Below are 144,179 nucleotides of genomic sequence, written 5' to 3'. Positions count from 1 at the left end.
CGGCTCGGCTCAGCTCAGGTGAGCCATCGGCTAGGCTCGGTTTTATCCAACTCAGCCGAGGGCTTGTTCGGTGAGCTGTTGGCTCGGCTCACTTATCGGCTCAGCTCAGTGGTGACTGAGCCGTGAGCCGAGTCACTCGAGCCATTGATAACTCTAGCGTTAAGGTAAAACATTTTCTCTCGTCAAACAGCAAAAAGCACCACGTCTGTTGAGAAAATTACTTAGTTGGCAACTCTGGTTAATTATATGAATGACAGGGGTAGGAATCTAGAGATTATTGACCTATTGGGTTCGTGTAAGTTGATCGAATACTTGAACATACAAAGAAAGAATGAAACCTCTCATAGGAGTAATTTCAGTAAGGTAACTACTATCAATGTCACAATATTCAGATATTCAGATAACGTATTTTTATGCACAGGTTTTCGTAGAGAGTTTGGTTTCAACTGTTTCAGAATTATTATTTTATTCGTTATATATATATATATATATATATATATATATATATATATATATATATATATATATATATATATAGATAGATAGATAGATAGATAGATAGATAGATAGATAGATAGATATTAAATGGAATTTGCTTTTGATTTCATATTGACAGATAAGAATTTGATAACTCTTGCACGTCTTAAATGTAAAAAGATAGCCTAGAATACAAGTAGAAGAACATTATCGTTAGCAAACATGCAACAAAATAATAAATTAGTGACAAATGATACAAATCTACTTCCGCCTTAAGGAAGGCACGTGTTCGTAGCTTTGATTCCGATCTAAACGTATACAAAATAGAGCTACCATATATGCACAACGAGGAATTTTCAAATTCAAAGTGATTTTCTTCTCAAGCCCTATAGAATGAACTATAATAAAATGTGATTATATTCTACACATTTCAATGAAACATTTTGTTAGAAATGGATTCTTATAAAATTTCTGTTCAGGATTCTGACGTAATTAATACAGTAGACTATTGTCTATCTTGTTAACAGGTACTGAGGCGAGCGGGTAGAGGGATAACAAAAAAGAAAGGAAAAAGAAGGCCACTGCTGACGTCCTACCCCACCCATAGCATTAAAAATACACTATCTATACCAAAATATGTTCTTATATATGTTATCTGGCCTCTTACGCAAGTACTTTATAAATATTTATGTTGCTACTTACTGTATGTTTTAAAAAAGTTATTACAGAAAACATAAATTCAAAAAATAAATAAATAAAAATATTATACGCACATTTTAATATAAATTTTGTCTAATTTAATTGCAGGAAACAAAATAATGTACACTCTACATACACAGAATTATAATATAAAGAAACTGTTAACGTAAAATGTAGACCTCATTCCAAAAAGAAAAAAAAACTTAATTTGCTATTCATTGATAAATGATTATACAAATGTGAAAGTGTAGACCTAGCCGAAACTTGGTGTTTGAAACGGTTCTTAATAGATGACTGATTCTCCTTAGCAAAGTCGCGTTTTTATAAACACGTTAAAAGTCGAGTAGACGATTAGGATAGTAATTCTTACAATTTATTATGGATTTTTTTTTTTTTTAACTAGACCGGATAGTCGCGAACTGGATGGTCGAGAGTCAAAACTAACAACGAAAAAAAAAAACATGTTAGATTATTAATATTCTATTTCTTGTCTTACTCAATGAGTTCTCTTCAATAAATGTAGCCATCGGTGCCGTCCACAGAGGTCCTTCGAAGAAACCTATCAGAGAGTCAAGAACTAGAGAGCAATCCGTCTTCTTCTCACTCATTTCGGCAGTTGAATTTCCAAGAAACTCTTTAGCACTCGCGTTTAGCGTATAGTGAGCAAGGCCACTGCACTTTCCGTTGCTATAGAAACTCTTTCGTTTGTTTACTAACTGCACATAAATACGATTTCCCATTTGTTTCCTACTTTCTTCAATCATGTCATACTTCATACATTCAGCATGAGTTATCGATGTTCTTTTTTTTTCGGTTACCGCACACGGAAAATCGTTTGCCAATAAAATATGTTGTAGTCTTTATCAAAATCAATAGTTTTGCTTCGTATAATTCAGTGAAGTCATAATTTATAATACACAATTGCGCAATTTTTTAGATCATTTCTAATAAGAAAAATATATTTTTCACTATGAAAACAGTGCATTTATCCATGTGGTTCTGGGTTCGATCCCAGTGGGGGACCACAAATAATTGAATTTCGTAATTATTCAGTTCACCGTCTCCCTTAGCCTAAAGGACATGACTACGAGACATTAAAAAAATTATGAGAGAAATATTTCCTTATATATATGTTATTTAACTACAATATTGTAGAAAGGAATGTACATACAGGGTGGCTCAAAAGTAGGTATACACCCATGCGTTGATTAAGTTGAACATTCTAGTTTATCGGTCTATTTGCTTAAGCTCTTCCGAGCTTAGGATGTAAGTAAAAGCACATTAAGAACAAATAATAAAGAAGCTAAGTCTACCTGAATGATAACAATAAGAAATGATATGAAATGCAATGAGCTGTTCAGTATGGTATACCTACTTTTGGGGCACCCTGTATATCAATCAATAGATCACGTCAAACGAAACAAAAAGATATGTATGATGTTTTATTGTCGTACTTATGCTCAGGAAAATCAAGAAAAAACTATGTTCTTGAAGATAAAAACTGTCATTCCTTGCAATCCATTGATAACATTTATTGTGGTCGCACATGTTGTTCATACTTAATTAAGTAGCAGATTGTATCTACAGTGGTTTGTTTTCCCCTCATGATGACAGCAGCTCAGCGTAGGGTAGTAGTTAATGTTCTGCCTTTGGTTCGAGCATTCCAAGGTTCGATTCCCGGTGAAGACACTCGGTCGGAAACTTGTAGAAGTCCTTCATGACAGCCATCCTGAGTGAAGTTTTGCTGGGTTTTCCTCGTTCACACCAGGTAAATGCTGGATGGTACCTAGCATTAATGCCCAGACCGCTTCTTTCCTTCTCCACTTCCTGGGTAGTGTGATTGCCTGCCATACGTGACGAGCTAAAATGTCCATACATACTGAAAGCACAGAAATTATTAATCCCTAACTGTAATTCATATACTTCTAACAATGACGCCCATCTGACAATTACTTACATACTTCTGACAGTGACGCACATATCAGTTGTAAAACATACCCAATTGCTTGTTGTTGCAACTTAACCCTACTCCTTAGAATCGAGATTATGTGTGACATGAATCTACATACAGCTAACGTGGAATGCGAATGACAGAAACCCCAATCGGCTATCGAATCCTAAAGGTCTACACCAAAAAGGAAACGTTAGACATGTAGAAACCGAGATTTGAGAGCTCTATATACATGTATGTATTTTATATGATCGCTCAGTTTGACTTATAAAACTGTGTTGTTAATACATCTGTCCGTCCGTTACTCTGCACGATAACTCTTGAACAGAAGCGAATTTTTAAATTCTATTTCTGTTTTCTTTGAAATAGATAGCTAAAACAATTACCTCGATCAAGTTCCTTAATGGAATCAATCCACTAACATGTTAACAGGTACCAGCAACTTAAACAGTAGCTATCTACAGGGTGTAACATAAACATGGGTCCGATTCCTTTCCGATATACAGGGTGTTCAAATGTCGACTCCCTCCAATGGCTCACTACGGGAAAATGAATGGAAATATTCAATATTACAGGAATAATACAATCAAGTGGAATTATGCCTATGAAAATACATTTACACTAACATAGAGAATGAAATTAATCAACATTTGAGGTTATTGGGTTGTCAATGTTGCCAACCTGGTATAAAGTGTTATGTTTTCAAATAGCACCAGAAGTTCATACGTTACCGAAGCGGAATCTGCCCCAATTTAGAAACGTTTTGATGTCAGCAAGGGGAGCGTGGTGGCTCAGTGGTAGAGCGTTTACCTTTGGTGCATGAGGTCCAGGGTTCAAACCCTGCTCCCGCCAAGTGAACTTTGTGGTGGACAAACACCGTGTGCGTGGTATTCCTCGGGGTTCTCCCTTTTCCTCCCACTTTCTTCATTCCACCATTTCATTCATTTCTCATCATCACCATCTCCTTTATCCTAGCCGGCATAACTGTGCGACGTAGAACTCAAAAATTTCATTTCCTTTCATTGATGTCAGCAATCATATGCTAACGTGTGGACGTCTAATGCTATTTGAAAACATAACACGCTCTGTACGAGGTTGGCAACATTGACAACCCAATAACCTCAAATGTTGATTCGTTTCATTCTCTATGTTAGTGTAAATGTATTTGCACAGGTATAATTCCACTTGATTGTATTATTCCTGTAATATTGAATATTTCCATTCACTTTCCCATAGTAAGCCATTGGAGGGAGTCTACATTTGAACACCTTGTATCTCGGAAACGAAGCGGCATCGGACCCATGTTTATAGGAACATTTTCATTTATTTGGATGTCTGCAATCGCCTCATCACTTTTGGCCACGCATTTATGTTACACCCTATATAGCTCATATGCCATTCATGTAAGCGAATTTCTCAATTCTTATTTTGGCAATAGTAATTATTTCGGCTGATTTTTTAATTGATTAAACCCGTTAAAGTCTTAAAGGGTAACGGCGACTTTGACAGTGGCTATCTATATCACATATCCAGTATATGTAAGGGAATTTTTGAATTCTGTGCTTTGGAGTATATGCACAGTACAACCCCTCAAATACGAACTAATTGGGGCTGAAGCCTGTTCGGATTTCGGGGGATTCGGATCACCCGGGAAATAATATTACGTACTTATTTCGTCACTGAATTGGCGGTAAAACAACGACTGAGGTTAGAGAGGGTGGCCCAGTGGTCGAAAGGGCAGTGACCTTGACTGGCGAGTGTACACTCATGTCCAAAATGATTGTCGCATATCTATAACTGTCTTCTTGTAAGAATATAATTAGATAATATAATTAGATGATTTAGAATAAGCATTAAGTATAAAAATGTTAAAACCTTAAAAAAACTAAATTTGTGTGATTAAAACTATTTCTTTTTCCTTTTCCAGCTGTAGTTATTTTTTTCTCCTGAGAACGTGTTCGGATTTGCCGGGTTTTCGGATTTCCGGGGTTCGGATTTGAGGGGTTGTACTGTAGCTACAATGGTTATCTCGTCCAAATTCGTTACTGGAGTCAGTCCGTTAACCTCTTAATGGATAACGGTGGGTTTATATCACATACATATAGCTTAAGTGATTTTTTGTATTCTGTTTTTCGCAATAGATGGCTAGAACAATTGTTTTCAGCCGAGTTCTTTAGTGTAGTCAATCCATTAACATCTGAACGGATAGTTGTGACTTTAACGGTGGTTAACTGTATCTCTTATTTCACACATGTAATACAGTACTTATACAATATATACAGTAGCTTGAGACATTCTCGCCGAGTCCGCTAATGGACTCAGTCCACTAAAGTCCTAATGGATAACGGTGACTATTTATATTCAATACATTTTAATTTTGCGTAATCCTCTTTACTGTCCTTACCATAATTTATTTGTTTTGATTAATTTGTTCTTATTAATTAATAAAGATATCGAGGCCAATTCTACACGAAGTTTGCAAACTAATTCAGCTAGGGGTGGACGGTTCCTGAAAACGTAAACCGCGGTTTCGGTTTGCCACTTAAACCGGTTTGGAACGGTTAACCGAAACCGAATCGAACCTTTTCCAAACCGGACCGAACCGAACCGAACGGAACTGATCCCAAATCGAACCGTTCACAAACCGAACCGAACCGTTCTCAAACCGAACCGAACCGTTCTCAAACCGAACCGAATCGTACCGTTCAGAACTGTCTGTAGAACTTTGAGAAACTAAACTGTCCAAAGGGTTTGAAACGTGGTCTCGTTTACTATTGGCTAACCAAAACTTAAGCGAACTCCGTCAAAGCAAATTCAGCTGTGTCCACATGGAGCTGAATTTAATCTTTAACTCACTTGTAACATACGAACAGTTAGCAGATTTGTGTATAATAAAAGAATAAAATAGCAAAGAGCCTGAAAGTACTCATTGCAGTATATAGGGTGCTTAATAAGTAATGGTCATAAATTAAACCGTAGATAGTACATGCCAAAACTAACAAAAAAGTCTTAGTAATCATGTGTCCGCAAACGCTTCGTAACGGAGATAGGGGCTGTCGAAAATGTGGGAAAATGAAGTTTAGAGACGAATATCTCAAAAAGTATGAATCGGACAGAGGGCGGTCCAATGAATGACTATCGAAGTCAGACATGCGCTATGCAGAAATGCATGGTTGATAACTCTGCAATGCGCGCGCAAGGGATTCCCCAAAGAAACGGAGGGATTCCTGGAAAATTGTCCAAGGAAAGGGGCTCGAGATGAACATCGAGGGCGAGTCTATCCACCAGTAATTCATACGTCGTGGTACCAGGTCGAAAGCTCGAAAAGATACAAAATGGCGGACAATGTTTACCTGCCGTGTGTGGTTGCATAACCAACAGGAAATGAGAGAGTCAATCGAAGAAAGGTGGTGGTGCATGTTCTGAACTACTTCAGAGCACATTCCTAAGACGAATTCACATGTACAGAGTAGTCCTTTACTGTACCAATACCAAGGTAAAACAAACGATGCGCGAAAATGAATGGAATGGCCGAAAGGAACACTGGTAGTACATGCAAGCCAACTGGAAATACTGAATCGGGGTTGCAACCGACGTTGAGCTCACCTTGGGTGCATGATGTTACGGGTTCAAATCCGCTGAAGTGCCCACTGAATGCAGTGGTTCTGATCTCAGATTTTCCAAATCGTAGATCCCGTCCTTCGAAGCTCCTAAGCTCGTTTAAAACAACAATAACTCAATCAATCGAGCGCCTGTAGGTTGCTCATTATATGGTTTCCCTTGTACGTATACGTAAAGAAAAAAAACCGTGCACGCAGTTCTGTCAATCAGCTGGTAAACCAGGAAATATGGAATTGAAGAACACTACATTGTTTCGATTACAGACGTGAATTGGAAACACGCTTGCCTTTCCACGTTTGTTTGTTATGTTACCTGAAGAGTTCTGCTACAGGTCTACCTGCTTTCGTCGTACCGGAGTAGTCGCTTGGGAGAATGATTCAGAGTGTAGAGGTTCGTTGTCTTCACTTGACTTTCTCGCCTACAGTGAATGTAGTAGTTCAGTGTGTTGAAGAGGTGTCAAACGCGCGTGCCTTTACAGTGTTGTGGATGTACTTACTTCATCGTATTGCGGGGAATAGTGCAATAGTTTCAGTAGTGTTGCAAAGCCACGGGGATACTATTATGCAGTGTTAATTAGTGCTATTAGTGTGTTGCTCAATTATTGTTTGCCTTGCCATTGATACAATGTACAGTAATATTGAGTATGCTTACATGCACTTTATGTACGGCAAAGCAAACGGGAATGCGGTAGAGGCCGTTAGGTTATATCGCAAGACTTTCCCTACGAGACAGCAATCAGACCGAAGAACATTCCTCAGAATACATCAGCGGCTACGAGAACATGGGAGCTTTACACATTGTTCCAGGCCGGGAATGCCAAGGACAGTACGTACCCCTGAATTAGAAGAACGTGTACTACAGGCAGTGGACGAAAACCCAGGAACGAGCACAAGACGTGTGGGACTTGCCGAACGCGTATCCAATGCTCTCGTATGGCACATGAAGCAGTTGTACCCATTACATCTGCAACGTGACCAACCTCTGCCCTCCCACAGACTTTCCGACGAGAATGCAGTTTTGTCAGTGGCTTCGCAGATAAATTACTGGCAATACTCATTTCACTGATGACGTCCTATTTACTGATGAAGCACAATTCACCAGGAATGGCATTGTTAATTTTCACAATTTTCATGTATGGGCCCCTAAGAATCCACATGCAATAGTGGAGTTAGGACATCAGCGTAGGTTTTCCTAAGCTCGTAAAACCATTCTTTCTTCCTAATGCATTAACTGCAGTCTCATATTTGAATTTTTCTCCAACACGGTTTGCCGCTTCTACTCGAAGATATACCTCTCGATAGGCGTCAGCAACTGTGGTTTATGCATGATGGAGCGCCAGCACATCTCTTTAATCGTGTCAAAGACCATTTACATGCCCAATTTGGACGAGAGTGGATAGGACGTGGGGCTCCTATTGCTAGGCCACCACGCTCCCCGGACTTAAATCCTTTAGATTTCTTTCTCTGGGGCCATGTAAAATCGCAAGTTTATTTTACCCCTGTTGCAACATTAGAAGACCTTCGAGAAAGGGCGGAACAATGGTGCGGACATATTCAACAGGATGCCGACATGTTATCACGAGTACGTCGATCTTTGCGAAAACGGGTACGAGCATGCATTCGCATGAATGGACGACACTTCCAACATTTACTTTAATGATGAAGGTACGTTAATTTCTCATGCATCTCTTCTGTGGTTACACATCTGGGTATTTACTGTTTACCTTATGATTAATGCTGTACACATTACCAACATGACGATTTCTGTTTGTTGATATGGAGAAACACGACATGTCCATCATTTTTTGCTTGTTGTAATACACTTACGCGTTCAATATGCGGAATGTTTCAGATTCGCCTCCCACATACTCGAATGTTGTCATGCTTTTCCCATTGCAATCCAGTTTGCGGATATTCGTTACGTTAACTGCTTAGCACATAATGCTTAATCAGTGCCTTGCATACCGCTTGATTTACCTAAGTGCTGCCACACTTGTACGTATGCATTAGTTGTCGGAATTCTTCCTGGAGCAATTTTGAACGTTCATCACCACACTTTGATTACCTCTCTCATTTCCTGCTGGGTATGCAACCACACGGCACGTAAAGATTGTCCGCCATTTTGTATCTTTTCGAACTTTCGACCTGGTACCACGACTTATGAATTACTGGTGGATAGACTCGCCCTCGATGTTCATCTCGAGCCCCCTTTCCTTAGACAATATTCCGGGAACCCTTCCGTTTCTTTGGGGAATCCCTTGCGCGCCCATTGCAGTTATCAACCATGCATTTCTGCATAGCGCATGTCTGACTTTGATAGTCATTCATTGGACCGCCCTCTGTCCGATTCATACTTTTTGAGATATTCGTCTCTAAACTTCATTTTCCCACACTTTCGACAGCCCCTGTCTCCGTTACGAAGCGTTTGCGGACACATGTTTACTAAGACTTTTTTGTTAGTTTTGGCATGTACTATCTACGGTTTAATTTATGACCATTACTTATTAAACACCCTGTATATATATATATAATGTTTGAATATCTTTTGTATGTATGTATTAGTCCACCAGCGAACGAGTGCGGGCGGCCGATTTTGGAACTAAAATACAAACAACAGTGTTTCTAACCGGATCACTTGTAATTAATCTATCACATTTGTTTTTGCCCTGTTCATAATAAACCACTTCACGCATATGTTCAAGTTAAGACAAACACAATTTCAAAAGTTATGGAAGTTATTTTCAGAATTTTAAGGGACTGAAAAAAAAAATCACCCTTCATATTAATATGACAATAACTTGCGAATAAACTAACCTCAGTGTTGTACAAAGGAACACTGAGAACTTCGTAGCATTAGAGTGTAAGGAATTCCTAATTCATCTGTTAACGAAACCTCGAAGTTCATCTTTGTGAATCAAAGTTATACTTTGGCAACTGCGCTTTCATTGTTTAAAGCAAGTTCTATTGTGTAGTTTTGAGATAAGGCGTCTTCAAAATTGCTACCAATTTGGACCATGTGATCGATCGATTGACAGTATCTTCAGTAACAAATTTACATTGAGATCATTTTGGGATGTGCTGCAAAAGACTGGTGAGAGAGAAACTGATAATGTAACCGCCTCCGAAGGAGATTTGGATCCGCCCCTAATTAAGAAGGTAGATAAAGATAACTTTCTCTGATATCTAACCTGTCATTATTTAGCATGGTTTGGTAATTTAAAAATCCAGTATTTCTACCATATTTTGAAAAAAAAATATTTAAAAGAAATAAACCCAATGTTACATTGAGGCGGTAGGGGAGCGAGTAAAATTTAAAGTGGGGAGCCTGACAATTGATTTCTTATAGCTCGTGAAATTCATAAAAAATAAATTTCATAATAAAAAAGAAATACAAAATACATTTTCAGGGTAACTCTTACATTCATTATGTTATTATAAAGTTAATGGTACTTTTGAAATTGATTAGAGTGAATAGATATGTATTTAAGTAACAAAACCACTTGCGTAAGTTTTTCAAAATATCAAGTTAGAAGAACGAAGTTTGTCTTCCACTGCTATTTCATTGCTCAAAGATACTGGCGATGAAACAATTGGCCGGAAATCTACGTAGCACATTTTAGTACTTACACTTGAAATAAAAATACAGCTGTTTAAAGACGATTGATTACCTTTGTCTTTGAATTTCATATGTGCACACAGGATTTGTTAAACAAGACCATACATCTGATATGTTTGAACTATATGCAACTTATGCTCACGGGCTAAACTCAGTCTTCTGAAGTCAATCGACAAATGACTACGTATTACAGACACAAAGACAACACTAGCCTCCCAAGTTTCAAAATTATATTGTGTATGAAAACAGATAATAGAATTAATTCTTTGTCACAAGAGACCTAGGGTCTGAAAGAAATTCAGAGGGAGTTCAAAGGGAATTTCTATACTCATAAATAAAAGTTGTGAATTTATTGTGCATTGAACCAATGATATTTATGCTTACATTACCCATACGCTGATGTTTTATCGATACTTTTATTTCACATTTACCAAAAGACTGGATTACGATTATAATCCTAAAAGAAAGATACATTGTAATCAGGTTTTACAAGGCAATCCCGAAAGACAAGCTATCCAATCCCGTAGCCCTTTAAAAAATTAAGGAAAATTTATTCTTCACTTCCTTTTCCCCCAAAGGGTTCACATTAATCGAAACAATGAAATGAAATTTCTTTAGTTTAACGTCCCGTGATTATGCTCTTTATGCTAGAGGAGACAGATGATTAATGAAAGTGAAACATTGTAAAATTAATTGTTGGGCTTTCACAGAACCACGTACAACAAACAGAGTTGGCGTGGGTCAATGAAAACTTGACCCACGACCCACTGACCCACCACCCACCGTGACCCACGATCCACTGACCCACCACTCACCGTGACCCACTGTAACCCACTATGACCCACCACCCACGGTGACCCACTCTGACCCACCACCCACCATGGACCACTCTCATCCACTTTGACCTACTCTGACTCACCAAAATCCATCGTCATCAACTCTGAACACGATCCACGGCCTCTTCTGAACTGACTAAAGAGTTTACCCTTGTAATAAAACAAGACTAAAATTGTCACTAATCGGAGTTTAAATTTCTAGTCAATCGCTTAAGCACCACTCTGTTACAATAACAGTGGATCTGACTTTTACGATATAAACTGGTAAAGTGTTTGTCAGTGAGGAAATTGAAACAGTTCGAGGTGGGGGGAAATTAGTGTGTGTCTAAAATATACTTGTACTAAGAGAGTATTCTTTCAAGTGTTAATTTCTGAACGCATTCCACAAGAAACTTCTATTCGCAGGAAAATACCCCTGTACAATATGGAAAAGGTTATGGTTTCTCAGTTCACAGTATTTTTCTCACAAAAGACTTGAAAAATCAATTGTTCATAGGGTATAAAGGTGCTCGGGTACCCTCTGTGGGAGCGTCTCCATAAAGTATGCTTATAATTGTAATTTGTATAATCACTAAAACACCACGTTAAATTCAAGTTACAAATATGCATAATTGCAATTATTATGAATATTTATTCAAAGTAGTTTACCTAAAGCAAAGAAGAGTCTTACTAAAAATTAGGTATAAAGTTGAATAACACAAATAAGCCATTAGTAATACAAGTAAACATTTTCCGTAACTGGTAATTTTCCACCTTAAAACAAATCTGAAATCGGATTTATTTCCTGTTGGTAACTTTTTGGAGGTAAATCATCTGCAGTGGAATGATGTCCATCCTTCAGCCAAGAAATAATTAGCTCGTCTACTTTAAGCTTGTCTAGCGGTAAGCCATTAACAGTGATGAGCAACAAGTTAGACAATGTTTGAGCACTTAGTGTATTTCTAATATCAGTCATCTGTAAATTCATAAGGGGAAATCCCCATTCGCACTCTGTCGTGGAAATTGATAATATTTCTACCCGATTTCTGCAACTTCTCATCGACAATCTGCTTGTTAGACTTAAGTCTGATAACGATTTTTCTTGGTCAGGTTTGAAATACTCAGCAAGAAATATCATCTCTCTATCACCATACAACATCTTTTCCATATCGACCATGTCAGTTGGCAATGTCGACCCATGTAGAACAGAAGCTTCATCTACCACGCCTTTGATAGGGAATCTTGTGAATAAATTATCAATTAAAGCCTGATAAACTGATAATTTCTTATTTGTTCATAAATTTAATTTTTGTAATTACACATGAAGGTTTGATACCATTACCAAGTTCCCTCTCCCGTCTAGAAAGCGAAAGGGAACGAGGTTCCTGGAAAGTGTTCAGAGGTGAATGGGAATTTCCCTCCTTCTTCAACTTCAATTATCACACTGCTGTTTGCCATGTGCCAAATTACGATGAATTTCAATTAAATTATCATAGTATAATTATTTCCTTGTTGAATTATTAATACTTTTCAGTGGAAAAAAGGATGAAATTTCAAAGTTCCAAATCAAAGTAAGTAGACCAACGTAAAGGGAGAAAAAGTGTAAAATTTTCCATACAATTATGCGTACAATCCAAACTTCAAATTTCCGTGTAATTAAGCTTACAGTACAAATTTTATGCCTATTTTTCTCACAACTTTATGGGTTAATTGCCCTGTGCTGTAAGCGCTCCATATAATAAACATAAGCTTCAGCAATTATTATAGCAGAAAGCAATGGATATATGAAGCCAAGCACTGTATTTTTTGTTTCTAATTTTTTTCTCAAATAACATCGATCGTTTTCGTTCTCAAATAACATCTTACAAACCAACTCACTACCAATTTTCTATATATAGAAAGTGCCCCCCCCCTTCCCCCACATAAAGGAGAATTTTAAAAATGCTAGGACACACTCTGTTTATTTTCAATAAAGAGTTAATACACTGAATTTCAGCTCCGTATGTTTAACGGTTTGTGAGATACTCATTTTTTTTCGCAAAAATTCGGATAAAAGCAATATAACATCCCAATTTGGATTAAGGCCTAACTATATACCAAAAGTAATTTCATTTCACTTTGTAATTTGACCGTGATGATCAGGCACACATAGTTACATTCAATTTTTTTTAATATAATAATTTATATATTACAGTGATTCAAAAATGTATTTTCTCCAGTAGTTAGCTCTAAAAACTTACAGGTCTGGAAAGCCAAGTAGTAGTATAAGTACTATTGCTATTATTACTATTAAAAATACCAATATCCAAAAGTGCCTGAAGTTCTTTTTTCACTTGGTTAGATTTACTCACCTCAGGTAAGTAGACAGAAACAAGTGGAAAAGGAAGGGAAATGAAGGTCTTGAAGGTAAAACGGAGACAAATTTACCACTCCTCAGAAGATACTCTCTACAATGCAGTGAGCAGAGAGGGTCGGTAGATCATACTGAATCGGTGGGTCGCAGTGGGTCACGGTGGGTGGTGGGTCACAGGGGTCATGGTGGGTGGTGGGTCGCAGTGGGTCACGGTGGGTGGTGGGTCAGAGTGGGTCACATGCTGTTGACCCACGACCCACTGACCCACCCAGAAAACGTGACCCACTTGACCCACTGACCCACTCCATCTCTGACAACAAAGACACATGCGCTAGCCAATAGACCAACGGAGAGAACTTCCACAGTTCTCGAGTGGAAACGTATCGGAATTCTTTCTTGGCTACAACTCAAGAAAATAATTTAGTTGTCAATCGATAGACCTACATTAAAACAAATACAAGCATCGCGAGCCTTAACTTGATTTAAACTTACAGTTACAAGATATTGCGCAAGTATCTAAGCTACCAACCCATAATTAATATTTTAGTCATTACATCTTATTACTGAGTTTTACAGGTTTCTACTGTTTTATAATGAAATCAAATAAAACGTAATCAATTTTTTTTATATATAATCTGCTTAATACACGGTAGAAACTACTCACTTGTATGCTATCTTGTTCTTAAATTGTTAATTTCCATGCATATGCAATTGTCCACAATACATCTGCATTACTGCAGGAATAACTATTACTGCGTTCAATAACAACTATATAATTTATGGAGTTCTTTATTAAGCGAAACAGATTAGGCTACTTATAACATGTAAACTGCAACTTTTGAAAATCGTTGGATACACTGCAGAGTGACGCTCTCCGTTCCCCTGTCCCACCGCGCTTACCTAGAAACTGATGTAAACACTACACTAGCGCCCTCCACGAAAAACCGCACTAATATCCTGGTCAGGTAATAGATAGATAAAAAAATATCACGCAACTAGATACCACGTATTCACAAAAAAAATCCTGGCAATACAAGTATTTGATGGAGAAATGATCCCAATAAATTCCCTCAAATTAGAAGCGTTTCATATGTCAACGGAAGAAAAAAAAATCACTGGTATTGATCGGTCTTTGAAAAAGATGAAATTCGTTGGGTTAAGTTCTGACCTGTTAAGCCCCCATTCTACAACTGCTTCAAATTCGAAAATGTTATTATTATTGTTGTTTACCTTCACTTTTAATATTCCTGCTCAAATAGCAGCTTGCATGTGTGTCTTCATTTCTCTCGTTTTTCATACTTTTATTCTCACCGTCGTGATTAATATTATAAGAAAAGCATGATTAACTAACCAGACTCATCATCATCAAAACGCCGAATACATATTTTAGACTTTGACCGTTTCTATTTTGAAAACGCTCCTACGTACAATGTAAGTCAGTACTCGGTACCTTGTATATCACATCGTTAACAAATTATTTTATAATTACTTTCTGTAAATAATAAGTAAAAACTCTTGTGAGTTTTACTGAAACGTTTGGATTGCGAGCGTAGCGAGCAAGAAAATTTTTAACAAATCTATTTCTTTGCAAACCGACAATATTGATTTAATAGGGCGCCAATACTTTTACAGGGTACCACATAGTTTACTAATTTTCAACACTTCTTTTTTCTTATTGCTTGTTCGGCGCCCTCTTGCTACCAGCTCCTCCCCCCTCCCCCTTCGTAGCTACATGTAGGTTTTGTACATTTGCTAATCGTACACATAAATATCATTCTCTGACAGAAGAGTTGCACTAAGTTGCAATCTCGCTTTCTTCGATTCTGGACAGTGAACTCAATGGCGAGGAAACATCTACCATTTCCCACTTTAATTTATCTTTATTTCATCACCATACGGCCAACGAGTGTGATTACAGAGATAATAAAGGAGTACACACGTGAGAAATTGTAAAAGGTCTAGACTTAATAATAGACAAGGGCTTAGCTGGAATAAACACATTTCTGAACAGCTAAGCGCAGCTTGCGACAGCTTTATAAATTAAACAAGACTATATCTGGTTAACACTCTCATTTTGCCTCTGTTCGATTACTGCGATTCAATATATGGTAGCTCTCTCTCCACTCAAAATACTAGAGCAATTCAGAAAATACAGAACTACTCTTTACGCTTCTCTCTTAATTACAGAAAGTCTTAGCATATTCTGCCGGTACTTAATGAAAACAATATCCTAACCATGTCCCGAAGACGATATCTCCGATACTGTTGTTTACTATACAAAATAAATTCACATAAAACACTACCTTACTTGCATCATAAATTAACATGTAGATCAGAAATTCACCGTTACAATACCCGAGGAAGTAATAAACTGAATATGCCCCGGCATTCTTGAAAAATAACAGAGAAGGTATTTTTAATTTCGGCAGTAAGAATCTGAAACTCCCTACCACAGTCAATCACTGAGAAACCATACAATTCATTAAAATCATCACTCCAAACATTATTATTTAGAGATCAGAGACAAAGCATTGGCACACATGAAAGGTTTACTACAGTATGAAATTGGACTGAAATTGTTATGAAATTGGACTAACAGTATTAGTTTTTTTTTTTTTTTTTAACGTTTACATTTACTGAGTGTTTTGTTTATCCTTAGTATTATTGAATGTTCCATGTTATGTTGTTATTTGTATCTTGTATCTTATTTGTGTCTTTGTTTTTTCTTTCTTTTCTTTGTAATGATGACAAGGGTTAGGTGGCAGAGCAGTCTCCGGCTGAACCTCGCCCGCTGAAATAAAGAGAAATTCTATTCAATTCAATTCAATTCAATTCAAATTGGCAGACATTGATCTGGCATACGGGAAAGCGGACGGTAATGGCCGTATGGCACAACGGTGTACAGACAACAGTTTCCGAATCTTAGAATTTCACACCACGCAACGTTTTCAGGTGTAGATCGAAGATTACAAGAAACAGGATTGTTGGAAGCACACCGGCCCAATGCTGAACGAAATAGAACCGTATGGACTGTTGCTTTTGAGGAGGAAATTCTTGCTTGAGATAAGAGAAAACCGTCCACCAGCACACGGGTAGTAACTGCTGAAATTAACATCCATCATCGGCAGGTTTGGAACATGCTTCACGAAAATCAGATGTACTCTTTCCATGTCCAAAGGGTGCATGCATTACACGCCACCCACATAGGCGGGAGTTTGTCCAGTGGTTACGCGAACCTTGCTAATATATCCCGCTTCATGTCTCGTATTCTCTTCAAAGATAAAGCTATGTTTTCCCATGATGAAGTGATGAACACTCACACTCAACATTTGTGATCTGAGGCAAACCCATATGGAATGTCAACTCGTGCCCATCAGGAACGGTGTTCTGTGAATGTGTGGGCATGAATCGTTGATAATTCTCATCAGACCGTATCTACTACTACAATGCCTAACCGGGTGGGATTATTGGATATTTTTGAAAGACATTCTGCCTGAACTACTAGAGACTGTGCCACTGGCTGTTCATCGAAAAATGTGGTTTATGCACAACGGTGCTCCAGCACATTTGCTGTGGAGGTGCGAAATTGTCGCAACGCATCCTTTCCGAACAAATGGACGGCAGAGAAGGACCGGTATCTTGGCCACCTCGCTCATCCGACCTTAACCACTTAGATTTCTTTTTCTGGGGCCGGATGAAACAACTAATCTGCGCTACACCTGTGCAATCAGAGGAGGATTTGGTTGCTCGAATTGTTGTTGCAGCGTGGAGCATTCAGGAAACGCTAGGAGTGTTTCAACGCGTTCGCAGCGTCTTTCCCTTCGACGCCGCTGTAACCTTTGCATTGAAGTGGTGGGTTGAAACTTTGAACACCTTTTGCAGTGTCCATTCTGACAACCATCCTCTTTCCATGTAAACAAAAACTCTCCTCTGTACCTTGCTCCCTACAACTACCTTCTGTATGCAGTCCCCTTATACGATTTGGATCCAGAAATATGGGCCCCTGTTACAGTACGTACAAATATCTTGAATGCAAGGAATATTTTGTTTCACACCCGTCAGTTTAGAACATTGATTGAAAAAAACGTACTGTAGTCGCATTTGTGTGATGTACTGACAATAATGAATGTGCTAAAACAGTTATGTGTATTATTATTATTATTATTATTATTATTATTATTATTATTATTATTACGCGTTCTTTATTTGTCTGTAGTTCTTGTTCAAATTTTGTAGTTGTAATTTTTGTAGTTGTAAAGGTAGATGCGTTCTCAAAAGCGTTGCGATATCATTAATATGAGCAGATCAGCAATCGGAATTTCTTTATTTTCTGTTACCTATCGGCTTGTACCGTACGTATTTTTACATTCTAGAAACGTAAAGTTTCCAGTGAGTTCTTGTACAACGACTTTTCTAGTACCTTTTGAGGAGGTATGCAACCACATACAGTAATTTTTACTTCATCCGCCATCTTTTATCTTCGTGTATGAGTACTGACCTGCCACGTAGTATTATTTCCAGACAGTGAAACGTCCTTTACATGTTGTTGTCCACTCAATTTACGTCATAAAATATCAGGGAATCCCCTGTGCCGCCATTGCACAAATCTGAAAACTGCAAATTTGGATAGAGCAGGTTAGGATATTTTGTCGATATCATGCCGCATCACGTCTACAATCAGTAGTTTGTGCAATATTTAACTCTAAAGTTTGCTTTCCCACGCTTTCGGCAGCCTATAACACGTAAACGACACGCTTTTCGTCCTATGTGTACTGGAACTTTTTTTGTTTGTTTTGCTCTCAGGAATCACCCCTCTGTTTTTGTATATACAACGAATTTAGCGCCATATTGTGTAGCGTCATCAGAATCAATTTGACTACACTAACGCGAGAAAAGTAACTGTTCTCAAAAACAGCATAAATTTTCTTGGTTACCTGATAATATTACACCACGATATATTCCACATGCAGGTGTAAACCACGCCCTCCCCCCTAATCATTTCAAGACGAATTTAATGTTTCATTCTAAACGTAACTTCTCCTGGAATAGGATCCACCCTTCAAGTAACTGCCACCTCTACCACGGTATCTCCTAAATCCGCCCATGCCGTAAAGTCGTCTTCCAACTGATATTAAGAGTTTTATTCCAAAATCCAAAGCATCAGTAAAAGTACCCACACAAGTACGACCCCTAAATTGTTTCAGTAATGTCGAAATAATTTTAATCTGAATAAAGCTATACCGAAAAACATAACATTCACCCTTATTATAATGTCTGGGTGGACGGTTGCTAATAATGCAAACTGCATTTCTGTCGATTTCAAATATTGAACTGAAAACGAACAAAACAGTCCTCAAAAAGGGCCCAACAGTTCTTAAACCGAACCGAACCATTCTACAAACCGAACCGTATCAAAACCGAACCGAACCATTCCCAAACCGAACCGAAACCGGTTAACCGGTTCTTGGAACACCCCTAAATTCAGCCTCAGTACATACTGCGCAGGCCCCATGAAGATATTTGTGTTGTTTATCAGCAAGATACGATATCAAAATCAACAGCTAAAAGCTGGTTCTGTCGCTTTCGTTCTGGAAATTTGATACCTAAAATCTTCCTCTCAGTGGGTGACCAATCACAGCAAAAATGGATGATGTTCTAGTAGAAGTTGAGCAAGACTGGTATGTAAACAGTCATGATGTTGCCGATGATTTAAACATCTATCATCAAAAAGTATTATACTATTTTTAGAAGCTCCATGTTTGTATGCCACATGATCTGACTCAGAAAGATTTACTCGACAGAATTTATATCCGCGAATCTACAGGAATGTAACCAACCCGAACCATTTCTGAAGTAGTTGATCACGCGATTCAGTGCACCTAGCAATTCAAAACAAACGGCTGGAACCAGTCAACAGAAAGAGGTGTAGTATATCACGCTGAAAATGTCGGACTGCGCATATAACGACCCGTCAGAAGAGAGAACTTGGATAGGAGGTTTTAATGCATTAACCTTATATCCTTGACCTGGGACCGTCAGACTATCTTTTGTTTCTGTCTCTGAGGAATTAACTGGTTGATGTTAAATTAGCTTGATATGATTCCAGTAAAAAAAGACGCACCATTTTTTTTAAACCAGAAACAACAGAAGTTCCATAGTGACGGTATTATAGTGTTGCCAAGAAATTACGCAAATCGAGCACAATGCAATGGAAGAGGAAAGATTTCCCAATTCCATGGAGTGGAATAGCATTAAGTTGTTCCACTCACATTGGGGTCATTTTGATCCACTTTCAGTGGCGCACAAAACGTGAAATGGCACGAAACGAGCACAATACAATGCAAGAGAAATTATCATGTAATTTGATGGGCGAAACAGCCATGCTTTTTAGAACTTTAGGGGTCATTCCGACTCACTTCCGGTGAGGCACAATATGATGGAAAAGGAATGAGCCCCACATTCGATGGTGGCGGAACAGCCATTCTTTTTCGGTACTATTGATCTTCTTCCGGTGGCACATAAAACATGGAAATAAGCACACAAAACGTGGAAATAGATGCACAAAACGGTACAAAATGAACACAATTTAAAGCAAAAGGATTATCTCAAAATTCAATGGACGCTGAAAAGCATTCATTTGTTGCGCCTACTTTGGGGGGTCTTTTTTTTTTTTTTTTTTTACCCACTTCCAGTGGCGAAATAAACGTGGAAATAGGCACACAAAAGGGCAAGAAATGATGCAAAAGCAATGATGTCGAAATTCAGATTGGGCGGTACAAGTTCAGGATACTGAGCCAAAACATAGGTCATAACTCGGGAACCATGGACATCACATTAACTGTTTTACCTGTGTGCTAAGCAAATCAAAGTCTACCACTCCAATAAACTTTGTGAAGATCGCATGAGATCATACGAGGACGCGCAATGTGTATTGCCCTTGTAATTCCCTTTTAGTATGATGATGATGATGATGATTATTATTATTATTATTATTATTATTATTATTATTATTATTATTATTATTAATAATAATAATAATAATAATAATAATAATAATAATAAACACTAGACAACAAATTTTAACTTTTTTCATGCTTCGGAAAAGGAAAGGACATTTTCTTACCCAAATAAGGATGCTGAATGCGAAAATGAAAACAACAATGCTGAATTGGTTCAAGTTCAAGTGTAATCCACAGAAATGTGTGTTATGTAGTGTTGACACTTAGATTCTTGAATTTTCTATTTGGCCTTTCACTGAAGTAGCTATTGCTTCAATTTTGTTCATCCAAGTATCGTGGTTCATATGCCATTTGCTTCAGAATAAAACAAGCTTGCAAATGGTACTATGCGCTTGTGCATATGATGTATAAGAGGAGGGAATTTTAAGGTAAAATTGGGAATTTCCCAACCAAAAATCCTTTTTTTTTTTTCAAATGTAGCACTCCCTGGTAGGCCCTGGCTAAAGTTACCCAAATATAATATACTTTTAAAACTACTGTAGTTTATAAGTAATACATATGCCAAGTTTCATCGTAATATCTACAATAATTGTGAGGGAAAAATATTTCTCAGTTCTGCTGGACAATACCAAATTTCATATAAGGAAAAAAGTGGGATAACTATAAAATAAAAAGAATCCAAACAGTACTATTTATTTGAGCATCATGACTTATGCGTCATTCTCTTCAGAATAAAACAGGTGTGTGTGTGTGTGTGTGTGTGTGTGTGTGTGTGTGTGTGTGTGTGTGTGTTGTAGGAAAAAGGGAAAATTGGGTTAAAATTGGGAATTTTCCGGCCAACAACAATCGGCAAGAGAATAGTTGCTCCAGTGGCCATGATATCGTTTCTCCATTGTAGAAATAACTTGGTAGAAATGTTCATCAATGTTCATCAATGACTGCTCTGCAATTTTCTGGGAAGAAATATATGTGGGAGTGCAACATATGCATTTTTAGTGACATATTACACCCCATTGCTTGGTAGAAGGTATTAGGTGCTCCACTACTTCCTTATAGTTCTGAGACCGCTCGTTTCCCAAAACATTCGTCACCATTTTTCGGAAAAATCGCATGCAATCCTCTCCTTATCTTTTAACACTGCACCAAATTCAGGATCATTGAGGAGTTAGCGAATTTGAGGGCCAAGAAGGATTCCCTACGTGATTTTAGTTTCAGCAATTTGTGGTAGTTTATGCAGAATATATTTGAAGAAGTTTTGATGCGACTATGAATTGCCGCCATTCATCGGGATTATCTTCTATGTTAAGTTTACTCATAAGACCAGTGACAACCCCAGGTAGTTTAATTCAGGTTGAATATCATATGGCGAATAAATAATGACATGTTGGTTTTGCGAAGTCAGCATCGGGGAAAGACGATGAATCTGCAGCAGAATTTGACAACCTGGGTCGATTTTGCCCGGCCTTTGCTCTTCATCGAATGAAACATTGGAGTAAGGTACGGGAGGCTGTGGAACCTTTAATTCTTCAGAGTGTGGCACAGTGACGAACATCTCAAGGAATATTTGGATAACTAGTTGTCCACGCGACATGTTTCTGCTCAGTACAGTCATAGATCGATTATTATTATTATTATTATTATTATTATTATTATTATTATTATTATTATTATTATTATTATTATTATTATTAATAATAATAATAATAATAACAGCACACACACAATATCTCACCACGACCACATCCGGAATGGCAAATTACACAGGGGTAAAAGTGGATCTGAAAAGGTAGGGGGACGGTAGGTAGCAGCATGACGTCAGGCCGTTAGCCGTGCTTACCTTTGCCCATTGTAATATTTTAGGAACTGGGGGGACGCCGTACATATTTTTTCGAGGCGGGGGAACTGTGTCCCCCGCGTTCCCATTCACTTTTAGCCCTGATTGTAATTACAAAAGAACATTACACAACACGTTTTCTCTGGCAAACTCTTGAATACAAACTAAACCGTGAAGTAGTTGATATTTCTTTGTTGGCGATGAGGTGCAAGCAATAAGGATAACCAGAGACACACGCTGGAATTTATTTCGGGAGGGATCCTAAGCTTTTCGGGGGATCCAAACACAATTTGAGGCTAAATTATAATAAAATTTGTAAAATTGCACCTGAAATTAGACTAAATTTACAAAAAAAGTAGGAATGTCAAGACCCGCAGGGCCCATCCCTTGCATATGTTCCTGAGGATAGCAATGAAACTAACGTCAAACAATGGAAGTTTATTGAAATAAGCAGACAGCTCCTGTTGCCACGAACACTTAATTTTCCCACCGGAGCACATCCGGTGATAACGTATTTCTTTAAAAATCGAACCAATCTTCAAAAACTAATTTCAAATTCGTTATCAACACCCTAAAATTAGGAAGAATTGGTTCTTTTATCTCCGATGCATTTTCACTGTTGGCCAGTGTAATCAAATGAAGAACGAAAAAGCAGTTAAAGCATTGGAACAATTTACCTACCAAAATTCTGTATACGCTAGTACCGCTGTATGTTGTAGAACTGTGCTAGCCTCCCTCTTCCCTCTCATTAATTTTTACTCCAAACCAGTGGCGTACTTTCGATTTTGTTCCGTGGGGGCTTTTTTAACTTTATTCCTGGAAATGTGAAAATTCCTCAAGATATTTCATTTATTTTTAAAATAATAAATAATATTTCGGAGCATTAATCCCGGAGGCTCCCTTAAATACGCCACTGCTCCAAACTATAGAATAAGTTTCTAATCTCGAACTCTCTTATTAAGAACTCGATTCAAATTTAAGCAGTAGAGACGATGAAGAATTCTCAGATGTGTAACACTTCACCAATATCGATTAATTTCTTTTACAAAATTTATAGTGGAATGTTTTCTTTAAATTATATGGAGGGGGTGAAGTCAAGTCTTCTTTTGACTTACTTTAATTCAAAGCAATTTAATGTTTACGAACGATATTGTGCAACATGTTTTCTGAACTAGTGAAGAGATTATTTTACTCTCTCATTCTCGGTAGATTTTAAAGCCAAATAGTGGGAATGAATGAAAAGGCGTGTAAATAATGCGTTATATATAGTCTCGTATATTGCTTCAAAATCTATTTCGTTTTCTTTAACTGAAAGTTATCGTGAAAGATGTTTTAAATTGGGGAAGAGACAATCCATCCCACTAGTGTTTCTTTCAGAAAAAATATTCTAGGGGACACACTTAGTATTCGGAGGGGCACAGGGTACTATTTTCACAGGGTACTATTCTATTTATTATTATATTATAGACGTATTATTTTGGTCTCCTCTGGCGTGGCACTCTCAGAGCTCCGGGGCGGGGGCAATGTCCCACCAAAAACATATAAGTAAGAAACACTGCACCCTACATTAGAGGTTGAATTTCACCGCACATTCTTGTCTCATTTTAATACTAAGCACTGGGGATTGTGGAAAAACCTCAAAGTAAATTGTTTTTTTTTTTTTTTTTTTTGTTTTACGAAAGTTATCCTGGGACATTTTAAAAAGAAGGAAAGAAAGGAAGAAAATACAGAGGGGAGTTTAAAGAATTCCTTTGTTCCATACTGATTTTCACTCCATCTAGAGGAAACGATTATAAAACTTAATAAAAATAAACGTCACAATTCATATAATCGAACTATATACGAAAACTGTCATGGAACATATTTTTAAGTTGGCAGCGGGAGGATAATCCACCTTTCATTCCTAGCAACTTTAATTTCAAGATGTAGGATGATTAAAATAGATCTAAAAATACGTAAAGCATTAGTAGTATTCCCTTATTTATATTGAGAAAATCCCGAGCCGAGGAAAACAATAGACATAATGTTGACCATTACAAACTGGTCTAGGATCAAACCAAGGACCCCGTATCTCATAAATCAGAGCTCTACCACTAAGTCACCATGTCTCCATGTATACAAGTTTTAATCAATTCCGTACCTGAGGAATTTGTGATCAGAACCATGACGTAAATATACAACCTGTTATTAGTTTCTTAAACGGGGTGGGGGAGTAGTTGGAGATCATGGAATATGAACACTATTGGGTAAATAGTAATTACATTTTCAGAAAGGAAATGGCAACCCTGTAAAGTCTACTGCCCCATAATTTGACTGGCTTCCGACATTGCTAGGTCAATGTTGTGGTTAGACCGGCATCGTTTCCATAGCAACGTAAAAATGTATGTGCTTATGCAGTCCTTGGTTTGTTCGTGGCGTACACTTATCACGACATTTCAGTGGTGAAGGAATTGCTGTCAGAATGAGTGGTGACGAAAATTCATGGGTGTTCGATTCTCTGGTTGGATTCCTTAGAGGACCCGTGTGGAATGTGCCCATTTTGACATTCATCGAGCAGAAATCGCTAAGTAAGTAAAATGACCACTAAATGTAAATGTATGAATATAATATTCTTTCGCTTTTCTCCTCTTATTGTGTGTAATTTGGAAACTTAAACTTTGTATTGATTTTTTTACGTCAAGGTAATTTCCATTAGTTCAATAAATTTAATGAATACGAATGTTAGAGAAGAATAAACTTGGATCTTTAATTGGCGTGATTTCATTTGAATATAACGTTTCTTCATTCGTTTCGTTATTAACAGTATTAGTACATTTTGTTAAAAAAAGAAAAAAAAAGAACATCCACTGTTCTTATGTCAGTATTATAGAACGAATCGGCTCATCATCATCATCATTTATTATTATTATTATTATTATTATTATTATTATTATTATTATTATTATTATTATTATTATTATTATTATTATTATTACTTGTTGTTCCTAAGCCTTCGGCTCGCTGTATGCTATAGGTTAAGATCGTGATTAATTAAAAGTTCTAATTGTCTATATTTGTACTTTTTTGTTTGGCAATTAACTTGCTGTTAAAAAATATTAAGCTGAAATCTAAATTTAGTGATGGCTTGTTAATGGTAATATGCTTCATGTGGGTTGGCCGTAAAGCTTGTTAAATACTTCATTGTGTTAATGGTAAACGATTACAACTTCTGTAGTTTATATACTGTATTCATCTTGGTTGGTTACTAAATTATATTGTGCCTGAGAAGGAATAAAGTACTTGTCGGTTTTATGTAAGTAACTAGCCCTTAGCTAGTTGGGGATTTGCCCCCTAAACAGCCATATTTGCTCTTTCAACGGTCTAGCTCCTCATATTCCAGCCTTTGCTTCCGTTCTTCGCACGACAAGAATATGTTTAAGAATACGAAACATTTAAACCCATTTCCCCATTACAATATTCATTTGAATCAAAGTGAAATGATAAAAACCCATTTGGTCCAAGTGCTGACTGTGTTAAAAAAAAAAAAAAAAAAAAAAAAACATTTCAAATGGTTCATTCATTTTCTTCTGATGATGTGACTGATAACCTGGAAGTCATTTTTATTTATTGAAAAAAAACTTAGAAATTGCCCCTTTTCTCATTAAAAGCGGAATTTCTAATAACATTGTAGCATATGCCCACATGTTTTAAATAAGGAGTTAATATGCCAAGTTTCATATACATAACCTGTCTTTACTCTTAAGGGATTTAGAGATATGGCCATGCAGTCCTATCCTTTTTTTCTTCCTACCTTTTTACCTTTATGGAAACTTTAAGAAAAGGCGTTGAAACAAGTCTTTAATTCTTATAAATTAAGAGAATAAATACCAATTACCATGTCTCTAGCCTTGACAAATTTCAACGTATGTTCATCTTATTACAACAATTAAACTCTCATCATTTTTTCTTCCACTTTTTTCCGCGCCTTCTTGAGAAAATATAAAAAAGGCTGAAATATAGGGGAAATATTTACAATACATATAAACACATGCCTAGTTATTTTAAAGTGGGAAGTCAATATACCAAATGTCATGTCTCTACACTTTAAAGATTCAAAGATATGGACCTTTTACTATAATAATTGTTACCCCTATTTCCCTCCTTACTTAACGAATTTCCAAAAATTCTTGCTTTGTGGTGCGTTATGTCACAAATCCTACCCGCTATCAAAACTTAAAATTTCTAGCTTAAGCAGTTTGACCTGAGTGTCAATCAGTCAGTCAGTAACTCACTCATTTATCCAGGACCTCTTCTTTTGTATATAGGGATTATAACTTTATTTATATTTAATATGGCCCTTGTCTTAATAACAAGCAGCAAAGCATGCCCATATTCACCATTATTGTTATCCATTTTCAAATAAAAGTAAACAGGCAGTGAACCTAGCGGAGCAGCGATTATTAACCAGAGTATTAGGGTTTAATGTTACTCACAAACTGGGATCATTTTGTATTATAAATATATTTACTTCAGAATAGGGAGAACTCAATACTCTATTATTCTTTCAAAAGCTTTAATAACATTCATCTATTCATTCAAATGTTATGGATATGAAACATGTAGGTTTGGTAGGCACTATACAATTCTCTCTCAGTGCTCATAGGAGGCGCAATGGCTGAGTGATAATCATTCCTCCTACATTTTCATTACACAAATTCTTCCATAACCATTCACTTTATTCACACGTATTTCTCAACCTAAAGGACATAAACATGGATGCTAAATTATAAATTTCATTCCTCTAATTAAGAATGCATATACCAGTTCTAGATCATAATATAAGGTTTAGCTTTTAACGTAGAATATGCATCTACATTTCAATGTATCAATACATTTCAACACTTGAGTTGTGGATATAATACCAACCCTATACTTGGTAATAAGGTCTAATGTGTTCATATAGTATATTTTGGACTCCTAAAAGAATACTATCGTAACTCAAAATAGATTTAAAATTGTTATACAATATGTTCAACAGTATATTCAAGGTGACAAAGGAAATGGATTGAAACCATCTTGACCCCTTTCAATTTAGTCATAACTTGTTTTTCGGGGTTTGGAAATTTCTTGTGACTCTGTATATACAATATGCTCATCCGTCTATTCAGTGTTACAAAGAGAATAGAGTGATAACAAAGGTGACAATTTTTGGAAAGTCACTTCCGGTTAGAAGAGTCGCAATTTACTATACGTGTCCATGACATTTCTATTGACAATGTAGATACCTGTACAAATAAACTTCAATCGGTTAAGGACAACGAAAGGAGTCCATTGACATCCATCTTGATCATTTCCCTGCAGTCACTTCCGGTTTAAAGTCATAATTTACTTTCCGTAGCCTGATATTTCTAGTAACCAAATATATACAATGCATTCAACAGTATATTCTGGGTAACGAAAGAAATAGATGACACCATCATTTTCTATTTTTGCAGTCACTTCCGGTTTAGAGTCATTATTTGCTTTCCGGGGCCTGGGCATTTCTAGTGACCATGCATATACAATAAGGTCATTTATCGATTCAGGCTGACGAAACGAAAAGGTTTGGGTAATCTTGATCATTTCCGGAAGGTCACTTCCAGTTTAAGGTCACAATATTTACTTTCCGAAGACTGTGAATTTCTATTGATCACGTATCAACCAGGTACAATATAAACATCAATCGATTCAGGGTGACGAAAGAAATCGATTGACATCAATGTTGGTTACTTCAGGAAAGTCATTTCTCGTTTGTGGCAGCTGTAAAAGAAATCCTTGATGAAAATCTGCAATAGATTTAAACAAGATAAAGGCATTTACAGACAATGCGAATGGAATGGTATTAATAATAGTGACTATCAAATATTAAAAGGATGCATCCAAAATCTGATTTTAGTAAAATGTGTTTATCACTGTATTCAATTTTGGCATCTCCTGCAACATCTCCGGTACCTCCAGCCAGTAGCGTACGCAGGAATTTATTTCGGGGGATACAAACTCAATATCAGGGTATTTTATATTAAAATTCCTAAAATTGCCCCTAAAATAAGGCTAAATTTACAAAACTCGGAATTACGGAGAGTCTAGAGCCCCAGGACCCACCCCCTGCGTACGTCCCTGCCTCCAGCATAATAGACTATTTGGCTTTTGTAGTTTGCATCACTCCAACAGAGATTTCGAGATATTTACACTGTAATTGAAATCTCAGCAAATCAATGTCTATGAATTTACTATTATTTGTTTTTTATTTCTATGTGTTATAGAATTTTTAGTAACTTTTAAATAATTTTAGTGGGATTCTCCTGGTGTTCAGTCCTTGTTCTGGTGGGAAAATGTGTTAACTGTTTGCAACACTGCCCAGCATTTGCAAGTTGTTTGTGCAACAATAACATTATATGCTGCTAAAGAGAAAACTAGAAAAGAGAGGAGCTTATAAGTGTTTCAACAATGAGTTGCGTTATTATTATTATTATTATTATTATTATTATTATTATTATTATTATTATTATTATTATTATTATTATTATCTTTGTATAGTGTTTCATTTTTTCTTGAGACACTAGTAGTATAGGATCGTTGAAACCAATCTCCGAATATAGTGTTGCGTTTCCTTTACTCATGGCTTTATCAAGGTTAAGGTTTCTGACTAATGAGACCAAATCCTGACGTTGGCAATCAGTGTTTGAAGGATTACACCTTATGAATTTTGAGCAGAAAATTTCTAATGAGATTGAAACGAAAACAGTATGTGAAGAAATCAGTTATACGAAACGAGGAAAAACGTTATTACGAAATTGCTCGAAGGATGAAAAAATACATGTAACAAAAAAGTTTGAGCCAAGGAAATCCGTTGGGTTTTTGATATTAATGCAAAGAATGCAAAAGGAAATTAAATCCTATTCAAAATACAATATTTGAACGAGGTCATATTACATTTATTCAGTTTTTGAATCTTACATTTTGTTTCGTAGTGAAATCGAGAAGTTCATTAATTTGAAAGTACACTAGACTTTCATCTCGGACTATTTGTGATTGGCTGAATTTTTGCCATGATGTTGCAACTGCTTGCATTTTTAATAGTAAAGAACTTTTTTCGTTCAATAGGTGGTTGTGGCAAAATTGTGGAAATCGATAAAACTATTAGTTACACACGAAAGAGAAACAGGGGAGGAAACCGAGGAAGGCTTTCCAAAGCACAGAAAAGAAAATTCTACTTTTTCGGTGGATTGTAGCGAAGTAACAATCCTAAGCAAAAAGGGAGAGCGTTTATTATTAGAATGAAAACCAGAAAAATGGAAACATTGCATCGTATTATCGAAAAATATATTGCTCCTTATACAACGATATACACGAATAATGCAAGAATCTACTCCAAAATTACTCAACGCTTACATGATAATGTGTGCAAATACGATAATGTCAATCATTCAAACGGAAAGTGAAAAATAAATAAAGCATCTACAAATAAATATAAAAGTATATGCCGTAATTTGAAGAAAAATATTTCCCCAATAAGCCTTTGAAACATCTGGATGATCACAGCTACAGTACGTTGCAGATTATGTGTACAGACGCCGAACTTTTGTAAGCATCAAATTTGATGACGGCCATCTCATTGAAGCGTTTTTCTTTAGGATACTGTACGAGTTCAAGCAGGTTTTGGGAAAGGTATGTTAAGCCTTGACCGGCTATTTTAGAAACGTATTCCAAGAAGGCGGAGACGAATTCCAAGAGATCAGTATATAGCAAGTGATACAGACGAAAGTGAGCAAGATGAAGAAACTCTAACAAGAAAACCACTTCCTGTCCTCAGTGTCACAAACAAACCGATTAGGAAAATAAACTATTAATTTATCTGTCCACGAGCGACGATTATTTGATTTACAATACAAGATGTTTACAATTACATATCATGATGGCGTCATTCATTCATTTTTATCGAGAAAACACAAATGACAGAGTATATTCGCTGAAAGTGGACCAGTGATCGATATGATAATTGACCCTCATGTACCAAGAAATTAAGAAAGAGTGTGGGAAAATTTCACACTGCATCGTCATCCTCTTTCACGTCGTTTCGTGTTTTCTCCATGAATGAGAACAGAAATCGCTGCACTTCAGTGGTTAAAGACAATAGGAAGAGAATGATACATATCATATTACGGTTCTTATGCTGTCCTTGTTAGAAATTATTCATCTGTAATGAGAAACTATCTTCAGTTTATTGCTGAAAAGTTGAACAAATCAATTAACATGTTCGAAAATTCAATAAATTCTCATGTTCGAGGCATCTCTAGACAGACAAATGGATATGATTGTGGCATTTTTATTATGTTGTATGCTGAGTGCCTCATTGAATACTATCAATTTTCTTTTGAGCAGGAAAATGTACCTCTATACAGAAAAAAGGTCCAAGCAAAACTAATCGCTTTGGGTCATAACTAATATTGCTACCAACGGCGCCGTTTTCTCTGTATATTTGGGGGGCCCATTCAGATGCAGAAAGCATATATAAGGATTTTAAGACAAATTGTATTCAAATTATGCCAAATATTGTAAATTTACAAGTACAATGAGGGGGCCCACATGAGCTTTTGGGGGCTCGGGCCCCCTCGGCCCCCCAGGATCGGCGCCCTTGATGGCTACCGCTGGTTACATGAACTAACTGGCTACTTACCTTGATTTTTTTTTACAATAATCTTAATACAAGAATATATAAGTTTCAAATGATAGTTATATTCCAATTTATTAATAATGGCAGTATTATGAATATTATCCTACACTTTTATTAGTTCTTGAAGCGTGAATATATATTTAATTTTAATTAAGAACAGTGGCGTAGGGAAGGGGGGGGCCCAGAGGGGCCGGCCCCCCCCCCCAAAGGGGTCCAACGATGTACTTTGGTACTGTGATGTTTGTAATTTTTTATATATTTTTATGTTTATATATTTTTTTGTTTGTAATTTTTCTATATGTACCTATAACAGCACTTGGGCCCCCCCCAAACACACATCCTGGCTACGCTACTGATTAAGAAGTATTTTGTACTTTTGACTGAATCACTCTACATTGATATTTGTTATATGATTTAAGCAATTTATTATTATTATTATTATTATTATTATTATTAATAATAATAATAATAATAATAATAATAATAATAATAATAATAATAATAATTTTACGAAAAATCGTTATAGTATTTTGTGTATATTTACTTGAACATGCATCAGGTAGTTTTCAGTATTTATATTTATGTTTATGTAAGCCCTAACAGCAATTTGCAGAGTGACATATTTGTAAGAATATATTTTGAATGAATCAATTATATGTGATTTACTTCAATTTAGAATAGTTCAGTATTTAATATCAATCTCTTGCAGTAGCTTAGAATTTGTATTATTAATTAATTGTAGAACTTGCGTAATTGTAAAACACATGTAATCATGTAGAATAGCATTTATCAAATGCCAAGTAGAAACCACTTTTGTTACTTAAAATATTCCACGAATCGACCTAGTTCTGTCCCCTTTGCAATAAAAACCCATCTCTTTCTTCAGCTTTTTACCATATGCCAATTAAACATAGTACTAATTAAAGTTCCTTAATTTTATACTGTTATTAATAGAAGAAAAATCTTAGTTTCATTTTTTAATAATTGAAGACTATCATGAATATTTTATTGTAATACATCTACATAAGCTTTAATAGTATTTTCCTTATTAAATTATGTAACCGATTATACGTTTAATCTACACTTGTTTGAGATTCTTAATTATGGTGTGTGATATGCACTTTATTTGAATTTTATTTCTTCTGTCTTTTTTGGACTAATGTTTAATCTAAGAGGAGCACAAGAGTAGACCTCAAGGACTACTTATGACCCACGGACCACAATTTGAGAAACAGTGGTATAAATAAGCTAGTTTAAATTTCGGTTTGAAAAATTCTGTCGGAAATAACTATTCAACATTTTAATTATTTTTGACGTCAATTTCTTTCTTTCATTGTCCTGGATCGATTGATGTGCATAATTTCTATGAAGACTGCTGGAAATGTCCAGGATCCGGAAAGTAAATAATGACTGTAGATCAAAAATGATTATTAGTAAAAGGTGTAAAATTAGTATCAATCTATTTCTTTCGTCACCCTGAATCAACTGATTTACCTATTATATATAATTAGTCACTAGAAATATCTAGCTACGGGAAAGTAAATTGTGACTAAACCGAAAGAAACTTGACGGGAGTGTCTAAGAAGGTGTCAATCGTCCTCTTTCGCCACTCTGAAATGACTATGTGTATTCTATATGCAGGGTCACCAGACAATTCAAGTAACCAGGTAGTAAAATTGACTTTCCGGAAATGGTCAAGTTTGTTGTCACTCGGTTAGCTTTATTACCCTGAATAGATTGTTGAGCATATTGTAGGCAGAGTCACTAGAAATGTCTAAGCACCAGCATGTAAATTCTGATTCTAAACCGGAAGTGTCGTTACAGGAATGGTCAAGATGGTTTCAATCGTCATGTTTCGTCACTCTCATATGACTGATGTGCATATTGTATATACTGGATCACTGGAAGTGACTACTCCACGGAAGGTAAATTGTGACTCAAACCGGAAGTGACCTTCCGAAATTGTTGCCAATCAACTTCTTTAATCACTCTGAATCAATTGATGTGCGTATGCGTAAAAACAGTCTATAGAAAATCCGGAGTCCTGAAAAGTAAATTGTAACTTTAAATCGTGAGTGACTCCGGAAGTGGACAAAATAGGAGTCAATTGTTTTCTTCCTTTGTCCTGAATCGAGTGTCCTTTATACAGGACTAATGCTCGGACCCTGGAGAGTAAATTGCGACTCTAAACTGGAAGTGAGTTTCCGAAAGTGATCGAGATTGGTGTCAATCGATTTCTTTAGTCATTCTGAATCAATTGATATGGATATTGCATATGCATGATCTATAGAAAATCCATAGCCCTTAAAAATAAGTTGTGACTCTAAATCGTGAGTGTCTTTTCGGAAGTGGCCAAAATAGATGTCAATCGATTTCTTCCTCTGTCCTGAATCGATTGATATGAATATCCTTTATATAGGACTATTATACAGGGTGTCAAATATAGAATGCAACCCGGAGTTTGGGATAGTAGAACTTTTGAACCGGAAGCGTACACAAATAATGGTTATACCAAAATGAAACCTTGTTCATGCATATATTTTTAAACTAGGAAGCAACGGTTGAAGTACACTAGGAATCACACAGTGTTCATAGATGTAACCGAATATGTAAATCTTTTTTTTTTTTTTTTTTTTTACAATACACGTAAATTGACTCATAACTCATACGTATAGATGTTCTGTCGTCAATTTTCAGTTTGTATAGTTGGAGTATCTTGGAAACTATGGAATGGAAAAAAGATTTCCACCGATAACTAATCGGATGAGGCCTCTGTAAAGGGTTACTAGGGAAAACGTGTTTTTCATAAATTAACATTCTGAATTGCAACTCTGCTGATGTTTCAGTGCATCAAAAGGTGTGTTAAGGATCTGTCTACGTTATGCAATTCCTGAAAACAATGAAAAACAAACTTTGAAATTATCATGATAAAACTGTACCCGATAATATTGCTATTCATCACGAACTGAATTGTCAGTTCTACGGCAGATTCTGGAAGTGCCCCGTTTTGATTCAATGAATAGCTGCATGCACAATCGGAGTCTTTTTTGGCAGTCCTACTGCACGCGTCGCAGGGCCTATAGGTCAACAAAGGCACATATCTTCTCAGTACGCCGGCAGAGATGGGCTACGTTGTTGATTTTTACCTCACACACAAATGATTTCAAATAACCCCACAGATAAAAGTCAAGAGACCGTGGTGGCCACTCCATAGTACCCCTCCTACCTATCCAGTGGCCTGGAAACTATTCATCTATAAACTGTCTGACCTAAGTAGCATAGTGGGGTCGTGCACTGTCCTGTTGGAAGAAAGTTGAGAAACTACCCTGCGGATTCAATAACGTTGGAAACACATAATCACGAAGCATGTTAAGATACCTCTCCCAGTTCAAGGTTCCATCAATAACCACTGGACCCACAATTTTTGTATCCCAAATCCCACACCAAATCGTCACTTTTCCACCACCAGCAAGTTTACAGGGATCCACCTACGAGGGTGTTACATCTGACCAGTAACGGTGATTCTGTTTGTTTACCTCACCTTGCACATATAAGTTAGCTTCGTCACTGAACAACACTTATCGTATGAAGTTTGGATTACTGTCGCAGTGATTCAGAGCCCATTCTGCAAACTGTAACATCAGGGTCATCCTCCGAGAGATGATGTTGCAACTGTAAATTGTACGGTTGCCATTCGTGTGTGTGCAACACACCCAGGATTGAACGTTAACTAACACCGGATATTGCTACCTGAGCGTACTGTGATGTGGACTTTTCACAACAGATGACACAATTGCTGTTGCAGATTCCTCGTCGGTGGCTGTTTTTGGACGTCCACTGCGTGACTTGTCCGCGACAGAACCTGTTGCACGAAATTTGTCCAATAACTTGGAAATTATCATATGTAAAATGCAGTGACGGTTTCTCTTAATGTTTGCATGTTTGTACAAACCTCCTTCCAATATTTTCATTTTTAATTTGTGCTAAATCACTTTTCATTCTATTGTCAACATCATTTTTTTTAAACAAGTGCGTTTGAAACGGGGCTGGCTAGATGCTTTCTGCTTGAGAATTTGCCAAACTCCCCAGCTTTAACAGCTTCTGGGCCATTGCGGGGGTTGCGCAGTAAGAGGGGAGTTATCATACCATGCACTACCTCATAAGGATCCATATGCTTGCACATCTTTTGCAAACAAATCTACCAAACAAAAACAGCCTTTCCAACACATAACGCTTTGGACCTGGAACTTCACCACCGTCCCTCCCCCTGCAGTATTGGTTGACACGGTTCTCGCCTGAATGGGAATAGTCTGTTCCTTTATGACAATGTTGCGTACCGTAACCAAGTCGGTACAGAGGGAAAAAAACCGTGCGACTTGCCTAAATGCGAGATTGCCAAGTGATCATAACTATTGATTCTGTCAACCAAGTAAGGTCAAGGCAGCCATGAAGACAGTAAAGGTGACACCGTGAAGAGTGAAGACAAATAGAGGGTATCGATATTTAATACACTCGTATCTGAATAAGTAGAAATTTGGTAGCATAGATACAATGTTTTCCTTTTCATGTGTGCATGAGTGAATGAGAAAATTGGAGAACAGTTTTTAGAGAAAGGGCGTTAATTGGGGAAGCGGTGAGATTTTAAAGCGGGTAGCGGACTTTGTAGTGTTGTATGTTTGTGTGTGTGTGTGTGTGTGTGTGTGTGTGTGTGTGTGCCGGTCTTTGTTCTTCATTGGAATATTTTTGCTGTAATTGCATAATTACGTGTCTGTCCCTGATATACGTGAATTAGCAATGTAGTAGCAATGAATTCTGTAACGTCTCTGTTGAATTACCCGTTTTCGAAAAGAACTTCAGAAGCAAATCTATTTGTGAAAGACATCGGAAGACCAATTCTGACTCTCAATATAACGCAAGTAATTAGAAGTCAGAAACGAACATTTACAAGGAAGTTTAATCTCAACTTGTGCGAACAGCATAAGTGTTTATGTGAATGTGAAATTGAAAATGCTTTGTTTTGTTTTCCCTGTTTGTTGTTTGGGGCGGAGGAAGATGCATGGAGTAAAAAAAAGGTGCGGATGTCCAGCATCTGCACGATAAAAAAAAAATCGTCAGGTAATAAGACACGTTCTGATCTCACTGTATTGGGAAATGTGAATATGCTGCTCAACTAAAGTGAAAATGATATGAAATGAAATCTTTTAAGTTTTACGTCCCACGCTTATGCCGGCTAGGCTAAAGAAGACGGTGATGATGAGAGATGAGTGAAATGGTGGAATGAAGAAAGTGGGAGGAAACGGGAAAACCCCGAGAAAACTCACGAGTACGGTGTTTGTCTACCACAAAATCCACACGGCGTGAGCTGAGATCGAACCAGGGACCCCAAGCACCGGAGGTGAACGCTCTACCACTGAGCCACAGCGCCCTCATTCAAAAAGTGACGCAAAACAGGTACGTCCTCAATATAATCATCAATTGCATTTGGTTTCGTGGCACCTTCGAATTAGCTTTAAGAGGACATGATGAAAAACAGACTCTTCTTCAAATCGAGGCGTTTTTCGTAGATTAATTAATTTCAGTGCAGAACTTTACAGCGCTCTCAATAGTCATTTAAAAAGCTCAATAATTTTCAAGAGTACGTCAAAAATCATACAAAATGAGCTTCTCCATTGCTTGCTTGAATCATGCCATGAAGAAATCGCTATTATTATTTATACTATCAGTGGCGTATTTAAGGGGGCTTCTGCGTTTAAGCCCCCCGAAATCTTACTTACTATAGTAAAGTATATGAAATATCTTGCAGAATTTTCACATTTTCAGGCAAAGCTCCCCTTCGAGAGTTAGCAAAGCCCCCGAAACAAAATCGTAAATAGCCACTGTTATTATTATTATTATTATTATTATTATTATTAAACTTATTATTTATAATAATAATAATAATAATAATAATAATAATAATAATAATAATAATAATAATAATAATAATAATAATAATAATGAAAAAGGAGAGGTCATCTATTGAGCACCACCTAAAATTCAAAGCACGAGCCGCCACTGGTAAAAAGTCATTTCTTTCAGGATGCATGGCATTGAAGTCAGCAGCAATCACTCTGGTACTTCGTCTACCACTCATTAACACAATTACAATGCGTTCCTCTTGTGTAAGTGGCATTGTAGATCACCTGCAACGATAAAAAGAATTTTCACCTACTTGCAGTTTAAAATTTTAACAGGTCATAACTCCCACACAAATAAAGATATCACAGAGCGGATTGTACAGGTGTATTCCTCAGAGAAGGGCAGTATAAAATGATATGCGACATGACCCACTTCCCATTTGAAAAATATAACCTAAATCCAAGATGCGGATTTCAAGATAACCGATGCTGTCGCCATAGCTTCTATAAGTTGCGGATCCACCCATAGATACACCGTACCAAACGACATTATGATTCCTCACCCGTTCGACTTTTATAGAGATGTATCCAGACTTATGCCTCACCCTGTATATTAATTTCTTCAATTCTTTCCTGTTTGAAGCTGAAGAGGAAGGATGTGTTTCGATATCTTGATTAGCTGTTCATCTGTAGATACTATTTCAATTTCCTGAGGATCACCTACACTTCTCTCACGTTTCTCAGATCCAGACTCATTTTTAAATTCATAATAATTCAGTGGATGCTTTGTTTTTAGTTGGTTGATCATACAAGAAGTGTGTCCAGATTTTGAAGACATGACAGCTTTACAGTTACCAAAATGCACTTAACTTTGTCTTTGTCATTCCACGTATTGTAATAATGCCACACGAATGATCTTTGCGCTGACATTTTCACTCTACAGTAACTTAAACACACTTTCCAGCACCGTTTCAGCTTGAATTAGTAATATAACCTTGTTTCCCACAGAGAAATCTGAATACAACTGAAGTCCGTGTAATCGCAATACGTTTGAAAGACATTGAATGGCTTTTTTGTCTTAGAAAAGAAAGAAACGGTGATAAGTATTGTACTTAGAACACGACAGGAGGGATAATATTTCTTTCAACAACTTCAAAGCAAATAACTGCAATACCGTCTTATTTTGAAAGTCTGTTTGCAACGTAATACTAAGCAGCTGAGAGAACTCTTGAGGAAATAATGTTAAGTTGTTTTAATTTGATATGGAAATTGAATCAGAGTCATTGAAATGTAAGTCAGAGCATGTATGTTTTTCTCCCCTTCCCTTCATCCTTTTTGTCCCTCCCTGGTTCGATCCCTGACCAAATAAGTTTCTGGTGGACAACATCGTGTCCGTGGGTTTTCTCGGCGTACTCCCATTTACTCCCACATTCTTATTCCACCATTTATTCCATCATCATTCACTTGCCTTTATCATCCTTCTCCCTTAGCCTAGCAGACATAATAGTAGGTCATTAAACTGGAAGATTTCATTTCATTTCATTTTCCTTTAGTCTCTGTTCTGTCATATGTAAAGTTCTCCCTTGTGCATAGTACCATGGCATGAGGGCATATAGAGAGTGTGGAGTTAATTCTCCAAACTTCCTTGATTTCAGTCGTAGATGAGTGTGGTGTTGTCGGCACCACGCTTCGGCCGCATCTCCCCTCCTAGGTACGCATTGAATCTGAAGTTGGTAATGCCCCAGAGCCGCTCGACATCTTATGTACAAAATCAAATGTCGTACGGTAACCAAGAGCAACATATACTTGACATATGTATTTAGACCAGCGTTTCCCAACCGGTGTGCCGCGGCACATTGGTGTGCCGCGAATGGGCCGCTGGTGTGCCGCGAGAAAATGAAAACAAAATTGTTAATTATATAGCAACCAAATTACAAGACAGGAAAAATGTGTATTTGTATTTCACATTACTATGAACCTCTATAATAGAAAAAATACTGTAATTGTAATATATTATTGTATATACATACATTACTACTACACAGATTGTATTTCAAAACAGAATTTTATTAATATTTAAAAATTGTGACGTATATTAACCATGTTAAGAAATTATAAGTTTTACACTGTGTTACTTGTCTGTTCATTTTTAATGTTCAAAAAAGTATTTATTATCATTGTTATGACTATTATTGCTTCTTTATTGTCCATAACTTGAAATTTTTAAATCTCATTCTACCCTTTCGACAAAGCAAACACTCACACAAATTACCTCCATCTGTTTTAAAAGTACAAGAGATTTGTTTGTTCGTTTGTTATTTAGTGATCTTCCTTAGTGAAAGGCTGTATACAGTCTTCAAAAAGAAAGTTATTTTTAAAAGCCTGAGTTCTATATTTCATTGGAATTGTTTTCTATTTTTGAATTAGAATGAAAAATAAGTATAATGATTTACGATGGGGGAAAACTAGTGATCGAGCTTTCTTCTCTGTGAGAAGGAGGTCAGTAACCAGAGAAAAAAATTACCATGGTATTTTCTATTTACTACTACTACTAATAATAATAATATCTATGAGTGTGCCGCGAGAATTCAAGTTACATCCGTAGTGTGCCGCAAGTTGAAAAATTTTGGGAAACGCTGATTTAGACCAATCCCCTTTAAAATCGGACAACTCATTCGAAACTTATCGTAGCTTTCACACGGCTACGCTCAAAGTAAAAGCAAATACTCGGATTCGGGAAAATTCCCCCCCTTGTCGTATGGCAACCAAATTAATAAGTTTCTGGCGAAAACAATGGAAAACCTTTTAAAGTTAAGTTCAATCAAAATCGGACAATCCGTTCGAAAGTTATCGTCGGATGTCACATATAAACAGACAGGACGACTAATGGTGTCCTAGATTCCAATCCCGTTCGGGTCTTGCATATTTTCTCTTTCTCTCTCTCTTTTCTGACAGACTGCTTAAGTCTTGTACAGATCTGTGGGGAAAAACTTTTCTTTCACTTCATTCCTAAGGAGATAACTTTCAAAATGAACACCCTGCGTATATGTAGTACATATTATGTACAACTATGATAACCTCAAATACATTGTTTCTTCCGAATACTCCGATAATCCCAAACTTTTCCAAATATACAAGGGACTCGACAAATGCGATCATATTCAGATATTTCTGTATTTGCTTCTTTCTAACAATTTGAAACTCCCGAACAGTTCGAGAGTCTCGAACTTGTCGAATGTTTCTTACATTTCGAGTGCCTCAAACATTTCGAGAGCCTCGTGCATTTCGAGAGTCTCGAACATTTCGGGAGTCTCGAACATTTCGAGAGTCTCGAAAGTTCGATAATTCGATAAAATTATAATTGTTTATCGGCGAAACGGTTTTATGGAATTGTTATCGATTACTCGATTATCGTAACAGCCCTAAACTTATCAGATGATAAAAGTTGTTCGACTAGTTTGGCTGCAAGAAGGAATCATTGGAGAGGTGAAGGAACTGAACTGTCCATCACTACTTTTGATAATACCCGAAACTTCGATAATACTCGAAATTTCGATAATACCCGAAACTTCGTAATACTCGAAACTTCGATCATTTCAAATACTCGAACGGTTTCCAGTAACCGATGACAACTCGATAAGTTTTCACTTCCGAAGTTTGATAGGTCCCCAGCCTTATCGAACACTCCTAGTCAGACCTACAAGACATATTTTGGAATGCCTATCGGTGATGAGGACAAAGGGTGGGCGTCCCATTTTACTTGCGAGTAGTGCAAGAAGATCTTGGAAGGAAAGTAAGTCCCATTGGGCAACTCTTTCTGAACAGCAACTGATCAATCGAAACTCCTTGGTTGCGGTAGTAATGCACTCGAGTGTGGGTACACTGCAGTGATTGCCAGATAGTTCCAATTTCTTAGCAGTTATTGACGGAGATTTTCCCGGTACATGGCTTAAACTTACTATTGCCAAACTATGAATACATAACATTAAATGTATGACAATATTTTTGTTCTTTGCATTTGTGTTTTGAATATTTTCTAAAATAGAGAAACAAAATAAATTGTAAGGTTTGCAGAATAAATAATGTTACATGCGTTTCTAAACTAAATGAAAATGAAATGAAACTAAATATGAAAGTTAATATACTAAAAATGACGAATTCGAAACTTCATAGATTGTGTTACAGTACGTCACTACCCAGAAAAGCAAAGGGTATAGCCGGATAGGGCGGTGAAAAGTGTCCTTACTGGATTGCTGTGATATTTGTACCAAAAGTACCTCATATCCAAAGATAACTTTGGCTAGAAAATCAACTTCAAATTTCTTCGAGTCTCGAAATTTATGTTGAAAATTCGAAAATCAAAAATTATTCATATCTCGGAATCAACTTAAGTTACTAGCGAAACAAAAATATGAATATACTTTGCTTGAAAGACCTTACCAGAAATAAGAAACCATGTTCTAGCGTCGAAGCCTTCAAATTTCTAGTGATAAGCGCGTCAAAAATATTAGAATTCAAATATTTTTTTATTTATGTTTGAGTGACTACCTTCTATGTTCCACCATAGAAGCATCCACTAACCCATTTATAATCAATTTTAACCATGGTTTGATACTCGCGGTGCAACATGATGTTAAATGAGCAAAACCAAAATCGGATGTGCATGGAAGATGTGTAACCCGCGTTACACCATAAATGTTTTGGCCACTAAGAATACTGCAGAAGTCAAAGATGGTTAAGTTTCAGTTTCTGACTCGTTATGAATAGTTCTACGTGGGAATACAACTCTCATAATCGTACCTCTTCCAGGAACGGCGCGTGAGCGCTAGTGCCGCTGATAATCGAACTGTCATTGAACTACTGTTACATTTTTGTGTAAACTTCGCACTGGCAATTCGAACAGTGTTAGTGCTGCAATTCTAGGGTTGGAAATGGAACATCAAGTTTGGAATATGTGTGCATCTTTCATGACGTCCTTCCAAAAACACATTTTACCCTGTAAGTTCGGAGTCGCGGCCTGTTCGTGAAAAGAGCTTATAGCAATTGAAAAAGCTATTTTGGCAACGAAACTTCACAATATTATCGACCATTTCGTACTAATCTTTGATGGAAGATATTTTCAACAAGAGTTTGAATAATGAGTATGAACGAAAATTGAACCCTGAAGAAAAACAGTTGCCTCTATGTATGCCATTTACTATTTGTACTACGACTAATTATATTGTAGATATGCTGGGGCCGTATACTGCAAACACAAATGACGCAGCAATAGTAAAATGTGAGTTTCAAGATCCAAACGGGCTAGCGATTCCCATGGCACAAGGTAATACTCTGTGAATAGCGGCTTTCGGGATACAACTGAATATTTGGAAGAAAGAAGATTTGCAGTTTTAATGTTTATTCTGAAAGGTAAGCAAAGGCTATTGACTATTGCTAAGGCGAACTTTTCCCGCTATGTTACAAAAATTCACTGTCTTATTGAGGCCGTTCATGGTATTCTTGGACTTCGTATTGTATTCTACGTCACTAACTGGACAACAAGTAGTTTCCTCAAGTTGGATTGTTATGCCAGATAGCATCTCATTTACATACTTCTTTTTAATTGGAAGTATGTAATTAATCTGATGATTCTGATGATGGCCTCGACGAGGAAGTTCAACAAATGAACGACAGCACATCGCATAGAACACATTAGAATTAGAAGGAGAAGAGCACGGTTGGACAGGTGTACAAACTCTCTCTCAAAAGTCACACCTGTGGACGTCCTGAACTCCCCCGGAGTTGACCGAAAAAGACCTAAAAATTCTTTTCACAGGTTCTTATCAGTTCTCTTAGGCGGTTCACTACTCGGCTAAAACAATCAACAAAAGCTCCCATCATGGCTAAGTGGTTAGAGTACGCGCCTTTGGCATGGGAGACCCTGGTTCGATCCGAAGCGGAACTCATGTCGTTCAGATTCCACGTTAATTAGTATGTCCACGTCTCATATAGCCTCGCTGCTGAAAGGGACGTTAAACTCAAAATCAACACAACTGATACAATGATAAATGAAGATAACAGCATCAATCTCCATTTCCTGAAAGAAAATGTCCACACCGTTAAATTGGAGGTTATATCGGCACATTAGTTGGAAGACATACAGGTGTTGTTGCCATTGATTTTGTTCCAAATACAATAGAATATCCGGGTCTAAAACCACTTTATTGTGAATGTGCACATGGAAATCAAACAGTTTCATATTGTTCATATGTCACTGCAAACATTTGTTACCTTTCACCTACTCAGTACTTTGCTAAAATTGTTCGGCCTACAGAAATTTTAAGCAAATTGTCGTTGCCGTTTTTATCACTCCAATAATAAACGCGCATAATGTTGAAGATTGAATGTTCCACATGCCATGTTCTTCACTTTCATTGTAATGTTTTCTAATACAAGAAAGACATTGCAAAATCATTTTGAATATTTTTGTATTATCATCATCTTGTGCATTATATATATTTTGTACATTATATATGGATATACATTATATATAGTCATCATCATCATAGGTATTCTGCCTTTATTGGCAGGTCACTTGCCGCTTGTTCTATTTTCTCCCCTCCTACTTTTATATTTGACACAGACCGCTTCGTTCCAATCACCATTGCTTTTGTCTTTCTAACATTTATTTTCATCCCATATTCTTCAAAGACCTTTCTAATTTTTTCTAACATTTTATTGATTTCTTTTTAGATTCAGCAAGAAGCGCCATATCGTCTGCAAATCTTATGCATCTAATCATTCTATCTCCTACCGAAATGACATCATCATCATGTAGGCTCTTTTTCACTATCTCTTCTAGATAGACATTAAATAGTGTTGGCGAGAGGCAGCATCCTTGTCGAATTCCCCTTCCAATTGCACTCTCTTCCGTCAGTTCTTCCCCTATCCTAACACTTACTTGTTGGTTTATGTATAAGTTTCTTATGAGCCTTCGATCTTTCCATTCCAACCCTACCTTCGTTAGAACTCCCAACAACAATTCCCAATTCACGCGGTCAAAAGCCTTTTCTAGATCAATAAATATAACATACACCTCTTTCCCTTTTTCTATAAATCTTTCACCGATCGCCCTTAATAATCCAATTGCATCTCTTGTGTCCTTGCCTCTTCTAAACCCGAACTGCTCCTCCTCAACTTCTTTATTTGTTGTTTCATATTACCTTCTGTTCAGTATTCGGAGCAGAATTTTAGCTGCATCAGATATGAGACTAATAGTTCTATAATCCTCACATCTCTTTGGGTTCGATTTCTTAGCCATCGGTATCATGATCGTTTTCAGAAAGTCTTTTGACCATTCTCCTGTTTCATATATTTCATTGCATAGTTGGAGCAATTCTTTCTTTCCCTTGTCTCCTATATTTTTAATGAATTCGATTGGTATGTTATCTATTCCGGTTGCCTTTTCATTCCTAATCTCGGATATAGCCTTTTCAAACTCATCCCGAAGAATACTAAATCCTTTAACATCCTCACATACTTCATTTTCTATTTCAACATTTAGGCTACACGGTCTATCCCTATTCTCATATAAGTCTTCAACGTATTCTCTCCACCTTCGTATGACCTCATTTCTCTCGCTGACTATCTTCCCATTCTTATTTTCTACTGCCATCATAATACCCCCTTGTTTCCTTTGAAATTCCATAGATTTCACCTCCTTGTGCATTTCCTCATATTTCCCAACTCTTTCAAATTCTTCTATGTCCTCGCATTTTCTTTTGTTAAATTCTTCCCTCGCTCTGTGTGTTTCTCTTCGTAATTCATTATTTAACTTTCTGTACATCTTTCTGCCCTCTTCTGTATCAACCTGTTTGCACATCTTCCTCTCCCTTATTTTCTGCAACATCTGCTGTGTAACCCATGGTTTCTTAGCAGTTTTGTGTTCGCGGTAACCTACTTCTTCTTCTGCGCATTACCCTACGCTACGTTTAATATGTTCCCACCGTGCGTTACTACCTGCGCCTATTCTTTCCTCGTTTGAACATTTTTCTTCAAATTTTTCAACGAAAAGATTTCTTATTTCCTCGTTTTTCAACTTTTCAGTATTCAACACTTTGTTATCTACTTTTCTTGTGCCTACATTTTTCAGTTGAATATCTAGTTCGGCCAGGACAAGATTATGATCAGAGAAAATATCAGCCCCGGGAAGGGTTTTCGCGTTCTTTAAGCTATTCCGATACCTGTCCTGAATCATAACATAGTCTATTTGATATCTTCCGCCGTCTATTGGTGATTTCCATGTATATCTTCTTCTCTTGTGCTGATTGAACCAAGTGTTCCCAATTACTAGTGAATTCTGTCTACAGAAATTCACCAGTCCCTCTCCCCTTTAATTTCTTTCGCCTAAAGCATATTTGCCTGCGATACTACCTTCCTGTTTTTCTTGCACAACTGCATTGAAATCTCCCATTAGAATTATGCATGCACCCTTCTTCTCCTTATCTATAATTTCTTCTATTTTCTCATAATTTTCCTCTACTTCTTCAGTTGCATGCGAAGTCGTCGGTGCATATGTCTGTATCACCACTAGATCCTTCGTTTTCCCTTTAAGTCTTAACATCATAACTCTATCATCAATAAATTCTACTTTCACTACCTTCTCCTTTAAGCGCTTTCCAAGAATTATTACTACGCCATTATGACCACCCTTTTCATTACCTGAGTAAAACATTCTATATCCTTCGCTGTTCAATACCCTATCACCTTCCCATCTAACTTCACAAACGCCTACCAAATCTAAATTATTTTGTTTCATTTCTTCTTTAAGATTTTCTAATTTTCCTCCCTGTAACATAGTACGTACGTTCCATGTCCCTATCCTAAACCTTTTGCTCTTCCTTGTCTTTCTTTCTCTGTGTGTCTTCCCCCCATTATTACTTTATCGTCCAATAGTCCTTCCCAAGCCATCCCCCTCCCGGAGATCCGAATGGGGAGATATTTTACCTCCAGAACTATATTTTGACCTGCAAAAGACCATTGTTATATAGGGATAATCAATAAGTTGTTTTTTGTAAATCACAATTAAAAATATTTGTATCCTACTCGGGCAAACTGAAAATCAATGGCACTATTGCGCTCACGCTGTTTCTGGAAGAGGTACGATTATGAGAGTTGTATTCCCACGTAGAACCATTCATAACGAGTGAGGAACTCACACTCAACCATCTTTGACTTCTGAATAGTATTTCTGGAAGTCAAAACATTTTGGTGTGACGCGGGTTGCATATCTTCCAGGGGTTTCAGATTTTTAGTTTTCCTCATTTTACATCATGCTGAACCGCGAGTATCAAACCATGGTCAAAATATTATAGGTGGGCTGGTGCTGCTTCTAAAGTGGAAAATAGAAGGTAGTCACTCAAACATAAAGCAAAAATATTCGAATTCTAATATTTTCGACTTGCTTTTCGCTAGAAATTTCAAGGGCGAAATACATTGTTTCTTGTTTCTGGAAGTCCTTCTAGCAAAGTATATTCATATTTTTGTTTGGCAGTCGTAACTTTAGTCGTTTCCTAGATATGAACAATTTTTGATTTTCGAATTTTCAACAATAACTTCGAGATTGGAAGGAGTTTGAAGTTGATTTTCTGGCAAAAGTTATCTTTGGATATGAGGCACTTTTAGTATAAATATCACAGCAATCCGTGTAAGGGCACTTTTCACCGCCTTTATCCGGCTATATCCTGTTCTTTTTTTTTTTTTTTTTTTAGCACTAATCAAGTAGGAATTAAAATTTATAAAATTTTCGCTATATTTATTACTATATGGCATTTCTAGTGTAATCTAGATTTCTAAATATTGGCCTCGTTTTCAGTTTTGATTACGCTACATTATACTTTTTAATGAATTTAAGAGAAAATAATAGAGAATATAATTAACTCAGACAGGAAAATAATTTTGTAGCTTCAAAATGTTCTTAAACATACACTACTAGTAACTTTATCCAGGGAATTTTTGTAGGACAGACTTATGAAAGATGTCGAAAGTCAACTATCAGTAGTATATTTATTGAGATACATGAAAGATGTCGAAAGCCATTACTATCAGTAGTTTATTTAATATTTTGACAGTATTAGGTTGCTTTCCGAAATTATTCCTTGGAATTTAAGTCTCTTTTATATGACGTTGCACATTATGTGACTTCTGTTTAACCCTAGAAAAATACTGTTCGTTTTTTTTTTTCGACACAATAACGTACTATTCGTAGCGATACGCATGTTTTTAATTCTGGCCTATTATGTATTTTAACAAAAGAAACACTGACCAAACCTTAAAACACACTTTTTAATCTTATATATAAAAGAGAACGCACAAATCCTTTGTTCCCTCATCACGCTAATACGGCTGAACCAATTTCTTTCATTTTTGGGGGGTTATTAGGATTTGGACCCTAGATGGTTTTTATCATATCACTTTAATTTTTAATTACCAGTGTCTTGAGATAATTGACCATTCAAGTGTCCATAACGTACAAATCCTTTGTTAGTTCATCATAGGTAAAAATAAACGTATTTATATGCAACCCGCATGACCGTGTCACTCGGCGGGTTAACATAAATGACAGGCGATATAATGTTAACATTTACTGCAATCTTCTATGGTTTTTATCATATCACTTGAAAGCGAAAAAGTAAAAATTATCTAAGTAACAAAGTTTATTGCGTTCCGGGGCGACCGCAGCGAAGCGGGGTGAACGCTGCTAGTATATATATATATATATATATATATATATATATATATATATATATATATATAATTACGGTTTTGGATATCTATTTTCGATATTTTCTGAAGAAGGATGTGTTAGATATCCGAAACTATAATTATATATATATATATATATATATATATATATATATATATATATATATATATATATATATATATATATATATTTAAAAAAGTGTGTTTTAAGCTTTGGTCAGTGTTTCTTTTGTTAAAATAATCAATCCAAAGCCATGGATAGTCTTACTATTGTGTAATAGACCAATATTAAACTTCATTACAAATGAACCTGGAAGATGTAATACTTGGGACATCTAATTGAAAAAGTAAAGAAGCGTCAGAATTGCAAAAAAGTACATGAACACTTTGCTGAATTTAACTAGTGTGAGCATCAGGCCAGGGGTGCATCCACGTAGGAGATCCAGCTGGTCCAGATCCCCCTGAACCAGCTTCGAACTTCGTAACTCGACGTACATTTGTACATTTTCATAAATTATAATTTTTTAGCAGTGGATTTGATCTTACATTTTATTTGTACTCTTTCTTTTTTCATTGAAACTGTGATTTTGTTTGAGAGTATAGGTGACATAACAATTACTTATTGTTTTTTGGGAATAGAATTGACCGGATCAATAGTACATAGAAGTACAGCCTCTAGCCGCTTCCCGGTCTACATTTCTGCAGAGAAACGTCCCTAAAAAGTCATATTATTTATTTCATATTTTAAATATATCATAAATGTAATCTCTCCTGATTTATGTGAATTGTAATTCAGAACTAAATTTCGAAAGTTATAGCCCCTCAAAAATCTCTTTCTCGATTATCCCGACTTATTTCGGGCACAGTTCAAAATACAAGAAATGTAAGAACAAAATGAATTTGCGCTCTAAAGAATATGCTCTATTCAGAAACATATCTATCTACTTATTACTGAACAAAAAACAAAGCAAAAGTTCCGTGTAATAATAATATGGATCTATCTAAAAAAAAAAAAAAAAAAAAAAAAAAAAAAATTACATTTCTTCTGGATTATCCCGAATTATTTTGGACACTGAAAAATAGAAAAAATGTAAGAATGAAATAAAATAAACTCTGAAAATATGCCATATTTATTTATATACTTTTCCATATGTTATAATACAATGGCTATATCATAATATATGCTATTTTCATTTAACAGAAGCCAATCCAATGTAAAACTTAGTAGTAATACGAATTCAAACAAAGAAGTAAAGATAATTTATAAATTATGCTGTAACCACACCAGAGAACTGTTAACACTACTTCATGTTGACTTTCATTGTGCCAGTTCCTCTGTGTTTCGTCCTCAGCGTAAGTTATAAATTGCGTTTACATTTTTATTTACCCTCGTACAAATTGGAAATGTTACAAAAAATTGTCTGTTGCGAATTCACAGTCACTACTACTATTTGTATCTACACTAACAACACTGAAATTTTCTTCTTCGCAACTGCTCATTGTTTGCGTAATGCACTCAACAATGCAGTCGTAATATAAAGACTCAACTTCAAAGGGAAAGAAAAGAAACTAGCGAATACCTCCCTTGTACCGATAATACTGAAATAAAACACGAGGCTTTTATGGGAGTAGTACTCTGTTCAGTGGTGTTAAATCAAGAAACCAAAACAAAAGGCGGCTAAGTTAAGTGTAAATATTTGGGTTAATCCATACAAGAACGTATAAAAATATAATGACCGTAATAACTCGGGTTAATCCAATTTTACATATTATCCTTAAATGTAAATATTCGGGTTAATCCAGGAAGCGGCTAATATTGGATTCCACCATTCCAAGGGCCCGCGGTAACTCAGTGGTAGAGCGTTCACCTCTGGTGCATGGGGTCCTTGGATTGATCCTAGCTCGCGCTAAGTGAGCTTTGTGGTGGACAAACATCATGTGCGTGGGTTTTCTCGGGATTCTCCCATTTCCTTCATTTCACCATATTATTCATTTCCAATCTTCAACGTCTTCTTTAGTAGCTCACACAGCATAATCGTAGGGTGGGACGTAAAATTTAAAGATTTCATCTCATTTTCATTTCCCACCATTCCAAACTTTGGGCTCATCCCAACAAAAAATTCTGGATGAGTGTCTGCTAAGCACGCTAAATATTCTATCAGAACTCGTTCGCCTGATCATTTTTACGAGTAAGGCAATAATCTTATAGGAGTCACTTTTTGATTGCATAAAATTTTGGGTGTAATTGAACATGCTGTATGTCCCCATTACGAGTGCGAAGATTTAGGTGACTGGGGTGTTTTCCGTGGTTTGATAGGCTTCATGAAATATCTTGCCCTTTGTAAATTGACTAGTGTATTCTTTTGGAGCATAGTTACTGGGATCAATTTCCGGTTGGAGAGCATCGAACACATTACAGCAATCTCATTTTTAAAGTATATATATATATATATATATATATATATATATATATATATATATATATATATATATATATATATATATATATATATATATATATATATATATCGTCTTTTATAGCCTAACCTCTGACAGAGGACGTAAATACGAGATGTCCAATCATGTAGTATCTTGAGACGACAATGCAAGAACACATAGACAAAGCGTTCGTAATTAACGGCACTTCTGCACCGTCATAATAATTTGGTTCATTGCATGTTTCGTGTATACTGAAGACATTTAAAAAACACCATACCTGGCCATTCAATTCAAGTATATGAGACAACAGACGTTTCGAGTTTAATACAGATTATATTAACGTATCGTCTGAAATTCAGAGTGAATCCGTAGAAAGACACTGAATCTTTCAGAACACAACAAAACTCGTGTAAACCATAGTGAATATTTCTGTCTAACTCAGAAATTAGAAGTTGTTTTATCACATCCTAAATATACGCACATAAAACTACATGAACTGACATAAAAGAAACGGGTACTTCCGATTGAGGTGAAAAGTTCCAATTTGGCATGATTGTAGCTTCCCAGGAATAACCCACAGGAAAATTCCCAAAAGCGAAAATTTGTAATTTTTAGCGGTATAAAGTGGGGATGAAGAAATTTCCCATGCTATTTAAATGGCCTTTTTTAGACCTATAATTTTATATTTTAGGCACTTGGAATCAAAATAAAAACTTGAAATTCGGTATGCTTGTACGTTTTCGTTAGCATTATCTAAGTACAGTAAATCAATAAAAATTAAAATTTCCAACTTTAGACTGGTTTTATGGGCAATTGAAAAATCTCCATGTTATTTATATGGGACATCTTCTACAGCCCAAAATTATTGGTCACTTCCTGTAGGGCTACAATGATTAAATTTGCCAAGATTTGTAGCCTTCTGGGACTAATCCACAGGAAAATCGCCAAAAGTGAATATTTTTAATTTTTAGGGAGTCTAAGGAGGGGGAATGATGAAATTCTCCATGCTATCTAAATAAGCCTTTTTTGGTCTTATAATCTCATATTTTAGGTACTTGGAATAGAAACTTGAAATTCATTATATTTGTACGTTTTCGTTAGCGTTACCTAAGGAACGTACCAAAAATAAAATTTTTGACTTTCTAATGGTTTTATGGGGATCTGGAAAATCTTTTCCATGTTATTTATATGGTAGCTACATCTTCTACAGCCCAAAATGTTTCCGCACTTCTGGCAAGATTAGAATGATGAAATTTGGTATGATTGTAGCCTTCTGGGACTAATCCACAGGAAAATTGCCAAAAGTTAATATTTTTAGTTTTTAAGGGGTCTAAAGGGGGATGAAGGAACAAAATCTTATCTTTCAGTTAGTTGAAATACGAAAAGAAACTTGAAATTTGGTAGAATTGTGAATTAAACAGGCGCGAAACCGTAGGCCGAGTAAACGCGGAGGTCAAGGACAGAAACCCCAGCTGCGCCAAATTCAGGAAATGTTAAGAACAAATGCACTTAACTTACTATTGATGCAAAGGCTGAAACACAAGAAAGGCGAGGCCGAAGGCGGAATAAACGCGGGTGTCTGGGTTTGGAGCCCCACCTAGAAAAAGGCTAGTTAAAGAATATAAAAGCGTTTCAAACAATGCCATAATTCAAAATTGTCTCAATGCATTAACTATAGTATCATACAGAAAAAAAATGATAAAAAAATGATATAGTCTTCAAAACAGGTATTGACAAATTGGCTATCCCGAACAGCAGCAGAATTGATTTCATACACAAATGAAATGGAGCATTTGTTATGAATGAGTACTTTTTCAATTATGCATAAGTATATATGATTAAATTCATTGATTTTATCGTTTTGCTTATTTAGAATAATGAAAGAATTCTAGAGTTAGAATTTTCTAACGGCCCTGAACTACCGAAAAATTATGTCACGAGACGCCACTGCGTATAAAGTGTCGATGTTCTATTCTATATCTTTTTTGAAGGATTTAAGATTTGTATAGAGTGTTTATGACTAAGTGATATTTTCCAAATTAAGTGAAGTATTTCATTAATAATGATGTGAACATAAAGATTTCAATGTAACAGTTACTAATGTTGATAGGCAAATAAAAGATTGAAAAGATTTAATTCAAATTGCTTTCTGATTTTACAAATGAAACGTTTTTATTGTTCAAATTATGACTTGGCTCGTTGTTTGCATAATGCTTTAATACCTCTATTGTCTGACCTTTATAAAACTAACCTCTCTGTCTATCATGAAACACGAAGACCATAAAACCTACACTTATCGACCTTTCTTAAATCGCTGCATTGGAAGAGTCGAAATAAATACAAAATTATGTATTGATTTCTGAAAACAAATGCCTGAATCTTATCCATAAACTGCAATAAAGCAACTCCTCTTTTAAAATTCTATTCTCCACGTATACAAGAAGCAGTAGTTATACTTGTTTCAATTACAGTAGGAAGTCGAAAATCCGAACTAATTGGGACCACAGGAAGTTCGGATTTTCAAATTGTTCGGATTTTCGAAAATGACCAAGAAAATACCATTTAGGTTTAAATATACTGTACGCTATGCTCTTTCATCGATACAATGGTTATACAGTACATACAGTTAATTACAATACCGTACGTGATGCTACTTAAATTTAATGTTTCTGAAGAACCTGATCGTACACTAAATTACACTGTTCTTGTAACTCACATTTAAAACTTAACTTGTATAGGCCTAAGGGAAATAAAAATAAAAAATATGCATGACAAACAATTACATATGAATGAGCGTTTGTAAAAACACTGACATCACACAAAGGAAGTTGAATTAGTGTACTGTCACTAACTGCTAGGAACCGCGTTCGGATTTTTGACGTTCTGATTATCGACGTCCTACTGTATTTTTATTACGGTATATACAATACCCAATTAAATTCAAACTTCTATTTTTATTTTCAGAATAAAATTTTAGAATTAAGCTTCATTATATATATACTTCTCAGATTGTACTGATAGGAATATACATTATAAACTCTGTTCTAATAATAAACTTAGTTGGATTATCTCACAAAGACAAACATGTAATTCATTATTTTTTAACGCATATATCATGAAGTATCAAGTAATTCCACTAGATATTGAAATAAATGAAGCATTCATAGACGTCCGTCAAGCTGGCCCGCACAAATTTCATATTCAAACTAAAACAGTGCCAAAAATTTGTACCCAATATGTACCAATTTGTACCACTAAAATTAGAATTTGTACCCCCACCAATTTCGAAAAAATTGAATTTTTGATGGCGGGCCAGCTTGACGTCAAGCTGGCCCGCACAATTTATTTTTCTTTCCAATTCGAGCAAAAATGGTACCAAAAATTTGTACCCAATATGTACCAATTTGTACCACTAAAATTAGAATTTGTACCCCCACCAATTTCGAAAAAAAAATAACTTTTGATGGCTGGCCAGCTTGACGTCAAGCTGGCCCGCACAATTTATTTTTCTTTCCAATTCGAGCAAAAACGGTACCAAAAATTTGTACCCAATATATACCAATTTGTACCACTAAAATTAGAATTTGTACCCCCACCAATTTCGAAAAAATTGAATTTTTGATGGCGGGCCAGCTTGACGTCAAGCTGGCCCGCACAATTTATTTTTCTTTCCAATTCGAGCAAAAATGGTACCAAAAATTTGTACTCAATATGTATCAATTTTTACCACCAAAATTGGAATTTGTACCCCCCACCAATTTTGACAAATTTGAATTTTTCTCTTCAGTGTGTATACATTTAGTTTAAAAACAAAGCATTATTTATTCTTTTTTGTCAATTAGTTGTTTAATTTTCCCATCCTGGATTTAATTCCTCATCCGTCTTGAGGAACAATTTTATGGAACTGAGGTTCATTGTGAGATTTCACAATCTGAATATAATTCGTCTTATAGTGTAATCTTTAGTTTAGTCTTCCATTGTTAGTTTAGAGATAAGGTTAAAGCTTTTGATTGCTTCTATACATCATATGACTTAGAAAGTGCATACTTCATCCTCCTCCCTCTAGCTTTTTTTTTTTTTTTAATTGTATCCAGTTCATATTTCTGTTTAGAGGAATAGAAATAGGTCGACCAAATTCATCATGCAACCAAAACGAGGCAAACCACCCTCTATTGAGAAGCGTTATATCGAAAAGAAAATCATGAAGTATAAGGAGGAAGTAGTTCAAGATGGTACGTATTCTCTTAATTGATAAAAACACCAACTTACTTACAAAAAGAGTTGTGTTTTGAAAACTCGCATCGTGAATTGTTTCTGTCAACTTAAAAGCCATTTAAATAAAAATGCATGTATACAATACCATAATAATGATGAAAATTCTATTACTTATCAAATATATATTATAAATTTGAGTAGATACACATACGAAAACGTAGAAACATGTACAAGCGGAGTTAGGAATCGTCTGCTGCGGGGGGAAAGACCTACAGTACAGTCTCGCAAATTTTGACAGGTCTTGGTAGATGGCCATCTAATAAGTGGCATTTTTACTTTTTGTCAAAAAGTTGGAGGGGCAATGCCTCCCGTGTCCCATAGTTCCTTCCAGTAAATGAAACACAGAAAGGTCTCTGAATTAGCATAAGCAAGTTAAAAGAGGGAGCGAACCAGTTATATGGGTCATGCTGGCGCCGCAGGTTGGATAACCAACGTCGAGGGCATTTTCCAGTGCAATGGGAAGGAGTTGGAGTGAAGAGAAGATAACGTTGGCCTCTGAGCATACTCTTTTTTAGCTTTTCAATTCTGGGGGAGATGCATGGAGTTCACTAAATTTCATATTACTGCGTTATCTTTTTTGGTATTTTACCTAAAAATTTGGGGGGACGCGTTCCCCATCACCCCCGCTAACAACTCCCATTATCTAAGTCTTATCATCATGGTCAAGTTGCAGGAGGGAAGTTGACTGACGTAGTTTAACACTATAGAATTGACAGTTGGAAAAATTTCAATTTAGTATAATATATCACAAAAAAATTTATAACCGATCAACGGACCTGACGAAATGGTTTCGAGGGCCGGATTTTGTCAGGGGCCCGATTGCTTTTAACCGTAATTAAAACCTAAAGTGTATCTACAATAGTTGTAATAATTTTAACTATATATTTAGTGTCCCCCGGAACTCTGCTATGTTTTTCGGGGCTGACATGTTTTCCAGACATGTTTTTTAGGGGTTAGTGCCCCCCGGAGCTGTGTGAGTGCCTCCGGAGGAGACCAGAATAATACGTCTATAATATAATAATAAATAGAACAGTACCGGTACCAGGTGAAAATAACATTATTTTTTGAAATAAACACTGCTCACAAGTAAACCTTACGTTTGGGTGAATCGAGTTGCTGACTGAGACACATATGAGAAAGTAGTACTGAATGTAGTCAGTATTTCAGTGAAGTTGTAAGTGCGAAGCTCCAGGGGTTTACGAGATACAGCTACCAGAACATCACATGGAAGTACAGAATAGTCTTCATACAGTTGGAGGTAAAAGCCCTGTAAGACCTCTTGTAACGACAAAAGGTGAATAACAAATACATGGGCACATATTAGGACTAGGGGGAAGTCATATAGTAAGGATGTATCTGACGGTGGCCATCTTGAAATCCGCCATTTTGAATTAAGGTTAAGTTTTTAATATAGGAATAGGGTCATGTGATACATGATTTAAGGCGCAAATTTAATCAGAAGAACAATGGTGACGTTAATTTTGATTTACGCGCAATTGGTAAAAAGTTACAGGGAAATTAAATATTGTTGCATTATATGTATTAGTCCTTTACCCCACCTTGTAAATGTTGTGTTAATGATAATAATTAAATAAAAAGCAGGTGGATAAATATTTGGTCTATGGTAAGAGTTGCCTTGATGGCGGCCATGTTCAAATCCCTCATTTTGAATCACACAAATTTTAAATAAAACGCATAACAGTAACACCTTATTAATAGCAAATTTTACTAATTGAGGAATTTTCTGGAAGAAAGACCCAACTTCAATTATGACTCAATTCCACTTTGGTCATTTTTCCTTAAATTAGCAACTTGTTTATGCGATAACAAACGCTGGTTAATGATAAAGCAAAAATGGTTATACCGTTGGATTTGTGGTAAAATTTGCTATTAATAAGGTGTCACTGTTATGCGTTTTGTTTAAAAGTTTTGTCTGATTCAAAATGGCGGATTTGAACATGGCCGCCATCAAGGCAACTCTTACCATAGACCTAATATTTATCCATCTGCTTTTTCTTTAATTATTATCTTTAACACAAAATTTACAAGGTGGGTTAAAGGACTAATACATATAATGCAACAATATTTAATTTCCCTGTAACTTTTTACCAATTGCGTGTAAATCAAAATTAACGTCACCATTGTTCTTCTGATTAAATTTGCGCCTTAAATCATGTATCACATGATTCTATTCCTATTTTAAAAACTTAACCTTAATTCAAAATGGCGGATTTCAAGATGGCCGTCGTCAGGTATACCCTTACTATACAACTTCCCCCTAGTTCTAATATGTACCCATATATTTGTTATTCACCTTTTGTCGTTACAAGAGGTCTTACAGGGCTTTTACCTCCAACTGTATGAAGACTATTCTGTACTTCCATGTGATGTTCTGGTAGCTGTATCTCGTAAACCCCTGGAGCTTCGCACCTACAACTTCACTGAAATACTGACTACATTTAGTACTACTTTCTCATATGTGTCTCAGTCAGCAACTCGATTCACTCAAACGTAAGGTTTACTTGTCAGTGTCTGTTAGTTTGTCCGAATTTTCTTACATAGACTGGTGTCCCTAATACTAATAATTATGTATTCTGTGCATAACTTCGTGTGTTCTATTGAACGTATCATTTAACTTGGAAAATAACTAAGTTAAAAATAATAATTTCGCTCTAATATAAAGCCAATCAGGAAAAAAGAAAAAAATACATCTACTACGTCTAAACTACTCAACAGATTGATTAAAGAATGGAAGGAATACAAATCTCTGGGTGTAGACGAAATTTTAGCTGGGGGGGAGGAAATTGTGAAACGAGTTACAGAAACTCATTTTCCTCATCTGAAAAGAGGGAGGAATTGCCACAAGATTAGAAGTGATCAATCATCGAAAAAATGAAATGAACTTTTTAGCTTAAAGTTCCACTTTTATGCAAGCTAAGTGCTAAAGAAGACGGATGAAATTGTGTGATGGAAGAAATGGTGGAATGAGAAACAGGGAAAAAACGAGAGAATCCCGAGAAAACCCACGGATACGATTTCGTCCACCACGAATCAATCATTGTTCCGATTCCAAGAAAGGCGACAAGATCGACTGTAATAATTATCAAGGCCACTGGCATATTTTCGATTTTGTTTCGGGGGGCTTTGCTAACTTTCGGGGGGGGGGGGGGCTTTGCCTGGAAATGTGAAAATTCTGCAAGATATTTCATTTACTTTACTATAGTAAGTAAGATTTCGGGAGGGGCTTAAGCCCGGAAGCTCCCCCCTTAAATATGTCACTGATCAAGGCATCTGTCTTCTGTCAACATGCTATAAAATTCTTTCAAACATAGCAAGACTGACGCCATACGCGGGTGAAATTGCTGGATGTTAACATTGTAAATTTAGGTTCAATTGATCAATTTAATTATTAATCAATTTACCATTCGATTAATACTCGAAAAGAAATGAGAATATAATAATGAGGTTTTATTGGACGCTTGTGGGGACATGGGTTTAGAAGTAAATAGAGAGAAACCTAAATACATGGAAATCCGCTGGGATTATAATACTGCATATGGATATGTCAAAATATGAAATAATATTTTCGACAAAGTGGATACTTTCAAAAATGTAGCATCAACATTAGCAGACCAAAGCTATATGTAAGAAGAAATTACATCTTGACTGAAAGCCGGGAATTCGTGTTATTATTCAGTTCAAAATCTTTGATCTTCATGAATTATGCTGAGAAACTTGAAGCTTAAAATATTTATAAAACGATAACCATGCCTGTTGAACTATATTGTTGCGAAACATGGTCGCTTACAAGAAAGCAGACAGAGTATTTGACAATACAGTAGGTCATTCGTTTTATATGCGATCATTTTGATCATATTTGATCATATTCGAAATATCCATGGTGAATGTCCGCATTCTTGTCTTACAACTTTCTTTATTCTCTTCTCTTTGTCTTCCTATAAGACCTGTTTGGTTTTCTAGTCCATGTACTACTCGTCTATCTCTCTAGTCTGTTCCTTTCTTCTTCAGAACTTTAAACAGTGTGTTCCATTTCGCGTTATCAAATGCCTTTTCTACATCGATGAACGCTCTTACAACCACTAAAGTTTACTCTTAGAAACTGTTCGATTATCAGTCGTATAGCCTCTCCTGTTCCTTTAACTGACGCCAAATAAGTCTTTGGACAGGTTCTCCTCTATTCTTTTTTCCACACGTCTTCGAAGTATTCTTATAATTATTTTTGACACAAGTAATATCTAACACTATTGTTTTCACATTTAACTCTCAAAATCTTTTGGTACTTTACCTGTTACGTACATTTTGTTTATTAGTTTATACAAACCTCCTTTCACTCTTTATCCTAAATTCTTTATAATTTCAGCTGGTATTTCACTTGGTCCGGTTGCTGCATCTGACTTCAGTGTTTGCACTGCTTCTTCAAATGCCACTTCTAAAATTGATGGTCCCAAGTAATCTTCATGTACTTCTTCATCTACCACCGTTCCTTCCCGGTTCAGTTTCTTTGTAAACTTCTGCGCATTCCTTCCATCGATGTGTTCTATCTTCTTCCTATACCTGAACGTTTCCGTCTTTGTCCTTTATTACATTTGCAGTGGTTCTGATGTGATAAACTTAATTTTTCACGTTCTTGTAAGCTTGTTCTATGTCTCCAGTCTTCATATTTTCATCAATTTCCTAGCATTTGCTAACCACTCTTTTCTTGCCTTTCTTGTTTATCAGGTTTCTGTATTGCTTGTATACTTCGTCGTCCTTGTTTAGTTTGCAACTTCTTCGCTTTTCCACTAATTTCAATATTTCTTCAATTATCCATGCCTTGTAGTTCTTTTTTCCTGTTTCCCCATGTAATCATCACAGCTTTTGATTATTCCTGCCATTAAGCCCCTCTTACATAATATTTTTCGCAGTATCTGTCGTGGTAACTCATCTATCTGTCGAGGCCGCGGTGGCTCAGTGGTAGAGCGTTCACCTCTGGTGCTAGGGGTCTCTGGTTCAAACCCTGCTCCCACCAAGTGAACTTTGTGGTGGACAAACACTGTGTGCGTGGGTTTTCTCGGGGTTCTCCCGTTTCCTCCCACTTTCTTCATTCCACCATTTCATTCATTACTCATTATCACCGTCTCCTTTAACCTAACCGGCATAACCGTGGGACGTAAAACTCAAAATTTCATTTCATTTCATTTCATATATCTGTCGCTCTCCAGAATTCTTTATGAGTCTTGACATCTTTCTTAGTTTGAGTGAATTCCACTTGATGCACGGTTATAATATTCGCGTCATCTTATAGAGATCGATAACCAACACGAGGGAGTCATCTGTGCCCACATCTGCACCTGAGTAACTTGTACATAGCTTTACTTGGTTTCTGAATCTGTTTCCGATTAGAATATTGTCTATTTGGTACTGTTCACTACCTCCTGGTTTGACCAAATAAGGTATAGTTTTAAAAATTACATAAATTCAAATTTCTCGAAATGGGTGGAGAAACAAATTGTACTTTTCGTGGTACAAATTGGTACACGTTGGATACAAATTTTGGTACAGTTTTCATTCGAATTAAAAAGAAAAATGCGTTGAGCAGGGCAGATTGACGTCAAGCTGGCCCGCCATCAAAAATTCATATTTTCGAAATCGGTAGGGGTACAAATTCTAATTTTGGTTGTACAAATTGTTACATCTTGGGTACAAATTTTTCGCACCATTTTTGTTCGAATTGGAAAGAAAAATAAATTGCGCGGGCCAGCTTGACGTTAAGCTGACCCACCATCAGAAATTCATTTTTTTCGAAATTGGTGGGGGTACAAATTCTAATTTTAGTGGTACAAATTGTTACATCTTGGGTACAAATTTTTCGCACCATTTTTGTTCGAATTGGAAAGAAAAATAAATTGCGCGGGCCAGCTTGACGTTAAGCTGACCCGCCATCAAAAGTTCATTTTTTTCTAAATTGGTGGGGGTACAAATTCTAATTTTAGTGGTACAAATTGGTACATAATGGGTACAAATTTTTGGTACCGTTTTTGTTCGAATTGGAAAGAAAAATAAATTGTGCGGGCCAGCTTGACGTCAAGCTGGCACGCCAAAAAAAATCAATTTTTTCGAAATTGGTGGGGGTACAAATTCTAATTTTAGTGGTACAAATTGTTACATCTTGGGTACAAATTTTTCGCGCCATTTTTGTTCGAATTGGAAAGAAAAATAAATTGCGCGGGCCAGCTTGACGTCAAGTTGACCCGCCATCAGAAATTCATTTTTGTTTCGAAATTGGTGGGGGGTACAAATTCTAATTTTAGTGGTACAAATTGGTACATATTGGGTACAAATTTTTGGTACCGTTTTTGTTCGAATTGGAAAGAAAAAGAAATTGTGCGGGCCAGCTTGACGTCAAGCTGGCCCGCCATCAAAATTTCATTTTTTTCGAAATTGGTGGGGGTACAAATTCTAATTTTAGTGGTAAAAATTGGTACATATTGAGTACAAATTTTTTTGTACTGTTTTAGTTTGAATATGAAATTTGTGCGGGCCAGCTTGACGGACGTATTCATAGCATACGCAAATCCAGTAGCCAAAGTCGTGAGGAAAAGAGGCATGGAGCTTGTACGGTACGCTTAAGGGGGCAGTCTACTAAAAATGATACAAAAGCTAACCATTTTTCTTTTGCCCATTTTTAGTAAGTGAAAAGAGATAATGAAATGTAACTCACCACAATAATAGATAATGTTATTCTACACCCGAAAATACGAATCGGAAAAATTTTCAGTGTTGTCATGCATATAAACTACAGTGTGGTCAGGATATGAATTGTCCAAAAATCTACGTTAAGGCAGCGTCTAGAAAAATGAACTCAACGGTAATTGATGACTTACCATGTTGTCTTGGTTCCTTGTTGACTACTTTTTAAATAATATTTGTATTTATTTTGTAATAAACAGAAAGTGTAATTTTAATAACTTTCTGATTATTAAATTGAAATCAATGCAATCTTAAAAGGTAAATCAAATATAGAACTAGTTTTGGTTTAACGCCTCAAGATGTTGCTAACTTTAAAATGTCTCCGTCCCTCTCCTCACTGCTTGTAATGTAGAGCAATCTTTCAATCAGTGCAAAGCATCAACATGAAATAGTGTAACAGTGCTTTCTCAAATACACTGTAAACAATAAAACAGCATTTAAACACTTTTAGTACAGATGTTGAGGGGGAATATATCAATTGTGAGTTTATAAGTGTCCTTTGCGTGTCCAAAAGCGTTCATTCTCCGAAAACAGTATCTAGTATGACATATTTAAAACTTCTTCTCGGCAAACAGTTCGAAAACAAAGTGATAGCATACATTTTGCACATTTTGTAATACATCTGGGACATACTTGGACAACACAGTATCTTTTTCTTCTTCTTTATCTTTTTCTTGTACCCGTTGGGGTGTTGGGTCCTCTGTGCATCGTCTATATTTTACTCTGTTTGCAGCTAATTTCTCCATTTCTTTTAGCGTCTTCTTCTTATTTGCTATCTGCTCGATGTTATTTATCAACATTCTTCTTGGTCGTCCTCTCGTTCTTCTACCTTCTGTTCTGGCTTCTAAATCGGTGAATATGTGTCAACTGGAGGTGTTCGAAGAGTGTCGGTAATGTGTACAGTGCCCTACTGTATCTAAAAATTGTTTATGTATTTTTTTGCAGTGTAGTTTTGTAACAGGGAATGAATAATCGAAAGTTAGTAATGTGTTCAAAATACACACTTCATTTTAGGACTGACTGTAAGAATTAAAGAAATGAATAAAAGAAACGATGCTATCAAAAAACATATTCTATAAGGTGGTTTACTAAATTATTAGGCCTAGTCAAAATAAAAATTAATGAGAACATTGAGAACCATGTAAAATACTTCTTATTGGAATTATTCTTTGCTTAAATAAATTTATATCAAGTTTGCAACAGGAAATATTTTATAATTTCACCTATTCGATAAAGCTAATTAATGGGTCTGTAGCGTATCGTTTTAAAACATTAGTGCACTCTGTTAATAAATTGTTTATTTATTAGTAAATTGTTAATTCATAACTCATTAATTTTTTTAGTGTGGTACTTTTTATTATTTGATTAGAATCCAAGAGATTACAGAATTATTTATACTATTAGAAAAAGGAACTCAACACAAGCATGTAGACAAATTTAACAATGCAAGACAATTTAACAATATATATGTAGAAACATAGACTATGAGAACAATAATATAGGAAACGTTTTACAAAATTTTTCATGATTTACAATTTTACTAACACCAAGAATGCTTAAACTCTTCTCTGTCTCTTTACTTTCTTATTCGCCTGTTCTACGTGCCTCTTGTTCCGCTTTGCTGGCCTCAGAAATTGTTTGTTTATTTATTAAATTGTTGATTTAATTTGACGTCACACACATATATTAGAAAATAACTGGTGAAAAGCCTCTTTGATTCATTATTTACACATAGTCACACATCTCTAGTCCATATGTATAGCGATATAAAATCAATTATTACTAATTGAACTTTAAATTCTAGTACTGCTTATTAATGTGCTAGCTGTGAAGCTTCTCTTAAAGTTTTCCCCTCCTTCGTGGAGCTTTCTAGGTGTCTGTCTGAGTGTCTGAGGAAGACAACCTAAGTTCTTGAAGTTGTAACAAATTAATTTAGTTGCAATAAATAAATGTATTGCTCTGGTCAGAAAGTTTTAGCTTCCAGTCCTAACGGATACAACTACAACAGAATTTAGACGCAATTCCTAATTTCAAAAACTTTGGTAGATTGTTTGCATCATTTAACTTCACAAGGCCTAAATGGTTGTGAGTACTTGAGGAAATTTCTTAGTAGACCGGATTCATTCCTAGTAAACCACACTTCATATCAGAAACATGTTACTCCACATAACTATTACGTAGAAAATGTGAATATTGAATCTTATCAACTACGAACTTCATGTTCAATTTAGTATAAGAATCATGATTGTATTAGAGAAAATTATATTTATTTTGAACACTTATTTTTTTGGACTTCTACAGACAAGTGGTTGTTGAATCTCATTCTCTTCTATAAAAGAATTTGAACCTCATTTGAATATTATAACAACAAATTATTACACATGTTGTTTGATCAGAAAATTTTGTGTATACAAACAAAGCAGGGTTCTTAAAAGACGAAATCAGATTGGATAAACTGCAGGAAAACAAGCATTTTGTTGAAGCTACACAGCGACAAATGATAGTGTTTAAAAAAACTCAATTTCAACACAGGCCCACGAGTCTGAGCATGACTAACAGTTAGCATGTAATTTCAACACTTGTGATCCTGTGTTGCGGTTAACACAGGCCTGGTGTTACCGGTTTGACACAGAGATTATGTGAAAATATCCTGCGGTAAAGCTTCAGAACTAGGTAGTTCAAGAAGAGAACGCAATAATAGAAGCAGTGCCGGGTGTTCTGTGTTGTTGGTAACGCCTCAACTAGTATGATGAACGCAAACAATTGAGTAATTGTAATTGAGCAATTGTAATATTTCATAACAATAGTTTTGTGATCATATTTTATTTTCTAACAACATTCACATGAGTAGAAGTTCTGATAACTGTACACTATCTTCCTCACCGTCGCCGACTATATTTCATTTCTCGTAACTACTTATAAATCATTTTTATCATACTTTATAGTCTTTATAAGAGTCATGTGCGTTTGATACGAAAGAGTTTTTGTAAAAATACTTGCGATGTAAAAGCGAAATAGAGCGCTTTAGTTATCGAGTGTTAATATCTTATGCACATTGTCCTATGAGCTTGTGGTAGACACCATCTTATACGGGAGTTTCTCAATGTTTTTCCATGTATTCCTTCTCTTCATATTTCCAATTGTTTGGTCATCATTTTTGTAGACTCCCTATTGATCTATCTCTTTTACCTCGCAAGACTATCTGGTAGACATCAAACTTAAGATTTCATTTCTCGCATGCCTTCATTCTGACTGAATAAACAAGTTTCACGTGATGTCATCAATGGTCAATTTTATTTATTTGTTTGTTGAATTTTAGCACCCTTTTTCAGCACCGAAAGGCATTCTTATAGTTTACGTAAGGTGGAATTCGAGCCATCGAAAGGCGTTCAACGCTCTCCCATTACGAATCAAAGCCGGGATCCCGCCTAAGGCGCACACGCTAATCTTGAGACAAGCAAGGAGGTTTCAGTGATTGAATTGAGATGGTACGATACCGTATGGTATGCTGGCAGAAAATTAATATGTCAAAAATCATACCAACCGCAAAAATTTTGAAAATAACTCCTATAACTACAAGGATTGCAGTATATCCAAAATAAATCTATACATACAAGCATATCAGTAATAATTTATTTCCTATTTGAACACTGTACTTCATAAATTCTTTCTCAACTAAAATATAATATGCAGAACCTGATTTTCTGCAGTAGCAACAAAAATACACACAACATCCTTTTCTTTCTTTCTTTTTCAAGATAAATTTACAACGAATGAACCTTTCGAGCATAGGGCTGGAATAAAATAAAGACAATATAATTCACTACTAGTAGCTACAAGAAACTTTACTTAACACCCAAAAGGGTTATTGACAAGCAAACGTGTAAGAGCTAGTATGTACTTTTGCTGACGACTGTATTTTCCTGTCGGCAGAATGTTCAATGAGTTAGCGTGTGCATGTCTTTACGGAAACGACGATGATGAAAAATCAACCAATCGTAAGCATTTACGTGTCCATCATCAATGTTAGATGGACTTCAAGGACGCCTGCCGCATAAATATTTTCCTACAGTTTTGTAACGAAGGTAGTATGTCACTTGCTTAAATAGAATGGGCTCTAGACTATTGATCACACAACCAGGAGCGGAGAAGAGAAAAATATCAGCTTCTGTAATATACAAGCGACAGAAAACAGTTCTATTGATTCTCAATATGCACGAATACATACAACGATAACAAATCATGGTCATTTCTTTTTTAACGTGCCATTTCTTTCCTGGTAGATATTTTAAAATATTCATATATGACGCGTTCGTGTGCACAAGGAAATCAAGTAAATTTTTGGACATTTTAGATACTTCTCATCTTTAGAAGCTCCTTCCAGAGCATAAAAGATTCATATCCAGATATTATAAATGTCTAATAATAATAATAATAATAATAATAATAATAATAATAATAATAATAATAAAACAGTGTTACACTTTCCATTTACTTATATGCACCTACAAACTTTGTCTGATTTTCTTAGATCTTTCGAAACTGGACTTGGTTCCCTTGTGCTCTGAACGTCCTATATACATGCTAAATGATGGGCAGTAGAAGCAATGAACCTTTATATTTAATGTATCTAATGTAAATATAACAACTAACTAAGCTTTAATATTTAAAAATGTTGCACTAGATCAATATTTCCCAACCTTGTTTACTTGGCAACCCGCTCGTAAACTACGTTTAGCGTGGGAAACCTGGGTTCTATTCCCGGCGGGATATTATGTGGTTCGGATACCACATTAAGCTTTAAGTCCACGTCTCATATAGCTTCGTTACTGAAAGGGACACTAAACTCACAAATAAAACCGTTCGGAAACCTGCATATTTCACTACCATTTCGCCATTTCCCGCTCATTGGTCATACGACGCAACCCGCAATTTCAGACGCAGAATTCAATAAGAAAAATCAATCAAAGGATAGTATATGTATTCATGTGATATATAATGGTATGCAGGCCTTTGAATTCTGAGTCACAGACCATCAACATTCGGGTGGGTTTATTGAAATTATATTATATATGGCATGCTATCGACGATACTAATCTGATCTTGACCAAATTTGTCATGCTAGTAGACCTCATGTAATTTAATACGTATGCTGTATGTAATATCATGGTATACATGCCATTAGTTCTTGTGTTATAAACCATCAAATTTGTTTTTGTACATAATAAATTCAAAAAAATTCACTGTATTGCAATAAACAAAACCTATCTGATCTTAACGTAACTTGGCATTGTGGTTGACATTCAAAAGCTTTGTATAATTCGAGCTGAGCATGAAATATTATGGTCACAAATCATTACTTTCCAAGTTATCGGCCATCGAAGTTTGGTTTGAACTCAGTGAAATCAAGAAATTTTACTAAAATGTGATTGGTGAAATTTTTCTGATCTTGCTCAAAATTGGGCTGGTGACAGAACTTTGAGCTTAGTACACATATGAAATAATATGTTGTGTAGTCCTTTAGTTCCTGAGTTAATGACCATCACAATTCGGGTTAAACTTAATGAAAGGATATTATACGTATATGACATCCTATTGATGAAACTAATCCAACTTTGCATATCTACAGGTTTTAACAAACTCAATATGCATATGAAATATTATGACCTACGTACCTTTAATTTTCAAGTTATAGCCCATCAAACTTGGGTTTGGATTTAATGTAATTAAGGCGTTTCACTAAATCGCAATCGACGAAATGTGTCTGATATTGACCAAATTTGGCATGGTAGAAGATTCTCACGATCTTTTTATGCTTTCAAGCATGAAATATTATAATGTCCGAGTCATTGGCCATCGAAGTTAGGTTTGAACTCAACAGCAAAGAAATTTCACTAACTTGCAATTGATGGAACTCATCTAATCTTGACCAAAATTGGGATGGTGATAGAACCTTATAAAGGTTAGTATACATATAAAATATTATGATATGCAAGTTTCTGAGTTATAGCCCATTAGCGTTTTAGTTCGACGTAGTGAAAGGATATTATAAATCGCATGCTATCAACAAAACTCATTTGACCTTGACCAAGCTGTCATGGTGATACACAACAACGAAATCAGTATTCATACGAAATATTATGATATGAGGACCATTGGTCCTCCTCGATTTATTTGACCATCAAATTTGGGTAACATCAAGAAATTTCACTAAATCAGACCGATAAAACTAATCCGATCTTGATCGAACTTCATATGGTAATAGACCTTAACGAGCTTAATACGTACCAGCTAGATATAAAATATGGTGTGTAGATCTTTGGATCCAAAATTATTGACCATCAAAGTTGAGTTTGGACTCAATGAAATTACGAGTTGAGTTGAGTTGATTTTAAGTTTAACGTCCCGTTCAGCAGCGAGACTATGTAACACATGAACCTACTGATTAAACGTGGAATCCGAACCACATGATCTTCTGCCGGAAATCGAACCCAGATCTCCAACGTCAAAGGCGCATATGCTAACCGCTTAGCCACGAAGGAGCTCTCAATGAAATTACGAAATTTCAGTAAAACGCGACTGGTAGAAGTCATTCGATTTTGATCGAATTTGGCTATTAATAATAGCCAAACTAATGATATTTATATTTATATTTAGTAAATTGCGTACTATTGTCAAACAATTTAAATCAAAAGTTATTGAGAGATAAAGGCACGCATCCTAGAGGAGCGTGAGAAACGAGCAAAGGGAAGGGGGGCACAGGTTGCTGAAACGTTAATATTGTATATAGCAGAAGCTAAAGAAGACGGTTAGAAATAATTATTCAGTAAAATCTCATCTGAGCCAAAGCTAAAATCACATACACTGAAGATAAATGTAATACTAGCCCAAAAAAAACTCATCCATTGGCTGGTTGACCTGTATTTACGTCCTTTATCAAAAGCAAGGCTGTATAGGGCGAGACTTGCTTGGAGTTTAAAGTGAGATGTAAACAACTCTAATACATTCTGTGCTCTCCCATCGGAAAACGAAACCTATACCTCCTGTACGAGAGGAACCCAGTTCACAGGTTTTACACAAGAGGACGCCAAACAAGCAAAAAAAAAAAAAAAAGTTGGGAATGTATTTTCAAACTGGCCAATTCTTATCTAATTCTGTTTGCAAACAATTCTAATAATTTTGATTTCATGAAACGAAGTTGAATCTATCATTTCTTGATGCTAGCTAACGATTTAGCTAGGTCGTCTCTCTAACCGAGCTTCCAGATATTGTATGTATGTTTAAAGATGCTGTAAACGATTTAGAAATGTTATTGTAAAAAAATGTTCCAATTTAGAAATAAACGAAATCAAGTTTATTTTCATAGCTTTAGTTTAGTATAACTAAATTTTCAACATAACATTTCTTTCGCTTTCAGTTTTTGAACCTGGGGAAAATGAAAATGACGAAGAATATAGGAAAATCCACGAAGAATATAAAAACCTGGTAAGTTTGAAGTTTCTCCTTAAATACTATTTTCAAATTTTTCTTCAACAATTTATTTTAGTATCTTACGGTTACTTTAAAGTAATTTATTTAGAATAATAATTTCGTTGTTTTCCTTAGCATGAATGAATTAATGACATGAAATTTAGCGGTTTATCATTATGTGAAGAATAACATTAAAAATAAAACTTTCTAAAAAGATCTTCTAAGCACTCCTTTTATATATTACATAAAATATCGGTACTAAAGATTTGCACTGTAACCAATAACCGTGAAAATAAGTGCCTCCTACCATGAAAAATATACGGTTTACCGTTTTCCTAAAATAATGGTAGGAGACCGTTTACCTGTCAGATACTTGTGTCGGGCATGCGCATTGGAGAGAAAAAGCACATGTTCGAAGCGAGGATTGATGGCGCATAGGTTCGGATGTGTTGTGCTTTGTTTTGTTTTGTTTCTTTCTTTTGTTTGTTTGTTTAGTGTGTGGTTTTCTGGTGTGATATATACAGTAGGCCTACTACTATTGAAGATATCCTGGAAATTCAACGTTAAGCAAGGTAGTGTATGGGAAAGCACCATATTAATATTTGAACTTTGTTCGGTGACAAACAAAACTTTAGTTGGCTATCGTGGCAAGCAGATCGCTCCAAAGTGTAACGATTCAAAACCAAGAAGCTGCTGGATCTATAAACTAAAGTCTTATGATAGTGTAGCCAACTACGAGTGGTGGTGAAGCTAGAATTAGAATTACAATGTTGAAATACTTAAAAAAAAAGAAAAGAAAGAAAAAGAAAGAAAAAATCTTTTAGGAAAAGTGCTTCGTAGTTTACCGTACTTAATACAGCATTACATAAATTGTGTTGCATCAACTGGAATATTTCATGTTACAGAAATAAAAGTATACTGTCACTCATGTGTACCCGAAGGAGGGGCAGGGGGTTGCTCCCCTAGCTAATGAAAACGTATTAAATTTCTTAATACAAATAAAAAATATCAAATGTAATAGGGTATATAGTAACCAGGAAGATGAGTCCCCTAGAAACTTTTCATCGGGCGCCCATGCTGTCATTATTTTTTTCTGGATAAATGAATTGTTAGATTTGAAAAATATTTCTGTAAATGTTTTTATCTTTAAGTTTGTTCTGAGTACCTATAATCTGTTCTGGTGTCTTGTTGATACATTTGAGCGTTTAATAAATATGCAAAAGTTCGATACTCTGGAAGTTTGGTGACTTTTTTTTTTTTTTTTTTTTGTAGCATTGATGCCACTGCTAATTATGCAAACACATATTTATTAATTTGGGATAGCAAATAATGGATACTGTAGGCATTGTTGTGAGAAGTCATATGGTTTTACACTTGTTTAGTCGTACTTCTGGTCATTCTAAGCTATGTTGTCGTGTGCCTGCTTGGTTATCTGAAACCGTAATAATGTGACTAATCGAATGAATCGCTGATTAGAATATTTAAGGTCTATTAGTCTACTGGTACTCATAGCTAAAATACATGCAATAAAGCTACTCTGATTTTCACGAAGCTTTGCACCCCTTGTAAACAATGCAGACTGCAGTGCAGAAATGTTGCCAACTAATTAAACAAAAAATGTTATATGCAATTTTGTGCTAAGAAATGAATAAACAAACTGAAGGGGGAAAACAATGAGATTAAAAATAAAATGTCATGGGCTTGTGATAGGAGAATCAGGAACCATTTTCTCTCGTTTGCAGTGGCGTACGCACTGTTCTCCTGAATCTTTGAACTACTGTGTAAACGCAGACACGCACCAGGAGGAAGAAGGTTGTAATTTCTTCTACCAGTGTAAATTACAACTAAAACTTACTATCCCCACTCCTAACGTTTCCTCTAGCTGAGAATCTGCCTAAAATGTTAGGATTCAGAGCCACTACTACATGATGACTTAGTGTTCCTACTAGCAGATCTATGATTGGATGGATGGATTAAAGTTTATCTTCCCCTTCAACAATAAGGTTCTATGAGATTAGGACCTACAGCCGAACGAGTGATTCGAACTACATGAATTTCCTCCGGAAATCGAACGCGGGTCTCCTGCCCGACGACGAGTACGCGGATCATATAACAACAAAGGAGTTAATTATCAGATTTAGAAACATGTGCCGTTCACTCACGACTTCTATTCAAAATTGAGGTCTTTTTTTTTTTTAAACCTTACTTTCCGTAATTTTATTTTAGTTTATTTTATTTTAGTTCAAGCACAACACAACAGGCTCTAGGCCCAATTATTGTGTTGCCTTTGACAACGAAATACATATTAATACAAAACAATGAGATATACAAATAATTAAAAGAAATACACATAACAAAATAGACAATTTAAAAAAAACACATTCATATTGTCTTTAGCATATGAGCTCCTTATATGCCGTTTTCAAAACATGCCTGTTTAATTGTTCTTTTGTACACACTTTCCGACATGCTAAATATATCAATATTGAAGTCTTTTTCGACTTCATTGTGGAGAGTGCTTATCCTCCATATAGGAGATTTCCGAAGGATATTTGTTCTTGCCTTTCTTTGATAAAACGTAGATGTGTTTCCTATCCTCGTTCTGGTTGATGGGACTTGAAAACAAAGTAACGAACGCAGCTCAATAGAGTCAATTTTATCATGTATTAATTTATATAAAAATATTAGATCATTATATCTTCTTCTTTCGTATAAAGTGGGTAGTTGATAATTTTCCAGTAACTCTCTGTAAGATTCATATTTCGGGTAAAGCTCAGTTTTCCTGTACGTTAGAAGTCTTAGGAATTTTTTCTGTATTCCCTCAATCATATCACAGTATTTTTGCATATTTGGTGTCCACACAACAGTAGCATATTCTAACTTAGACCGAACGTAAGTGAAGTACAATTTCATTAAAGTTAAATCATTACGAAACTCTTTACCTAGCCTCATGATAAAACCAAGGTTTCTATAAGCCTCGCTCGTTACTGTTTCCATATGATGTTTAAAGGTTAAATTTTGATCAAAGAAAATTCCAAGATCTTTGATATACTTGGGAGAGCTTAATTTTGTCCCATCAATCGAATAAGTATAGTCTACATAACTATTCTTACGTGTAAAACGTAGGAAGTTACATTTATTTACATTCATTTTAAATTTATTTTTATTACACCATTCCATAATGTTAGTTAAGTCTTGTTGTACTTTCTCGCAATCATCAATTGAATCTACCTTAATATATATTTTGAGGTCGTCTGCAAATAGAAGACAGTTAGCATGTTTAATCCTAGTCGGCAAATCATTCACTGCTAAGAGAAACAAAAGCGGTCCGAGATTTGAGCCCTGGGGAACTCCTGACAAAGCATTGAACTTTTCAGAGATGCACCCTTTATAAACAACTGATTGCCTACGGTTACTTAAGTAGGAAGATATTAACTGTTTGTACTCTTGAGAAAAGTGGAAAGAGTTTAATTTGGCTAGTAAAATGTCATGATCCACTAGGTCAAAGGCTTTAGAAAAGTCAGTATAGATTACATCCACCTGATTACCTTTATCTATCTCCGTTGAGATGTAGTTAGTAATGATGGCCAGGTTCGTGGATGTTGATCTATCTCGTACAAAGCCGTGTTGGAAGGTCGATAGCACGGGTTTCACATGATTTAGAACACGTTGATAAATAATCTGTTCAAATACCTTTGAAAATGGTGACAATACTGATATGGGTCTAAATTTATCTATATCTCTAGTTCCGTTGGCCTTCGGTATCGGACAGATTATGGTTTCTTTCCACTTTTCTGGAAAAATTCTTGTCTTTACTGAGATATTCGCTATAATATGTATGGGATATTTAAGAATGTCCATACAACCTTTCAGTATATAAGGTGGTATGCCATCTGAACCACAAGACGTTTTTGGCTTCAATTTTCTTATCGCTTCTTCTACTTCTTCCATTTTTATTTCATTGAGTACTAACAGATCTAATGTATCATATACAGGTTTATCAGGAGTGTAATGTTGTATATTATATTTAGCACCGATATCTGAGTATACTGACCGAAAATAATTAGCAAACGCATTAGCAATATCGTTGTTGTTTTTTAATTCCTGACCATTAAAGGTAAGAAACCCAGTTGAAATATGTTTAGTTTTACTTTTAATGTAGTTCCAGAAATAACAAGGGTCCGTGCCTATTTTATTTTCCGTTTCTAATATGAACGTTCTAAGAGCTTGTGATATTTCTAGTTTTATTTCCCTGCGCATTTTGCGAAACTCCTCCCTGTGAAATGAAATATTCCCCTTTCCACTTTTCCACTTTTCATGATGGTATGATTTTGCTTTAAGTTTTTTAATGATACTAGCCGTAAACCAGCACGGATAATTATGGTTAGTGAGTTTCTTAGGAGGAACACTTGCACCTAAAACGTTATGAAGTATTTCGTAAAATTTATCTACTACAACATCAACATCATTTGAAAGCTTAAGACAGTCCCAATTCACATTTGATAAATCATTATACATTTTTAAGAAGTTAGCCCTTCTAAAGTTGTAACCCTGGAAGTTATTTTGGGATTTCATTTTTGGTGGTCGTTTATATGACCATAAGATTACCAGTGCTGGATGATGGCGATCTTCGGACACCAATGACATTTCCGCTCTTTCAACTTCCACTCCTATGTTAGATATTACTAAATCTAATGTACGATTATTTTCGTTTCCAACATTGTTATATGTACTTAGACCAAACAAGCTCATGAAATTATACAAACTTTTACAAGTACCAGTTAAATGCTCAAAAGAAAATGCCACTCCTGTTATTTCTGGAATATTAAAATCTCCAATACACAAAACAGCACTTCCCACAGAAATGTTGCCCTCAATGAATTGAAAAAAGTTTTCGTAAACAGCCATGTTTGAATCCGGTGGTATATAAACAGCACATACAAATACGTTTGATGACCTTATTGCTACCTTTGCTATTACACATTCAAATCCCCTATCATATGAAGCAACATTATAAACAGAGTGCACATGCAGCCCAGCTACAACAACTCCCCCTCCTTTAGCCCTCCCAGTCAGTTCAAGATTCCTATCTTGGCGAAATACGGTATATCTTGAATCAAAGAATTCCGCGTTGTGTATACCATCACAAAGCCCACTCTCAGTTATTATAATTAAATCGTAATTATTTGCTAATACATTTGTATAGAATTCAAATTGTTTGCTACGTAGTCCATTCGCGTTTTGATAATATACAGAAAATTGTTTATTTTGAGCACTGCTTTTGTTATCAGATTTGCTGGGGGGATTAACAATGCAGCAAACTGAGCCATCCTTCTGTCAAGGTCGCCCCTTTCCCCTTCCCCGAGACACAGTTGATGCTCTTGTTTTTCTTGGAGGATGAGAACTAGAGGGTTGATTGTGGGGGGTAACTGGTTCACTCACCTGTGCTTCGGAATGACATTCCTTTGCCACCGTTGCCATCTCCGGATTCTGATCCTCTTTTGGACTCCACACACTTACTGCGGTATTCACAGACACTTCACTATTATTCAGACGCACTTCACTGTTATTCACACGCACTTCACTCTTCGCAGCCTTTAATTCATTTAGTGTGTAAGGTTTGTTGTCTATATAGAGTTTATCAAACCGAAGCCTAACGTTCTTTCCACGAGATTTCTCCTCCTTTAAAAACATGTTAAGTTCTCTTCGAGTCTCTCGAACGGCTCTTGAAAAGTCTTCCGTTATAACAACAGGAGAACCTTTTGCACGAAATGCATTTTTTAGAATTATTGTTTTGGTCTTATACGAAGAAAGTTTAGCAATGATTGGAGAATTTTGACCTTTCCCTAAACGATGTGCCCTTTCAATATCATGCGAACTAAGTTCGATTCCCAATTGTTCCTTGCAGAATGCTCTCACTAAGTTTTCAGATTCTTCCCACGTTTCATTGAGTTCTCGTCGTATGTTACGGAATATAATGTTGTTTCGTCTCGAGTGATTTTCCAGTTTGTCGATAGTTTCCCTATTTATTGCGATCTCCTGCCTTAGCATTTCATTGTCCTTCCGTAAGTTAGTTACTTCCTCCACTACATTATCCATCTGCTTCTTGAAATCTCCTACCACGTCATACAGTCCCGTAATTTTCTTATCCATTTCTTCTAATTTCTTGAATAAGTCGTCCGTTGAATAAGGCCCAGGGTTTGTCTCAATGCCGCTAATAATTAGGAGAATCGCTACTACCGTAGTTACACTTATTGTCACACCAAACGCAGCGTCATAGCACGGACCGGTTTCTAGTTTGCAACACTGCCCACGAGCGATACCTTGAAATAGGCCTATTCTTGCTCTCCAGCTCTCCACACCAACACCCATATTTCACACCTGACTGATTTCTGGAGCTCAAGAAATACACGTCCGTCACGTACGGTTGTGTCCCACAATTCACGGTACGGTTGTGTCTTGGGGGGCCGCGGTGGCTCAGTGGTAGAGCGTTCACCTTTGGCACATGGGGTTCCTGGTTCGATCCCAGCTCGCGTCAAGTGAACCTTGTGGCGCACAAACACCGTGTGCGTGGGTTTCCTCTAGGTCCTTCAATTTCTTCCCACTTTCTTCATTCCACCACTCCATTCATGTTTTCATCATCACCGTCTCCTTTAGCCTAGCCTGCATAATCGTGGGACGTAAAACTCAAAAGATTTTATTTAATTTCATTTTAAAATTGAGCTCCTTGTACGTTTCCATTACAGGCGAGCGAGTGTTTGGAACAAGCAACTGTTCATTCTACAAGAACTTGAAAACTACTGAGTTTACTTATTTATTGAATAGAGAATTTATTATTTTATTTCCTTTGTTGTATGCAATAAAATACCTATAAAATATATTTTGAATCCTCGTGACTTATCCTTTCATTTGATATCTAACAGAAAAGTTACGCCATAAACTAATATGTCATGAGAGTATGAAGATTCTATCGACATCCAAGAAACTTTTTAGTTTCTACATAGGAATAAAGACATATTATTTAACATGCACATAGTACCTCCTCACCTTCACTGCAGCCAGAAAAAAATAAGACTCAAAAGTTATGAACATTCCTATCTAATATTATAAAAATTCTTAAATGTTGAAGATTCCTTTGTACATTATTTCATTTCTGGCACCGAATATTCGGTTTTTGCATCTTTTAAATGGTCATTTATTCTGATTGCATTTTACAAAGGCGATATACAAATTATAACATCTATTGGAAAATCTAATATATTGAAAAAGATGTAATTTTGTATATATGTATGTATATATATCAAATATATATGTAAAAATGACTGAAATATATTTAGTACATATTTCATTATGAATTTACATTTTTTTGTTTCTATTTTTTATTTTTAAACAAAATGTATTTTATTTATAAACAGAATGAACGAAAAATGCACCACACGTAGCCCCATTTTTCGGTATTAGTCTTCAGCACGAAATTATAACTGAAAAAATTAGCCTCATATTACTTCGTAATGAATCACTAAAACAGGTTTTATCCTCTTTAACTTCTCTCTATCCCCCTTACTCTCTCTCTCTCTTTTTAATTCACTATTTCCTCATCTCTAATGAAAGGTCAAACAAAGATCTGAAATATTATAAGGAACTTATTATCTTCAATAAGAACAGCGAGTTCACTTGATTTCTCTTTTTCATTTTCTTAGCCCATTTTCATGAAATGACAAAACTGTTTGACAACCATTCTTTGTGAAAAACTGAAAAACAACTATGAGTTAGCAACATTGAAAATGAGCCTAATAACAGTTTATTCTTCCATGAGCAAATAGTACACAACAAATGCAATGTATTATGGTAATTAATGCATTGTTAAGGCGCAGTAAGAACATTTAGGATCCGACTCAAAGTATGTATCTATATGGGATCGAAATCTTGAACCAAAATCGAATTTGTAAGGGAAAACTGTTACAACAAATGACAAAACACACGAAGTGCGCGCCACAATTAAAAGATGTCGCTCAAGGAAGCCAGCAGGTTACATGCTGCTTCGAGTCATTCTATTAAACATAAACAAGACAAACCCGTAAGTGCAGAAGAATAGCAAATACTTTACCAAACGATATCAACGTTTTCAATTCACTTCAAGAAAATTAAGACCTATAATAGCTAATTTTCATGTTCTCATAGAATATTTATTTACTTACTTTGTAGTACTGAAGTTAGTATTTGTTCATTCGCATGCTATACAATGTAAGAAAGCACATCAATAAATTGAAGTTAAAGGGGAAAATTACCATCTGTTTTTCATGGATATGGGTAACGATTTAGGTAATAGATGAAAAAGAAACAATCTCCCATAATGATAAATATGCTTGCTGTAACATACCAGCACCATCTCTATCGTTCAGTTGATAATTTGACGTAACTCATTGTACTTTCATCTATAATTACAGTTTGGAGGAAAATAACAATGTTCAGTTGCTCTTAAAGAAGGGGGGATAATATAGTATTGGGTATTTTCCCCTATATCACGGCAATGGTGTGAGAGTGAGACGAGTAATGCACATCGCAGTAGCAGAAATACATGCACGTGCTACAGCAGAAATATTGCGGGAAACAAACGAAACAATTTACTCTTCACCAATCAGTAAATAGTCGTGCGCGCAGTGATACAACATCAAGTTACGCGGTTTGTTTTTGAAAGGTGCAAAGGACTGTGAAAAACCGATTAGTCTTAACATTGGAACAGAATATAGATTTATCAATATCTTAAAAAGAATGGATGTTTGTTCCAACCACATCTTCAAAGCGTGCGAAAACTCAGCTATAAAATTCAAGAAGTAGTTTTTTTCTTTATGTAATATTGAATCCTCTTCTGGTGTTTTGTTCAATACATGACGAAATTGGTAATTTTGAAAAGAAAAAGCAATGTATGTTCAAGATGATGTCAGAACAAGGGTTCGATATTACAAACTAAGAATTAATTTCAACTTTTATTCTTATGGATATTATGCACGTCGTAGGTGCAACGCTTCTTACGTTCACTTTTGTGTTTTCTTTAGTTAAGTAGTCTTTAACACCAGTGGACCAGCGTGCACTCGAGTTGCATCAATCGAGGAAAAATTATTGCTAGCCAGTGTGTGTACTAATACAGTTTCCAGCAATTCGATGAAAATTGGGTCAATATATATTGCCCAGCTAGAATTCTTACTGGATCTAGCAAGAGGGCATGCTGGACCGGCAAGGATCTCTAGATAGGGAATCGGTGTGATAATTACCGTAAATCTTGTACGGTAACAACACACCTGTGCTTTAAAAAAAAAAAAAAAAAAAACGACCCCTAAATATTACGATAAATTATTATAAAATATACGGCATCAAATTTGTTTCTAAACACGGCCAGTATTATTTTGCTTCTAAATATACGGTCTGCCGAAAAAACGGTGGTCCGTAAAATTTAGGGTAATCGGATGGCAGCGAGAGTTGACGGTAATCGGTCAGAAATTTAAGGCGAAATTTTTTACAAGACATGAAACATCTACAGTTAGTCAATAATGAAGATGAAATAGGAATAAAATAAAATAAAAGATTTTGTGCTGTAATATTATAGACAGTACACATATTTTGGTAAATCAGTTCTGGCATAAAGTTAATAAATTAAATTATCATAAGAACGAAAATTAAGTTTTAAATATCCCTCGTTTGAAGTCACGGATTCGAGTGTGTTAGAACACCTCACATGCTTCTCAGGAGCCAGTTCTGGACAACGACACTTTGGCTTATAGAGTGGTCCTCACAGTGAAAATCTCGGACTACAGAAAAGATTTAAGCATACTTGCGGTAACAGCAGGTAACGGCGTAAATCCAGTCGAATATGGCAAAAAATGCATTTTTAATCGGGAAATTACACAATAACACACAACACTACAATGGAGATTTTTAAAACTGAATTACCCCAAATGAGTACAGCAATAAACTCAGAATTCAATATTGAAAAAGCAGTCAGTACCACAGATTTTAGGGGTAGTAAAAAGTCGCTTAGTTATGGACAGTCAATACGAATTGGAGAATGCAACGTGAGGAGTCTAAACATAGCAGGTAAGCTAGAAAATCCCAAGGGAGAGATAGAACGACTGAATGTGGAGATCAAGAAATTAAACTGTAAAGAACAAGATGAATTCTGGTCAGGTGAATATAAAATTATTATCTCAAGTACGGAACACAACACCATTGGAATTGGATTTATAATGAATGAAAAGATAAAATGACAAGAAGGTGTAACATTGTAAACGACAGAGTCATAGCAGTAAAACTTGCTACCAAACCAAGAAATGCAACTATCATCCAGGTATATGTGCCAACGACAGCGCACGATGATGAAGTAAAGACAAGTTTATGAAGTTACTAAAAACCCCATGAAAAGTAACGGGAAACATAACGGAATATAAGAGAGAAGAAAATCTTATTCTGATAGGAGATTGGCGATTGTAGGAGAAGACGCGGAAGGGAAAACAGTAAGACACTATGCACTAGGAAAGCGAATGAAAGACTAATTGGATTTTGCACCAAAAACAATTGTTCAAGAAACATAAGCGCGGGATTTACAAGTGGAAGTGCCATGAGACCTTCCTATTATGATGCCATATAGATCAAATACTTGTTAAAGATAGGTTCAGAAACCAATTAAGAACTGTGGGAGCTACCTAAGAGTAACGATGAAATGTATCATGATGGAAAGTGGACTAAAATTTAGGAAGGTATTGAAAAATAAGACAAATGGAAGACTTGATGAAGGCAAGCTTGCAGAATACAGAAATTCAAGGAAGTTACACGTACAAAACAATAGATAATAGAGCACAAGAACCAATGAAAGAAGAAATTGACAAGAACTAGCTATTCATAAAAAGATGCCGCTCTACTACAGCAAAGGAAATATTAGATCATGAAAAAATGGCGAGGAAAAATGGATCACCAAAGAAAATCTGGATTTAATGGAAGAAGAAGGAAATTGAAAAATATCAACAACAATCAAGCTAAGACACAGTACGAAAGAATAAGAAATGCAATCATTTGTAAATGCAGAATTGCGAAGGAGTCAACAACAAAACAAGATAACAATGTGAAGAAAGAGAAAATGATATGTACACAAGAAGAGTATGTGTGACTTACAAGATGATTAGATGAAATGCCCGTTCTTTGCACGGGAGAATAGGTTTTTCGAAAATATTTGAATCCCTTTCCCCTTAGGATATGTATTTCAATAAAAGCGAAATGATAAAAATACAGAAGATATTCTACTTTTAGCATAAATTTTGGAATATCCTTCCCACTTAGAAAACGAACCATGATTAAAGTGATATGAACTTGAGGTGGGTACTAACTACGTTCCAAAAGCCATTTCGAACAGGTCAGCCTTTTCCCGACCCCTAAATCTATGAATTCGACACTAATCTATGCCATTTTTACCTCGTCCTTCCCTCTCGACCGATGGGGCTGAACTTAGTATTAAAGGGCATTAAAGGACATTTCTGAAGAAAGGCTGGTGCATCCAGATTTCCAGACTAGCAAGATAATGGCAATACTAAAAGAAAAAGGTGCTGAGAATTTCGAGAATTACATAGGGAAAAAAGTGAGGGGGAACGCGGGAGAACGTCGTTCCCCCGCTTCCATAAAATAATTGTGACGTTCCCCCACTTCCTAATACATTACAATGGGCAAAGATAGGCACAGGGGACAGCGTGGCGTTTTGCGTCCCCCTAACTTTTCAGATCCACTTTTACCCCTGGGATCACAGAACGATAAGCTTACTTACATATGCTTCAAATATCTTGATTATATATATATATATATATATATATATATATATATATATATATATATATATATATAAAATTGGAATCCAAAATAGATGACAAGTTTAAATTCAGGAAGCAAAAGGAAACCACGGAAGCAATACTTGCATTAAGAGGATTGGTAGAAGAACGAATTCAAGTCGAATGAACAACTTAGGTAGCATTTGTGAACCTACAGAATGCGTCTGATAATGCAGAATAGAACAAAGTGTAGACTGGAACTTTGAATGAAGCAATAACAAACTATAAGCAGCGAAGAATAAAATATAATCTGTACAAAGAACAGAAGGCAATAACTAAATAGAATGTTAGCGAGGATAAGCAACAATTTAGAAAGGAGTTACACAAAGATACTCGTTGTCACATTGAAGAACCAATAAAAGAAATCAAAGACATGTACAGCATAGGGATGAGTTTTCATGGGACGAAAATATACATCTATTTACGGACGATATCGTAATGTTAGAAAAAAGCGAGAAAAATTAGAGACAAGTCTAAACGTCATGAAACAGGACTTTTTAAAAATAAATTCAATATGACGATCAACAAGTGCAAAATAAAAATAATAAGATGTACTACAAAAAATTAAGATCAAAATAGAAGTGCAGGAACTTCGTTACTTAGGGAGTAAAATAATGAGCGATAACAAGTACAGTGAAAAGCAAAGTTAAATGGAGGTTGTAGTTATAAGAAATGATAGCTCTTTCTTTCAAGAGAATTGTGTCAGAATTGTTTTACTGAATGCCTGATAGTTGAGCAACCAACATACCAGTACAGACATTACCCAAAATATAACATACCAGGATACTCCTCCATTTGAAGCAAGAAAGGATTAGTAGTTGAGTATTATTTAGATAAAGAACCACCAGATAGATAGGCAGAAATTCCATTCATGTTACATTCTAAGAGATATTAATTAAACCAAAGAAAAGAAAAATAACACTGGTATTCAAAATTTTGCTTATTATTATTTCTTGATGAATTTTTATATATCTTGACCCCCTGAACACGAATCCGACACTTATTTTTATGTAGTGTCAATATTTTTAGTGATATAAGCCTGTTTTATTTTTCTACGTATACTGGTTTATGCAGAGCAATTTGCGTGCATTTATTTCGATACTCGCTAGATGGTAGCGCATTTGTTATTAAAAATAATTGTTCGGAGTAGCAAACAGATAATATAGATTCTAAAGATTCATAGCAGAATTGTAAGTTTATTAAATAGAGTCTAAACAATAATTAAGCTGTAGCCAATCCTGGTAGAAATGAAATGGTTGGAAAGTGCTGCTTCCACATTTTCCACAGTTATTTTATATCTGAGTGTACGGTAGTTAAATGTCAGTGTGTAGTTGTATTTGAGCAACATGTCGTCAGGTTGGAAGTGCAACTTACGTGCGGATTCCTTTTGTTATGTGTGTTAATACCATATTGGTCCGAAGCAGGTGAAGCATAGGATTGTGCCTGGAACAAAATTTTGTGCATCCTCTAAAGCTTATTTCGGAAAGGCGGTTGGGGATCTTGACAAGCCATGGGCTCAACATGTGTCTTGTGGTAATTTCAGGTCGACGTTGGAACATTGGTTACGTGGGAATAGGAAAAGTATGCCATTTGCAATTCCGCGAGTGTGGAGAGAACCTACTAACCATCATGATGATTGTTATTTTTGCATGATCGACTTGACGCACTATACAAGAAAGGCAAGAACAGACATCAACTGCAATACGCAAACATACCATTCTCCCGAGCACCTGTTCCGCATAATGAAGAACTCCCTATTCCCTCACCTCCACCCCAAACGGTTTTCAGTGAAGAAGCAGCTCATTCCGACAGTTGAGATAGTTTGTTCGTTTTGGAAGATAGTGAGAAACCTCATTTACTGAACCAAAAAGAACTACCTAGGTAGATGATCTGATTAGAGATCTACAATTACCGAAAAATAAGTCTGAATTGCTATCATCACGACTCAAAGAATGAAACTTTCTACTTCTTTCCTACAAAATATCTAAGTACAGAAGCAGGCACCAACGTTTTTCCGTTTATTTTGCTCTTGAGGATTCATTGTGCTACTGTACAGATATCGGTGGTCCTTTTAGGGCAATTGGCTTTCAATATGAACCAAAGGAATGGCGACTGTTCATGGACAGTTCGAGCACTAGACTGAAGGCTGTTATTTTGCACAACGGAAACCAGTATCCTTCAATCCCTGTTACATATTCCATCCACATGAAAAAAGTTATTCAAGTGTGAAGCTGATGGAGAAAATTAAATATGAAGAACATCAATGGGACGTGTGTGGGGATTTCTAAATTATTGGTTTTCTTCTTGGGTTGCAAAGTGGTTATACTAAATATTCCTGCTTTCTATGTCTGTGGAACAGTCGGGCAACTAACCAGCATTATGATCAAACCGTATGGCCTGAAAGAATGGAGCTTATTTCAGGAACACATAATGTGATAAATGAAGCATTAGTGCCCAGGGAGAAGATTCTCATGCCAACATTACATATTAAACTGGGATTGGAAAATAATTTGTAAAAGCTCTGGATCACAAATCACCTGCTATACAATGTATGAAACAAATGTTTCCAGCTTTATCAGAGGCAAAAGTTCTGGCTGGCATTTTCACAAGGCCTCAGATTCGTGTCATGCTTAATAGTGCTACACTTAAACAAAAAATGACGGAGTTCGAAAGAAACGCTTGGGAGGCTTTTCATAAGTTGGGATTTCTTATGCATAACCAAAGTGAAGCATTTGATCACCGAGTTAAGACACTCATTGATCAATATCGAGCATTGGGATGTAGAATGTCTTTAAAATTACATATGCTTTATTCACACTTGGATTTCTTTAGGGAGAATTTAGATGATGTTAGCGAAGAGCACGGGGAAACGTTTCCATAAGGACATTCGGTAATGGAAAACAGATACCAAGGAAGGTGGGACTGTGCAATGATGGGATTATATTTGGGGGTTAGTCCGTGGCGAAGTGAACGTTTCCCACAAATGAAAAAGAATCACTAACCTTCACTTTAGATTACGGAATTCCAGTACTTGATGAACACTTTCCTCCAATCTAAAGTACTTTTGTATATTTTTTTAAATAAGAAATGTAATATTCATATATTTATTTATTTATTTATTTATTTATTGAACAATTTCCCAGATACAGCATAACTTTGCCATTTTACACAGGGACATGCTAACAAAAGAAAGAAAAAAAACAAGACAACAATAACAACAACATAGAAAAAAAGAGTGTAAAAGTAAAACTATTCCGTCAAAGCTCGTTTAATTGCTCTTTCAAACACTGGGTAGCTCGAAAAAATGTCCACATCAGTTGTTACTTGATTATAACTGTTTGGTATTCTATAAAAAAGAGACCTCTGTATAACAGCCAACCTAGGACGGGCAAGATGGAATAGGTGGGTATTCCGAGTGATGCGGGAAGGGACACGTAAGGATAGTTCCTGAAGTAATATTTCCGATCTTAAGGTTCCATTAACTATTTTATGTAGATATTTCAAGTCAGAGATAATTCTGCGTACTTCAGGAGTCTGAATATTAAGATGTCGCAAGAGCTCCTTCTTAGATAATATTCGAAGTGCAGGAACACGAAATCGGACTATAGCAATGAAGAAATTGAGAACAGAATCAAGTCTGGAGAGATGTGTAGGTGCTGCCATGGCCCATATGGGAGAGCAGTATTCGATCTTGGGCGCTATTAAAGTCTTATAAAAAGTTGCTAATGAAGAAACAGTGCGTAGTTCGGGGAATCGATAAAGAAGTCCCAACATGCGCATTGAATTCTTTATTATTGAGGAGATGTGGTCAGAGAAGGTGAGTTTTGAATCAAAGATGACACCAAGATCGTTATGACTAGCAGATTGTGTGATAGGGGAATCGTTGATATGGTATGTGGAGGGAACATGAGACTTTTTCAAAGTAATAGTAATACTGTCACATTTCTTACTGTTGAGTTTCAAGTGCCACATTTCACACCAGCCTGTAAGGTAATTTATGTCTTCCTGTAGAGCAATTGTGTCATGGAGACACGATATTTCTCTGTATAACTTACAATCGTCAGCAAAAAGCAGAAGGCCACTAGGTTGAGCTGATAAGTGCGTGTAGAGATCATCCATATACAGGACAAACAGTAGAGGCCCAAGTACACTCCCCTGAGGCACCCCTGAGATCACGGGTTGGGGGTTAGAAGTCGCCCCTGAAAGAACAACTCTCTGTTTACGGTCCTTCAAGTAGCTTGTGATTAGAGAGAGAAATTTGCCATGTACATTAAATCTATTGGAGAGTTTATGAAGAAGATGAATGTGACTGACAGAATCAAAGGCCTTCGAGAGATCAAAGTAGATAACATCTAATTGACTATTGTTATTCATACATTTGACTGCACAGGAAAGAAGAGTACTTAAGTTTGAGAGACTTGAGCTTTTCGGTAGAAAGCCGTGCTGAGAACTATGGATGTAAGGTGAGGTGAATTTAAGTAGCCTGTCTTTAATTATTTTTTCGCAGATAATTGATATTACAGAAAGAAGAGATATTGGCCTATAGGAGGATACTTGATCTTTAAGCCCTGATTTATATATTGGGGTCACGTGAGCCAGTTTCCAACTGGTGGGATAATACCCTTCCTTGAAGCATCTATTGAATAAGATAGATAGAGGAACCGCAATAACTGAAGCAGTTTTGTTGAGAAAGAGAGGACTAATTTTATCAGGTCCAAGTGATCTATGTGGAGATAACGATAGCAAGAGAGCCAGAACTTCGCCCGGGGTGGTAGAAAGAATGGATAAGGTGTCCGAACAGATGGGGTGGAGAGGGGGGAGATGGGTTGTAGAGGAAAGGGAAGTAAATGTTTTGCAGAAGTAGTTATTGAAGAGGTCTGGTCTTTGATCATCACTCGCTTCAGTATTTTCATCTTGAATTGTTGCCGGTATACCAGGAGATTTTGTTCTAGATTTAATTACAGACCAAAAGACTTTAGGGTTACTAACAGTAAAATCACCAATTGAGTCCATGTATTCAAAATATTTACGTCGCTGTACCTTCTTGGCAAGACTTCTAATTCTAGCAAAGTTTTTATATGTGTAGTCACTCGGATGTGATTTCCATAGAGTCCAGGCAAGCTTTTTGTTTTTAAGAAGGTCACGAAGTTCATTGTCGTACCAGACCGGAAACCTGTTCGATCTTGATGCTTTCACCGGCACAAAGTCCTTTATAGCTGAGTGGACAACGGATGTAAATAAGTCCACAGCGTCGTCAACAGTTCCTACCTCTAACAAACACCAAGGAAACAGTTCAATAGCCCGGCAGATGTCACCCCAGGGGGCTTTCTTCCATAGAGGTTGTGACCTACTTTTGAGGGGTTGGTTTGTAGTAGTGGAGGGGAGGAAATCGAAAGAAACATCCAAGGAATCGTGATCCGAGGGAAAAAGATTTCTGCATGGGACAACACAACGAGGTTCTAAGTTAGAAAGAATGTAGTCAAGATTGCTATTATTGCGGGTATTATGCATATTATGTTGACCTAGACCAAGTCCATGAATAAAATTGTCCATGAAATAACTGTCGTTTCCATCTTTAGCGACTCCATGCTTGCTGTCCTGCCACGTGATGGAAAGGTTGAAATCACCCAATAGGATGACGTCACCGTGTGACAACGCATGTAACAGTGAGTCATGGCAAGCTTCTAAGATGTGCTGGGGGGTGTTCTTGTGCGGCCTATAGAAGCATCCAATAAACACAGAACGACGCTTTGGAATAAATACTTCCACCCATATAAGTTCACAATCCCGTTCGAGATCCAGTCTTCTCTTGCTCTTCCACTTATTATTTACACAAATCATCACTCCACCTCCACGAGTTATGCGGTCTTTACGATAAATGGTGAAATTATTAGAAAAGCTAATTTCACTGTCGTTCACTGATTCATTCAGCCACGATTCGGTCACTGCGAAACAATCCAGTTCCCTTATCTCACCTAGGTTCAATGAGCACTCAACTAATTTGTTTTTAATGCTACGAACATTTTGATAATATATATTGAAAGCATATTTTGGTATTTATGTATTGTTATGTAGATTTTTGTTACCCAGAAAGTTGATGTCTAAAATATGTGCGTTATGTTTGTAGTTCAATGTTCCTATAAGATACAATTGTATAATATGTTACTGTTTCAATAAAATCTGATATGCTTATTTCATCACAAATTTTGACATTACGAGAAAATAACTACCATACTCATATTCAGCGGATGCAAATCATAGAAACCGACGAAAAACCAACATAAGCACGACCTTGATCAAAATTTGTATACCAGTGTAATAATAATGACAGAAAGCGAAACGAAAGGAGAAAAGAAGGAAAGAGGAAAATAAAAAGCAGAAGATGTGAATAAATGAAATTTTAACGTTTAAGGATAAACAGTATGCGCTTTTCTCCTTTCCTCGTTCTCTCTGTCTTGGGCTTTTCCCCATTTATGGGATAAATCTCAATCAGTAGCAAATGTTCAATTCCTTGGCAAAATAAGTGTAAATCCAGGATAGGAGTCGAATGAGGAACGTCTATAATGACAGTCTCACACGCTGTTCACTTGTCTACATAGACCATAACAGGAGTGTTGTTAAATCAGTCATTAAACTGGCAACTCTCAGCGGGTTACCTTCAGTTTCGTTTGAAGTTTGAATTATATTTAAGGCCTTTAGACGTATATGGCTTAGTCTCTCCTGGTTCCATAAAAAACATTTGATCTGTAGATCAAGATCAAGCAAGAATTAATTGACAATATTGAGAATTTACTGTTGCACTAACATACATCTCGGATTAATCGAGGATTAAAAGGAATCTACGAAACGAGTCCTAGTTCTTGAAGGAGGTGCACGCAGCAGTAATCCACGTTTTTATGGCAACTTGTAGCTTTGTTACGTGACACATGTGCAGTATAAATGAAGGTTGAAAAAGGTGGTTTGCAACCTCTGACGTGGATAAGTCGGTCAGGGATCGGTTTGTTGAAAACAACTTGGGTTCTAATCTCGGCTGGTACAAGTTTTTTCCCCTTTCAAAATACATTTCTTTAATTAATACTTATTTTTTTGCATTTCTCATAAGTTATCTTAAATTGTTGAATATGGATTAGTGGAGGTTAGGAAATGTCAGGTCCAGTCATATATCTTTACACATTTGTTTCTTTCTTCCGACCACGTGGATGACTATCCCGAACTTAAAAATGTTCTTGAAGCGATTTGATTTGTAGGACAAGCAGATTTTTTAAGTAGTTGACAGACTCTGATGCCATATTGTTCCAATTTTTTCTGTTTGCAGTGTAAATGCAATACACAAACCGGCATTTATAAGGTAGTTAAAGCTTCGGCGTCTGGAGTAAATAGTCCTGTGTTGACGTTCTGTTAGTGGATTTTTTCCAAAATATATTCTATATGTTGACGTTTATTCTATTGCTTTCTTGCATTTTTCCTACGTTATCTTAGATTACTGATCATGGGTTAGAATAGATTAGGTAAAGACAGATTCGGTTATGCATGTTTACATTTTAGTTTCTTTCTCTCAAAATACATTTCTATTTGTCCATATTCATTAATAATAATTATTTCTTGCATTTTTATTGTCTATGGATTAGCGGTAGTTACATAAGGCCATGTACAGACAACAGTTAGAACAACTCCATAGAATTTTCTCTCCTTTGGCAGAGAAAGTTACTACAAGTGTCTTCCATCCAACCAAGCCTTTCACTAAATACCGCAGACATTAGTTTTCTGGACGTAAACACTCAAATTAAGGTAGCACTCTGTTGTATCGTAGGAAAATGGCGTGTTCAAAAACTCATAGTGTGTCAGCAGCTGTGTTATTAGCGTCTTATTGTATTAACCTCGAAGGACCAATAAATATCTTTCTATGCAGACAGAAGTTCCCTTAACTCCATGACATTGATATAGAAATAACCTATGGATTATTATCTCGTTGTAAAATGGAAAGATTTATATTGGTTTTACCTGAAAACCCACAGCAGAATCCCACAACTGGAAGCATAATATCACGGCTAACTTTTTGAACTATAAACAAAAGTATCTTTGGTATGTTATTCTTAATAAAGTTTATGGAACCAAAGACAAATTTTAAAACTTCCAAACTAGGCTGTCCATAAGCGTCGTAAGTCATAGAACGGCTTAGTCCGTCTGTCTGTCGACAGGTATCACAGCAAAGACGGTAAGTGATACCGAGAAGCGGTGTTTTGTAATTAATTCAGCGTCCAAAGAATAGGTTCCATCTCCTCCGTTAACTCTATATTCAAGTCGGAAGAGGTTCAAATTAGCCATTTCCGATTTCAACGTTTAACGCTATAGATGAAAACGGCAAGATACAGGGAGAAGCGGTTTTTCGGCAAACAATTCAGCGTGTAAAGGCAACATATAATGGCCATACCCAACATTACCAAAACCGGAAATGGTTCAGAATGTTTACTATTACTTCCGGTTTAAATACCGGTTTCTACTTATGTTGTCATAGAACGAAAATGGCAACAGATAGTGAGAACCGATTTATTAAAAACAAATCAGCGTCTTAAGACAACATATCATGACTATCCAAAATGCCCTACCAAAACCAAAAGTGGTTTAAATTTACTATTACTTCCGGTTTCAATAGCGATTTCCGTAGAATGGAAAGAGTAAGTGCTTTCAAGATGCGGTCTTTTGGAAATAATTCAACGTCCAAAGAATAGATTTCATTTCCTATGTTAACCTTCTACTCAGCCTGGAGTTGGTTCTAATTGACCATTTCTGGTTTCAACGTTTATCTCCATACAATGAAAACGGTACCAGCGAGAAGTGATTTCTGCAATCGATTTAGAATCGAAAGACAACATGTCATGACTGTCTACAATAATCTACCAAACCAGCTGTGGTTAAAATTTACTGATACTTCTGGTTTCAATACCGGTTTCAACGTTTATCATTATAGAATGAAAACAGTAGCAGATAGTGAAAAGCGGATTTTGGAAAACGATTCATTCTCACAACATAATATACCGCTGCTACCCACATAGTTCTACCGAAAACAGAAATTGTTCAAATTTACTAGTACTTCCAGTTCCAATACTGATTTCCTTACAGCAAGGCGGTAAAAGATATCAAGAAGCGGTTTTTTGCAATTGATTCAGTGTCTCAAAAATAGGTTCCTTCTTCTCCGTTGAAGCTTTGTTCAAAGCAAAAGTTGTTAAAATTAATCATATTCGGTTTCAACATTCATAGCTATAGAACAAAACCAGTAACAGATAGCGAGAATATTTCTTTCAGAAACGATTTAGCATCTCAAGCCAACATAGCATAATTATTGCGAACACTTACCAAAAACAAAGTGATTCAAATGACTATTACTTCTGGTTTCAATTCTTATTTCTCTAGATCAAAAACAGTAGAAGATTTCGAGATGGGTTTTTTGCAATCAATTCAGCGTCCCAAGTAAATATTTGCTGCCAACTCCTATTAAAACCAGAAGTGATTGCTATAGAATAAAAACTGTAGCAAAACAACAAAAAGCAGCCTATTGCAAACAATTCAGCTTTCAAAGACAATATCATGACTACCTATAACATTCTATGAACACCGGAAATGGTTCAATTTACTGTTACTTAAGGTTTCAATACTTTTCAACGCTTATTGACATAAAACAAAAATGTAATACATAGCGAGAAACAGTTTTATGCAAACAATTCAGCGTCTTAATACAATGACTATCCACAACACTTTATTAAATAAGGGAAGTAGTTCAAAATATTTGCTATTTCGTCTTTGAATTTCTTAGATCAAAAATGCTAAAAAAAACTATCAAAATGTTGTTTCTTGCAATTGATCATCGTCCCAAGAATAAGTTTCATCTCCCCCTTGAACGCTGTATTCGAGACAGAAGATGTTCAAATTTTCTATTATTTCCGGGTCCAATACTGATTTCCATATAACAAAAACGGTAAATGATATCATGATGCGCACTTTTGCAATTAATTCAGCGTCTCAAGAATGGGTTTCATTTTTTCCAGTGAAGTTCTATGAGAACCGGAAGAGGTTAAAATTAGTGCTTCTTCTCATCTTATTAGTTTCTGAATCCAAGACATCTCACACTTGCAAATCCGAATGGGAACATATTAGATTTGCGAAAGACAATTGTAAACAGAGTGTAAAATCCTGAAGGATGAGGAAGAATTTCCCTCATTTAATTAATTAATTTATTTATTTCATAAGGACAACACAACAGGCTTAATGCCCAGTTATAGTGTCGTATACAGAATTATTTAACATACACTATTATACGTACATTATATACGTACACAAATATACGTTATCTAATTATACATAAGTTATTGCATGATAATTCTTTTGAACTTGTTCTCTGACATAATAAACACATCTATTACATGAAATCTAACCATTTCATTATATGAAGCACACATTCTCCACAGAGGAGACTTATGTAATATTTTTGTTCTTGCTTTTCTACAATAGAATGTCCCAGCGTTTGCTGTTCTAGACTTGCCTGTTGGGACACGTAATAATACTTCTGAAACTAATTCTGGACAATTAATTTTACCATTTAATAATTTATGTAAGAACAACAAATCAAAAACACATCTCCTTTTTTCTAATGTTTGAAAATTAAAATTCCTTACCAAGTCTTCATAGGGGACATACTTTGGGTAGAAACTGTTTTTTTTTTTTTTTTGTATGCAATCATTTTTAAGAATTTAAATTGTATATTTTCTATTGCATCAGTGTATTTAGTGACATTTGGTGTTCAAACAGTACAATAGTATTCTAATTTTGACCTCACATATGAAAAATATTACCTTATAAATGTTGATTGTTTGTAGAAATCCTGTCCTACCCTATAAATTAAACCTAGGTTTCTATATGCACTACTCGTTATCGCGTCAATGTGTTGAGTAAAGATTAATTTGCTATCAAATATAACTCCTAGATCTTTGATAGTATTTGGGGTAGACAAGGAAGTGCCACTATTGCATACGTAAAGTTAATTTGATTTTCTTTCCTCGTGAAAAATACAGATTTACATTTGGAAACATTCAGGAATAATTTATTCTTATTACACCACATTTGAATACTCTCTAGATCTTGTTGAAGTTTCACGCAGTCATCAATTGAACTTACTTTGGAGTATAATTTGAGATCGCCGGCAAAAAGAAGAACTTGAGAAGTTTTAATACATAGAGGAATATCATTAATAACAAGAAGAAACAACAGAGGACCTAGATTAGATCCTTGAGGGACTCCTGATAGAGTATTAATTTTTTCAGTAACAAATCCTTTGTATGAAACATATTGTTTTCGGTTATGCAAGTATGATACAAGATACTCCATTGCTTGTTTGGAAAAATTCAGAGATGCTACTTTCAGTAGCAAGACATCATGATCAATGACGTCAAATGCCTTGCTAAAATCAGTATAAACTACATCTACTTGACCGCCTCTACCTAATTCTGTTACTATAAAATTTGTTAAAATTGATAAGTTTGTCGAAATAGACCGATTACGTAAGAAGATGTGTTGATAAGTTGAAAGAACAGGTTCTACATGATTTAAAATTCGCGCATATAATATACTTTCAAAAATTTTTGCAAAGGGCGATAAATAGTAATTAACCTAAAATTTTCTATTTCTCTCTTGTTTCGAGATTTTGGTAATGGACAGACTAAACTTTCCATTTATCTGGGAAAGTGTTTGTACTAATGGAAATATTAAATATAGTGCGAAGTGGATATTTAAATATATCACTGCAACCTTTCACAACATAAGGGGGAATGTTATCAGGACCACAAGATGCTTTTGGTTTCAACGCTCGTATAGCATTTTCTATTTCGGTTCGATTAGGGAGAAAAGAGTCAACATTGTATGTGGCGGGTACATTGTTGTACACTGAATGGAAATAATGTGCAAGTGCCTGTGCTACTTCACTGACATGTTGGATATCATGACCATTGTATATAAGGAAGTTTGATGACAAATGCTGTGTTTTGCGTTTAATAAAGCTCCAGATCTGGCTTCGGTCTTTCTCGATAGAGCATTCTGAGTTTAAAATAAAAGTTTTGTAGGCTAATTTTATGTCAGATTTTTTTCTTTACGCAGTCTCTCAAATTGATCGCGATGATAAAGTATATTTGTTGATCCCTTTTTCCACTTGTTATGGTGGTATGTCTTGGATTTTATATTCTTAATTATATTATAAGTAAACCAACATGGATAACTTCTGCTGATATGTCTTTTAAGTGAAACACATATAGAAAATATGCTGTTAATTATTTGATAAAAGTTTCTTAATGCTATATTTACATCATCCGATTGCGAAAGGTAAAACCAGTTTACTTTAGAGAGTTCTATGTACATCTTTTGGAAATCTACCTTTCTAAAAATTAAAACCGGGTTCCTTAATTTCTTTCTTGGATTTCTGCAGGAGTTGAAATGGGAAAGAGATAAGTAAAGCTGGGTGATGCCTATCTTCATTAGTAACAAGTGAACACTCTTTTATTACGGAAACGTCATTAAGATTTGAGAGTACTAGGTCTAAGGTTCAGCCATTACTATTTTGAATGTCATTATGGGAAATTAAGTCATACAGGGACATGAAGTTATTTAAGTCTTTACATTTATTTGTTGAAAGTAGGAGGTCAAAATTAGAACACGTTATTTGACTTACTTTTCGAAGAAAATTTCACATCACTAAAAATTTACTGAGGGGGCTGAATAAAATGACACAATTATCCGAGGCTTGCAAAGTAATTACAGTAATTCAAATAAATATAGGGCTAATTAACATGAACGTATTTCACATGTAGGCCTAATTAATGGGTGAAATAGTGGTTAACAGTATCCCTAATCTTTCTTAGTTTAATAATTATGGATATTCAAATCATGGAATAATATTCCAGTGAGAAGAGTTTTTTTTTTTTTCTTTACCACTTTGTCTCATCTTTACATCAACTGTTTTGATTTCGTACTCTGATTGTAAATGTTTTTTCTTTTCAATAGGCTACAGAAAAATGTTAATTTCCACTTTTCCTCATTAAATAGAACTAATTATGAATGCATTATTTCTTATGTTTCAGGTGGATTTTATGCTTGGGAGTTATATGGAAGACATAGGTATAACCTCGGACCAGTTTGAAGAAGCTTGTAGCAAGTCGAAAAGCTCAGAAGAAATAGAATCCCAGTTTCATCAGGTTAAATATCAATTATAATACATAGGGTTCTTTATCATTTGTGTGTTTTCACACGTTATTTGCCTGATGCAACCAAATACCATGTGTGTTGTGAGTTAATTTAAGCAAAAGAATGAAGATGAGTGCACTACATACATTGAGTTTTGATATTAAGAGTCATGTGATTGAGTGTTAAGTGATCTTTGTTTTGAATTGCACCATTTTAATCACTGTTTTCTTGCAGCACTCACAATACAGAACAACTTTAAGATTTGGGCCTCATTATACAGTTACTCAGAGACCTCAGCCTCAAACTCCTAACTGAGATTGTAATACTCAATTTATTAAAATATAAAAATATTGGACATATATTCTGTATCCTTAAAAAAAAGGAAATTTGTACTTATTTATATTAACATAATTAATACAGTAGTCCACGTCAGTATTCTGTAGGAATCAATTATCACTAACATTTACTTTCAATAATTATGTCGTTCTAAAATTTGTGACATTTAAAACTTAGTTAATCGCTATTCCTTCTTGGAGAACAAAATTTTATATACAGTATAATTCCCACTATTCGTATACATAGTATAATCTGAACTCCACTGACCCGGATTGCCAAACGCCCATATCCATATCAAATAAATAAAGCAACCCTATGCATTCGTTCATAAATTTTAATTTAATTTTATTGATGATATACACTTTAGATCCTTCCGTGGGTAGGACCTAAGTGCATTGTTGTTCGCAGAATGTACAATACTATTAAGAAGGCCCAAACTACATTTTCGAATGTATACTTCGAGAAAATGTGAATTGAATTTATGGTCAGCATTATTTGAAAATTATAATAATAAATTAAAATATAAATAGTTGCTATTACTTTAATTACGCCAAACAATACGTTCCTCAAACTACTGTTGTACTCGAAAGTTCATGGCTGATTTATGGTATTGAAATTATTATAGAATATTGTTATTCCAAAAAAGAAATATATCCTGCACGCAAACAAGTTTCTGGCAACAACTTTACAAATATATACAGGGTGTCCAATATACAATGCAACCCGGAGTTTGGGATAGCAAAGCTTTTTAACCTGAAATGATACATAAATAATGATTATATAAAAATGAAGGCTTGTTCATGCATATATTTTTAAACTAAGAAGCAACGATTGAAGTACACTAAGAACCACACAGTGTTGCCAGATATAACCGAAGGTGTAAATCTTTTATTTTTTATTTTTATTTATTTATTTTTTTAAACATGTAAATTGACTAATAACTCATACTTATGGATGCTCTCTCGTTAATTTTCAGTTTGTTTAGTTGGAGTAGCTTGGAAACTGTGGAGCAGAAGAAAGATTTTTTTTTTTCATTTCCACCAATAACTAATCGGATGAGGCCTCTGTAACGGGTAACTAGGGAAATCGTAGTTTTCATAAATTAACACTCTGAATTGGTAGCCCTGCTGATGTTTCAGTGTATCAAAAGGTGTGCTAAGGATCTGTCTACATTATGCAATTCCTGAAAACAATGAAAAACAAACTTTGAAATTATCATGATAAAGTTTTTACTTACATGCACCCAACAACACTACTATTCATTTCTATGGGACTATTTAAAGCAAGAGGTATACAAGAACAATTCTCGAACTGTTCAAGATCTGGAAACGAACATTCGCAGTGCCATTGAGAACATTAACACTTCTAATCTTCGTAAAGTTACTGCCAACCTGGTGAAACGTGTGAACCAGTGTTTAAATCAAAACAGGGGACACTCGCAGCATCCGCTGGTAACTCATTTCTGATAGTAGCAGTGTTGCCGGGTGCATGTAAGTAAACGTTTTATCATTATAATTTCAAAGTTTGTTTTTCATTGTTTTCAGGAATTGCATAATGTAGACAGATCCTTAACACACCTTTTGATGCACTGAAACATCAGCAAAGTTGCCAATTCAGAGTGTTTATTTATGAAATTCTACGATTTCCCTAGTTCTCCCTTACAGAGGTCTCATCCGATTATAGTATTCGCGCCGAGTCGTGATGCTTGACCTAGATCTACCGATTTTACCACCCAATAGAGCGCGAGGGTGTGTTCCGGTCGTCAACCCCCACCCATCACACTTTGTCAGTGTCGTCTCTCGCGCTACACGGAAAACATCTTCCGAGAGTACAGTGTTGTCGGATTGGCGCCAAGTTCCGTTTTGTTAATTGTCTTTTTGTTGCATTATATTCTCACTGTTACTATTCGTGTTTTTGTTACCGTTTTAGAATAATTGTTACTGTGGTTATTGTTGTGCAGTGTTATTATTGGTAATTTTTAAATGTTTATTTTAATACTCTTTTACACTGTCTTCAAAATTTGGCAACATTGTTGGCGAATTTCAGCTATTTGACGTTTCCCCAAGTGTACGCTCGGGAAGCGGCTCCACGAATTGTACCGAAGTTTTCCGATTGTATCAGAGCTCAAGCAATGGTTGGTTTAGAGCCCAAGCTTCACGACTCGGCGTGAGTACTATAGTTATCGGTGGAAATGAAAATTTCTTTTTTTTTCTGCTCCATAGTTTCCAAGCCACTCGAACTAAACGAACTGAAAATTAACGAGAGAACATCCATACGTATGAGTTATGAGTCAATTTACGTTTTGCGAAAAATTGATTTACACCTTCGGTTACATCTGGCAACACTGTGTGGTTCCTAGTGTAATTCAATAGTTGCTTTCTAGTTTAAAAATATGTGCATAAACAAGGCTTCATTTTGGTATAACCATTATTCGTGTATCACTTCAGGTTCAAAAGTTCTACTATCCCAAACTCCGAGTTGCATTGTATATTGGACACCCTGTATAAATATTTATTTGATTTTACTTGTTCACAGAGAAATGTTACTACATTTAATATAGTTTTATACATTTGTCGCGTCTTGCATTGAATCGTCTGGTTTAGAGAAGGAATAAGTCCAAAACCAAAATATTGAGAAATCGAATATAAAATTGTGTAAAGAGTAGGGTTTTCATCTAATAACCATCAAGTTTGTGCTGGATCTTAACAGCCATATTATTAATGTGCAAGCTAGCTTGGTGGTTATTTTGCCATTTTTGGTCTTCATTTCCTTCTTAAAACTAACGATTCAATTGCAAGTTTAAAGTATGATTTAACTTAGTAATAAATATTATTTCAAGTTATTTTTAAGTGTAGTATGTGTTTTACCTTAGATAGTTATTGATAGAAGCCAGTTAAACCCTTATAGAAATTTAGAATGTTTCAACAATGGTTAAAAGCTCAATTGAGAGTTATTTATGATAATTATTTTTGGAGAAAACGTGAAGTATAAGTTAAGAATCACTAAAGAAACAATTTATGGACGACGTTATAGGTTTGGGTTGAAAGTAGTACATAACTGACATTAAAATAACGGTCGTATTCATGTGTATTCGATCGTAAACCCATGTGTGAGAATGGAATTGAAGTGTTTTCATGAAAATGAACACACCAAAATAGATTTTATAACGGAACACCAGAGAACGACTTTTATTCCATTGTATAAACTAAGATCATTTAATCTCGAACAGTATTTTAAGTATAGCTAAATTTTCTGGTCAGTGGTTTAAATTATTATAAACCTATTGAAAACCAAAATTAGGAATTAATATAACTACTTCTATTTATAAAATATTTAAAATACAATTGTTTTCAATATCGATATTATATACTCAACAAATACCTATTGATGGTCTGTGATTAATCATGTAGAATAACTAAAACGTTAAGAGTATCAATACTTTAACCAAACTTATTTCTCTGTTATTGAGGATGTACCTGTAAATGTAACATCCTTTCGAATCACATTCATTGGGAACTTTTTATCCTTCTAAGTATACTTTCAGTATAATGTGTGTTAATATGTTAATGAAAATTGGATGATATAGTGCTTGAGTAAAATGGTTAAAGGAGGGTAAACAGTTAGTTTAGTTTTGTTGTAAGTGAATACAGTTATGTAATGTAATGCAGGTCATCCTACTTCTCACATTCTTCAAACCACCAAATTGGGTCTAAGTCTACTATAAGCTTCAATATAAATGTCCTTACTTTTATTTCATGCATCTTTCTTCCAAGATCAAATTGATGATTTGGAAAGACAATGAATCAATTAGGTATAGTATTTTTAACATATAAGGTAGTAATGCATGAATCTCAATAATATCTGTTTATAGGTTTATAGTCTGTCTTGTTGCAGCATTTAATCTCTTCATTACTGCATGGCCACTTAAAATAAAATAAATAAATATGCTACATCTTTTACAAAAAGTTAAATTCTCATCAACTTTTGACGTCATCACTTGTAAGTTGTCACGTACAGTTGTTTCAAGTAGAATTTTATCTATACCAGCCTAACAATATTTTACAATAAGAACACTTGGTGCTAATAGAAAATTGTTTCGAGTTCTTAGTAATTAGTAATTGCAAATGTTTTATATTATATTTTTAATTAGATTCTAGTTCCTAAACAGAATTTTGAATTAGCTTTCTTTTTTTATTTCTTAGTTAATAACTTCTGGAAATCTGCCAATTGGTGCTTTAAAGAGTAAGCATAATTTGAACACAAAAGAATTTCGACATGTTGTTTCTCACACATAGACATTATTAAATGACACATATCCTGTTTCTGTAAGACATTTTACTTCGTTCTTGAAGAAAAAAATGTTCAAGTGAGCAAATACTTCTTAACATCCATACGACCAGTCAATGACATTTTACGTAACCTTCTATTGAAACAATCAGGTAAAATTTCAAGTTTGACTTTGGAGATACAGCTCCCACAATAACCCTGTGTCTATATCTAATGGTGAAGAATTACAGCAGAAGCTATAGTTATTGAGATAAAATGGTGGGTTTGAAAGAAAATATATTATTATTTGACTACTTGTTGCATCCGAGCCTTCGCCCGGTTGTACACTGAAGTTAAAGTCGTGTCTAATTAAAAGTTCTAATTGTATACATTTAACAAATATGTTTAACTTATTTTTTTATTTATTTTGTCTTATATTATAATTATTTAATTTTAATTACTTATTTATTTTGTCCACAAACCAACATGACGTTACAAATATTAATGCACAAATTTAAATATGGTTACAGCCTTTGTCCTAAAAATAAACTGCAAAGAATGTTTATAGCCAGCATTAACATTATCCATTTTGAAATAATTAAATTAAAATCATTCAGTTTTTAGTTTAATAGTAATGGAAGAAAGTAGGAACGCTTTAAAGTCTTAACTGGAAGACAAATCGGAAAACGACCATTAGGAAGACCTAGGTGCAGATGGGAGGACAATATTAAGATGGATCTTGCAGAAATAGGAATACAAAGTACAAACTGGATCCACTTGGCCAAGGATAGAAGTCAATGGAGAGCGCGAATGCGGCATTGAACCTTAGGGTTCCACAGGCCATAGAATTACTCAGTGTGCAATTAAATCCTCACAATAGTTTTAAATCTCAAATTGCCTACACACTAGCTACATTTTATTAGTGCGATTATTTTTTATTACAAATTAGTGAGACGCACTGAGACGTTTGTTTTTCTTAAATAGGATTATGTAAATTTAAATATTTATTTCCGATATAAATTCTACATAAGTTATAGTCAGTTTACCTGCTAATTAACTTCAGATGTGACCTACTTTACATCGAAATTGAATTCAGGTCTTCTGCTTTAAAGAAGAGAAATTATTTACTCAGAAGGACATAGGGTGTCTAAGGAAAAGATTTAACTTGTAAAAGAGGTTGGCCATGTTAAGCAAACTACGTGTTAAATTTAGTACCACTATCTTTCAAAGAAACATCCCCCATTAACTGTAGAAAGAAATCTTACCTACGTTGTTGTTTCTTTTTCCCCGTTTCCCCTGAAAATCATTTGCCTGTTTCTGACTTGTCAGGAATCTGTTTAACCTTAGCAATGGGCTCAACCCTTAGTTGTTGCAGCACGATAACCTCAGTCGTCATCTCACCACTACTTCTCTAAATCATTTTAAAATCTTGTCAACTAGTAACGTTATAACTAAAGGACTCACATGGTTCAATCAAGAAACAAACAAGAAAATGTGTATAAGTAAAATAAGACGATGCAAAGATCAAATAAAGAAAACATTTTCTCTGTATAAAACAGTATGAGCCCCCAAGAAAGCTGGCAGAGAACTTTTATCATTTTTAATTATCACAGATATTTTAACGTATTTTATAAACATTTCACTGCATTGATTATTTAATTTTATACTGACTAATATCTCAACAAAACAAAAAATGTTTTTCGACTTCGTTAACAGATGTAAAACAACTACCGATACTTCTTCACTGAGCAAATAAATAAGTGTTAATAAACAAATTATTAACTAGGAATATCTAAAGTTCGATTTAGGTGTAAAAGAAGTTAATTCATGCACTGCTGCAACGAAAGATTTAGGAAACAAAAAGAAATCTTAATCTCACTTAGCTATAATCTGCAACTGTAAGTAGAGAGCGTCGATATTTAATGTCTTCAATAGGTGCTCACGGTTCGGTAGTAGCAGGATAAATCTCAAAGCCGCACATTCTATTTGTTTAAGAGATACAATAGATAAGTGGTTCTTGATTTGAGGGCTCTCCTTGAGAGGCGTAAGACACCATCAAGGGGGCACAGGATATTAAAATAAAATGAACTGCGAAATTATTTTTAAACTACAAAGGTATCAGATTTTTCTTTAACTAAGCTTACCTAAACTACGAATAACAAAACTCAAACTGGACATAGAGATTTTATTTTGTTTTGTTTTGTTTTTCTGTTACAAATGCGTTTAGCAATATTGGTGAAAGGAAAGAGATGGGAGAATATTAAAGTCGAGAATGCGTATTTAATGATCAGTATGTAAATATCAAAATAATACTGATAATAACGCACAGAGTTCGATTAATTGTGATAACACTTTTAAGATTGCATCTTGCAATTGAGTATATTACATTCATTGCTTAAGCTCACATTTGATAACCCATCTTTTTCTTCACGGGATTATTGGTTTAGTTGGATCGGAAAGGAACAAAACGACGTTCCGGAAAATATTTGTCTAGATGTTAAGTAGTTCAATATCAAATTGGCTAGTGAGCCGTATGCATTATAGCCGTCCTTTTGTTTTTTTAAAGCAAATCGCGGCAAGGGTAATTCCAATGCAAAGATCCAATGGATGCTTGAGACACGGAGCACTCACACAGTCAATGCATGGAAGTTAATGATAATGAAATACTTCGTGAAATAATAATAAAAAATGAAGTAACGGGAAAACGCCGAAAGAATTCGCCAGTATAATGTCACCCAGCTTGAAATTAAATGGTGCGAAGTCGAATCATGAAATTTCGTCACTACATAGAGCGCTGTTCACTAACAAGGAACCCTAGGTATCTATCAGAGCCCGATTTTTATGAAACTTTGTATATAAATAGAGTACCTCGAGAAACACACACAGCCAAAATTGTAGCTGCAGAGTCCAAGACGTTGGAACACTAGGGCTCGAGAAAGATCAAATGTGGAACGTCAGTACATTACGGACATGGTGAGAAAATGCAAGTTTTTCTTTAAAACTCGTCATTGTAACCACACGAAACGAGCATACATGGATACGAGATGGTAGATGTGATCTGTTAAAAGTGATGAAAAGAATATCCGCCATCTTGAAAGAGGCTATGTTGAAACTGGTGCGATTGGTATAAATGAGAAGAGGGTCATGCGATGCATCAATTTGAACATAAATATACACAAAAAACAGTTGGTGAAGTTTGTTGTGGGATTACATTATTTCTGTGCTTCTGGCAGACTGGTTTAGGTACAAGGTGAGCAAAGTGTATCTCATGACACTCGAGCAGATGCAGGTTATGGTGCGCTATGAGTGGGATCAGTGCAACTAGAAAACCAGAGCGAAATATAATTTTAGCACTACATGATTTGTGTCAGAGTCAACATATAATTGGTGTGGATGTGCTGACACAACGAGTTCTTCATAATAAGGCCATGGTTAGCATTAATTTGTAACTGTTTATTATATTTCCATTAATTCGAACAGAAATCAGAACGCTTATCAGTTCACTCATAGCGCTCCGTACTAGGGATGGCCAAAACCGGTTCCTGGTGGAACCGGTTTTCGGGTCTGAACGGATCCGGTTCTAGAAGATCCGGTTCCGGAACCGGTTTTTCGGATCCAGGTCTGGAACCGGTTCTTCGGATCCAGGTCTGGAACCGGTTCTTCGGATCCAGGTCTGGAACCGGTTCTTCGGATCCAGGTCTGGAACCGGTTCTTCGGATCCAGGTCTAGAACCGGTTCTTCGGATCCAAGTCTGGAACCGGTTCTGAAAACAGAACCGGTTCCTCGCGGAACCGGTTCCGCTGGAACCGAAACTTTGTGACCATCCCTACGCTAAACCCGAGCTGCTGGCAAGCTGTGAACAGTATGCTAGATGAAATGGTGGAAGCGACAGGCAGGCGCCCAGGCGGCGGCAGCTTGTCTCATTTGGCTAAATAAACTGGATAAGTGGCAAACTCATTGGCTAAACAGGCAAACTAGCCAACTCATTTGGCTAAACACCCACTGGTGGACCAAATTTTTTTTCTGGGAGCACAAGCGGGTCTGGGCGGGGAAGGCACAAGCGCATGGTCCTCTTTGCATTATTTTTGAAGGTGAACTTTGTGCCTCCTTTACGGGTCTTTGGGGGCTTTCGGATCCAGGTCTGGAACCGGTTCCTAAGATCCGGTTCTAGAACCGGGTTTTCAGATCCAGATCTGGAACCGGTTCCTAAGATCCGGTTCTGGAACCGGGTTTTCAGATCCAGCTCTGGAATCGGTTCTTAAGATCCGGTTCTGGAACCGGGTTTTCGGATCCTGGTCTGGAACCGGTTCCTAAGATCCGGTTCTGGAACCGGGTTTTCGGATCCAGGTCTGGAACCGGTTCCTAAGATCCGGTTCTGGAACCGGGTTTTCGGATCCAGGTCCGGAACCGGTTCCAAAACCGGTTCTGAAAACCTGATCTCAGAGAACCGGTTCCTCGCGGAACCGGTTCTGTCGGAACCGGAACTTTGTGGCCATCCCTACTCCGTACCCTCCATCTGTTCGAGTGTCATGAGATACCTTTGCTCATTGTGTACATAAACCACTCTACCAGAAGCACAGAAACAATGTAATCCCACAACAGACTTCACCAACGGGTTTTTGCGTTTATTTACGTTCAAATTGATGCATCGCATGACCCTCTTCTCATTTACAGCAATCGCATCAGTTTCAACATGGCCTCTTTCAAGAAGGCGGATATTCTTTTCATCACTTTTAACAGATCATATCTACCATCTCGTATCCATGTATGCTCATTTCGTGTGGTTACAATGACGTGTTTTAAAGAAAAACTTGCATTTTCTCACCATGTCCGTAATGTACTGACGTTCCACATTTGATCTTTCTCGGGCCCTAGTGTTCCAACGTCTTGGACTCTGCAGCTACAATTTTGGCTGTGCGTGTTTCACGAGGTACTCTATTTATATACAAAGTTTCATAAAAATCGGGCTCTGATACATACCTAGGGTTCCTTGTAAGTCACCGTGTCCCGTAATTCCTTTCACATTAGAAAGACGATATACGTACCCAGTTTATAAATATAAGATGTAACTCTTCTTAGATATGCTACAAATAAAAGAATAAATACTAGATATATTAAAAGGTTTTATAAATATTGAAATGATTGGTCACACATAAGATATATTGTTTATTAGTCAAGTACTCTGAAAAAATATCAAGCAAGTTAATTTAATTGTTTTAAGAACTTCTTGTTTAGCAGGTACTTCAATTTATTGATATTATTTGAAACTGATCTTAATGCTTAATCTTACTTATAATTTTACTGTAATATAGACGTCATTATTTTTCTAAAGTGGACTATACTTATACATGTCGTTGGCTTATTTCTAAACTTAAATAGGGATAATATCGCAATCAGCAATTATTACTGTTATTATTAGTAGAAGCATGAAGGATTTTCTGTGGTGATAATGTTAGTAGTATTAAATTACTGCATGTCTCTGACTTTTCTACCTGACAGTTCAGTAAGTATTCTATCAAATTACCATCACTATATCAAATTTATGGTATTTTGTTTATCTTTCAATATTCCTAATGGGTTGTTGCAGAGAGAGAACACTGCGTATCATCTAAAGGAACGATGATTGTTTGCGCTCCACGCTGAGTTTATTCGATTTACAATTCGTGTGGCTTTGAAATTTTGCTTTCCGGGGAGAAGAGAAGAGAGTACTGGATTATACCCTACAACATGAAGAGCGCTGAGTTAAAATCTTGCTTGATCGAGTAAAATGTATCATTTATTGCAATAATATGGTAACGTGTGTGAGTACAGTATATGCAATTTTGTGAAAATATGTAAAAACAGTGTTTTAAATTGAAACCAAATAAAAAGATTTGGCTCGTGGAACATTTTAGAATGCTGAGACGCATCGTAAATAGGGTTCGACGATAGGAAATGATCAGTTATCGCTGCTTTAGTATTTCTATATCATCAAGCTCATACACAGTGTGCATGCAGAAAAAAATAGCGGGGTGATAATGTTTTAAAAAAGCGAGAATGCTCACTATAGACTTATCACATTTAATCTTGTGTAAACTTGAGAGATGCTAACGGTTCTGATCCCCAATATTTCTTTAGCAGTACGACCTTGCTTTTAATAACATCTCAGATATCTTAGGAAAATTATAATGTTACGTTTGCTAAAAATTTAAAAGCTTAGTAAAAGATTTTTCTTGCTGAAAGATTAATTTTCTCTACACACAAAACAATTACATAATTACTGTACTAAATAATTATTTGAAACATCATCGTACGAACATGTTTGTAAGACTATTCATGGCTTTGGATTAATTGTTTTAACAAAAGAGACACTGACCAAAGCTTAAAACTTTACTTTATTTTAAATTATAATTTGTAACTGTTTGTAAATTATAATTTAAAATAAAGTAAAGTTTTAAGCTTTGGTCAGTGTTTCTTTTGTTAAAACATGTTTGTATGTAAACAAACTGATTTCTTCATAGCAGGTTTCATATAATATTAATATATTAGTTTTAATCAAATCAAGGAGAACCACATTAAAACTTTTAAGTATATTAATAAATATAGCAAAGAACTTCATTGTGTTAGTACACTTTACACTAACAACAATGTAGCCAACTAATTTGAAAGATATCCTATTACACTTATATTTTAATCGATATTTACGTTTTATACTACGTTAGAGTACATATTTTGCTGGTGTTGAATTTAAATGGAATGACCCATAAAATTATCATATTACTGAGACGACTGCGCAATAGTAATGTTATTAATTCATTATATTACATATTAAAAGAGAATAATCTCTTGGCTTGGATTTGCGATAACTTGTTTTTCCTGTAAAATAATTCAAGCCTAAAAGCTAAGAATAACTTAAGGATATTTCAAGTAACTTCACTTATTTACTTTTTAATTGATTTTTAGTTTATGAAGTAATAAGTACAAGAAAATAATTACGTCGAGGTTTATCTAAGACACAGCTGAGTCTCATTGTGATAGAATAGAAAAAAATAGTGTATTTTCGTTGCCCCGAATTTATTTAATTAGAATCTTCGTTAATCTCTTTTTTTTTTATGTAGCAATCTATCTTTTGTATATTCATGTTATGTTAGTCTCCTTTTTGAAATTTTAAGCTAAACATAACACACAGTACAAAGTTTGTTATTCTTAGACCGAAATGTAAAGAAAGCTATAGAAATACATGCATATACTTATTTTATTCAAGTACCAATTCAAGTATAAAAGTCTATGTTTTAGAATGTCATGTAACTGCAAAAGACGTGTACATGAAAATATAAGATATGTATTAATAGTTTGTAAGCAGCACTTGATTTTTGCAGCTTGCTTTTTCAGCATACATGTATAATTAGTTTTTAACAATAAAGCACATTATCCATTAATTTATATTTGGTTATGCTTGCATAAGGAAAATGCCTAATTGAACACTGTAGTGTACGCATGGCCATTAATTAAGATGGTATTAAGTGCATATTCTAATTATTTGACGAAAGATCGAAGAAAGAATGTATTTGCTGTATATGCGCATATTATGAATATATCTTTTTAGTTGTACAGGGTGAGCAGAAACAGAACCCTATATTTTATCTCTCATGTTTTTAATAATATACCATTACTTCTCATAATGTTACATCTTGATGTGGTGGACCCAGATCTTTCAACACTTTTCTCTGAATAAATAGAAGCATTTTCTACGATTTCCTGAGAAAATTGAATATGATTGCATGTATCTTGTTATTAGGAGATTGAGTTTACTCCGACAGATTTCTTCTGCTGTACACTCTTATTAAAAGTAATCACAGTGTGAGCTCTGGTTCACACAGGTCACTCGCAGCAGATAAGATTCAGAAATATGATAAGCAATTTCTTACTTGAACTGTCACTTATGAATTATTGTGTATCCTTTGAGCTGTCTCTAGGCGATTTTATCTCCCCAAGTATGTGTCATGCAGTTAGCGAACCGAACCTCCCTGCAGGAAACACATAGCCAGACGGATATATATATATATATATATATATATATATATATATATATATATATATATATATATATATATATATATATATATATATATATATACTATGTGATCAAAAGTATCCAGACATCCCCAAAAACATACGTTTTTCATATTAGGTGCATTGTGCTGCCACCTACTGCCAGGTACTCATTATCAACGACCTCAGTAGTCATTAGACATTGTAAGAAAGCAGAATGGGGCGCTCCGCGGAACTCACGGACTTCGAACGTGGTCAGGTGATTGGGTGTCACTTGTGTCAGAAGTCTGTACTCGAGATTTCCACACTCCTAAACATCCCTAGGTCCACTGTGTCTGATGTGATAGTGAAGTGGAAACGTGAAGGGACACGTACAGCACAAAAGCGTACAGGCCGGCCTCGTCTGTTGACTGACAGAGACTACCGACAGTTGAAGAGGGTCGTAAAGTGTAACAGGCAGACATCTATCCAGACCATCACACAGGAATTCTAAACTGCATCAGGATCCACTCCAAATACTATGACAGTTAGGCGTGAGGTGAGAAAACTTGGATTTCATGGTCGAGCGGCTGCTCATAAGCCACATCACGCAGACAAATGCCAAACGACGCTTCGCTTGGTGTAAGGAGCATAAACATGGATGATTGAACAGTGAAAAAACGTTGTGTGGAGTGACGAATCACGGTACACAATGTGGCGATCCGATGGCAGGGTGTGGGTATGGTGAATAGAGATGCAAAAAAGTCGGCTTTTTTGAATCGATGGTTTTTTTCACATAAAAAGCCGGCTTTTTGGGGAAAAAACGAGAATTTTGGAAATTTTGGCTTTTTTCATTTTCATGATTTTTCTATCTAAATAGCTTTCTTATAGTATATTCTATACTTAGATAAGAATTCCATGACCTAAATGCCATATTTCGCTCTAAAATTCACCATCAAGATGGATGGAGCACATGTTTCACGAATTAAAGCTAACATGAAGAATGTAGTATTTGAGGGCAATTTTAGAGGCTATTTAACTTTATTTTAACTTTTGAGTTATTGATAAATATTTTTTCTTCTCGATATCATTTCAGTTTGTCGTCTGTTTCATTTCTAAGAGCTTAGTACTCTAGCTTCTAACGCAGAAGTTAAACTTACGTTTTTCTATATATCCGTCAAAGCGTACGTTTTTCAATATATCCATCTAACCGTACTTCCACATTTCTGTTATACTGTAGCTGTGCAACGATTTAGCAATAATTTTCCGGATACAACCTTGAATACTAATTTATACAAATAATCAGTAGCGGATTTAGAAACGTACTTTGGGACGGGTTTCTCTGATTGTTTCATTTTCTAAAATCTCCTAATTTTATTTGGGAGGAGCTTGAAGTTTATGAGTACAGGCATAACTAATACTGTATTTCGTTTCGTTTATATATTTAGCGATAATCTTCCGGATACAACCTTGAAGATCATTTTATACTGAGAATCAGTAGCGGATTTAGAAAAGTATTTTGGGAGGGTTTTTTTCTTACTAATGTTTAGTTTTTCTAAACATTCGTAATTTTTATTTGACGGCAGCTTAAAGTTAATGAGTAAAGGCATAACTAGTAGATATTTCGTTTGTTTTAGACATTCTGTAATTTTGGGGAACAGGCTTCAGTCCGAAAGACCGCCCCCCCCTAACCCTCGCAAAACCGTCACTGCTGGTTATTAGTAATAATAACGATTTAAAAACAATAAGAAATGAAGTCAGCCAACTCACAGTACACGCACTATTTCTACTTCATAGATGGAATGAAGAAAAGTTTTGTCAGAATGGTCGAATGCTGAGTTGAATTCCGGACTTCTCGATAGAAGCGCAAAAGCTCCAGTCAATCATGTTTGTTGTGCAGTTGTATTTATCTTAACTTAAATATATTCCGTAGTCCTTTTTTTGTGTGTGTTGGTGGGGTGGGGAGAGTTCCATAATGATATGAAGGGTGTGAGCCAAGAACATGGTAACTAACAAATTTTCAATTGCTGAGTTACGCAGCATCAGATAGGCAGCAACGCATATCGCTTCGTTTAATCCCTCATGTATAGACTTATGTGAAAAATCAGCTTTCCGACTTTCAAAATGGATTGTGCAGCAGAAAATTTCTAATTTCTTAAAATAGTAAAATTATGGGTTACTATGTTCTTATCTCACACCCTTCATGTTCAATCCCTCTTGTTAAAAATACAGAAAACTTGAGAACTGAATAAACCGTGATGGTGCTTATATAAAACTGTAGAATTTCAAGAATATACAAAACCAAAAGCTCTAGGTGTGCAGCCTTTAAGTGTATCATATAAATCTAAGTATTTTCCTTATGTTTTATTTTAATTTCATTTTGTTCCGAAAAGAGGGTATGGAATATTTTGAAGTAAAAATACTACATAGAATTTTGCTACTTATTTGAGTATTTTTTTAAAAGAAGTATTTAATTTTAGGGTTGGCTGCTTTACACCAGCTGTTTTTTCTTCTTTTTTTTAAATAAACAACTGGTTTAAACCGTAAAACAAATAAAAGGTACGAAAAATGCGAATCGTGTGAACTTCATGGTGACGTTTCCATACATCAAACCATCTGCATTAGTTTTATTTCCTTTTCACCTTTTAATCAAGGTGTCCCATGTTCAATTCTCGGTCGAACCACAACCCTTCTTTCATGCGTAAACAAAGTAGCGGTTCGGATGTCACTTTAAGCGAAAGTCTTCTCCTTGATAGCCTCGGTATTACGTAAGGATGTTAAGCCTGAACATACGAAACGAAACTAAATTGTATATTTCTGCATGCCTGAATGCCTGTTGTTTTATAAAGAAGCCAAGGTTGCTTAAATATACTGATATAAATTGACAAAATTTATCGATTGCCTACGTAGCTTCCAACATTTGCTTGGATTGTATTTTCAATGATATGTACGCACTAAATTTGTAATTTAATACCTCAGCTTTAGCGTACTGATTATGATACGTTGACCTTTAAATTTTACATGCAAAGCAATAACAGGATTTTTTCCGTTATTGTTTTACATTTAGAGTAATGACGGGATTTTCCCGATGGCTAGGGCGGGAGTTTCTCAATTTAAGATATTTACTGACCAGACTTCTTTAAGCTTATGTGACCTCTTCCAGCATAACCCCGTTGTTGCATAATAACACCAAGGCGAAACAAACTTATTTCTGTCAATATGTAATATAAATACATAAAGCAAAATATCTAAACCCAAAAAACCTGGTTTAAACCAAAAAAGCCTAGTTTAAACTCCCCCCAAAAAACGGGTTTTTGGCATTTTCAAAAACAACCATGGCTCTTGCCAACCCTGCTTACTTTTGTATGTAGGAGGTTAAAAAAAAGTCTTATTATATACATTGGTTAATCCTTTGGAATTCATAATGTAAATATGTTGAGAAGTAAAACTGTTTGGAATATCTTTTCGAAATTCATGGTTTATTTTCGAGGTTTTATATTATTATCGGCATCAACCACTAATTAAATGACTTTTTGTGTTATAGAGAAGCGAAACAAAATCTGATTTATCAATTTAAAGCAGAATTTTCAAAAAAGCCCAAAACTTCTCAAGCAAAAAAGCGAAGCAGAAAAAACCGAGTTTTTTTTCCAAAAAAGCCGTTTTTTTTTCGAGCCCTTGCATCTCTAATGGCAAATGCCCGCTGAACGTCATCTGTCAGCGTGTGTAGTGCCAACACTAAAATTCGGAGGTAGTGGTGTTATGGTATGGTCGTGTTTTCCTTGGAGGGAGCTTGCACCCCTTGTTGTTTTGCGTGGCACTCTCACAGCGCAGGCCTACATTGATGTTTTAAGCACCTTCTTGCTTCCCACTGTTAAAGAGCAATTCGGGGATGGAGATTGCATCTTTCAACACGATCGAGCACCTGTTCATACTGCACGCCTGTGGCGGAGTGGTTACACGACCATACCATCCCTGTAATGGACTGGTCTGCACAGTCCTGACTTGAATCCTATAGAACACCTTTGAGATGTTTTGGAACGCTGACTTCGTGCCAGGCTTCACCGACCTACATGGATACCTCTCCTCAGTTCAACACTCCGTGAAGAATGGGCTGTCATTTCCCAAGAAACCTTCCAGCACCTGATTGAAAGTATGCCTGCGAGAGTGGAAGTTGTCATCAAGGCTAAGGGCGGGCCAACACCATATTGAATTCCAGCAGTACCGATGGAGAGCGCCAAGAACTTGTAAGTCATTTTCAGCCAGGTGGCCGGATACTTTTGATCATATATTGCGTATATATATATATATATACTGTTCCTTCCATTCAAGCATTATTTTTTTTTTTCAAAATTACACATAACTGTTATAATCTTCCGGAAATAATAGCTGGACGTAATGAGACTTCCATGGTCGGTACTGTAACTCTTCGCTGGAGTACAATAATATATAGCGTGGTGAATGTAAGCAGTTTCTCTTGTCGTTGTTGAGAACCTAGGATTTTGATTGAACGTATCATTCAATGTTCCCACATTTTCCAGAGAAAGGGTATCAGTTCTCTGGATGTCTGCTACCAAACTGATTGTCACAAACTTTCTGGGACAGTTTTCAATTTTTAATTATTTTTCCATCCTAAAAAGCATTTCTTCCATCTTGATCTCTCGAGTAACGTAGTACCTGGACAACAGATGGCCTATATCTCGCAACAATCTTAACCCTTTCTTTCTCAATAGTAGTTGAATAATCATTTGAAACAAAGAATAAAAATAAATATATAAAACATGAAACAAATAAACATTACAAACTTGAGTTGATTTTGAGTTTAACGTCCCGTTCAGCACTGAGGTTATATGAGACGGGACCTACTGATTAGCGTGGAATCCGAACCACATGAGCTCCCGCCTCAAATCAAACCCAGGTTCTCCTACGCCAAAGGCGCGTACGCTAACCAGTTAGCCACGAGAGAAAAATAAATAACGTCATCTATGACAGAGTTAAAGAACTGAAATTCCTCTTTACTAGTATCTACCTAACATTATAAGATGTAACCATTTGAAAATCAGAAGATGCTTCCCGACATTCTATACATACGCTAAACGCACTCAAGAGTATTAAAATCTTATATAACGTAAGGTGGCATGTCTTGCTTTCTTAAAACTTAATTGCAGAAAGGCTATATTCCAGTTAGAATGAAAAGTAGACCTATATAATAACATTTTCATTTAAGAAATATTTAATTGAACAATATTTTTACCGAAAGTTCATTAAGTTATTATTATAAGTAAAATACATTTTAATGGTTAAAAGCTGACCATTTTCTTTTTCAATTCTGGTGAATATTTGTTGTCTCTTAATGTGATTATATGACAACTGTGACGTTTGTAGCGCTTTAATTTAGACATGCATTTTTAGAGGTAGATAGAATCCTTTTGTGTTTATAACTCGATCAAAATATCATCATTAGAGTAATAGTTTTTTTACCTTCTCTTTCTCTCCAGACTCTATTTGAGCAGGTATGGGCAGCCAATGACTACGAGATCTTCAAACGAATGATGATCCAGAAAAACATTGAGATCCAACTGCAAGCGTTGGAATTGCTTCAGCAACAGTATGGCATCAATCCAGAGTCGTTTCTCCCTGACTGCGAAAGTCAGTCAGAGGACGAATGTAAAGTTATGGAAGAAGTAGTAAAGTAAGTTTCTAATATGAAATTCATAACTTTTAAAGCTTAACACGTTCGCTGCTGAGGACGCCCATCGGCGTCCAGTACAGAATTTGGCATATGAGCCGGACGCCTCTCGGCGCTTGTCCCTGCAGCTGATTCACTTTCCCGCCAGCGCTAGTGCAGGTATTGGTGCAAGTTGCAAGTGCAAGTGAATCAGCTGCAGGGACAAGCGTCGAGAGGTGTCCGGCGCATATGCCAAATTCAGTACTGGATGCCGAAGGGCGTTCTCAGCAGCGAACGTGTTAAGCTGTACTTATTTCCACTATTTAGATAATGTTCGTGTCTAAAAGTCACTTTATTCTTTAATTACATATATTTTTATGTTTGTTTTTAATAGAATAAATCAATCAGTATTAGATGTTATGTAAAAAGTGCGAAGAAATTTTGGGCTTGATTTTAAAAGCAATTTATTGAGGTCTCTGAGTACTTAAATATAGCTTTTAAAATACCTATATATCATTATACATTTAAAAAAACGTAGTAACATTCTTCTTTACATAAATCTGAGTAAATTATTCCTTGAACCAACACAACCCATCTATCAGAAAGTTGCATATAGTAGACTTTCGACTATCCTGTATAGTCTCCCCTCCAATAATAATAATAATAATAATAATAATAATAATAATAATAATAATAATAATAATAATAATAATAATAATAATAATAATAATAATAATAATAAAATTAGGAATATTTTAGCGATATTCTTGATATCTAACGCCCTCCTAAAAACGCCATTTTGCCAAGGAGAAGCAGTTATCTATCATGAACTGTTTTTCCAAAATCAAAAATATCTAAGTTTCGACTGTTTCCGTAGAATTACTTGTTTTTTACATTTGTGTAATCATTTATAAATAAGTACCAAATAAATGTTAGTCCTTTATTAACAATTAGGGCTACGTTTCATGTGAATGTATTGTTTATTTCAATATTGTATATATGTACAGTGTACACCACTTTATGCTTTATGGAATGAAGTTAGGTGTTATAACATTTATCTCATGTGTTCAATATTTTTATTTCTGGACTACCCTTTTTTTGTAAGAAATTTTCAACATGTGTAGCACAGTAAATAACAAACATTTATAAAGTACTGGGCTGTACTAAGCTGTTAAAGAATATAAATAGGAGAGGTATATAAAAGGGTTTCTAATGGTATGGGTGGAATATGAAGTGAGAATTATGAACTCCAGTCTGCCCGGATTTTTTATTAATGTCCTTCCGCGACATTAGGCCGAATAATCGTGAATCTATTGTGTATATAAATAAACGATACTTTTATTGAAATGGAAGAATTAGTTTTACGTCTAACAGAGATAAATCCAAATAAATGAATATGCAAGAGATAGTATGTTGAGAATATTAAAGGGAAATCCGAAGAAAATCCACGGGTACAATGTCGATTACAAACTTGCCTGGTTGGTATCGAAATAGGGACCGCTCTGTCTTGAACCACTTTGTCAATGAATAGCAGAAACTTGCAAATAGTCCTTCAATGAACTAAAATATCTATGTTAATAATAGGCATGAGCAACCTATGTTTCTCATGTGTATTTAAAAAGCTTACAACGAAACAAATGGTTTGTACCAGAATACTTGTAGCTTTTTTTATTACGAAGATATAAACCTGTATATACTAATATATGCCTGTATACAGTTGTCGTTCTGTTTTTCCACAATATCTCTGTTTCATACTTCCAAGAAGAGGTGTGTGCATTGCTGTAAGGAAGTAAACATTCCCTCTAATATTTTGGTATTCAACAAAAATCCCATTGAAATACAAACAAAATAAACAGACTTAATACTTTAAACAGGTGAAATTCTTACCCAGAAAAGAACACGGGGAAGCTGCTCTCCCTGAAAACCAAGTAAATAAATAAAAAATTACATTATCCTTCTTAGCTGAACTGTCTTTGCAGTCTTACATAATGAATTGTAGAAATATAAGTATGCGAGGAAATAAGAGACATAATGGGTTTTGAAATTCCTTAAACAAACAACACATACAATTATAGTATGCTTTTAATATACTTTTAATGGTTCTTGGGTGTTTTAATCTCTCACTTGTGATTCTATATTATTAGAAGTGTCATTAAAACGGAATATCATAAGCACCCTTTCTGCATTACCAAGGCAAAGTTTCCAGCAAATTGGAAACGTGTAGACGTAGCTGTCATGTACTCGTACCACATCTTCAAGTTAATTTGTAAATGAAGAGGAATGTTTGGGGCAAGGTAATTTATGAAGACATTTAGAATATGAATTTCAAATATCAAACTAAAAATATTTATTCTTCTTACTAGAAATGAATTCTTGCAGAATCTTGTTTTATCCTTTGAGTTCTGTTGCGTTATTATAAATTTGATATGTCATTTTACTTATTGTTAGAGGAAATGAATATTGATCGTAATAACGTTTCCAAAAAAGCACTAGTTTTATTCACTAGTTTGATTTCAGTGCGAAAATTTCAAGATTTGAACATTTAAAACGTATATGCAACTAATCATCTATTTTATTTATTTATTTATTTATTACTCGCCTTAACATTCAAAATATCATCCGGAATATTTATCAATGTCAGAATTATCAGAGGGCCTAACGATTGAAAGGTTAAAGAGAAAAAGACAGACAGAAAGAAAGAAAGAAAGAAAAGAAGTTATTTATACTTCGAAACCTTGTCGTATTTGAATCAACAAGGATTATATTTTGTGTAACGATCTCTACTAGTAGTCCTTTCAGATTACTATGATAAACGTAATAAGAAATTTCACATAAAATTTCTACACCTCCTTATTGACACATATACTACTTCTGTACTACTTCTCAAGTTCACTACTGTATCTCCTGTACAATAGACTCGTTAATTTCTTAAAGACAAAGTTTCGTGACTGCAGCCTTAACTCCCGATTCACATCTATCTATTGCAGTCCACTTTATTCGTTTGCCCTCTCTGTTACTTGGTGAGGATCTCGCTTCAAAGACATCCTATAATAAGATATCATATCGGAATAGATATTCAGCAATCCACTTCCAAACAATGTTCGTCCGTTCTCTTTCTATATATGTATTTCATTTAGCAGTTGTTCATTTATTTTCATTTCCGTTCAAATGGCCCTCAGAAACCTTCTCCAAAATAACATAAAATTAAGTTATTGCCTGTAGTTTATGTTCATATGGATGTACTTCATACTTTCTGTAAATATGTTTGAAAATTTTCTTCCTAATGTTGTCAAGTAGGCACTTTTCTTACTTTGGAAAGCTTCCTAATGCTATATCTATTTCCTTAGCTAAAATGCTAAAAATTGCTGCTTACGCCACAAAGTAATTCCGTATGTGAATAAACTATTACAAAAAAATATATATATGACTGATATTACATGGATAAAAAAGTGAGGACATGGTAAAAATGATAAGAAAGCACGTGCATGACGATGGTTGTAGCCCGGAAAAATTTAAATGTTTTGATAATGTTTCATGCTAGATCTTAAAAACTATGCATTGTGCAGCAATTAGGCCCGCTTTTGTTTGTGTTCAGTTGTGCAGAAGCTTGCGAGTGGCGTTTGTTCCATCTTTCTAGCTCCATGATCATTACCATATCTATATGGCAAGGAAGTTAGCTCCCCTTTGCATCTACGATATGTATCGTCGAACTGGAGAGCGGTATTAAGGCACTTAATGTATCAGCAAAGTGACATTGAAATCCAATCCCAGTTACGGAAGTTAATCTGTTCAAAAGGTTGCGTTATATCTATCCTAACTATGTATAAAACTACATGAACATAAAATAAAGGGGTAGTTTCGGTTGACGTAGAAAGTTGAAATTTAGCACGATTGTAGCTTTCAAGTATTACCCACAGGAAAATTGCCAAAAATTAATATTTTTAATTTTTAGGTGGTCTAAGGGGGGGATGAAGAAATTTTTTATGTTATTTAAATGAGCCCTTTTTTGACTTATAATCTCATATTTTAGGTAGTTGGAATTGCAATAAAAACTTGAAATTCGATATGCTTGTACGTTTCTGTTAGCGTTACTTAAGTAAATAACCAGAAATAAACAGGTTCAACTGTTCAACTGTAGAGAGGTTTTATGGGAAACTGAAAGTCTTCCCAGTGTTATTTATATGGGACATCTTCTACACTCCAAAATGTTTAGGCACTTCCAGCAGGATTAGAATGATGAAATTTCGCATAATCGTAAACTTCCAGAACTAACCAACAAGAAAATTGCCAAAAGTGTATATTTTTAAATGTTGAGGTATCTATTGGGGGGATAAAGTAATTCCCATGTTATTTAAATGGATGTTTTCTTGTGATACAAAATCTAATCTTTTAGATAGTTAAAATACGAAAAGAAACTTGAAATTTGGTAGAATTGTAGATTTTAGAGGTTCGAAACCGTAGACCGAGCAAACGCGGGGGTCTAGGGGTAGAGTCCCCAGCTAGCCAAAGACTAGTCTATCCTACATAACGCAACATTGTGATCATATTAACATCCGTAACTGGGATTGGATTTCAATGTCATTTTGCTGATACATTAAATGTCTTAATACTGCGGTCCAGTTCGGCGATGTATGTCGTGGGAGCAAGGGGGAGCTAACCCCTTTACCATATAGACGTGGCAATGATCATGGAGCTAGTAAGATGAAACAAACGCCACTCGCAAGCTTTTGCACAACTAAACACAAACAAAAATGGGCCTAATTGCTGCATCATGCATAGTTTTTTTAGATCTAGCATGAAACATATGCAAACGTTTATTCTTTTTTTCGGGCTACAACCATCGTCACGCACGTGCTTTCTTATCATTTTTACCATGTTCTCACTTTTTTATCCATGTAATATCAGTCATATATATATTTTTTGCAATAGTTTATTCACATACGGAATTACTTTGTGGCATAAGCAGCAATCTTTAGCACTTTGCCCTCCTGAGATATTACGCCCCAAAAATGGCATCAAAATCACAAACTTCAACTTACGGACCCCATAAATCTACGATGCCAGCTGTATCATTGCTGTGGATATATCTGCAAACTCTTTACATCCAATAGTATTCAGCACAAAACTTATGAACCCCTCACTTTATGCCATTCTCAAATACTGCCCCTTTAAAAGTGTAATTTTCTGTAGTTTTTCTCGGATTTCATGTATTGGTTTGCAGCCCTGCATATTTATTAGACACAAAAGTTTATATTCTCCTTGTACCTCAGTCTCTCCTGTAAACATTCGTTTTCGCTTGGTGTTCGTCTGATTCGTACGTCCTGAGCAATTGTAGTTTTCGTAAACGCTTGCAAATGCAAAAATTGGCACTCCACCGACAACAAAGATGGCCATCATTTAGGAACACTTGTACATACGACAACGTGAATGACGATATTGACCTTCCTATACACACGGTTCATAACAGTCAAATTTTTATAATTTTCAGAGATGGTCGAACAACTATTTCACCATTTTTGGACCACTTCGTATGGATTGACCCATCTGGCATATACCTCCGTCTTGACACTCTTTATTGCCTTTTACCCAGATTTAAGTTTAATTCCTAAGGCATTTTATCTAATAGCAAACGTACGAGATTACTATGTAATATGGAACGTCTTTGCCAACAAGAATGAAGACGCAATAGATTCAGAGAGTTTCGTTTCTAATGGGTCATTTTATTTCCATTAAAACATTCTACTCTTTCATGGTTGAAAATAAGTGTTCAGTACTAGCAACCCTCACCGGAATGCTGGCTAATACGGATGCGCACGAGTCGAGACGTCTCGAATCTCGACTCGACTGTAGTTTCGAGTCGAGACACACTTTGTAAAATTCCAGACGAGTCGAGACAAACGTATTTCTCGACTCGAATTTTCGAGTCGAGACAGCTCGTAAAAATCTCGACTCGACTCGAATGTCTCGAAAATCTTTCTATAATTTTTAATATTATTTTGAAGAAAGTACTCATTCAGAAACACTCGGGACGAGAATTTCGGAAACTGCAGAACTTGTCAGGTGTTCGAGGAGTGCTGTGGTGAGTGTCTTCAACAAGTAATGAAACCAAGGGAAAACGACTCCAAACGTCGAGGTGTTGGGAGTTCCCCCCCCCCAACCTCAATACACAATGTCGGGCGTTGTAGGCTGAGCAGACTGGTAAAACAGGACAGGCAGCGAACTGCGTCGGAACCAACATCAGAGTTTAATGCTGGGCCAAGTACAAGTGTGTCTGAATTAGTGTTGTAAAATTTCCGGAAATTTTGAACCTGTTGGTAAAAAAACCGTGTTTTCGATTTCTTTCCGGAAAAATTGGAAACATTGAAAAAAAAATATAAAATGTTTGTATTGGGTTAATGTTACTAGTAATGATACCTGTTTTTTTTCAAACGCATGAAAAATATAAGTCCAAAAATTTCAATATTGCGAATATTAAAATATAGTACTCGAAAATAAAACTATTCCAATTATTATCTGTATTAAAATACTAGATTTACGCGTATATGTTTGTCCCCACAGATAAGTTTATTTGTTTGTCTCCAGTCCTTTGGACAATGAGATATTGAACCCACAAGTGCTATTTATAGAAACGTGCCGTTTTCATTGGTTGATTCCAAATTGTGTGTAAATTGTTCAGTTCTAATGAATATTTAAAAAAAATATGGCCATTAGTTCTTTATTAAACTTTTAGGGGTACACTGGAAGTACTGAAAATGTTTAAAAGTAAAGCTTCATACTCTACGAGTTATATATTCCAACATCATATAGTTGTATATAGGGGTTGTATATTTCTCAGGTGTTTGTTTCATGGCCAAATGATAAGAAAACGAAGGATAGCCATTTCTCCAGTCTAAGATGAATCTTCATTGTTTGGAGAGTTTTTTTTAATGAACTCCGTATATAAGTGGCATAATTAATTGTGTGTGTAATTCATTTACTTATTGCATAATGCATGCAAAAAGAAAGAAAACACTGGTCATATATAAATTAGAAATTCCAACCACAAGTCGGCTCAAATCTTGCAAATCGTGCGAGATATTGAAAAAAGTAGTCGAAAAAATTTCCCCTTTATGATACTCCTTGCCGATTTTTATGAAGGCGTCCTTCACTTGTATCTGTAAAGGGACATGTACAGATATGAGGAATGACAAGGAGATTCATGCTCATATATAAATGATGCGCTGTGTAGAGAGCGCAGGTTCAGCTAGTTGAAAATTAATAGTCTGCACTCATTTCTGTTATGTCCTTTATTTGTGGATGTGCATTAATTACAGAATTTACAGTTACATGCATTAATTACAGTTACATATAAGCCTACCAACATGAAGTGTTCTGTTGCAAAAAATAGGTCTCTTGAATAAAACTGAGTTCTCAGTGTGCTCTTTGCTCTGGTGAAGTTTTATTAATTTTAACCAAATTACTTCTTAAGAGAAAGAGCAATTGGCAAATTTCACTAATACTCATGCACTAAAACATATAATTACTATTATTTAATATTATAATATACACAGTTATATAAACTTTATGTACAAAATCCTGTATGTAAACAAATACATGTTTTCTAGTGCGACAGATTATCTATTACAATCAAAATGAAAGTAACTATGTTTCAAACTTAATAACTCTTGAATCATCAGACCGATCTCGATAAAATTTTCAACATAGATGAGGTTCGGAATGGGTTTCATCATTTTACTTTGAAGGTGCAACTTGAGGGAAGGAGAGAGGGGGAAATGACATATTAGTGTCGAATACACAATTTTCGGGGTCGCTGAAATGCACAATGGCACTTCCGATACCATCAAAATTCAGCTCCGCAGCTTGGCGGAAGGGAGAATATCTATAGGCATATATGTCGATTTTTCTTGCACCTTTTAATGGTAGCGGAATATTCCTTTTCTGTCTTAAAAATGGGTTGACAAGAAACTTTTTAAAAATACCAAAAAGTAAATTATAGGTTTATTGAAAATCAGTTTTTTTTTTTTTTTTGTTATTTGTTTGTTTTCGTTTTCCTCTTTTCTTTCAGGAGAAACAGCTGCGAATCTTTATTCCTTCTTGAAGCCAGTTAACAATATTCAGGATCTTTCCCTCGTGTTTCCCTTTGTTCATTCCTTTTTCGCACAGTAATATAAACCATAAAGGCTCTGAATCGATCAGATTCTTTTTTTCTGAAAAGACTGATGTCTCACAACAAATCTGTCTGTCGCTAATTCAATGGCCATGGAATGTTGAGGGAAAGTTCAGGGTTGAATTCCTGAGATATATAAAGCAATAAGGCAAAAGTGGACGGTGAGCAATAGTCAGACTCTCTCTCTCTTTCACAAATGGGCGTTCAGTAAATGGAAATGTGCATTCTAGATGCAGAAATATAGAAAATGTTCATTCTATTATCTATACAAGTCGGCTACGAGCCTTTTGTTTTGGCCACGTGTGCAGTCCGAACTACGGAATATGTAGCCTACCGAAGAACCACAAAGATGTTATCGAAACTAGTGTGTTATTGTTTCTTTGTATGCTTTGGCAGAAACTTCTTTGGATATCCTCACTTTTATTACTTGCCGACACGTTAAGAAAAGCAATTTAGTAAACCAAGCTTTCTGTCTAAAATCTCTTTTTTTTTTTTTTTTTTTTACATTGAGAAACAACTTAAACTCGTCGCGCTCTCGAGTTTGTGCTCAATTACAGCTGGAAAAGATTGAAGTTCCGATCACAGCGGCTCAAGAGATCCTGTGAATCTGAACATTTTGCAAGCGGCTTCGGCTTTGGGAACTTCGTGGGATGAATTTTCAGCAATGAAGTATCTTTCATTTAGTTGGTCGTGTGATTTGTTGCTGTCTGGAATAGGCTATAAAACGTAGATATTTCAACAGAGATGAACACAGGGGGTGGAATTTGGGGGTCCGGACCGTCCGAAATCCTGATTTTTGTGCAAATTTAGTCTAATTCTAGGGGCAAGTTTACAAATTCCAATATAATTTATCCCCAAATTGAACTTGAACCCCCCGAATACCTTTGACCCTTCCGAAATAAATAAGGGGCGCGGTGTCTCAGTGGCAGAGCGTTCATCTCCGGTGCTTGGGTCCCTGATTCGATCGCAGCTAGCGCCGTTTGGACTTTGTGGTGGACAAACACCGCGCTCGTGGGTTTTCTCGGGATTCTCCCGTTACCTTCCACTTTCTTCATTCAACCATTTCATTTATTTCTCATCACCGTCTCCTTTAGCCTAACCAGCTTAACCGTGGGTCGTAAAACTTAAAGATTTCATTTCATTTTTCTTCCGAAAAAATTGCTGCGTACGTGCATATATTCCAATTATCTTTTATGAAAATGTTGTTCTACTCAAAAGTGTAGCGTTTGAAGTCTGAACATTGGGAGCTAATTGTGCTATATATTGTGCTCATTATTATTATTATTATTATTATTATTATTATTATTATTATTATTATTATTATTATTATTATTATTATTGGGAACAGGTAAAGGTAATTGAAAATTACCAACATTAGCGTCAAATTAATAGTTTTGGGGCTCGATAAGTTCATTGGTGACAGTTTTGGTTCCCTTTATGTCCAAAATAAAACGTATTCTCCCCGTGCAAGCTATTCGGCTAGTCTGTAATAATAACGAACGGAAGTTTCACATATTCAGCTCTTTATTAAATTTCTCGCTGCTCAAATTTACTCACTTGTGCGGTATATTTGTGTATGTGTAAATAAGATCATATCTCTTTTTGAGTTATTCGAAAAACATACAAATAATAAAAAGGAAGGATTTTACCAGAAATCCAAAAACTGAAAAAGTAAAATTAAAACCTGTTGCTTTAAGTATTTTTCCTGTTAGCAAAATGCATTGTATAATGTTGCAAACATGTTACAGCAAGTAAGATTACTAGCATCAGACGAAGAAATAGTTTTTAAATTGTATTTTCCGGTTTTTGCTAATATTTCCGAACAAATTATTTTTTATTAATGGCTTCAAAATTTTTGGAAATTTTACCGATCTCGATAAAATTTTCAACATAGATGAGGTTCGGGATGGTTTTTATTATTTCACTTTGAAGTTGTAGCTTGAGGGAAGGGGAGAGAGGAAAATGACAGATATTAGTGTCGAATCGATAGTTTTCGGGGTCGCTGAGATGAACAGTGACACTTCTGGCCGTTTAAATCCAAATTCAGTCCCATTAGTACTCTAAGGGGGAATAGTGACATGTAAAGATAATTGAAAATTACGGATATTTATGTCAAATTCGTAGTTTTGGGCTCCATATGTTCATTGGTGACAGTTTTAGTGCCTTTGTGCTCAAAGTGAAACGTATTCTCCCCGTGCGAAAAACGGGTATTCTGCTAGTCTGTAATAATAACGAACGGAAGTTTCACATACTCAACCCTTTAATGTATTTCTCGCTGATCAAATTTACTCACTTGTGCGGTATGTGTGTATATGTAAATAAGGTAATCTATCTTTTTAAGTTATTCGAAAATATACAAAGAATAAAGAGAGATTTTACCAGAAATCAAAAAAACTAAAAAATAGAATTAAATCTTGTTGCTTTAAGTGTTTTTCTGCTAGCGAAATACATTGTATATACAGTAGAATGTCGATAATCCGAACGTCAAAAATCCGAACTTGGTCCCTAGGAGCTTTTTACATTTTGTCTTAATATAACGCTAGCGATAAACAAACAATAGTGTGTCCGTCGACGTTATGTGAAGTCAGTGTTTTTACAAAAGTTCATTCATATGTAATTGTTTGTCATACATATTTTTATTTTTTTATTTTCTCTTAGGCCTATAAGTTTTAAGTGTGACTTACAAGATCAGTGTAATTTAGTGTACGAGCAAGTTCTTCAAAAACATTAAATATAAGTAGCCTTTCGTATGGTATTGTAATTACTGTATGTACTAAATAACTACTGTAGAACATACCGTACATTATATATAAGCCTAAATGGCATTTTCTTGGTCATTTCCGAATCTCCGAACTACCTGTGATCCCAATTAGTTCGGATTTTTGACTTCCTACTGTATATGCTGCAGACATGTTACAGCAAGTAAGATAACTAGCATCAGGCCAAGATATAGTTTTTAAATTATATTTTCCTGTTTTTGCCCATATTTCCAGACAAACTATTTTTTTAATGGATTCCAAATTTCCGAAAATTTTACAAGGACAAGGAAGACATTTCTATAAAATACATGTTTGATTTAACGTATTAACAAAAATGATTCTGGCCCTGTTATTTTAACACTTCCCTGCCATCAAGGGGGAACTTCATAAGATTGCTCGAGATAATTTTAATGCGTCTATACTAATTAAGCTAACTAGGATTATATTTTAGTTTCTTTTGTAGCCATAACTCCCTTCTATCACGGTGCTAACTTTGAAGTGTTTGGATGAGTTGTGCACAAAATTTCCCTATTCTAATACAAGAAACATAAGTACTCAATTATCTTAACTCTAAACTAGTAAATATAAAGTAGTTTTCATTTTGAAAGCATAATATAATAAAATATTCGAAAATTTCAATTTTACCTAAATTTTCCGTTTTTTTTTCAAGTTCGGGAAAACCGTAAAATAATGGTTTTTACCCAAAATGTCCGTTTTTTCCCAGGCCTTCACAACACTACTCTGAACACATAGTGCACCGAACATTCCTAACAATGGGCCTCCGCAGCCGATGACACACTCATGTGCGAGGGTTAATACCACGATATCGGAAACTGCGACTGAAATGAATACGTGACCACTGCAACTGGAACTTTTTATAGTGGTAGAGCGTTGCATTGTCTGATGATTCCCGATAACTTCATCATGACGATGGGAGGATGCGAATCCGTCGTATTCCAAGGGAACAGCTCCTTGATACCTGTACTGCGGGACGGAGATAAGCTGGCTGCGGCTTAATTATTATATGCGGAACATTCACGTGAGCCTCGATGTGTCTAGTGGAGCTCGAGCAAGGCACCATGACGGCCGAGGCGTATTTCACACTGCCTGCAGACTACGCACACCCCTTCATGACGATCATGTTTCCCAACGTTAATAGCATTTTTCAACAAGATAATGCACCATGTCACAAGATCAGGAATATGATGGGGTGGTTCGAGGAGCGCAGAAGCGAGTTCCAAGTGATGTTCTGCCCTCCCAACTCGCCGGATCTGAACCGAATAGAACACATCTAGGATGTGATTGAACGTGACGTCAGGGCGCATCACCCCCCTCCCCGGAATTAGGTGACCTGTGTGTGCATATGTGGTGTCAACTCTCTCCAGCGCCCTCCAAGGATTATTGCGTGCATGCCAAGACGTGTCGCCGTTGTTATCCGTGCCAAAGATCGACATACTGACAATTAGGTAGGTAGTCATAATGGTCTGGCTGATGTGTGCTTATATTTTAACTCGTATATTTTGTCTCGACTCGAATTTCGAGACGTCTCGACTCGAATTCGAGTCGAGTCGAGACAGAGACTGTCGAGTCGAGACAGAAACATATTTTCGAGTCGAGACAACATTTTCTCGAGACGAGTCGAGACAGGCTTAAATCTCGACTCGACTCGTGCGCATCCTTACTGGCTAATGGGTAGGAGTATCACAGTGTTTCTTGCTGTCTTTAACTCTTTCGCTGCGAAAGTCGACTTTAGTTGATCTGAGAATTTGTCATTCGCTGAAGAAATTGACTTTAGTCCACAACGTCTATTTCTGTTTATACTTCGTTGCGACAGTCGATTTCAGTCGGCCATTGGTCATTTCAGTGTACGGAATATGTGGTAGCGATAATATGTTGCATTGTACTGCCAACTGACGGTGGTTTCTTGGAACATTGAAGTTATGCACGAATTAATACGAAAGCTTTGCGTCGTTCCGTTGTGGCGTGTTTACGGGTTTGAAGTTAGCAAAGTACAGCAGGAAACAATGCCGGACAACAGTAAGACCATCAGTGATAGTAAGATAGCTGCATTTTTGCTAGGGTTTGATTCAGATGTGTGAGGAGATGAGGATGAAGTTGACCGTCTTTCAGATTTGGAATCTGAAAGAGTTCAAAACGTTACAGGTAGCAATGGTCAGGTTAGAAATATACGGTAATGACTGAATTTGACATGTTCAACCATTTATACAATTTATGTATTTCTAATAGATATTTTGGTATCTTTAAACCATATTTCAAGAAAATATGAAAATTTCATTTTTTGGTTGCTTAATTGCCCCCTTTTCCAGGAATTACCCGAAAATTTAATGCCGCAGCGAAATGGTTAAAACAATCTTACACTAATTACATTTGTCCTAGATAACTGGAATAGAAGGTATTTGTTTTTTATTCGGTCTTTTTTAATGATTTTCACTTTTACAGATCACTACATTTGGTTTCCAGTATGTAATTTATACCTGCAATAAGTTGATGGCCAGACTGTGGGAAAATGGTTATTCCACGAATTATGGATTTAAATGCTGGATTTATTTATGCGTTATTTTGGAAGTCATACTTTCATAGTAATTTATATAGTATATAGTAAAATAATTTGTGTAAATTTATTTTTATTGAAGGAAGATGATAGCCGAGCACCAAGCAACTAAAGAAGTGTTGGACAAGGAAACGCTAGAACTGGAACAGAAAATAGCCAACTCACAGGAAGAAAAGATTCGGTTGGAGGCAGAGAAACAACGGGAGAAAGAGAGACTGAAACATACATTAGAGAAGAAGCTCAAAGAGGAGGAGAAAGAAGATGAAGGTAGGTTCACACAATCATATACAAGCATGGACATTCACTAATTTATCTCGTTTAACTTTTACATTTCTCAAATATAGCATTCATCTGAAGAAAACATAAAACAACGTTTTTCTATGCATTGTTAAAAGTTTTCTAAAATATTTCTACACTATAATAACTTTAAAAACCAAGATTGTCAGAAATATAATCCGTTACCTAGAAATCTTGGTGTATCATGTGGAAGCTTCAATGGGGTATTCTGGTAATCAAATTAGGAGTTTTGTTTATGAAAAGACCTCTGAGAGGGAATCTATCTGCAAGTGTGTGAGTTATCACGAAGACATAACAATCGTGACATTCAACACGAAATAGTCGATGCTACTACCAGCATCTTAAGAGGCAAAGTAAATAATATAATATTGATTTTATTCATAACGCAATGTAATCTTTTATAACACTATGTTATATCTTAAGATTTCTAGATCTCAATATCCCAATTATAGCTCAGTCATACGATATGGCAAGAGTTTTCTTAGTCTAAAACGAAATGCTGATAGCTAAAATCAGGAAGTCCTCAGTCGATTGGCCCGTTCAATGCACAAGAGAATCAAGCCCACTTGAGATCATTTTGAACATATTCATCTTTAAGATCTCTATCTGAAGCTCTTTCAGAACTTAAAAAAATATAATGTCCAGATATTATTATAATGTATAATCCAGTAGTAACCTTTTCATATGCTTAAGTGTACCATACAAACTTGTCTATTTTCTTCTCTCAACTTTGGAACTTGGATATGATTTCCTTGGGCTCTGAACGCCTCAATTTAGGTTTATTGTATGCTCATAGGATAAATGCACTCATTCTCAACTCTATAGATACTCAGCACGCTAAACTAAATAATCATGAAAGACAAAGTATGCATTTAAATCTTCAAACCATACTAACTGAAATTCAAAATCTAATTCCATATAAGACATTGTCACTTTCAGCATCGTGAAGACAAAATTTTTACATTTATTATTAATATTCCTCAGAAAAGGATGAATCATTCAGAAGCAGATTAATTTTATAAAATACATTCTAAACGTTTATTTTACAGTCTGTTGAACTTAACTTTCATTGGGTTTCACAAGTAAGAAATACCTTGAGTAAATCTTTCCAAAGTCTGGCAATTCAAAATATGACAGTTTAGAAAGATTTCACGTTACAAGAGCCCACACAAAAAGGGTGAGGATAGAAACACTCGACTCCAGAAACACTCAGAACGGCTCCACGACAAAAGGGCCCGGATAAGAAGAACCTTTCTTTTCTGTTCTTGCACTTCTTTTGGGGTTCTTCTGACGTGACATCTATACACTAAACTGTCGCTTGGCCAACAACTGAATTCCATTACGAAAGAAGTCTGAAGTATAAGATGCCAACTGCACATTACACCACCCAATCAATTATCAGGGAAGTTCTCCTCTGCTGTCACAAAGTGATTGAGATGTTCGAAGAGATGATAATCGGCGGGAAAGATATAAAAGAATATGTGATAAGGAAGAGTTTCATACTCTAACTCATGGCGAGTCTCCGCCGTCTTTTGAGAGACATTTGAACATGCTTTGTCATGCAGTTTGAGGACACTAAGTCTGTTGATCATTGCAGCATGTTGTGGACAAATTTGCGGTGGATCTAATTGAATTCAGTACGCTAACGATCAGCAGTAATGGTTTCGCCTCGACAGAGAGAAACATGATGATTACCTCTCACATAAGATCACCATGGCAGCAAAACCATCTGTGGCAGGAAGGGTGATTTTGTAAATTATTTTATTGAAGATTTTTGTAAGATATTTTATGTTGAAGATTTCATTGTATGTATGATGGTCTTATTGCAGAAGATGAGACCAATACCAAACATCAATTTCTCTGTTCTCCATGTATTATGTTGATATTTTCATCTGACCGAATACAGAAATTTTTAGAATAAATGTATTATTACAAGGAAAACTACCCTTATCTGAGAACCAAGTACAGTCCAGAATGCTGATTTTCCTAAGTGTGGTAATATTTAACTTGGCTAGACTACGAACAACATATATTAACGGACAACGGACAGCTGAAGGTTCACTATTTTCGCAGCTATATGACAACCCTGATTTATGTGAGAAAAAATGAAATGTAATTTTTGAGTTTTACGTCCCACGGTTATGCCGGTTAGGCTAAAGGTTAGGCCCCAATTTATGTGACAGACAGCGCAATGGCTTCTTGAGAGTTGCCAGTGTTCAGTATCCATATTATAGAGCGTTGTCTCTCACAATTTTTGTACATTTCTACATTCTAATTCCTACATTCTCACCCCATACATTCTCCTTGGTTTCAATCTTCTTCGACCAGATCCAAATGCTCCACTTTATTGGTTGATGTCTCAAGTTTTCCTTCTAACTTCTCCAGAAATTGCTTTTGACATTACTTCATCGATTCTGTTGTCTTACAAGTGTGAACAATAAATACTCATTGCTAGAGAGTATACAATACATTTTTCAATTATTCTGTGTACATACATATGAACATTAATGTACGTAACAACATTCATATTGTGTAGATATACTCAGGAAAATGACAGAAATAAATTTTAACCAGAACAAGTGAGGCAGGCAGGAGACGGGTGTACTAGATAACTGACGGACTGCTATTCTGTGTAGAAATAATTAAACGTAACACTACACACATTTAATTTCTCACACAACGAAAGTGGAATCGTTGTTCAAAATTTAGTCGCAATATCTTCACTAATGCTCAACTTATTAACAAAATGCTAAAGCCAATAAAGCCAAGTAGGATATGCAATGAACAGTGCGATATGTCATGTATATATATATAAAATATACTTCATTAACATTTTGTTCATGTGTTGTTGTATTCAACTAAAATTGAACTTGATAACTTTAAAAAAGAAAGTACGAAATAACCGTAACCATAACCGCGAAAAATGTAATTATAAAATTATTTATCTTGGTCCTCTTTATAGCTTAAATAATTTCCAAAACTGTCAAGATCTATTTTTCATTTCTTATCTTTGCATACTCCAAAACTGGACTCGTCCTGTTCGTCGGAATATTCCAATCTTGTTTCCTGTTTGTTTGGAGTTTCATGCATCTTATATCAATGACCTTATGTGACAGGTTGCTCTATAGTTTAAAGTACGATTCACATCCATGTGCTTCGACTGGGGATATGAACTGGGACTCTCGCAGTCTAGTACTCATCAAGGACTATATTACTGGGTAATTATAAATGATTCATTTAAAATGATCGGGTTTTAAAGTGAAATATATCGAAAACTATTAATATAGTATGCTTGAACTAATGACGAAATCAAACAACACATTTGAAAGCTTAATTTTTCATGTTCCAAATTTTTGATTGTGGCGATATATGACAGCATAAACCTAGTTCCCAAAATGGCGTCTATGCAGCAGAAAGTGGAATATGAGAATTGTTTTCCGTTGTTACTTTTACAGTTGCAATCATTTCCACAAGAGAAAGAGGATTCCAAGAAATTTTTATTTCAACTTGATGGAGTACCGTCCCGTTGCTATATCGAAGTACGTCGCTATTGATCGAATAACTGCCAAGCCTCTGGATTTGGCAATGTGCTGAAAATCATTTTGCACTTTTTCCATGGGCTCCTAGATCAGACAATTTGTGATTTATTTCTTTGAGAGCATGTCAAAGACACTGTGTATGTGCTTTCACTACCAACAACTTTGGGCAAGTTCCAGGATTGCGTTACAGCTGCATTTACGACCATTATTGGGGTTATGGTACAGCGCATGTTTGATGAACTAGGCTATTGCATAATGTGTGTCGTGTGGCAAAAGGAAGCCACATCAACATGCGCTTCCTTTTGTGTAACAGTATTACGAAACTTGGACAGCTTTTGTATATTTTCGTGTGTAATTCGTTATTGTATCTGTTTTACGTTCTTCAGTGCAGTCTATTCAAACCCAGTGAATTATTTGTAATCACCCTTATAGGGTTGACAACTTTATCTATAAACTCTTTTACAACTTTTAAACTATTAAATAAAAACATGGTGAATTTATGAACGGTCTTCACATTAAACAAAACTTACAATGTCACAGTTATTATTCGGTGTGAAAAAGTAAGACGCTACGCTATCACAAATATCAAATTTTGGAGACTCTACAACAATAATAACGTAAGTAAGACGAACAGGGTAGTGTACATCCGAAGCACCTTACTATAAAACACTATGCTTACTTATCGCAAGTCATTCTTTAATATGTACTGTAGATTGGAAATATAATCTTAGGTAGTGTCATTTGAAATAATACAACTTTATGTCGAGAGTCCCAGAAATAATACAACATTGTAAATCTGGTGGTATTGCAAGCTATATCAAATATTTTCTCACTGTTCATATTTGCATCATACAAAATTTCAGTGTTTCTTGTAGTATATTGGTTTAAGAGTTATAAAGGGCGTTACGAAAGAAATGAGTATATTTATTTGATTCAGGGGTAAAAGTGTAGAGGAACGTGGGAGGATAACGTTCCCCCACTTTCAAAAATATATACGGCGTTCCTCCACTTCCTAAAAATTACAATGGGCACAGATAGGCACGGGAGACGGCGTGACGTCATCCGCCCTCCCACCTTTTCAGATCTACTTTTACCCCTGATTTGAGGTGTAGTTCGACAGTTAATTACATGGTGTCGTGAATAAAGGGATTTCAAATCACGCAATGATAAACGATGTCTCAAAGTCAGATTCACAATATTATCACACACAATATTGATAGTTCATAATCACTGAACTGTTGTGACGAAAAGTTCTGACAGAGTACTTTTTTTTGTTTACTTTGAAAATTATGACAAAATAGCAAATCTATGGAAATCTCCTCTTACGTGAAAGATTTAATCGTAGTAGTTTGATAATTTATTACAGAAAGATTTTGAATTGAAGCTTACATGTATATACTTCTTTTTTCAGAACCAGAAGAAGAAGTACCATATGACAGAACAACAGACGAGCAACTTATAACTAAAACTGATGTAAGTTTTCTGTGTCTTTTCCAAATTTAAACAAATGAGTTAAGATTCATATTGTGAAATGGCATCAGACCTCCAAACTGTTGTGATCTGATACCGAAACCGAAAGTGGTACAGAGTCAAGGGCAAAGACATAACCTATTCTTGGGACGTTAAATCTCCCTTTGAAGTAGCGGACTCTCATCGTGGGAAAGAAGTGAAGCTGGGAGGGCAACTACCATTTCATCTGTATGTTCTTAGCTTAGACTCACGGGTGGTTATTAGAACTTTATGAGAGGATGATCAGTGAACGTTTTTCTCTAAGGTTAACATGTACCACCCCAATCTGCTTGAATCTGGATCCAATGTTTGCTCTCTGCTTAAAAAGAATTTTAAAAACCAAATAAACAGAAAAATATTAAAAATTACAAAAAAGTGCATCTTTTTTCTTTGTTTAATAAGATTCAAGGAGTGTTGTTTTCGGTCTTTTCGGTCCACTGATAATTTCGATTATCTCGAAAGTTAGATTCAAAAAACCTTCTTCCTGCGGCTGCACATTGTTTCCATTGTCTTCGACTGCGTCATCTTCATCCAATTGGCAATTCTCAAATAACTTGGATAGCTTCTAACTGTACCTCCACCCTATAGATGATTTGTAAGAGTCTTAGATGTGAAAAGGGAAACCATATGCAGTTTCAATCATTGTCGCTCATGAGAACAGAACTCATGTCGATTACAGCGAATCCCTAGAAGAATTCACAGGGATTCAATCGGCACTATGAAGCCACATAATTTTGCGTATTAAACTCTCGTGAAGTAGCAAAGGAGAGTTGTATTATAGGCTCTACCATCACAATCGGCCCTGATAGACTTACCTTTCCCCATAGGATGTCAGTCCTGTTCTATTGCAGTTTCCGGTGCTTTAAGAAGTTATTGTCTTTCCCTCGATCGATTAATATTTGAAAGCAAATAACAGTTATATGATAAGCTCAGATTGGAAGATGGAATGCTCAAAAATAAAAACCCAGACCAGGGAAAAGAATCAACTGGGGTTAGTCACTTGCTAGCACAAAAGATAAGTAGGATTTGACTTAGTCTTGTACTTGTTACAAAATAATAATATCGTTTCCGAATGAGGAAGAGTTCACTATTGGTATAAACATAGCAAGGTAGTCTTCGACAGGCAGTATACTGATTTTAGTGTAAGCAAATTAGACAAAATGGCGGGGAAAATTCATAAAGAAGTAAAACTTTGCAGAGTTGTGTGCAATAGTAGTCCAATCAACATACTAAACGTTCTGGAAAATCCGAGTGAAACTTCAGTCGCCATATTGGAAAATTGCCGCCGCCGATGCCGTAAAACTACTTGTTTCATTATTTCGCACACAAAACTCCAGAAAATCTTCAGCCAGAAATAAAAGTCATTACAAATGTCTGAAATAGTGGTTCAATCACCATACTAAAAGCCCTGGGAAGTCCAAGTGAAGTTTTGGCCATTATCTTGGAAAATATCCGCCACCAGTGCCATGAAACATCTTTTTCAATACGAGTATGGTAGACTTTATTTCAGCTCAGGTAATAAAGATCTAGTCAATTAATCTTAACAGTATGCGTTGTACCTTCAGTTATTGCAACATGCACACTTTTACACTGCAAAGTTGTGAACCAGCATGTATGGAAAGGGGCAACGATTTTATAGCATATAATTATTATTTATTAATTTTGAAAATGTTAGTACAAACACTTGAAAATGAGTAGTGATTTCGTCTGTCTAAAATGATAAGTGCACCTGTCTCACTAATATATTCAAATTGCAACTTTCGTCTTTTTCATGTATTTACAATCAGTACGGGCTAATTTGCTGACACAACAATCATTATCCATTCACATCTTTCAAGAACAAAACAAGTTCACGCTGTTGGATCCAGACTCGAACTCAGCGATCATCAAACTTCAAGACGAAGTACTCAGAGTCGACGCAACAGGCAAGGATATTGAAAATGAACCTCACCTGATGACGCTGTACGAGAAATTCATATAGTTTCTAGATTCAGTAGAGAAGGCCAAGCGAACGGTCTACTTACGGATTCAGTATTTTCGTCAGGTTCAACTCTTGCGAGCATTCATACATGCTAAAAGAAGTGGAAACTAGGCATTACATCTTCACAATGTTAATGGAATGCTTCCCTACTTCCATGCTGTAGGACATTTAAATTGAACGAAGTCATATCTTCAGGAAATGTGTGCTCTCCTCAGCAAAATGTCCATAGATAAGCACGGGAAATCAGAAGAACTGAGAAGTTCTGGAGTGGTTTGTGGACCGACTTGACTTTAGAACAATTTCTCATGCGATCAATTAAGAGTATTGGAGTTCCGTCCCACGGTTGCAAAGTGTGAGACAGTATTTTGACTAATTGGATTTTGAGTATCCCAGCCACAACTGGAATTAGCAACAGCCTCGAAAACTTTTGTAATGTCAACACAAATCAGGTGAGCAACGCGTAGAACTTAAACATGCAAGGAAAGCTTGTGATGATGCAGATGTTAAGAAGTTGATCGACTGGCTTTGATGCTACAATCCTTTTCCTGAACACAACAAACTTGTGTCGATCGCTACCAGCATCACTGGTGATGATACAATCAACTGTGATGTGCGTTTCGGGATTGGGATGATAACAGTACGAAGTAATATTGGAAGCAATTTCAAAGATGTGAAACTAAAGCGACGCGGTGAGGTACATTCCTTGGAAGCAGACAAGTGGTGTGTGAATACATGATGTGACTGTACCTGTAAACACTTCACTCTGTTTCATCGAATATTTGGAGTCATTTAATGTGACGACGATTTGGAAGAGTGCTTCTCCTGCGAACAACTTCATTCTCTGAGACCATTGTCTCTGTTTGATTATATTTTTAAGAAAAACGAAGAAGTCTGTATTGTTCGAAGTTTTTCATTTCATCGATGACGCAAACCCAGGAAGCGACAATCATCCCGAACAAGGTGTCACTGTCATAGATGGTGAATATCTTTTGCATCCAGTTATATAGCCTCAGCAAGGAACGTTTGGTGATATTTTCGATTGTTACAGCGCTTACCTCAATGAACATTATGGGCGATAAACAACTATTGCATTTAAAGTTTATAATCAGCAAAACACCAAGAGATTGAACGAACACGACGATCACGATTCATTCGATAAACAATTGTCATATCAACAGCTTCAACAGCACTGGGAACGTCTCAAGAAGAATTCTTTGCTAACAATATTGCAACAAGAGTCGTTTCATTATCCAGTTTCCTCGTCATCTTTCCACAACTGGATTCTCTGTACTAACAGTAATAGCTGATGCAGATACGCGTATGGTGAAGAATGCTGTTGAATTGTCCGTTTCCAGATCTAAACGCTTATTTTTATTTCCGGACAGGATGTTGACTTCTTTGTCTTTCTCCTGATAATTACAGGTCAACATGTGGATATTTCATTCGTGAAACAAGCCTCTGTAAAAATTGAGAACAAAGTATGCAGCACTAAAATATTACAATCCAGCCTAGGTAAAATGAAAGAACATCTTTTCATACACGCAGTAAGTGGTTGTGATACCATTTCATCACCCTATCGTCAAGGAAAGTATAAATCTTTCAAAACTGTATAAAGCCAAAAAGATTTAAGAGAGTGTGTATGCGTATTTGCAGCCCATAATGAATCTAAATCTTCGATTGCTGCAGCTGGAGAAAAATATCTGCTTACTTTCTATGAGACGCCGAATTCTGTTTCCACTCTATATACTCTGCGATATTATAACTTCATGAAAGCTATCGCAAAGACTTCTGTCAATGGAAGAATAAAGCTGGAATATTTACGGCCATCTAGTGTATCACCAAGTGCAACAACGTTTTTCTTTTTTGACACAGGCCCGTCTTTCAGATCCGACATCTGAAACTTTTGACCGGAACGGGTTGTCATCCTAGCCATTTACTTGTTTTCTTATCTTTATTAGATATCCATGTTTGAAAGAAAAAGGTGAAAAGGAAAGAACAAAACAAACAAAAAGCAAACAAGCAAAAGTAAACTATGAAAAATTAACAAAAATTTCCTTGCGAAGTGCTATTCAGCTTAACTCTATCTGCACCTATCTCGCACTATAGAGCTTAGTATTTCAAGCTCTAATCTAACAACTATAATAATATCGTCGACAGCGTCACAAACTGTCGTATCTCAGTTTTCTAAACTTTTCAGGAGAGCGATTTTTAGCTTTTCACACAACTTTGAACAACCATAACTCTAAATCTATTTTACCGAAAGCAGATAAAATTTACCAAGTTATAACTTAAATCATAAGAAATCAGTGTAGAAAGTTTTATGGAATTTGCCTGTAAAACCTTGTGGAAAATTTGGCGGGAAAAAGATACGACAGTTTGTGACGATGGTAATCCTCTCTTGTATGAAAGATACGACGCATATTTCTTATACTGAGAACTACATTAATAGATGAACAATCGGAATATATCGCACTTTTATTGAAAAAATTCGTGTTTATTACACAAAATAATTTTCAAACGCTTCCTGAGATTCTTGAGGGTAAAACGAAATTCCTGAGAGCACACATGAAACACAACATTAAGAGCGTACTAACCATAACATAAAATAATGCTATCAAGTTGTTATTGCCAGAATATAAAATCTTGCAAAGTAATTTGCAAATTGCATGCTTTGATATTGCACTTGAGAAGGATAGCTAATGTGGTAAGTTTTTTGTAAAATTGAACATGTTCAGGGTTTCGAATGATTGGAGTTGGGGCCGGACACAATGATAACGAAAAATAAAATGAAATGAAATCTTTGAGTTTTACGTCCCACGGTTATGCTAAAGGAGACGGTGATTATGAGAAATAAGTGAAATGGTGGAATGAAGAAAGTGGGAGGAAACGGGAGAACCCCGAGAAAACCCACGCACACGGTGTTTGTCCACCACAAAGTTCACTTGGAGGGGGCTGGGATCGAACCCGGGATCCCAAGCACCAGAGGTGAACGCTCTACCACTGAGCCACCGCAGCCCCACCACAATGATAACGAGTCCTCGTACTTCTCTGGAGATAATTTTTGACAAGTCTGCTAAGTAGGAACTTCTATCTGGTGTATTCAATCTGCGTTCTTTTCACGGAAATAGTTCTGTAAGTGTCCTCAAAATGACTTGTCTTAAACTGAATGCAGTTTGGATAGTCTTTGTTCACTTTCACTTCGCGCATTTCCGTCCAATTGATTGGATTTCCATTTTCGTCACGTCTAACTGACAGAATACAAAAACATTGGGGCAGAGATCTAGTCTCGTACATCGCTTCTGTCAACACAATGAACGGTATATGGGTTCTTTTTCCTTGCCACTTTAACAATCGGTTCAAGTTGCGAGGGTACAAAATTATTGCCACAGTGCTTAATAAATGTGCTTATAGCACTGTGGATTGCATCTCCCTCATTATGTCCATGCCGAGATTCAAAGAATTGGAGAGGAATTTCTCTTATGTTCCTACGTGTTTGCACCGCATACCCCATCATAGCAACCAACCTGAACTCCTACTAGGTCCACCCTGTATTTCTCTAACTCACTCGTTACGAATTTTAACGCGCCTACCCTATAAAGACTTCTAATATTCCATGTTCCAAATCTCATGTCCATTTTCTTTTGCTGAGGTCGTGCCAAGTTATCAGTCCTTGTCCAAGGCTTTTGTGAATATTTTTGAACAAGTGCTTTTTTCTACAGGATGAGGTTGTTAGTCTCACCCAAACCCCCAAGCTGGAGGGCCACTCCTTGTCTGTCCGCGACTGCTTATTCAGTATATTTGCAGCTAACCTCTATATCTAAAGCCTTCTCCTCGATCCGCAACCTGAGGACGCCCCATGCAGTGTAAATATATATGTATACAGCCCCGCATTGATCAAGTATAACACTCTAGCTATAAGTTTATTTGTTTCGGCTGTTCCGAGCTTAAGATATAGGCCTAAGTAAAAATACATTAGGAATAAATGATAAAGAAACTAAGTCTATCTGATGGATAACAATAAGAAATTATATAAAAAGCAATGAGTTTATCAGTACGGGACTGTATACTCACTTTTCGGCCACTTTGTATATATAAACAAATTGATTTGAATATAGGCGTATCTATCCAGTTGCAAAAGATTTGTTGCTCACAAACTGTCGTAACTCAAGATACGACTGTTTGTGAAAATGGTTTATATGCTTCATCTTAAGATACGACACAATGACGTTATCACCACCGTCAAAACAACGCACATTACAGATGTGTCGTTTTGGAAAATTGTAGAAGTCAGTGTATGCAACCACATAGTAAAATATCTCAATTTTCGATTTTTTTGAGATACGACACTGTGACGCTGTCGACGATATGAGATACGATATAAAATACTTAAATAATACATTTTATTGTTATTAATTCTTATCTACTTATCTATCTATAACGATTATCTATCTAATCTACTCTTCTATTTTTTTATTTATTTTTATTTATTGTTTCCCTATAATTCTTAACCATTTAATTCCTAATAATTGATTTCTTTTCTTAATTATTTAGATTTTCTAAGATTGTAGTCTTAATTATTATGTTTTTTGATTACCTAGTTTCTAATTTTTGTTTAATTGTAATTATAGTTTCCACATTCTTATTTAATGCTTTACTATATTATTTATTATCATATGCATTTACTAATTAGGCTACAAATTATCCTTTTTTCTCTTCTTGTTATTCCACATGAGTGTTTAATAATGTTGTTTAATTAATTATATGTTTACTTTATTAATTATTTAAATTGTTATATTATTTAGTTAAGTTTTATTTAATAATATGTTACTTCATCTTCTTTCTTCGGTTTTCACCGTATGGCAATGGTTCCTCTCCTGTATGCTGTATGATTGTTTATCAAACTGCACTTCTCTTCATTTTTCACAACAAAACAGATCACTACGGTTTTTTATTGTATGATTAGTTCTCTGTGGTCACAGAACACATTTACACTAACGTGCTAAAAAAAAAATTACAGGAGCATTTCACTTCACTAATAATTTCCACTCTTATATGACCTAAATTTTAATGGATATTCATGAGGTATTCTGTAAGTGTTCTCAGTTTTGTGTCCATGCCGTATCACAGTCCTGTATGTGCTGACTTGAAGTCCAGGACCCACTCAGAGCACTTGCCCGTTCCGTGTGTCCTTCCGCCCGCACACCCAGGCTGGGAACGTCATTTCGGCCGAGGTCGATTGAAGCAGTGACTAATTTCACTATCTCTGAGACACTTCTCTTCACTTATTGTTCATGACGCAATGAGGTACAACATCCAAAAACCCGAAAACCGAAAACCCGGAAACCACGAACACAGAAGCGCACATGCGACGCACACATGGAAGACCACACGCATCCGCAGTTCCATCCGGTGTAAACCGGGGATGCGATGATCCAATTGCTCCTTTTCCCCTGGGGGCACGGAAAACCAGTGCCATCCTAAAGGTTTTCTTCGGTCCGCAGATTTCGAAGATTTCATTCATACAAAAACACATCCACTCTAATTCTATTTGTATTTATGCAATGGTCTATTATTCGTTTTCATTGTAATAAGTTCTTCTTCTTATTTCAGAATCTATTTGCAATTCGCTTTAAGATGTTAAAGTCATTTTCGTTTTCGATTATTTGTATTAGATTTTTATGTCTGATATTTTCCCTTTCTGGTATTACATCTTCTGTCAGAGGGCACCAAAAGATGTGGTGCTCTGCAGTTCCTATTTCGTCGTATTCACAAGCAAGGGCGCCCATCAGGGGCCCTTGAGGGGGCAAGGTGGAGCGCTCGCCCCCCTCAAGAGGAAATTGTACTTGGGAATATTGAAAACCCAATAAAATTTTTACATTAGTTACAGGAAAATTTGAAACTATATTTGAAACATAGCTTATATTTGCCCCCTTGGAAACCACAACATGGGCGCCCTTGTTCACAAGTTGTATTATCTTTGGCCTTTATTCTATACAAGTAAGTTTTATAAGGGCCGTGCCAACTTAGAAAGTGAATGACTTGGATCTAGATGTTTTAACTTTTTCCTTTTATTAATTTTTGTAATAATATCCCATAATCTTCTTGATTTATTTGAGTTTGTCCATTCTAAATTCCATATTTCTTCTATGGTTTCTTCGATCTCCTTCTTTGTTGTTACAGCCTTGCCTAGAAGATCCATTAGTTTTTCGTTTTCATTCTTTTTTAGCCAGTGGAATGCTACTCTTTGTAGTATTACCAGATGTAGTGGTTTTACATGTAGCAGTATATATAATGCTTCATTTGGCATTGTGTTAAAGGCTCCACTTAGTCTTATAAGTAAATTTCTTTGAGGCCTATTTATAGAACCTATTTTTTTTCTTCTCGAAAATTCTATGTACCCATAGACTTGAAGCGTATGCCATAGTCGCACATAGTAATGTATCATGGTATAGCTTTAATATTTTATTTGGTAGCTTGTATGTATTTTTGCCAATTGTCATCAGTTTCTTGGCAATTTTATTATTCTTTTCAACTACGTATTGAACATGTTTCCCGAAGTTTAAATTTTCATCTATTGTTACGCTTAAGTATTTAAATTCTGTTACTCTTTTTATTTTTTGATTTAATATTTTTATTTGTGGTTCCCTAGTTAATTTAGTTCCAAAAAGCACATAAATTTAGCTTTTTTCGCTGATAGCTTTAATTTCTTTCCGCTACTTTGTTAGTTTTTGTTTCTATTTCTCTTCTGGAATTTGCCGATGTTATTATTACAATATCACCGGAAAAGGCTTTGATTCTATCTATTGACTCGTTCTTTCCCATTTCCTCCAGGCAAGGCTGCAGTTGTATATCCCACATCAAGCGTCCCAAAATTGAACCTTGTGGATTCCCTTTTCATTTTGTATTTCTTTATCTCCTATTTCTGTTTGTATAACTATTTTTCTGTGTTGGAGCAACAACGGTTGAGTAGAACCTGCCGGAAACAGAATGGAGATGGCAGCTACTTGGACACAACCTAGTGCTGGTATTGACTGAAAAGCCATCAACTTCTAATCGCCTGCTGAAGCGAGATGGCAGCTACTTGGAGACAATCTAACGCTGGTATTGACCGAAAAGCCATCAACTCCTGATTGCCTGCCGAAGCTCATTTTCGATAACTGCAAATCTGGTTACGAGAAAGGCTAAAGTTGCAAAAGAAACGGAGGCATCTCGTGTTTTGCCCTATGTGGATACTACTCCGTACTGGCTGCATTAATAGTTCATGTAAAGATAAGGATTATGAGAATGATGACCTACTTCTGGATACTGAAGAATTCGAGCATATGGACAAACATCATGATTTCGAAGATGAATGTCGGATACATGATAGCAAAAGGACGAAACTTGTAATTTGAATACACTGAGAAAAAAATTGTAGGTGGCGTACTTAAAAAGATAGGTTACATGCGTAATTCCTGTAGTTTTTGGACTTAACGTACAGCAGACGTATAATTGAAAACGCATGTTTTATAATACTTTCTGTAGTGTTCCATCTATATGTACTTTCTGTATGAAACAATGTAGGCGGTCAGGATCTCACATACAAATGGACGTATATAACATATAGCTGACGAACGTAACATAAGTATATGCATGTGATATACGGAAAACTGTTAGATGTCAGACATCCTGCAACGGCATGATGTAACATCTAAGGGCAGTGCCTATGTAGCATACGGATAACGTATGCTTCGTACTGATTTCTATAGTAAGCAAGAGGATTCCGTATATTTGTACAATACACCTCTGTCCGGAGAACGGATTTTTCTCTGTGTATATCAGTGAGACAGGTGCATTTATCGTATCAAATTTTGTACCAACATTTTCAAAATCAATAAATAACTGTTACAAAATTGTTGGTCTTTTCCATAGATTCAGGGGTAAAAATGGGGGAAATCCGGGGCGACGCCGTTACACCATTTCCAGAAAATATCTATAGTGTGACCCGTGTACATGCTGTAATAACTGAGCGTACAACGCATATATCTGTTAAGGTTAATTCCGAGCTGGAATCAAATCGACCGAACCCGTTTCGAAAAAGTCGTTTCACGGTACTGGCGGCGGCCATTTTCCAAGATGGTGGCCGAAGACGCACTCGCATTTCCCAGAACCTTTAGTATGTTGATTAGACAGACCACTAGCCCACATACTTGTACTGACTTTTATTTCTGTCTGGTGATTTTCTAACGTTTTGTGTGCGGAATAACGAATAACGAAAAAAGTAGTTTTACGGGATCGGCGGTCGCCGTTTTCCAATATGGCGACTGAAGCTCTATTCGGAATTCCCGGGATTTTTAGTATATTGATTGGACCACTATTTCACACATCTCTGACAATTTTTATCTCTTTATGAGTTTTTTTCTGTCATCTTCATTATTTTTGTCTAATTTTCCCACACTATTTGCACTGTTCGTAGCATTGTTGGCATTTCCATGTTCAGTGTTTTGCAAATAATAAATCGTGTATATGATAGATTTAGAAACCTTATTGTAATAAGTCATCGAGTGTATCGCACTCAAGTAAACTTGTTCTAAATTCGAAAGAATATGATTGGATATCAGTGAAGTAGTTTGAATACACACTATTGGTTTGCTTTCCTGACAGGTTGATGATGAAGAAATGAAGCGACGACAAGAATATCTGAAAGCTCAACGAGATAAGTTACTGAGTCTGAAGAAGGAAGAAAGAGTGAAGCAGCTCAAGGCATCTGGAGCAACTACTTCAAAAGCTCGTCCCAAATCCGCACGCGCTGCTCAAAAGGCCCTGCAAGGAACACCAGATATAAACCCTAAAACATTACAAATTCGCAAAGCCTTAGCTGAAAGGTTAAAGGCTGAAGTTATTGGCAAGAAGTAAAAGTTCTTCACTATTATAAATGCTTTTTTTTTTTAAAATGTATGTATAAACCAAAAATTAGAAAGTCAAGCTCAGTAAAAGAAATTACACGTTGTGAAACACTGCTCAGGACACTGTTTGTCAAATATAATATTTACGTTGTAATGATCTAACAAAAACAACTGCTATGCTAAGAAACTTGCTTTAAACTGCCGCGATGATGAATTACATGTTCTTCAGGAATTTAAAAAGTTGGAAGTAAGTATTTGTTTATTTTTACTGGCCAAATAATTGGCGTCAATAACTGCACTAATCTGAAGTTACAATAATGTCTGAGAAAATAAGTGTCTCACATTTTATGTACATAATGTTAAACAAACCTGTAATAAAAACATGTCATCAAAATGATATGGTATGCTTATTTTCAATTTTATAACAAATAGAATATGAACATTACAAATGACAGATAAACACAAATACGATCAATATATTAATTTCAACCTAATTTCGAAGCAAAATTTATTGACAAATCACGAATAGAATTTAGTTTATGTTGTAACATGACTTGACAAAATAGTTTTAAGTGATTGTATATTTGTATAGTGCTTATAGCTTATTTGTTATATGTTATGTTTCTAATGTTGATAATGATATGATTTATTTGTGATAACGAGTCGTTTATTTGTGATCAGTGTGTACTTTTACTTTCAGCAACTAAATACTCGTGAAACGTTTTTGTACAATATCATATGTACATGTATGTTTTACAATAAAATGTTATCTGCAATACCTATTTGATTTGATGTTATTTATGGCAGGAAGTGACCATATTGTTCTTATCATCAATTACATCAAGTTAACTATTCTAAAAATTGTTGGTCGGCGGTGGCTCAGTAGTAGAGCGCTCACTTTTAGTGTATAGGCCCAGCTTTCGCCAAGTGAACTTTGTGGTGGACAAACACCATGTGCTTGGCTTTCCTCGCGGTTCTCCCGTTTCCTCCCACTTTATTCATTTTACCATTTCATTCATTTCTCATCATCACTGTCTGATTTAACCTGGCCGGCATAATCGTGGGACGTAAAACTCAAAAGATTTCATTTCATTTCTAAAAATTGTTAAATTAACAATGATGTAACACTTGAAAGACACATTAACCTGAACAAGTAATCTCAGACGGATAATGGACTAGTCTGACAGTGATATAGCAAACGATCAATAAGTTTAATATGTTGATTGATATTTATGTTAGATGTTAACGATCGTTGGAGAAACCGGTGGTATGTCTATGTATATACGAAGTAGAAAATTTTAAACCTTATCCTCTCTGCCTTGTCTGCCCGTTTTCTATGGCACAGTTCGCGGCACAGAAATTGTTACAAAAATTCTAAGTCCAAATTAATAAAAAAAAAACTCTTGCCCCGTTTTCTTATGCACCCAGAAATACATTTCTCAATCGATTAGTTGCGGCTAGTATTCAATACAAGTCCTCCCACTCCTCCACCTCTCCTTGTATAAAGCAGTGTGTGTGACGTAGTACACTCTTTCCATTCAGCTGAAAAAGAAACAGGAATCAAGTTTACAACGCTATAGCTTTAAAACAGTCTTTTCCATTCGTTTGTTCTGAAATATTTTTAAGACCCTAAATTTAAAAAAGTCACACAATGTTCCCAGAGCTTCACAACGACCTTTAGTTTCATTCTTTCTCTTCTTTAAAGACTGCAAGTAGTAAGATAATCCCTAAGAAATAAGAAATCTATGGAAATTGCCAATAACAGCAGTAGGTTTTGTATCTGTAATACACGCACAGAACTCTAAAATATCTACTGACAGAAATGAGTGTTATTCAATGATTCATTACATTTCTTTTCAGTAATTGCAAGCAAATGTTCCAGGGGCGCCATTTGGGCAGGACAGGAGGGTGTAATTCCCCCTCCCTTGAGCTTCATAAATACGTATTGTTTGATCAAATGTATAGTAATACACTAGTAAAAAAGTGAAAATCTTATGTCGGTGGATAATCTCCCCCCCCCCCCCGAATAAAATCTAAAAGACACTGCTTTTAGCAAAAAACCTATAGAGTTACGATAGCAAATTGCTAGAGAGCTTACATTTGGTTTCAAGAGTCGAAGGTTTGATCTCAACCCATATGAGTTCCTGGGTGACATTGAGAGAGAGGGAGAAATTCAAGTATGGAGACAGAGAAAGATGATTTATATACACAGATTTAGAATTGGGGAAAATGATCGGACAGCATTCGTATTATGACGAAAATTGTGATTTTGTGAAACAGAAGAAGGAAAGGTTTCGAACTGCGAGGATCACATTAGGCAGTTGTCGAATTAAGATGGAGAACTCTTTTTAGAGCATCAGATGATTACGAAGACAGAGAAAGATCTTGAGAACTGAGGAATTAAGAATTTGAAAAATTTGAAACTTCTGAGACGGGTTTCGAACTACAAACCTTATAGCTATCGTGCCACGACTTTATCCATTCTGCTACGGAGAACTCTATGTAATCATTT

At 35.7% G+C, this 144,179-nt stretch overlaps 1 protein-coding gene across 2 annotated transcripts; it reads left to right on the top strand.

Moving 5' to 3' along the window:
• The first annotated feature begins 24,631 nt into the window (after positions 1-24,631).
• LOC145664402 (cilia- and flagella-associated protein 36) lies at positions 24,632-142,443 on the top strand. Of its 2 annotated transcripts, none has more exons than XM_081731078.1 (7): positions 24,632-24,891; positions 68,538-68,605; positions 93,579-93,692; positions 111,804-111,982; positions 125,539-125,723; positions 130,704-130,765; positions 141,426-142,443. In XM_081731078.1, exons 1-7 carry the CDS (start codon positions 24,708-24,710, stop codon positions 141,675-141,677), a joined length of 1,044 nt encoding a protein of 347 aa, XP_081587204.1. In that variant the 5' UTR covers positions 24,632-24,707; the 3' UTR covers positions 141,678-142,443. The 2 variants fall into 2 exon arrangements, with proteins under 2 accessions (XP_081587204.1, XP_081587203.1); XM_081731077.1 differs by having other exon boundaries at positions 24,635-24,891; positions 111,789-111,982.
• Positions 142,444-144,179: the final 1,736 nt, after the last annotated feature.

The sequence above is a fragment of the Thermobia domestica genome, chromosome 11, assembly GCF_964235325.1.
Source record: "Thermobia domestica chromosome 11, izTheDome1.hap1.1, whole genome shotgun sequence".
NCBI lineage: Eukaryota > Metazoa > Arthropoda > Insecta > Zygentoma > Lepismatidae > Thermobia > Thermobia domestica.
This window is presented reverse-complemented; position numbering and strand designations above follow the sequence as displayed.

Bases quoted from the DNA above. Each gene is read 5' to 3' on its own strand.
- LOC145664402 (XM_081731077.1), top strand. From the start codon at position 24,708: ATGTGCTTATGCAGTCCTTGGTTTGTTCGTGGCGTACACTTATCACGA. The intron at 111,983-125,538 runs GTAAGTTTCTAA...TTTTTATTGAAG, and splicing joins GTTATGGAAGAAGTAGTAAA to GAAGATGATAGCCGAGCACC. The intron at 125,724-130,703 runs GTAGGTTCACAC...TTCTTTTTTCAG, and splicing joins GGAGGAGAAAGAAGATGAAG to AACCAGAAGAAGAAGTACCA.